The following is a 144179-nucleotide window of genomic DNA, read 5'->3' on the forward strand; positions in this document are numbered from 1 at the left end:
AGTGCTGACCTCTTCCGCATCGCTGTACAAAGTGTATTATCTTGTCACATAACTGTCCCTCAGAGGAGATCATAGTCTAATCCCCACCATAGTAATATGTATTTGTATGTATCCTATTCCGGGACCAATTTATGGGAAAGCCAGTTAACCTATCTTTTTTTTTTTTCGGGTGTGGGAGCACAGACAGGGTGACAACATACAAACTCCATGCAGATAATGCCCTGGCTGGGATTCGAACTGTGGACCCAGCGCTGCAAGGTGAAAATATTAACCAATACGCCACTGTGCTGCCCAGTGACATTGCCACTGATTGTAGAGGATGATGTGGGGAGAGGGAATACAGGGCGAGCTGTGTGAATAGAATCAAGAAGATTCCAATCACACTGATTGCTCTGCCACATCGGAAGACTTTCTATACGTGTACGCCAGTGTATGGCTGTCTTTACATGGCTGAGTGCAGGAGATTCCACAAACACAGGCTGCAGTTACCCTATTCACCACAAGATGGCGACCTCACGTCTCCCAGATGGAACGCACAGAAAGGAAGTAATTATGTCATAGAAAGGAAATGATGTAACGCAACAGGAGCCAGGAGGTTAAGGTGGAGAGGGACACGGCTGGAAGAGGTAATTGTATTATATTTGTTGTTATATATTGGGCAGAGCAGAGGTCGGGGTGGACATACTTGTCATATATTGGGCAGAGCAGAGGTCAGGATGGACATACTTGTTATATATTGGGCAGAGCAGAGGTCGGGGTGGACATACTTGTTATATATTGGGCAGAGCAGAGGTCGGGGTGGACATACTTGTTATATATTGGGCAGAGCAGAGGTCGGGGTGGACATACTTGTCATATATTGGGCAGAGCAGAGGTCGGGGTGGACATACTTGTTATATATTGAGCAGAGCAGAGGTCGGGGTGGACATTCCTGTTATATATTGGGCAGAGCAGAGGTCGGGGTGGTCATACTTGTTATATATTGGGCAGAGCAGAGGTCGGGGTGGACATACTTGTCATATATTGGGCAGAGCAGAGGTCAGGATGGACATACTTGTTATATATTGGGCAGAGCAGAGGTCGGGGTGCTCATACTTGCTATATATTGGGCAGAGCAGAGGTCGGGGAGGGCATACTTGTTATATATTGGGCAGAGCAGAGGTCGGGGTGGACATGCTTGTTAAATATTGGGCAAAGCAGTGGTCGGGGTGGACATACTTGTTCTATATTGGGCGGAGCAGAGGTCGGCGTGGACATACTTGTTATATATTTGGCAGAGCAGAGGTCAGGGTGGACATACTTGTTATATATTGGGCAGAGCAGAGGTCGGGGTGGACATACTTGTTATATATTTGGCAGAGCAGAGGTCAGGGTGGACATACTTGTTATATATTGGGCAGAGCAGAGGTCGGGTGGACATACCTGTTCTATATTGGGCAGAGCAGAGGTCGGGGTGGACATACTTGTTATATATTGGGCAGAGCAGAGGTCGGGTTGGATATACTTGTTATATATTGGGCAGAGCAGAGGTCGGGTTGGTCATACTTTGTTGCAGAGGAGGTCATAGTACACCTGTCACTATCCTGATCACCCCCCTTGAAGTAATTGCCATACAAAAGACTTTTCTATAACTGCTGTTGCCAGTTTTCAAATAGCTCCCCTACATGTGCCATATATTATGGATGGCATCTCACCTTCCTAGTAATAATTCACATCACTAGTAATCCATGCAGTGGCGGACACAGCCAGCAGTGGGCCCCTGTGCAAAATTGTAATTGTGGGCCCCCTATGACGCGCGCCGCGGCAAAATATGGGCGTGGCTACAACCAGTTAGTGGATAGAACCTGCGTCGCGTAGCGCCGCGGCAAAAAATGGGCGTGGCAATGACCGGATGAGGGCGGAGCTAACTGTAACTTAAAGCGAACCCGGGGTGAGGGTTTATTTCCTTTTAAACAATACTAGTTGCCTGGCGGCCCTGCTGATCTATTTGGCTGCAGTAATAAACTGAATTACACCAGCAACAAGCATGCAGCTAATCTTCTCAGTTCTGACAATATTGTCAGAAACCCCTGACCTGCTGCATGCTTGTTCAGGGTCTATGGTTGAAAGAATAAGAGGCAGAGGACCAGCACGGCAGCCAGGCAACTGGTATTGCTTAAAAGGAGAGAAATATGGCAGCCTCAATATTATTCTCACCTCAGGTTCCCTTGAAAAGTGCAACGCAAAGACAGTGGGCCCAAGTTTTGGTGACCCTTTCCCCAGAAAATTCACATAATTGTGCAGGTTTTCTCAAGAAAATACACATATATGCCCAGAAAATACGTGCAATCATGTCGGCAGATATGCCCAGAAAATACGTGCAATCATGTCGGCAGATATGCCCAGAAAATATGTGCAATCAAGTCGGCAGATATGCCCAGAAAATACGTGCAATCAAGTCGGCAGATATGCCCAGAAAATACGTGCAATCAAGTCGGCAGATATGCCCAGAAAATACGTGCAAACAAGTCGGCAGATATGCCCAGAAAATACATGCAATCAAGTCGGCAGATATGCCCAGAAAATACGTGCAAACAAGTCGGCAGATATGCCCAGAAAATACGTGCAATCATGTCGGCAGATATGCCCAGAAAATACATGCAATCATGTCGGCAGATTTGCGAAGAAAATACATGCAATCATGTGGCAGACCTGCCCAGAACATACACCTGCTAATATAAATAAAACAAAAACATTTACTCACCTGCAGCAGCAGACCTCCTGTCCCAGCCTCCATCCGGCGCGCAGCTCCCATGGGTGGTTGGGTGGATAGGTAGCCTAGTGGGTGGGTGAGTGGGTGGGTGGGTTGGTAGCCTGGTGGGTGGGTGGGTGAGTGGGTGGGTTGGTAGCCTGGTGGGTGGGTGGGTGGGTAGGTAGCCTGGTGGGTGGGTGGGTGGGTAGGTAGCCTGGTGGGTGGGTAGGTAGCCTGGTGGGTGGGTGGGTAACTAGCCCGGTAGGTAGGTAGGTAGGTAGCCCGGTGGGTGGGTAGGTAGGTAGCCTGGTGGGTGCGTGGGTAGCCGGGTGGGTGGGTAGGTAGCCTGGTGGGTGGGTTGGTAACTAGCCCGGTAGGTAGCCGGGTGGGTGGTTAGGTAGGTAGCCGGGTGGGTGGTTAGGTAGGAAGCCTGGTGGGTGGGTAGCCGGGTGGGTGGGTAGGTAGGTAGCCGGGTGGGTGGTTAGGTAGGTAGCCGGGTAGGTAGGAAGCCGGGTGGGTAGGTAGGTAGCCGGGTGGGTAGGTAGGAAGCCTGGTGGGTGGGTAGGTAGCCTGGTGGGTGGGTAGGTAGGTAGCCTGGTGGGTGGGTAGGTAGGTAGCCTGGTGGGTGGGTAGGTAGCCTGGTGGGTAGGTAGGTAGCCGGGTGGGTAGGTAGGAAGCCTGGTGGGTGGGTAGGTAGCCTGGTGGGTGGGTAGGTAGGTAGCCTGGTGGGTGGGTAGGTAGCCTGGTGGGTGGGTTGGTAACTAGCCCGGTAGGTAGCCGGGTGGGTGGTTAGGTAGGTAGCCAGGTGGGTGGTTAGGTAGGTAGCCGGGTGGGTGGTTAGGTAGGTAGCCGGGTGGGTGGTTAGGTAGGTAGCCGGGTAGCCGGGTGGGTGGGTAGGTAGCCTGGTGGGTGGGTTGGTAACTAGCCCGGTAGGTAGCCGGGTGGGTGGTTAGGTAGGTAGCCGGGTGGGTGGTTAGGTAGGTAGCCGGGTAGGTAGGTAGGTAGCCGGGTGGGTAGGTAGCCGGGTGGGTAGGTAGCCGGGTGGGTGGTTAGGTAGTTGGGTGGGTGGTTAGGTAGGAAGCCTGGTGGGTGGGTAGGTAGCCGGGTGGGTAGGTAGCCGGGTGGGTGGTTAGGTAGTTGGGTGGGTGGTTAGGTAGGAAGCCTGGTGGGTGGGTAGGTAGCCGGGTGGGTAGGTAGGTAGGAAGCCTGGTGGGTGGTTAGGTAGTCGGGTGGGTAGGTAGGAAGCCTGGTGGGTGGGTAGGTAGGTAGCCGGGTGGGTAGGTGGTTAGGTAGCCGGGTGGGTAGCTAACCGGGTGGGGGGCCCGACTCCTATCCTCCCTCCCTCCCTTCCTTCCTTCCTCACCTCGGGGGGCCCCCTCCCGATATGCGCGGCGGGAGAGCGAGCGGCAAATGCAGGAAGTCTTCAGGGCTCTCCAGGCATCCGCTAGAGGCCCAGCCGCTGAGTCTCCAATATGTCTCCAACTGGAGACATATTGGAGACCAAGCGGCTGGGCCTCTAGCGGATGCCTGGAGAGCCCTTCCTGCATTTGCCGCTCGCTCGCTCTCCCGCCGCGCATATCGGGAGGGGGCCCCCCGAGGTGAGGGAGGGAGGGAGGGAGGATAGGAGTCGGGGGGCCCCCCGGGAATAAAATAATAAAAAAAAAAAAAAAATATATAAAAAAAAAAAAATACTTAATGGGCCCCTGAAGAAAACGGAACTTCAGGGGCCCTCGTGCGGCGGCACGGCCTGCACGGCCGTATGTCCGCCCCTGAATCCATGTCTATGGAATATAGCCATGTCTCTTCAGTGCTGGCATCTCACCTTCCTAGTAATAATTCAGTCACATCACAGAGACAAGAGAAGATGTATATGGAATATAGCCATGCCCATTCAATGCTGGCATCTCACCTTCCTAGTAATAATTCAGTCACATCACAGAGACAAGAGAAGATGTATATGGAATATAGCCATGTCCCTCCTGTGCTGGCATCTCACCTTCCTAGTAATAATTCACATCACAGAGACAAGAGAAGATGTATATGGAATTTAGCCATGTCCCTCCAGTGCCGGCATCTCACCTTCCTAGTAATAATTCAGTCACATCACAGAGACAAGAGAAGATCTATATGGAATATAGCCATGTCCCTCCAGTGCTGGCATCTCACCTTCCTAGTAATAATTCAGTCACATCACAGAGACTAGAAAAGATGTATATGGAATATAGCTATGTCCCTCAAGTGCTTGCAGTTCCCCTGTATAGCCTCTTCTGCCCCTAGCAGTGCCGTATGTCGTCCAGTATCACCCGTCTTGTGTAGTTGTCATCTTTCTTCCCTCTCCAGAGCAGCTCATTTAGGGGGGTTTTATATGTGATGTCCTTATGCTAAATAGTAATGGGTGGACTTGAAGCGGATAAAGAAGAGGGAGTAAAGATCTCATGGTATAATGTATAAGGGTGCATACACACATCCAATTTTGTTGGCCAATCTTACCACTTGCTTATGATCCACTAACATTGAAGATGTATCAGTGATCACTGGATTCTGAATTAGCACTATTTAGTGAAGTTTATCTCAGCGCTGAGCTCTAATAGGTCGTATGAGGGGAGTTATGGTGTGCATGGAGTGAGTGGTGTGTGTTTATCAATTGGCCGGCCATGTATATTGCTGTTATGACTCCGCAACAATCCTTCTCTAGTTTTTAACTGTTCTTATTTTTTAAACATCTCCTACATTTTTGATATAATCAAAACATTTATTTGTATGATTACACGTGAGACCATATCATTTGAGTCATTTAATTTAGTTATTACTAACTGGTTGTGTTCATGGCAGTGGTACAGATTAGTATTTGGTTATTGGGTTGGAGACTATGACCTATTGTCCCATACCCATATACGTGAAGATTGTCTACTGCAATGGATCTTCTGAATTGATAGCAATCTTACCACTTCCATGTAGTATGAGAGTTTGCCTACCTACATAATGTCTTCATAGTATTTAACATTTTTTAGTCCTCATTCTACTGTACATGAAGATGGTGAAATTGGCCAATCAAAACTGAATGTGTGTACATACCTTAAAGGATATCTGATGCAAATTGTAAAATCTATCTTTACTTACCTGGGGCGTCTTCCAGCCCTTAGAGGTCACATGTGTCTCTCCGCAGTTTCGGTCTTTTCCAACGCCCGATGGGTCGGCGTCTTCTGCGTATGTGTGGGCGTAAACCTGCTTCATCAGGAGCGCCCTGCACAGTAAGGTCTCTGTGGCACGTGCCCATGTATACGCAGAAGACACCGACCCAAATGGGGGGTCATCAATACTTCAGAGGCGGCCAGCAGGACCAGGGAGAAGACCGGAGATGCTGCGAGGGACACACATGACCTTCAGGGGCTGGAAGAAGCCCCAGGTAAGAAAAGATAGATTTTACAATTCACCTCGGATATAAGTGATCCAAATATTTAAATTGATAAATCCGACCACCCCTCCAGCAAAATCACTGTGTTATCAATGGCTGGAGTGCCAAAGACTTTATATAGCTGAGAGATGTGTGACTGTTATACCAGGTAATGGGGGAATGTTTAGTGATGTGAAGGGTGTGAGCAGAATCCAGGCACATGCATCTGTAAGGAGAGCTTATGTTATCAGTGACTGGCTTTATATGGCTGAGAAGTGGCTGATGGGAATGTTATACCAGGTAATGGGGGAATGTTTAGTGATATGAAGGGTGTGAGCAGAATCCAGGCGCATACATCTGTAGGGAGAGCTTATGTTATCAGTGACTGGCTTTATATGGCTGAGAAGAGGCTGATGGGAATGTTTTATACCAGGTAATGGGGGAATGTTTAGTGATATGAAGGATGTGAGCAGAATCCAGGCGCATACATCTGTAGGGAGAGCTTATGTTATCAGTGACCGGCTTTATATGGCTCAGAAGTGGCTGGTGGGAATGTTATACCAGGTAATGGGGGAATGTTTAGTGATATGAAGGATGTGAGCAGAATCCAGGCGCATACATCTGTAAGGAGAGAGCTTATGTTATCAGTGACTGGCTTTATATGGCTGAGAAGTGGCTGATGGGAATGTTATACCAGGTAATGGGGGAATGTTTAGTGATATGAAGGGTGTGCGCAGAATCCAGGCGCATACATCTGTAAGGAGAGAGCTTATGTTATCAGTGACTGGCTTTATATGGCTGAGAAGTGGCTGATGGGAATGTTATACCAGGTAATGGGGGAATGTTTAGTGATATGAAGGGTGTGCGCAGAATCCAGGCGCATACATCTGTAAGGAGAGCTTATGTTATCAGTGACCGGCTTTATATGGCTGAGAAGTGGCTGGTGGGAATGTTATACCAGGTAATGGGGGAATGTTTAGTGATATGAAGGATGTGAGCAGAATCCAGGCACATACATCTGTAAGGAGAGCTTATGTTATCAGTGACTGGCTTTATATGGCTGAGAAGTGGCTGATGGGAATGTTATACCAGGTAATGGGGGAATGTTTAGTGATATGAAGGGTGTGCGCAGAATCCAGGCGCATACATCTGTAAGGAGAGCTCATGTTATCAGTGACTGGCTTTATATGGCTGAGAAGAGGCTGATGGGAATGTTATACCAGGTAATGGGGGAATGTTTAGTGATATGAAGGATGTGAGCAGAATCCAGGCACATACATCTGTAAGGAGAGCTTATGTTATCAGTGACTGGCTTTATATGGCTGAGAAGTGGCTGATGGGAATGTTATTCCAGGTAATTGGAGAATGTTTAGTGATATGAAGGGTGTGAGCAGATTCCAGCCGCATACATCTGTAAGGAGAGCTTATGTTATCAGTGACCGGCTTTATATGGCTGAGAAGTGGCCGATGGGAATGTTATACCAGGTAATGGCGGGATGGTTAGTGATATGAAGGGTGTGAGCAGAATCCAGGCGCATACATCTCTCAGGAGAGCTTATGTTATCAGTGACTGGCTTTATATGGCTGAGAAGTGGCTGATGGGAATGTTATACCAGGTAATGGGGGAATGTTTAGTGATATGAAGGGTGTGAGCAGAATCCAGGCGCATTCATCTGTAAGGAGAGCTTATGTTATCAGTGACCGGCTTTATATGGCTGAGAAGTGGCTGATGGGAATGTTATACCAGGTAATGGGGGAATGTTTAGTTATATGAAGGGTGTGAGCAGAATCCAGGCACATACATCTCTCAGGAGAGAGCTTATGTTATCAGTGACTGGCTTTATATGGCTGAGAAGTGGCTGATGGGAATGTTATACCAGGTAATGGGGAATGGTTAGTGATATGAAGGGTGTGAGCAGAATCCAGGCGCATACATCTGTAAGGAGAGCTTATGTTATCAGTGACTGGCCTTATATGGCTGAGAAGTGGCTGATGGGAATGTTATACCAGGTAATGGGGGAATGTTTAGTGATATGAAGGGTGTGAGCAGAATCCAGCCACATACATCTGTAAGGAGAGCTTATGTTATCAGTGACCAGCTTTATATAGCTGAGAAGTGGCTGATGGGAATGTTATACCAGGTAATGGGGAATGTTTAGTGATATGAATGGTGTGAGCAGAATCCAGGCGCATACATCTGTAAGGAGAGCTTATGTCATCAGTGACTGGCTTTATATGGCTGAGAAGTGGCTGATGGGAATGTTATACCAGGTAATGGGGGAATGTTTAGTGATATGAAGGGTGTGAGCAGAATCCAGGCGCATACATCTCTCAGGAGAGCTTATGTTATCAGTGACTGGCTTTATATGGCTGAGAAGTGGCTGATGGGAATGTTATACCAGGTAATGGGGGAATGTTTAGTGATATGAAGGGTGTGAGCAGAATCCAGGCACATACATCTCTCAGGAGAGCTTATGTTATCAGTGACTGGCTTTATATGGCTGAGAAGTGGCTGATGGGAATGTTATACCAGGTAATGGGGGAATGTTTAGTGATATGAAGGGTGTGAGCAGAATCCAGGCACATACATCTCTCAGGAGAGCTTATGTTATCAGTGACTGGCTTTATATGGCTGAGAAGTGGCTGATGGGAATGTTATACCAGGTAATGGGGGAATGTTTAGTGATATGAAGGGTGTGAGCAGAATCCAGGCACATACATCTGTAAGGAGAGCTTATGTTATCAGTGACTGGCTTTATATGGCTGAGAAGTGGGTGATGGGAATGTTATACCAGGTAATGGGGGAATGTTTAGTGATATGATGGGTGTGAGCAGAATCCAGGCGCATACATCTGTAAGGAGAGCTTATGTTATCAGTGACCAGCTTTATATGGCTGAGAAGTGGCTGATGGGAATGTTATACCAGGTAATGGGGGAATGTTTAGTGATATGATGGGTGTGAGCAGAATCCAGGCGCCTACATCTGTAAGGAGAGCTTATGTTATCAGTGACCAGCTTTATATGGCTGAGAGGTGGCTGATGGGAATGTTATACCAGGTAATGGGGGAATGTTTAGTGATATGAAGGGTGTGAGCAGAATCCAGGTGCATACATCTGTAGGGAGAGCTTATGTTATCAGCGACTGGCTTTATATGGCTGAGAAGTGGCTGATGGGAATGTTATACCAGGTAATGGGGGAATGTTTAGTGATATGAAGGGTGTGAGCAGAATCCAGGCGCATACATCTGTAAGGAGAGCTTATGTTATCAGTGACTGGCTTATATGGCTGAGAAGTGGCTGATGGGAATGTTATACCAGGTAATGGGGGAATGTTTAGTGATATGAAGGGTGTGAGCAGAATCCAGGCGCATACATCTGTAAGGAGAGCTTATGTTATCAGTGACTGGCTTTATATGGCTGAGAAGTGGCTGATGGGAATGTTATACCAGGTAATGGGGGAATGTTTAGTGATATGAAGGGTGTGAGCAGAATCCAGGCGCATACATCTGTAAGGAGAGCTTATGTTATCAGTGACTGGCTTTATATGGCTGAGAAGTGGCTGATGGGAATGTTATACCAGGTAATGGCGGGATGGTTAGTGATATGAAGGGTGTGAGCAGAATCCAGGCGCATACATCTCTCAGGAGAGAGCTTGCAGGGAGTAGTAGCGTTTTATTGTAGGGTAGTCGGCCTTTCTTCCTGAGAATGGTACAAAGTTTCTATATGGTGGATTAGGTTAGATAATTGCCCCTTAGGGATAGAGGCATAGGCTATCATTCATAAAGGTATGTTCGGTAAAAAAGTGTGAGCGGAAAAATACAGCATTCTGTATTTTAGACTTCTGTGTGCTAATTCATAAAAGTATTCGCAGGTGCGGTAGAAATGCGGCAATTTAACGAACTAAAGTGTCGGTAATGAGAAGAGTAGCTGGCTGAGTTGATACATTCATGAGTAGCTGGCCGAGTTGTTACATTCCTGTTCTCCGTGCAGAGACAGCATTTTAATAAGAGGCATCCCCAACTTCCCTTTAGATGTGCATGTTTTGTTATACCGACTCTCCTTGCCCTGAGTCTTTCTAATCTATCTATTTAATTACCACAGCTTAGAAGAACTTCAAGAAACTTTACGCATGCAGGCTTTCTGATGTGAAATAACATCTGAAAACAGGTACCCAAGAGGTTAAAAACACAGCCTGGGGTATTCAGGAAAGCCTTGTTTGTTCCGATCGCTCTGCTGCTGGCTTTTACACAGTCCCTCGTCCTTATCGCAGTGTTATCACCTCCTCACAGCAAGTGGTATTCTCCATGTCATTACTGCCTGCTCTAATCTTTTATAAATTGACCTTTACTGACGTGCTGGAGGAGTTCACCGCACAAGTCGGTAATTTACCTCACTGCTCGGGAATTTCAGCTTTTCATGCGGTAACAGCTTTTATGAATTGACACTTTCCTAAGTGCTCGGTAAAGTCAGTTGTTTTCAGCATTACCGTATGTGGCAGTGCTTTATGAATCGAGGCCATAGAGAAGAATATAACCTGTGAATAGTGTGGAGGGGAGCTGTGACTGTCCGATCTTGTATGCCATGGAATACTGAGCCCATAAGATCCTCGTGGAGCAGCTACCACCTCCAGCTGGTGCATCACACATAGGCACACTCTCTGTATTACCTTATCTCTGGATTTATGTTACTTCTTATGCTATAAATCATGCAGCTAAATATACCTGTTATCATCTGTGGTTATTACTGCAGTCACAGGAGTTTTATGTCCCACAGTGGGAGAGGTTGGAGTCTGCTAAGAATAAAGGTAGCTGTGTAAAATGCTTACAAAGGCCATGTTTTCTGGCTATGATACTATGCAATAAATTAAGCTAAAATCGCAAATCCAGGTGGAGACCTGGCTACCTTTATTCTTTGCAAGTAATTTGCATCATTTTGGGGATCGGAGTGCTGCTTGTTGACTCCGTGGTTTCTGGAATTGTTTTGTGTGGTTTAAGCAGCGGACCTCTCTTTCTACTTTAGAGGTTGGAATCTACAGAAAGATGATGGCTGGTGTGTCACAGCTAGGGGGTGGAGCCAGGTAACAAGGGGTGTGGCTGGCTGCAGCTGGCGAGTGGTTGGGTGGCCTCTGCTGCTTTGGTCCTGGTATTGGCACTGTCCCAGCGAGGAGGTTTGTTGCTACGGCTTTTGGAGGGTTTGGTGTCAGTAGGTGATGGACAGGTGGCCTCAGGTATGGTCAGGATATGGAGCTATATATATACAGATCCAATCTGAACTCAACCAATCATGTAAGAGCAATTCTACAAATATTCTTATTTATTTTCATCAGTTATATACAGCATATGTAGACCAGCACAATGATTCGGGCAACATGCCCTTTGTCAAGTGCTCTTCTGTCTCCAGCTGTTCTCTCCTCACATCCTCATCCATCTACCACTGCCGGCACTGCTGTAACCTCCCAGGAATGTGTGCATGGAGAGGAGGAGAGAAGCACCAGATAATGAGCAAGGCACACTGAAAGAGAGGACTGTGGTACTGAATGTGCAGGATACCACAGCTTATGGGATATTATCACCCCCTAGCAAATTATGTTATTTTCTGTGCTCTGTTTATTACTGCTAATATCTTACAGCTATAATCTGTTATCCTTTTCAGAACTGAGATCTGAACTCAAAGAACAAGAGAGGTATATGAGGAGTGATCAGCAGTCTATGGCGGAAGGTGACAAGATGAGGAAAATTAAAGAGGAAGAAGAAGAGACGTATGTGGGGAGTGATCTGCAGTCTGTGCAGGAGGGTGACATGATGGGGACAATTAATGAGGAAGAAGAGACGACTTATATGAGGAGTGATCAACAGTCTATGGAGAAGAGTGGCATCATGGAGGTGATTAAAATGGAAGAAGAGACGTATGAGAGGAGTGATATACGATCTTCAGAGGAGGGTGATATGATGGTGACTATTAAAAAAGTGGGAAAAGAAGAAGAGACGTATGTGAAGAGTGATCAGCAATCCAAAGAGGAGGGTTTAATAATAAGAGTGATTAAAGAAGAAGAGGAGACATATGTGAGGAATGATCAGCAGTCTATGGAGGAAGGTCTAATAATAAGAGTGATTAAAGAGGAAGAAGAAGAGACGTATATGAGAGGTGATCAGCATTCTGCAGAGGAGGATGACATGATGGGGACAGCTATACAGGGGCACACTCTTATAGGGGGCAGAACAGGTGAGTAATCAACATTACAGTGACACTGAAGCAAAAAAATACACCTTATGATATTATGCATTGTATGTGTAGTACAGATAATTATTAGAACATTAGTAGATACAAAAAGAGTCCCATATTTTTATTTTCAGATACATCTTTTTGTGTTTTTTTTTTTCCAGAACATTGTGTCATTCTGTCATATTTGCAATTACAGATCACACATTGGGCCAGATTTATCAAAGCATTACCGACAGTTTTTTCTTCTAAAACTGTTCTAACCAGCAGAAGAACAGTTCTGCATGATAGTAAGAAACTTCCCAAAGCCTATGTAATAGCGGCAGTTTAGCGTTGATTTCTAGAGCTACACGACAGTTAAGAAAAGTGCAAATTCATTCCTTAACCTCCTGGGCGTTTCAATTCTCCCCTAATTTCTGCCCAAAAAAGTCTATGGAATTTTCCAATGAATTTTTTTTTTAATATTTCAGGCCTGTAACTTACCAAATCATTAGCAAACAAGGTTCTAGTGCTTATCCTAAGCATAAAAAAATAATAAAACATGAAAATCATGGCAAAAAAAACATTTAATAGTAACAATACGTAAACAAAACATCTTAATTCAGATCAAGCAGCAGTTGCAGCACAAAAAGTATCGAAACATCAATACACTTCCTGAGTATGAAATATTTTAAAGCAAGGGACAGCACAAAGTCCTACATCACATTCAGGGCAGTAAAAGCGCGTCTCCTTGCGCACCTTTTTTCCATTCGGCCCCCTCTTAGAGCAGCACACAACGCACATGCGGGTAGGTGTTGCTTTGCGCTCAGTGGGTGGCACGTGCTCTACAAAATGACGTCCTGTTAGTCGCACTGGATTTACGACATAGGAGGCACGACGTCCTGGTCTATTCGCCTCAGTTTGTGGTTGCTGATGTTGTAAGCATATTTCCTCACAAACCTTCAAAATGTAGTCAAAGTGAGGAAGAGGCCTGTCATTTTGTTTCTTGTAGAGGACATAAGAATTCCAAAGACACTGCTCCACCAGATGTCTAAAGATTTTCTTGTAATATTTGCGCTGCTGTTTGCGCACAACGGGGTAGAATGTTATGCACTGGTCAGCACGGTCCACCCCACCCATTGTCTGATTATAATCCAGAATGACCTGGGGTTTCTGGATTGTCTTCCCAGCACGATTCTTGGCTGCAGCAGTGTCAGTGTTATGGACTGTTGACAAAACGGAAACATCTTTCTTGTCCTTCCAGCGAAGGGCCATCAGTTTACCCTTCTGCCATGCCACAATTTCCCCTGGCTTCAGCTTCTGAGCAGAAAAGGCTGATGGCAGATTGCGACGGTTAGGCCGGACAGTGCCATATGAATCAGTCTTGTGTCTGATGAGGTATTCATATAGTTCAGGGGAGGTATAGTAATTATCTGTGGTCAGGCAATATCCCTGACCAAGAAGCGGTGAAATGAGGGAGAGGACAGAGGCGGATGCAAGGCCAAACTGGCTGTAGCTGGGGTCAAATTGTGTGCCTTTGCCAGTGTATATAATGGCATTCCAAATATATCCGGAATTAGATTCGCACAATAGGAACGATTTTATCCCAAATCTGGCACGCTTGGAAGAGATATACTGTTTCCAGGCAAGTCTCCCTTTATACGCCATTAGGCTCTCATCGACGCTTACGTCTCGTTCTGGAACATACACGGACTGAAATTTGCGTATGACCATTTGAAATAGGTCGTAGATCTTCCACAGTTTGGGGGCAGGATGGGTGGCCTCATCAAAGATCTCATTATTCATGAAATGCAGGTTTTTCATGATGAGGCTAAATCTGTTTTCTGACATGACAGTCCCAAAAAAAGGTGTAGCAATCAGTCGGTTGGTGCTCCAATATGATGTCTGTCGGGGTTTCCCCACAACCCCCTGGAGGATGAGGATGGCCAGGAATAGCCATATATCATCCTGGGTGACTGGTTCCCACCTTTTTCCCCTAGCAAACCTTCTGAATGGACCAGGCTGCTGTTCCGCATAGCGGTTGGTCTCGTCCACTATAATTTGGATTATGGCCTCGTCCAAAAAAAGTTTCAAATAGGCCAGGGGGTTAGGATCACAGGGAACTTTTTGGCCGGGTTCGCCTGTAAATGGGAATCGTGGGGGGGCAGGATTATTCTGGGTAGTGTCTTTAGCAAGGGTCAAATCCAGGCGGCAATCAAATCAAAGCGTCGTCGTTATCCAAAAGCAAGGGTCAAATCCAGGCGGCAATCAATAGAATAGTCGATAGTCCAAAGCAGAAAATCAGCAGAAATATATCAGTGCAAGTGTCAGCAATCTCAAATAGCAAATGGTGTTTTTTTTTTTTTTCTTTTGTTTATGTTTCAAATTTGTTTTTTTTTTTACTGTGTATTGGATTGGATACAGGTGCATTCAATCCAATACAAATTCAAATTTACCGCCGCGCCCCCTAGCGTCGACCTCACGACGTCATTACGTGGACGCGGAAGGAGACGCGAAAGAAGGCGGAAGAACACGCGAAAGGAGGCGGAAGGACCAGAGGACGGGATCGGAAGGCCCAGAGGACGGGATCAGGATCGGAAGGCCACGAGGACGGGATCGGAGGCCCAGAGGCGGGATCGGAAGGCCCAGAGGCGGAATCGGAAGGCCCGGGACGATCACGGAAGGAGACGCGACGAAGGTGACGCCATGGAGGGACCGGAGGGGACCAGAGGGGATCAGAGGACGGGCTCAGGAGGACCGGAGACCTATCGGAGGACGATCACAGCAATCCCTGTACCCGGCGCACCCGGCAACACATGGTACAGTCTGGGGAACATTTTTTTTTTTACCCCGACACTGTATCGGGATTATCTAAATGGGCATCTTTTTTCACCCCGATACAGTGTCGGGATTATCTGCCAGAGGGTTAACTGCTGCAGATAAGAAGTGCTCATTAACAGTTCTACAGATAGTGCAGGATAGATGTGATGTGTGAAGGGCTCCTCCCCCTCACTCAGAGCCTGCTGACAGCAGGTGTGTTGGTTACCTCAGCAACAGCAATTCCCCTCACACACTGCACTGCCTGACAGACCTTCCTAGCTCCTTCTAGTCCTTACAGTTTAAGAAGGAATCTGCACTAGCTAGTGATTTCTTATGGTGGCCATACACGGCACAATAAAAACGTTCGATTTTCCTGTTTATTCGATCTAAATGATCGAATTGAATGAAAGTTGAAATTTTTTTTTTTTTCGATCAAGAAATTCGAACGATTATCCCGTTTTTTCGGGAAAAATGATCGGACATGCTGGAAAAATCTTTATATTCGATCTAACGGAATAATTGAACTAAATTATCTAATTGAAAAATTGTACCATGTATGGCCACCTTTAGGATGTCTGAGACAGTTCTGCACGGATTTCTAAAAAACCTACTAATATTTTGTCTCAGACACTCTTGATAAATCTGGCCCTCTGTATTTTAAACTATAAAACCGAACAGAGCTAATGACCCTTTGAACTTCCCTGCAGTAAAACCTTATCTGAAGTTGTCTTTCACTGGTTCTTTCATGTGTAAGGCCCGGTTCACATTAGTGTTCGCTATCCGGATTTTCCGGATCTGATCCGGACCGCATACTGTACAAACGGAACGTACGTTCTGCATAGCAATGTAAAGTCTGTGCGGACGTTCACACGCGTCCATTCCGTACAGTACGGAGCCGGATCGGATCCGGACTCCGGACTCTTTTCCAACATGCGCTATTGTTTGGGTCGGGATCTCCGGCCCACGCACCCGGACCGGAGCCGGACCTGAGCCTGACAGCACCATCAGGAATACAGAAACCAATGGGGAACGGAAGGCACAGAACACACTGCCTACCCCACTTCCTATGCGTATGCAAGCGGCCATTTCGGATGGGGACACATGGGCCAAGCATGTCTGGAGTGGAGCAGCAGTGACAGACGTGCTGGAGCTGTTTGGCAGAATGTCGGAGGTGGAGGTGAGGCCTACAGCGGAGGAACCTGATTCTACAGGTGCACCAGGTGCACCTTCTGCTGACCCCAACATTTTTTTTTTAAATTTCGCTATTTTTTGCCCACGGATCCGGATGGCAGCCTGATGCATGCCTGATACAAACGGACCGGATCCGGATCGGTACCGTACGGTTCTGATCTGGATCAGGTCAGGATCCGATCAGGATCCGGTCCATTTTTTTGCCAAAACGCAAGTGTGAACGGGGCCTAAGTGCTTCAGAAAACAGTGCTGTCTTTGACTCAAGTTGGGTCGGAGAGCTCAGAGAACAACTGAAGTTTCTTAAAGCAGACCTGAACTCAGAACTTCATCTCAACTCTAAAAGATAAGCAACAGCATAATAATCTTTAAATAAAAACATTTCTTTTTACAGCTGATACAAATCCTGCAATAAATCAGAATCATTTTATTTCGCCAAATTTTTGGCACATACAGTATCAGACATGCAGTAGATATACACTTGAGTGGCATAACACATGCAGTGTAGTATTACAAGAGTAGGCATATACATAGCAGCAAAAACTAGAAGGGTCCCAGTGCTTGGCGGCGCTCAACTACTCTGTAGCAACTCGGATGCCCCCGTAATGTCCGACAGTACGTAGAGAAGGAGAGAAAAGAGAGAAGACAGGAATAAAGAGAGAGAGAATGAGAAGAAGGATTGTTGGCCAGAGAGAGACAGAGTTCAGAGAGTCCTGCTGTCCAGCTGGTTGGTGGTGTGGCTGGTGGATCCCATGGCTGCATTTAGAATCCAGGCCCCAGCTTGCCGCCTAGCAGCAATTTGATCGGGGGGGACGACCCGGTGGTGGAGCGCCGGCATCTGCTCTTCTGTGGCTGCCCTGGGAGTAGAGTGCTGTGGGGTGGCGACATCAGGCCTTCTGTGGTCACAGTGGAGGAGCGGCCATGTTCCTATGGTGGCTGGAGTAGTAGCAGAGATCAGGCCGCCTCTGCTCGTGTAGGGGAAACAGGCACAGGAGACCCTGTGGTGGGGCACTTGAATTCCGGTCCCATGATTTGCCTGCAGTATTTAGGTGCCGCAGTGGTGGAGGCGAGCACGTTTCCCAGGGGCCATGCTGGGCCGCTTTAAAGACTGGGACCAGTGCCGGGGATCAGTAGCCTACCGTGTCCGTTGTAAAAAGGCAGATGCCGATCCAGGTCACAACAGCAATGGTGGAGAGCTGCTAGTGTGGTCCTGTCTGCCATACGCCGGAGCGGCTGCAGGGGGAAGGATCCTGTGGGCCAGTGAGTGCACAAGGTTGGAGCAGCGGCTGGGTCCCGTCCGAGAGCTGCTGTGGATGGTGTCGGGACTGATGGCTACAGGTCACGGGCCGTGCGATGTCGGAAATCCGGGAGAAGCCGTTCTTCAGCGGCGGCAGGTCACACAGTTTCCCTGAGTGGCGAATAGCAGTCTGGGCAGCGGTGGTGAAGCGCGGATCAGAGCACGTGGGCCCTGATCAGCTGGCAGGCTGCCGCCGTCCCGTGGCTGATGATTGAGCACTGTGGACAGGCTCTCCTGTGCCCCCACATCCTCCCCGGTAGGTAAGGGGGGATTCGGGCACAACATAGAGGAGAAGGAGATAGTTAAAGAATATTCCGGAGCCCTGTGGCCGTGGCTACCGGAGCGGCGCCATCTTGGTTAACTAGAAGGATAATCTGCCGTTTGTCTACTTCCTGCTTGCATGGAAGCAAACATATTGTTAAAGAGGAGCTGTTAGGTATAAGGTCTCAGAGAAAATAAACACATATATCAGTAGCTAAAGATTGGCTGTACTTACATTACATATGCATTTCACTGTCCACGTTTGGATTTCACAGAATTTTTATATAGTATATGCAGAGATAGATGCTCCTGACAGCTCATGGCAGGCTCCATGTTTTTCTGTCAAATGTGTCGTCATGTCCTGCCTGCTTCCTGATCACAGAGGAGCTCGTACAGAATAACACAGTGTGCAGTGAATATTAATGAGCCATGTGGCTAGGAACAATAGCTGACTCCTGCAGTGTACTCTGCCCCGAGATTTCCAGTGCTTCGCGCTGGACTGATTAGAAAGCTGCTGTAACGTCTCATTAGCAGCCGAGGGGAGGGCCCCAGAATGCTTTGCAGTTTACTACGCGGCTTGCGTCCTTATGGGTCTATAACAGCCTTTAAGATACGCACACATCAAAGGTAACTGAGATTTTTATCTTCACTAATGGCTTTCTGGCTTCCTTCTAAACTGTTTAACACAGGAGAATAGAGGTTTAAATTCGCTTCTGCAGCCTGACAGTTACTCTTTAACATCCTGTGTTAACAAATTAGCTGCTCTGCCATGGCAGTCAGCTGAAACGTATTACAGCTTTTAACTAGTCACAGAGATGAGAGGGAATTAAACAGGCTAAACTCTTTAAATACATACAGGGCGCATTTTTTCTATGGCTCCTTCTATCCTGTGCAAGAGTTTAGGTCCACTTTAACTCTTCCTGTACTGGAAAACAACATGAGAATAATTGATTTGCTTCAGATTCTCTATTTCTTAATTGACATACAATGCATTGTATCAAAAGTTTATTTTCACTTCAAATTTGCTTAGATTAGATCAGATTATAGATCATATTAGGGGTTATGCTATGTACTCATGTTAGATTTTTCTCATCTAAAACTATCACTCTTGTTTGTACTTGGTGAGAGCTACTAACAATAACAGTACAGACACCCTGATGGCTTTGGGTGCCATGTTCTGTTCTGTCACTCATAGTGTTACCGGCCTGTAATAAGATGCTAATGGTCACTATACATTACTGTACACAGATTGGTCACAATAGGGGTGACTTAGTGTTACCGGCCTGTAATATGCTGATAGTGGTCACTGTACATTACTGTACACAGATTGGTCACAGTAGGGGGTGACTTAGTGTTACCAGCCTGTAATAAGCTGGTAATGGTCACTGTACACTACTGTACACAGATTGGTCACAGTAGGGGTAACTTAGTGTAACTGGCCTGTAATAAGCTGATAATGGTCACTGTACATTACTGTACACAGATTGGTCACAGTAGGGGTGACTTAGTGTTACTAGCCTCTAATAAGCCGATAATGGTCACTGTACATTACTGCACACAGATTGGTCACAGTAGGGGTGACTTAGTGTTACCAGCCTGTAATAAGCTGATAATGGTCACTGTACATTACTGTACACAGATTGGTCACAGTAGGGGTGACTTAGTGTTTCTGGCCTGTAGGGGTGACTTAGTGTTTCTGGCCTGTAATAAGCTGATAATGGTCACTGTACATTACTGTACACAGATTGTTCACAGTAGGGGTGACTTAGTGTTACTGGCCTGTAATAAGCTGATAATGGTCACTGTACATTACTGTACACAGATTGGTCACAGTAGGGGTAACTTAGTGTAACTGGCCAGTAATAAGCTGATAATGGTCACTGTACATTACTGTACACAGATTGGTCACAGTAGGGGTGACTTAGTGTTACTAGCCTCTAATAAGCTGATAATGGTCACTGTACATTACTGCACACAGATTGGTCACAGTAGGGGTGACTTAGTGTTACCGGCCTGTAATAAGCTGATCATGATCACTGTACATTACTGTACACAGATTGGTCACAGTAGGGGGTGACTTAGTGTTACCGGCCTGTAATAAGCTGATAATGGTCACTGTACATTACTGTACACAGATTGGTCACAGTAGGGGTGACTTAGTGTTACCGGCCTGTAATAAGCTGATCATGATCACTGTACATTACTGTACACAGATTGGTCACAGTAGGGGGTGACTTAGTGTTACCGGCCTGTAATAAGCTGATAATGGTCACTGTACATTACTGTACACAGATTGGTCACAGTAGAGGGTGACTTAGTGTTACCGGCCTATAATAAGCTGATAATGGTCACTGTACATTACTGTACACAGATTGGTCACAATAGGGGTGACTTAGTGTTACCGGCCTGTAATAAGCTGATAATGGTCACAGTACATTACTGTACACAGATTGGTCACAGTAGGGGTAACTTAGTGTAACTGGCCTGTAATAAGCTGATAATGGTCACTGTACATTACTGTACACAGATTGGTCACAGTAGGGGTGACTTAGTGTTACTAGCCTCTAATAAGCTGATAATGGTCACTGTACATTACTGCACACAGATTGGTCACAGTAGGGGTGACTTAGTGTTACCGGCCTGTAATAAGCTGATAATGGTCACTGTACATTACTGTACACAGATTGGTCACAGTAGAGGGTGACTTAGTGTTACCGGCCTATAATAGCATTAGCCGATAATGGTCACTGTACATTACTGTACACAGATTGTTCACAGTAGGGGTGACTTAGTGTTACTGGCCTGTAATAAGCTGATAATGGTCACTGTACATTACTGTACACAGATTGGTCACAGTAGGGGTAACTTAGTGTAACTGGCCAGTAATAAGCTGATAATGGTCACTGTACATTACTGTACACAGATTGGTCACAGTAGGGGGTGACTTAGTGTTACCAGCCTGTAATAAGCTGATAATGGTCACTGTACATTACTGTACACAGATTGGTCACAGTATGGGTGACTTAGTGTTACCTGCCTGTAATAAGCTGATAATGGCCACTGTACATTACTGTACACAGATCGGTCACAGTAGGGGTGACTTAGTGTTACTGGCCTGTAATAAGCTGATAATGGTCACTATACATTACTGTACACAGATTGGTCACAGTAGGGGTGACTTAGTGTTACCTGCCTGTAATAAGCTGATAATGGTCACTGTACATTACTGTACACAGATCGGTCACAGTAGAGGGTGACTTAGTGTTACCGGCCTGTAATAAGCTGATAATGGTCACTATACATTACTGTACACAGATTGGTCACAGTAGGGGTGACTTAGTGTTACCTGCCTGTAATAAGCTGATAATGGTCACTGTACATTACTGTACACAGATCGGTCACAGTAGGGGGATGCTGTATCTTTAGGTAATGCTGGGGCTCTTCAGCATAGTCTCTTATAGGGTGTGTACATAGGTGCAGTGGTAACAGGATATGATAAGGGGAGATCTGTCTGGGGTCTCTCCTCCCTGCAGAGTTCTGCAATTTTATGTGTGAAAGCTTCTGGTTCTGAGGTTCCCCCACCCCCATTTACCTCCTGTCCAGTAGGAGCTGCAGTGTGCAGCAGTGTGGTTCCTTATTGGAAGGGAGGAGAGATATGGCTATACTGTAGGGGGCTTAGATGCTTTCCTTGCGTTGAAAGACATCTATGGCTGCAATTACTAGGTAATGCCTAATGATGTTGATCCAGGGATTTTATCTGATTGCCATCTGGAGTCGGGAAGGAATTTTTTTCCCTTTTGGGGCTAATTGGACCATGCCTTGTAAGGGTTTTTCGCCTTCCTCTGGATCAACAGGGATATGTGAGGGAGCAGGCTGGTATTGTACTTTTTTCTGTGGTTGAACTCGATGGACGTATGTCTTTTTTTCAACCCAAACAACTATGTAACTATGTATACGTCTTCCTTCTTCCATCTGAGAAATATAGCGAGAATCAAGCACCTTATCCCAGCTGAAGACCTACCTGCCCTGGTTCATGCATTTGTATCCTCCCACCTGGACTACTGCAATGCCCTGTTTGTTGGATCCCCAGATACGGTTCTGCGCCCCTTACAACTAGTACAGAATGCAGCAGCCAGACTCCTAGCCAATGCCCCCCCGCAGCTCACACATCTCCCCAGTACTGCAATGCCCCCCGCAGCTCACACATCTCCCCAGCACTGCAATGTCCCCCGCAGCTCACACATCTCCCCAGCACTGCAATGCTCCCCGCAGCTCACACATCTCCCCAGTACTGCAATGCTCCCCGCAGCTCACACATCACCCCAGTACTGCAATGTCCCCCGCAGCTCACACATCTCCCCAGCACTGCAATGCCACCGGTAGCTAAAACATCTCCCCAGTACTGCAATGCCCCCGCAGCTCACACATCTCCCCAGTACTACAATGCCCCCCACAGCTCACACATCACCCCAGTACTACAATGCCCCCCACAGCTCACACATCACCCCAGTACTGCAATGCCCCCTGCAGCTCACACATCTCCCCAGTATTGCAATGTCCCGTGCAGCTCACACATCACCCCAGTACTGCAATGCCCCCGCAGCTCACACATCACCCCAGCACTGCAATGCCCCCTGCAGCTCACACATCTCCCCAGCACTGCAATGCCACCGGTAGCTAAAACATCTCCCCAGTACTGCAATGCCCCCGCAGCTCACACATCTCCCCAGTACTACAATGCCCCCCACAGCTCACACATCACCCCAGTACTACAATGCCCCCCACAGCTCACACATCACCCCAGTACTGCAATGCCCCCTGCAGCTCACACATCTCCCCAGTATTGCAATGTCCCGTGCAGCTCACACATCACCCCAGTACTGCAATGCCCCCGCAGCTCACACATCACCCCAGCACTGCAATGCCCCCCCCCCCCCGGCAGCTCACACATCTCCCCAGCACTGCAATGCCCCCCGCAGCTCACACATCTCCCCAGTACTGCAATGTCTCCCGCAGCTCACACATCTCCCCAGCACTGCAATGCCCTCCACAGCTCACACATCTCCCCAGCACTGCAATGCCCCCCGCAGCTCGCACATCTCCCCAGTACTGCAATGCCCCCCCCCCCAGCTCACACATCTCCCCAGCATTACAATGCCCCCCGCAGCTCACACATCTCCCCAGCACTGCAATGTCCTCTTGCAGCTCACACATCTCCCCAGTACTGCAATGCCCCCCGCAGCTCACACATCTCCCCAGTACTGCAATGCCCCCCACAGCTCACACATCTCCCCAGTACTGCAATGCCCCCTGCAGCTCACACATCTCCCCAGTACTGCAATGCCCCCCGCAGCTCACACGTCTCCCCAGCACTGCAATGTCCCCCCGCAGCTCACACATCTCCCCAGTACTGCAATGCCCCCCGCAGCTCACACATCTCCCCAGTACTGCAATGCCCCCCGCAGCTCACACATCTCCCCAGCACTGCAATGCCCCCTGCAGCTCACACATCTCCGCAGTACTGCATTGTCCCCCCGCAGCTCACACATCTCCCCAGTACTGCAATGCCCCCCGCAGCTCACACATCTCCCCAGTACTGCAATGCCCCCCGCAGCTCACACATCTCCCCAGCACTGCAATGCCCCCCGCAGCTCACACATCTCCGCAGTACTGCATTGTCCCCCCGCAGCTCACACATCTCCCCTGTACCGCAATGCCCCCCCCCCCCCCCCCCGCAGCTCACACATCTCCCCAGCACTGCAATGTTCCCCCGCAGCTCACACCTCTCCCCAGTACTGCAATGCCCCCCGCAGCTCACAAATCTCCCCAGTACTGCAATGCCGCCCGCAGCTCACACATCTCCCCAGTACTGCAATGCCCCCCCCCCCCAGCTCACACATCTCCCCAGTACTGCAATGTCCCCGCAGCTCACACATCTCCCCAGTACTGCAATTTCCCCCGCAGCTCACACATCTCCCCAGTACTGCAATGCCGCCCGCAGCTCACACATCTCCCCAGTACTGCAATGCCCCCCCCCCCAGCTCACACATCTCCCCAGCACTGCAATGCCCCCGCAGCTCACACATCTCCCCAGTACTGCAATGCCCCCCGCAGCTCACACATCTCCCCAGTACTGCAATGTCCGCCGCAGCTCACACATCTCCCCAGTACTGCAATGCCCCCCGCAGCTCACACATCACCCCAGCACTGCAATGTCCCCCGCAGCTCACACATCTCCCAGTACTGCAATGTCCCCGCAGCTCACACATCTCCCCAGTACTGCAATTTCCCCCGCAGCTCACACATCTCCCCAGTACTGCAATGCCCCCAGCAGCTCACATCTCCCCAGTCCTGCAATGCCCCCCCCCCCCCCCGCGCAGCTCACACATCTCCCCAGTACTGCAATGCCTCCCACAGCTCATACATCTCCCCAGCACTGCAATGACCCCCGCAGCTCTCACATCTCCCTTGTTCTGCAATGCCCTCCGCAGCTCACACATCTCCCCTGTACTGCAATTCCCCCGCAGCTCACACATCTCCCCAGCACTGCAATGTCCCCCCGCAGCTCACACATCTCTCCAGTACTGCAATGCCGACCGCAGCTCACACATCTCCCCAGCACTTCAATGCCCCTCCCCACCCCCCGCAGCTCACACATCTCCCCAGCACTTCAATGCCCCCCCCCCCCCCCCAGCAGCTCATACATCTCCCCAGCACTGCACTGCCCCCCGCAGCTCACACCTCCCCAGTACTGCAATGCCCCCCCCCCCCAGCAGCTCACACATCTCCCCAGCACTGCAATGCCCCCCGCAGCTCTCACATCTTCCCTGTACTGCAATGCCCCCCTGCAGCTCACACGTCTCCCCAGTACTGTAAAATCTTCACTGGTTGCCAGTAAAGTGGAGAATCCATTTTAAGATCTGCCTGCTGACATTCAAGGCTCTAAACCACATGGGACCCAAATACATAGCGGATCTATTGGAACTTTATGCCCCTCCTCGCACCCTCCACTCTGCCAGTAGGGTGAATCTGGTTATTCCCAGGATACATTTAATATTTGGTGCTCGGGCCTTTTCCTATGCAGCCCCTACTCTATGGAACTCACTTCCACAATCAGTACGAGAGGCTCCTTCTCTGGACAGCTTTAAAAAAAGGCTAAAACGTGCCTCTTCTCCCAAGCCTTTGAGACTGCATAACGCAGGTCACAGCACTTTGTGTCCCCAAGGAGAAAAGCACTATAAAAATATTATTGTTATATATAGGAGTACAGTGTTCTCCCCAGGCTCTTTTAGCCAGGTACTCCACCCGGCAAATTTTGGTGAGCATCCGGCTGTCATCGGCTCACCTTCTCCTCTGCTGTAAGCGGCGTTGCTCACAGGAGCACCAACCCTGCATTCTCTCATCTCGCCCCACCCAGCAACTTTTTCATGCTATCCGGCTGGAAAAAAAATCTGGGGAGAACACTGGGAGTATATATGTGTGTATTTATCTCCAGCTACAGAAGTATTGGTGGTTTTGTGTCTCCATGACATAAATGGATAATTCCTCCACCTCGCAGCTCCTATAACTTAGTGTTGTGTAACGTCACAATATCTCTATTTGCACAATTGAGTGACATATGAGTGACATATGAGTGACACGTGGCTACAATGGTAATAGGAATGTGTAAGTGACACCACCTTGCTCTACAAACATAGCACAGATACAAAATACACACACCTGATTTCTGTGACTACACAAGATTTAACCTTAGTTGGAGGAGATAAGATCATAAAACCTAACTCTTAATAAATAAGATAACAGGCTTGTTGGTTGCGGTAATAAAATCATTTTTGTGAAAAGACAGTGGCAGTGGGTTGTGGTACAGTCACTAAGAATTAATCCCCAATATATCAGGAGAGAGGGGTCCACCACAACTCTCACTGCTATGTTTCTAATAAACGTACCACCCTACATGAAAAACCCCTACATGTTTCACCCCCTCAAAGGGGGGCTACGTCAGGGGTAACAGAAAGTGCTCAGTGCCAGAGTGCTTAGTGCTGTCGGCAACATTAGCTGCCAACCGGTCATTCAAAAAAATGTCCACTGCGCTCTTCAGTAAAGCTTCCAGTTGTTTGAAAAAAAAAATACTACACAACCAATTCATTATATTATATATATTTTTTTTTTTTGCTTCAGTGTCTCTTTAAAACAAGTTCATACACACTTTCACATATTGGGCTGTATTCATTAAGCTGCACTGCTAAAGCAGTGCAGCTTAATGTGAAGGAGCAGCCACCATGTATGCCTTACATAGCAGCGCTCGCTGCCCATTTTCCCTAGAGAGGAATACAATATTGCCCCTGTTGTCTGATTTTTTTTTTATTATTAGATCATATTTTTTCATCAGCTTTTCAAGGGCTGTCTGTTCACTTTTACTTTGATTTTCTGATTGCCTCCAACTCTTTTTTTTTTTCACCACGTCAACACAAATTTATATAGATGGAGATGTTCTTATTGAGGGACAGAATTTGCTTTTGGCGGCTAAGTCACTTTTCTGCAGTCCCTTATGTCACCCGTTCTATTCTCCTCCAAAAGGTTATTTAAAACCATCACTGTCCTTTCCCCGCTATCTTTCTCCCATTTGGACTTCATTGTTGGTGAGTTCATGTACTTATGTATGGCCAATTTTCTAGAAAACAGGTTGATGTCCTTTTCTGCCTCAAATAAATCAGACTTGTATCTGTATATTTGGGAAAAGTCCTTTCAAACGGAAGGGCGAAGACCGTTTTCGTCCCACAAACGATAGTCCACAACACCCAGACTTGACTCTCAATATGTTCTATGAGGACTTGCATTCCTTCTAGAAACCACAACGTTTTGCAGTACAAAAATAGCTTAATTTACTTTGACACAAAAATGTGATCCTTTTTGTATGAAGTTTCATCCAGTATTTCAATCACTTATTCAGGATAAAGATTCTTCGAAAGACAGTGGGAACAGATATCTGGCTTGATGTTGTGAATGAATCCTGAGTATCATCTTATACTACAAAGGCAGCTATACAAGTTCGTTTCAAGCAAGTTACGCCCTTCACCAGACCCTTGTATCAAAGAATCTAAAAATAAAATGTGCCAATAAAGTGAATTAAGCTATTTTTCTACTGCAAAAGGTTGTTGTGGTTTCTAAAAGAAATACAAATCCTCCTAGAACATATCAAGTGTAAAATAAATCAAAGTCAGAGGTAGAGATGAATGTGAGACTCTTAGATAACAAAGACATTTCAGCTTTCCCAAGTACATAGTCATTGAGGCTGATGATTAACAACATATTTGTAAGTGGTTGCTAAATTTCGTATTTCGTATTTATGTTAAATAGTCTCCGAAAAGCTTCAACAATTTCAGAATTCAGTGGGGGTGGAGGGGTGGATTGGAAAGCTGTTTCCTCTTCTGAACATGAGCACACTTGCTTTGCCTCAGCAATAAAACTATCTATATCTGGTATGCTATCCAGGAAGGCCCGTCATAATTAGTAACGGTAGCTCTTGATTGGATAGAGAAATTGTCCTCCCTCAAGGTAAGGGTGTCAGGACACCAAAAAATATAGAAAATACACACACCTGATTTCTCTGAATACACAAGAGTTAACCTTAGTTGGAGGAGATAAGATCATAAAACTTATTTTTTAATAAATATTAAGATAAAAGACTTGTTGGTTGTGCTAATAAAATAAGTCATAATCATTGTTACGTAGGTATATTACACTTTAGCATTAGGCACTCTGGCACTGAGCACTTTCTGTTACCCCTGACGAAGCCCCCTTTGAGAGGGTGAAACATGTAGGGTGTTTCATATAGAGTGGTGTGTTTATTAGATACATAGCAGTGTGAGTTGTGGTGGACCCCTCTCTCCTGATATATTGGGGATTAATTATTAGTGACTGTACCCCAACCCACTGCCACTGTCGTTTCACAAAATTGATTTTATTACTGCAACCAACAAGTCTGTTAATTTAAAGGGAAACTTCAGCCTAAACAAACGTTCTGTCATTAAGTTACATTAGTTATGTTAATTAAAATAGATAGGTAATATAATCTCTTACCGACAATGTTTTAAAAGAACCGGCAAATGTTTTTCATTTCATGAGGGCAGCCATCTTTTTCATGGGGGCAGCCATCTTTTTGGTTGAAAGGAGGTGACAAGGAGCATGGGACACCGTTCCAACTGTCCTGCGTCCTGATCACCCCTCCCAGCTGCACGCGCTAGGCTTCAAATCTCGAATTTAAAAAAAAAAAAGTGTGCCAAAACAGCAGAAGAAGAACAACAACATCAGAAACCCCATCATGCTTTGCACAGCATCAGGGGAAAAATGCCCGGGCAGTTTTCTTCTGTGCGGCTTGAAATGAGGCTTGGGTAAGAAAAACAAAGTTCTGATGCTGTGAAACTGAAACACCAAGCCTTCTCAGTGCTGCTGAGTAGATTTTTAGGCTAGAGGTTCACTTTACTATTTATTAAAAGTTAAGTTTTATGATCTTATCTCCTCCTCCTAACTGAAGTTAAATCTGTTGTCACAGGAGTAACGCCTTGCTTCCATTGTCTCATCAAGCTCTTCAATTTACTGCGTTTCCATGTGTGGCCAATACTTTGTGTAGATAGGATCAAATAACTCTGCATATAATTAGCATACAACTTGCACCATCTCAGAGTTATGCAGCTGCTGCATTTGGTCCATTTCCAATCTACATAAGCTGCAACAACATGGAAGTATCAGCAGCTCACTGACCCTTCCCAATGATAATTGTTCCTCCCGTCAGAATTCTCTAACAGGAAGTGATGATGTTTCTCTATTTGCAGGACGGAGTCCCAGCATCAAGAACCTCTCAGAGACTCATCTCTCTGTATCCACAGACTGTACAACGGATGATGATGACATTGGACAAGAGTCTCCTACAGATATCCTGGTGATGCCAAATATTCCCCCAGACTCCTCCCCTCATCTGGCTAACCCTGAGGGGCCTCATACCCAGCACAGCACTCCCCCTGCTGGAGGGTCTCATTCCTGTTCCACCTGTGGGAAATGTTATGCATGGAAATCACATCTCGTCATACACGAGAGATCTCACACTGGTGAGAAGCCCTATTCATGTGATGAGTGTGGGAAATGTTTTGGGCAGCAATCAAGCCTTTACAAACATATGCGATGTCACACTGGTGAGAAGCCCTATTCATGTGCTGAGTGTGGGAAATGTTTTCTGAGAAAATCACATCTTGTTGAACATGAGAGATGTCACACTGGTGTGAAGCCCTATTCATGTGCTGAGTGTGGGAAATGTTTTGCTAGGAAAGCACATCTTGCCAGACATCAGAGCAATAATCACAGTGGTGTGAAGCCATATTCATGTACCGAGTGTGGGAAGTGTTTTGTAGAGAAATCAGCACTTGTAAGACATGTAAAATCTCACACTGGTGAGAAGCCCTATGCATGTGCTGAGTGTGGGAAATGTTATATAGATAAATCACAGCTTGTTAGTCATGAGCGATCTCACACTGGTGAGAAGCCATATTCTTGTGCTGAGTGTGGGAAATGTTTTGCACATAAAGCATATCTTGGCAGACATGAGAAATCTCACACTGGTGAGAAGCCCTATCAATGTGTTGAGTGTGGAAATTGTTTTCTGTATAAAACAAATTTCATCAGACATAAAAGATCTCACACTGGTGAGAAGCCCTATCCGTGTTCTGAGTGCGGGAAATGTTTTGGAGACAAAGGAGACCTTGGCAAACATAAGAGATATCACACTGGGGAGAAGCCCTATTCATGTGCTGAGTGTGGGAAATGTTTTGGACAGAAATCACATCTTGTCATACATAAGAAATCTCATACTGGTGAGAAGCCCTATACATGTGCTGAGTGTGGGAAATGTTTTGGGTATAAATCAAGCCTTGCCTTACATAAGAAATCCCACACTGGTGAAAAGCACTATTCATGTTCTGAGTGTGGAAAATGTTTTGGAGCCAAAGGAGACCTTGTCAGACATGAGAGATCTCACACTGGTGAAAAGCCCTACTCATGTACTAAGTGTGGGAAATGTTTTGGTGATCAATCCTATCTTGCCAAACATGAGAAATTTCACACTGGTGAAAAGCCCCATTCATGTGCTGAGTGTGGGAAATGTTTTGGAGCCAAAGGAGATCTTGTCAAACATGAGAGATCTCACACTGGTGAAAAGCCCTATTCGTGTGCTGAGTGTGGGAAATGTTTTGGAACCAAAGGAGATCTTGTCAGACATGAGAGATCTCACACTAGTAAGAAACCTTAATCATCATACAGGGCTATAACGACCAATATTATGGGCTAGAGAGCCAGACACTCCAGAATGAAGTAGCCATATACTGCCAATAAACAGAGTTGAAGGCCTTACAGATATGAAGACCCAACAGCAGTAACCTGGGATTTGTTAGCTCAGCATCTTGTACTATATGAACAGCAAGTCTCCCATTATCATACCCCTGCCATCCTGGAACAAACCCATCTGATTGTCTGTAACCAAATGCCCAACTACCAACCCCAATCTCTGAGCCAGGATCTTGGCGAAAACCTAAATATCATTATTAAAGCGGATCCGAGATGAAAAAGTAACTATAACAAGTAACTTGTCTATATATCTTACTTAAAGGATACCACAACTGACATGTGGCATAATGAGATAGACATGGGTATGTACAGTGCCTAGCACACAAATAACTATGCTGTGTTCCTTTTTTTCTTTCTCTGCCTGAAAGAGGTAAATATCAGGTATGTAAGTGGCTGACTCAGTCCTGACTCAGACAGGAAGTGACTACAGTGTGACCTTCACTGATAAGAAATTTCAACTATAAAACACTTTCCTAGAAGAAAATGGCTTCTGAGAGCAAGAAAGGGATAAAAAAGGGGGAAATTCTTATCAGTGAGGGTCACACTGTAGTCACTTCCTGTCTGAGTCAGGACTGAGTCAGCCACTTACATACCTGATATTTACCTCTTTCAGGCAGAGAAAGAAAAAAAGGAACACAGCATAGTTATTTGTGTGCTAGGCACTGTACATACCCATGTCTATCTCATTATGCCACATGTCAGTTGTGGTATCCTTTAAAGTTTAAATGGTTTACACAGAACATCTAGCTGCACACAGCTTCAACAGTATACGATTATTTCTTCCTGTGATACAATGACAGCGGCCATGTTCTGATTGTGATCATTACACAGGTAAGCTGCTCTGTATCTCCACCCCTCAGCCTGTGAAAACATCACTCCCCTCTCCTCCCCTCTGCCTCTAAAATCTCTCGTTAGTAACACCTCTTCCTCCGGTTGCCCAGACTGAGCTCCCATAAGCCCTTGCTACATGGGTCTCAGAGTGACAAGGCACTGGAGAAGCTGTGGGCGGGGCTTGTTTAGTTTATAGGGAATTAGGGTATTAAAACAAAAAAAAAAGTATTTGGCATGAGGAATGCCCTATAAACTATATAAAAGGGACACAACTATGCAATGAGTAAAAGTTTATCTCAGATCCACTTTAAGTATTGAAATTGGGTGGAAACCAGCAGGAGACTGTGGTTGGCCCCGGGTTTTGGGATGAGGGTAAGAGAAGCAGACAGCATCTCTGGGGGAAATTTGCTACCACAAAGAATATAATTTTACAAAGTGGGGAGGGGAGTAACCAAAATGTCACAAAAAAACAAATGTATTATAATGGGGGGAGGGGGGTGTAGAACCATCTGGACCATGAGTGGTAGATGTTGTTAGTGACTTAAAGGGAACCCGAGGTGAGTATGAAGACATTCTCAGTCAAACAGGAAGACTCACTCCACAAATGACCCTCCTTCACATACATGTTGCTGAGAACTCCATAAACTAAAGATCTATCATTTCCCACTTTTGTGCATCAAGTAAATCCCCTCTAGCTGAGAATTGGAAATCCACACACATACCTACGATACAGGAACTCATATGCAAAGGCCTCAATTCACAGAGCTTTATCAAACACTTTATCAAACGTTTGCTAATTTACTTCATGGGTAAAATCAAATTTTCAATTCACTAAGGTGTTATAGATTTATTGGAGGTTTTCTCGATAAAACATTCACTAAATATACACTGTACTGTGTAACACCTTAGATTTTACCCATGAGGTAAATTAGCAAACGTTTGATAAAGTGTTTGATAAAGCTGAGTGAATTGAGGCCAAAGTGGATTTTTATCTTCACGCTGAAAAACGTCTTGCCATTAGAATCAACTGTCTACCTGCCTTCCTTCAGAAAGCTCCTCAATGGAACAAGATCCTTCCTGACTCTAGGCTGTATAAATAAGCAATCCTCCATCTCAGACCTGGATCTACATCAGACTCTCTTCCTATTGTTTATTTTCATCAATGTTCTAATAATGACTTTTCAGTACCGACTCTGTTTGATAATATAGTATAACAAGCTCACTGCTCTAAGCTCAGAATTCTAGGATTTGTATCCAATTTCCCTCCTGGTTTCCACCTTCCCCTTATGCCCCCCCCCCCTTTCCCCTTTTCCATTTGTTTATTAAAGTTAAGATAGTTTTTTTTATTTTGTTTTACTACAGTCTCATTATAATAAACTTGGGTATAGTAAACATTTGGGTTCTCCAGGTCCCAGACAATCTCCGTTATAGTTCTATGGGAGCAACACCTGATATAGTAAACAGGGATATAATAAAACTTCTGTTATAGTAAGCATGTTTTTTTGGCCCCTACGTGACGCTGACTCTGGATATAGTAAAAAGTGGGTCATATGTCCGTGTGAAACCCATGGTAGTCTGCTCTCTTCAGGCTGCTGCATGTCCGGACCATGAAGGTATCAGAGCCACTCACAGGAAGCGATTGGCTGCCTCTTTTCAGTGACAGCTGCGTTTTTTTTAAGGAGCCCTGAATGCTGTACCAGCAATTTGTCCAGCCTGGCTCTGCAGCCCTAAGGTATACTTAACCGTGTAACCCACCAAAATGTGCACTTGCTTGTACTGTACTTCCAATGGGAGGACAGAGCTGCTCCTGTGCAGCAGAGAATGTACCAGGGCATGCTGGGCCATTTCTAGGACAAGTGCTTGTACTGTATCTCCAATGGGAGGACAGAGCTGCTCCTGTGCAGCAGAGAATATACCAGGGCATGCTGGGCCATTTCTAGAACAAGTGCTTGTACTGTACCTCCAATGGGAGGACAGAGCTGGTTCTTTGCAGCTGAGAATGTACCAGGGCATGCTGGGATATTTCTAGGACAAGTGCTTGTACTGTACCTCCAATGGGAGGACAGAGCTGCTCCTGTGCAGCAGAGATTGTACCAGGGCATGCTGGGCCATTTCTAGGACAAGTGCTTGTACTGTACTTCCAATGGGAGGAAAGAGCTGCTCCTGGGCAGCAGGGAATGTACCAGGGCATGCTGGGCCATTTCTAGGACAAGTGCTTGTACTGTACCTCCAATGGGAGGACAGAGCTGGTTCTTTGCAGCTGAGAATGTACCAGGGCATGCTGGGATATTTCTAGGACAAGTGCTTGTACTGCACCTCCAATGGGAGGACAGAGCTGCTCCTGTGCAGCAGAGATTGTACCAGGGCATGCTGGGCCATTTCTAGGACAAGTGCTTGTACTGTACCTCCAATAGGAGGACAGAGCTGGTTCTTTGCAGCTGAGAATGTACCAGGGCATGCTGGGATATTTCTAGGACAAGTGCTTGTACTGTACCTCCAATGGGAGGACAGAGCTGCTCCTGTGCAACAGAGATTGTACCAGGGCATGCTGGGCCATTTCTAGGACAAGTGCTTGTACTGTACTTCCAATGGGAGGAAAGAGCTGCTCCTGGGCAGCAGGGAATGTACCAGGGCATGCTGGGCCATTTCTAGGACAAGTGCTTGTACTGTACCTCCAATGGGAGGACAGAGCTGGTTCTTTGCAGCTGAGAATGTACCAGGGCATGCTGGGATATTTCTAGGACAAGTGCTTGTACTGCACCTCCAATGGGAGGACAGAGCTGCTCCTGTGCAGCAGAGATTGTACCAGGGCATGCTGGGCCATTTCTAGGACAAGTGCTTGTACTGTACCTCCAATGGGAGGACAGAGCTGGTTCTTTGCAGCTGAGAATGTACCAAGGCATGCTGGGATATTTCTAGGACAAGTGCTTGTACTGTACCTCCAATGGGAGGACAGAGCTGCTTCTGTGCAGCAGAGATTGTACCAGGGCATGCTGGGCCATTTCTAGGACAAGTGCTTGTACTGTACCTCCAATAGGAGGACAGGGCTGCTCCTGTGCAGCAGAGAATGTACCAGAGCATGCTGGGCCATTTCTAGGACAAGTGCTTGTACTGTACCTCCAATGGGAGGACAGAGCTGCTCCTGTGCAGCAGAGATTGTACCAGGGCATGCTGGGCCATTTCTAGGACAAGTGCTTGTACTGTACCTCCAATAGGAGGACAGGGCTGCTCCTGTGCAGCAGAGAATGTACCAGGGCATGTTGGGACATTTCTAGGACAAGTGCTTGTACTGTACCTCCAATGGGAGGACAGAGCTGCTCCTGTGCAGCTGAGAATGTACCAGGGCATGCTGGGCCATTTCTAGGACAAGTGCTTGTACTGTACCTCCAATGGGAGGACAGAGCTGGTTCTTTGCAGCTGAGAATGTACCAGGGCATGCTGGGATATTTCTAGGACAGGTGCTTGTACTGTACCTCCAATGGGAGGACAGAGCTGCTCCTGTGCAGCAGAGATTGTACCAGGGCATGCTGGGCCATTACTAGGACAAGTGCTTGTACTGTATCTCCAATGGGAGGACAGAGCTGATCCTGTGCAGCAGAGAATGTACTAGGGCATGCTGGGATATTTCTAGGACTAGTGCTTGTACTGTATCTCCAATGGGAGGACAGAGCTGCTACTGTGCAGCAGAGAATGTACCAGGGCATGCTGGGCCATTTCTAGGACAAGTGCTTGTACTGTACCTCCAATGGGAGGACAGAGCTGCTCCTGTGCAGCAGAGAATGCACCAGGGCATGCTGGGATATTTCTAGGACAAGTGCTTGTACTGTACCTCCAATGGGAGGACAGAGCTGCTCCTGTGCAGCAGATAATGCACCAGGGCATGCTGGGCCATTTCTAGGACAAGTGTTTGTACTGTATCCCCAATGGGAGGACAGAGCTGCTCCTGTGCAGCAGAGAATGTACCAGGGCATGCTGGGCCATTTCTAGGACAAGTGCTTGTACTGTACCTCCAATGGGAGGACAGAGCTGCTCCTGTGCAGCAGAGAATGTACCAGGGCATGCTGGGCCATTTCTAGGACAACTTCTGATATAGAAATCTTCTGATATAGTAAATCACTTTTCCTGGTCATTTTACTATAACGAGATTATAATGTATCTCTAGGGGACTGGCAACCTGTTGTATACCTATGAAATAGCCGCCGGGAGATTTGGGCGCAGGATAAAGCCGATATACAGCTTACCCTGCTCCTGCACAAGTCCCAGTGGTGCGGCGACGTTATTTACTATTTCCCCTCCAGGTCGCCGTGGATGATGGGGAATGATGCAATTCGCCTTCCAGCTATTGCTGGAGGCCAAATTACAGAGTTTAAAAGTAATTTGAGCTCCATCATTTGACGGCTCCCAAATTACTCACTCAGTGCCATTATAGCTGTAATTCCTATGACGGCCTATGGTGGCGCCGGCTGTGCCCAAATCTCCTGCGCTGTTTTAAAGAGACACTGAAGCGAAAAAAAAAATGATGATATTATGATTTGTATGTGTAGTACAGCTAAGAAAAAAAACATTAAGATCAGATACATCAGTCTAATTGTTTCCAGTGCAGGAAGAGTTGAGAAACTCCAGTTGTTATCTCTATGCAAAAAAGCTATTAAGCTCTCCGACCAACTTAGTCGTGGAGAGGGCCGTTATCTGACTTTTATTATCTCAACTGTAATTGAACTGTTTACTTTTCCTCTAGCAGAGAAGAGTTTATTACTTCACAGACTGCTCTGAAAGACTCATTTTGAATGCTGAGTGTTGTGTAATCTGGACATATTATAGAGTGATGCAATGTTAGAAAAAACACTATATACCTGAAAATAAAAGTATGAGAATATTTTCTTTGCTGCTAATCTTCTAGTAATTATTCATAGTACACAACCAATTCATTATATCATGTATTTTTTTTCGCTTCAGTGTCTCTTTAAGCCCCATGCACATGGTACAATTTTCCGTCAGAACGATGGATCTATTAGATAAATTCTGACTGGTCCGATCGGATTCCGATCAATTTTGCAATTGATTGTGAGTACTTAACACAAAATCGATCAAAAAATGTGATCAGAAACAATTTGGACGTCTTCGCACGATGACATTTCTTAACAGATCACTGGTGGATCTGGTGGAAAATTGTACCATGTAGATGGGGCTTAACCTGCCTGGCGTTCTATTAAGATCGCCAGGGAGGCTGCGGGAGGGTTTTTTTTTAATAAAAAAAAAAACTATTTCATGCAGCCAACTGAAAGTTGGCTGCATGAAAGCCCACTAGAGGACGCTCCGGAGGCGTTCTTCCGATCGCCTCCGGCGGCCAGAAGTGCAATGAGCGGCCTTCCGTGTTTCGCTTACCTCGTCGCCATGGCGACGAGCGGAGTGACGTCAGCCGACGTCCTGACGTCAGCCGCCTCCGATCCAGCCCTTAGCGCTGGCCGGAACTTTTTGTTCCGGCTACGCTGGGCTCAGGCGGCTGGGGGGACCCTCTTTCGCCGCTGCATGCGGTGGATCGCTGCACTGCAGCGGCGATCAGGCAGCACACGCGGCTGGCAAAGTGCCGGCTGCGTGTGCTGCTTTTTATTTGAGCCAAATCGGCCCAGCAGGGCCTGAGCGGCAGGCTCCGGCGGTACTGGACGAGCTGAGCTCGTCCAGACCGCTTAGCAGGTTAACAGCATTTGCAACCTCTTACCAGAGATACTAGTACGACACATTACTATAGACCAATTAAGGTTGATCTTATGTTTCATGTTATGTGTTAAAACAAGAATGGCCTCTTTGCTCTCACATTTTGGGGAAGATGCGACCCCTGACTTCCATCTACATTTATACATTTTAGTCATCATGTTACATCTGCTATTGTAATCACCAGTGCTGTATTTTGTACCAGTGTTCGTATTTGATGTATATCATTATGTATCCCTTGTTTGCTTTCTTATATTGTACAACGCCACGGAATATGTTGACACTTTATATATAAATAATAATAATAATAATAATAATAATAATGTGCTGGGAACAACCCAGGGAGTCAGGGCTTACACTCTTCCTTTATGGTTGCTTACATTATTAACTGGCCCATTCCCTTGCCAAGGGCAATCCCACTTTTACATAGTAAACTTTACATCTGAATCTTTATAGGATACCCGAAGTGACATGTGACATGATGAGATAGACATGTGTATGTACAGTGCCTAGCACCCAAATAACTAGGCTGTGTTCCTTTTTTTCTTTCTCTGCCTGAAAGAGTTAAATATCAGGTATATACTGTAAGTGGCTGACTCAGTCCTGACTCAGACAGGAAGAGACTACAGTGTGACCCTCACTGATAAGAAATTCCCCTTTTCATCTCTCTTTTTGCTCTCAGAAGCCATTTTCTGCTAGGAAAGTGTTTTATAGTTGGAATTTCTTATCAGTGAGGGCCACACTAGTCACTTCCTGTCTGAATCAGGACTGAGTCAGCCACTTACATACCTGATATTTAACTCTTTCAGACAGAGAAAGAAAGAATAGGAACCCAGCATAGTTATTTGTGTGCTAGGCACTGTACATATACATGTCTATCGCATCATGTCACATGTCACTTCGGGTATCCTTTAAGGTACTTGTAAGTTATGAATCATGTATCACTATTGCATAATAATTATACCAAACCTGTATGTATAAACCATCCTGCATTGATGTACCGTAAGATTCTTACATTACAACTTTTATAATATACTGCTTGTATACTATTTCTTTTGAAAACCAAATAAAAATTATTGAAACAAAAAAATAAAATAAAATAAACACATCTAGACTTACAAATTCAACTTACAAACAACTTCCTGTTTGTAAGTAGGGGGCTGCCTGTATATCACAACTTTCTGAGCATTACTCAGAGGAGAACTGATATTCATGGTGTGAGTGTGGGAAATTTCATACATAAACCACAACTTGTCATATATCAGAGACCTCACATCAGGGAGAGGCTGTACTGTGCTGAGTGTGGGAAATGCCATACATTAACCACAACTTGTCATATATCAGAGACCTCACATCAGGTAGAGGCCGTACTCCTGTGCTGAGTGTGGGAAATACTATACATAAACTGCAACTTGTCAATATTAGAGATGGCCTGAAAGGTTCGCCGGCAAACCTAGCTGTTGTGTTGAGTAAACCCACCTCACAGCATCTAACTACCTTTTGTGTTCAATGAACCCACCTCACTGCATATACCTACCTTTTGTGTTCAGTGAACCCACCTCACTGCATATACCTACCTTTTGTGTTCAGTGAACCCACCTCACTGCATATACCTAGCTGTTGTGTTGAGTGAACCCACCTCACTGCATATACCTAGCTGTTGTGTTGAGTGAACCCACCTCACTGCATCTAACTACCTTTTGTGTTCAATGAACCCACCTCACTGCATATAACTACCTTTTATGTTCAGTGAACTCACCTCACTGCATATACCTACCTGTTGTGTTGAGTGAACCCACCTCACTGAATATAACTACCTTTTGTGTTCAGTGATCCCACCTCACTGCATCTAACTACCTTTTGTGTTGAGTGAACCCACCTCACTGCATCTAACTACCCTTTGTGTTCAGTGAACCCACCTCACTGAAAATACCTAGCTGTTGTGTTGAGTAAACCCACCTCACTGCATCTAACTACCTTTTGTGTTGAGTGAACCCACCTCACTGCATCTAACTACCTTTTGTGTTGAGTGAACCCACCTCACTGCATATACCTAACTGTTGTGTTGAGTGAACCCACCTCACTGCATATAACTACCTTTTGTGTTCAGTGATCCCACCTCACTGCATATACCTAGCTGTTGTGTTGACTGAACCCACCTCACTGCAACTAACTACCTTTTGTGTTGAGTGAACCCACCTCACTGCATCTAACTACCTTTTGTGTTCAGTGAACCCACCTCACTGCATATACCCAGCTGTTGTGTTGACTGAACCCACCTCACTGCAACTAACTACCTTTTGTGTTCAGTGAACCCACCTCACTGCATATAACTACCTTTTGTGTTCAGTGAATGCACCTCACTGCATATACCTAGCTTTTGTGTTCAGTGAACCCACCTCACTGCATATACCTAGCATCCCCTCGGCAGGTCTGTGCGAGGTCGTGTTGATGTGATTTTGTGCGGCCCTAGCCCAAAGTACAGTGCTCAGAAGAAGGCACGTCCCATCACTTCCCAAGATTGTCAGGACGTGGTTGACTATTTAACACAGAACACCTCATCTCCCGCAGCCACCAGCGCTAGTACAAGCACCACATCTGCTGCATTTGACACTTCGCAGGAGTTATTTGGTGTGGAAATCACTGATTCACAGCCAATACTGCTACAACAAGATGAGGGCGCTAAGCAAGTTACACCACCTCATACGTCTGAGTTAGGTGGCGATAGTATGGACGTAACGTGTGAGGAGGAGGAGGATGATGAAGTACCTGGTGTTGGTGCAGTTTTTGAGGTTTCTGAGGAAAGCGAAGCTGGGCAGGAGGATTATGATGATGATTATACGGATGCCACGTATGTTCCCAATAGAGCAGATGACCAGGGGGACAGTTCAGAAGGGGAGTCAGAGAGGAGTAGGAGGAGACGAGTCCATGAAAGAAGCAGAGTGAGCTCGTCCTCAGAAACAGCTGGGGGCAGTGTCCGGCGCCATGTATCGCCAGCTATGGACAGCCACCGAACATGCCCTTCAACGTCAGCTGCTGATGCCCCCATAGTGCCATCACCCCAGGGGGGCTCAGCAGTTTGGAAATTTTTTAACTTCTGTGTCTCAGATCGGAGCAAAGCCATCTGTTTTCTCTGCTTCCAAAAATTGAGCCGTGGAAAGGCCAACTCTCATGTAGGGACAAGTGCCTTACGAAGGCACCTGGAGAAAAGGCTCAAACAGCAATGGCAAGAACACCTGAGGAAAAGCAGCACCCAAAAGACAAGCCACCCTCCGCCTCCTCTTCCTCCTTCATGTGCATCATCTTCAGCCGCTTTATCCCTTGCACCTTCACAGCCACCCTCCTCCATACCGCCTCTGCCCTTGAGCGATTTCTGCTCCTCTGCCCACAGCAGCCAGGTGTACGTGAAGGAAGTCTTTGAGCGGAAGAAGCCAATTTCTGCCAGTTGCCCTCTTGCCCGGCGTCTGACAGCTGGCGTAGGTGGGGGGGGGGTGCCGAGCTGGAGGGGTAGCGGGCAGAAAGGGGGTATTGGCCTAGCGGTGGGGAGGGGGGTCGGACCCCCCCTTCCTTGCCTGGGTCCCCCGATCTGCGCTGCTCCTCCAGCGTTAAACCAGCGTGCATATCATTAAGAGGCAACGGGCGGGGGAATCACTCACCTCTTCCGCGTTCCATCGTGCGTTCCACTGACATCACTTCCTGCAAGGCCGTCCACTTACAATACAGTGGGCGGCGGAGCCAGAAGTGACGTCAGTGGAGCACACGATGGAACGCGGAAGAGGTGAGTGATTCTTCCGCCCGTTGCCTCTTAATGTTGGCTGATGGTGTAATGGTTAAGGGCTCTGCCTCTGACACAGGAGACCAGGGTTCGAATCTCGGCTCTGCCTGTTCAGTAAGCCAGCACTAATTCAGTAGGAGACCTTTGGCAAGTCTCCCTTACACTGCTACTGCCAATAGAGCGCGCCCTAGTGGCTGCTGCTCTGCTCTGGCGCTTTGAGTCCGCAAGGAGAAAAGCGCAATATAAATGTTATTTGTCTTGTCTTGTCTAATGATATGCACGCTGGTTTAACGCTGGAGGAGCAGCGCAGATCGGGGGACCCAGGCAAGGAAGGGGGGGTCTGACACCCCTCCCCACCGCTAGGCCCAATACCCCCTTTCTGCCCGCTACCCCTCCAGCTGGGCGGGTGGCCCCCAGCTTCCAAGGACAGGTGGATGCCGCCCCCCCAGATCTGCCGCCTGAGGGAAATGTTTCACCCCGCCTCATGAGCAGGCCGGCCCTGAGTAAGTGGCTGCGCAGCGGACCAACTTGTGACACCTCCACGGCTTGCAGGCAGGCCTCCTGCCACCTCCACTCCTTCTCCTCCTGCTACATCCTCTTCTCTGTCATCCTCCTCCTCCTCCTTGGCTGAGTGGCAGTTCAACTCTAGTGGTGCTGCCATCTCCTCCTCTCCAGCTACACAGCCCCATCTCCCCAGAGCCTACGCTGCATACCAGGTACGACGGTGTCACGCCATTTTAGACATGTCTTGCCTCAAAGCGGAGAGTCACACTGAACCAGCTCTCCTGGCTGCTCTTAACAAACAGGTGGAGCAATGGCTAACCCCGCACCAGCTGGAGATTAGCAACGTGGTGTGTGACAACGGCAGCAATCTCCTTTCCGCTTTGAATTTGGGAAATCTGACACATGTACCCTGCATGGCACTGGTGCTGAATCTGGTCGTGCAAAGATTTGTGTCAAAGTACCCAGGCTTAGAGGACGTCCTGAAGCAGGCCAGGAAGTTGTGTGGGCATTTCAGGCGGTTTTACACGGCCATGGCACGCTTTGCGGACATTCAGCAGAGAAACAACTTGCCGGTGAGACGCTTGATATGCGATAGCCTGACTCCCTGCAATTCCACCCTGCTCATGTTCTCTCTCCTGCTAGACCAGGAGAAAGCCGTCACCCAGTACCTGTACAATTACAGTAGAAGGAAACAATCTGGGAAGATGGGGATGTTGTGGCCCAACAACTGGACACTAATGTGAAATGCATGCAGGACCATGTGACCGTTGGAGGAGGTGACCAACCTGGTGAGTCGCGCTGAAAGCTCCATCAGCGACTTGATCCCCTGCGCTTACTTCCTGGAGCGTGCCGTGCGTAGAGTGGTGGATAAAGCAGTGGAGGAGCGTGAAGAAGAACAGTTACGGCAGGAGCAGGCGTGGGACCAATTTTCATCCGAACCAGATGTGTCCTCAACACCTGCAGCAGCACAGAGGGGGGAGGAGGAGGAAGAAGAGGAGTCGTGTGGAGAAGAAGAGGAGTCAGACTCGGATGATGAGGAAGGTGTTTCTGTGGTGGAGGAGGAAGAGGCGGCGGCAGAAGAACAAACGCAGCAGCCGTCACAGGGGGCTTGTGCTGCTCCACGTTCCCGTGGTATTGTTCGTGGCTGAGGGGAGGAAGAGGACTTACGTAACGTCACTCAGGAAGAGGACTTACGTAAAGTCACTCAGGAAGAGCAAGAGGAGATGGATAGTACGTCTGGATCCGACTTTGTGCAGATGGCCTCTTTCATGTTGTCCAGCCTGTTGAGGGACCCCCATATCAAAAAACTCAAGGGGAATGACCTGTACTGGGTGGTCACGCTACTAGACCTTCGGTACAGGCACAAAGTGGCGGACCTGTTACCAACTCAACAGAAGGCGGAAAGGATGCAGGCAGAAAGGATGCAGAACAAGCTGTCAATGATGCTTTACAATGCGTTTAAGGGTGATGTGACAGCATAATGCAATAAAGGTACCACTGGCAGTAACCCTCCTCCTCCCAAGTCCACGCAGGCAAGGACAGGATGCTCCAGCGATCTCAGGGTGATGTCGGACATGCGGACATTCTTTAGTCCAATGCCTTGCCGTAGCCCTTCCGGATCCACCCTCCACCAATGCCTGGACCGGCAGGTAGCCGACTACCTGGCCTTAACTGTGGATGTAGACACTGCGAGCAGCGACGATGAACCCTTGGTCTACTGGGTGCGCAGGCTTGACCTGTGGCCAGAGCTGTCCCAATTTGCCATCCAAGTTCTGTCTTGCCTTGCCGGAAGCGTCCTGTCAGAAAGGACCTTCAGTGAAGCTGGAGGCATTGTCACTGAGAAGAGAAGTCGCCTAAGTCACAAAAGTGTTCAGTACCTCACCTTTATCAAAATGAATGAGGTATGGATCCCAGAGGGCTACTGCCCGCCCAAAGACTAAGTCAGTCCCCACACACAGCATCTCTGCCTGCAGGCCGCTTGGCTTCGCCGCCACCACCAACTGGGTCCAGGACTCAAGGCGGATTCCTGAATTTTTAAGGCCGCTACTAGTTTTTCTGGTGCGTGTACATGCCTGCCTAATTTTTCTGGCTGCACTGCGGGTGGCTGCAACAACAAAACAAAAGGCATGTACATGTGCCCATCCCCCTTCGTGATCATTACCTTGCCGCGGTGAAGGGGCTTGCGTATCACAATGAAGCAATGACCGCCGGCTATATGAGTGTCTCGGGTGGGGGTGGCACACAAAAAATAATAAGGTCGTTGCTTCATTTTGTTTTGCATTACATTGCTGGCCAGCATAAGTGTTTCTATTTTTCAAAGTTCGCTTCCCCATTAAAGCCTATTGCAGTTTGCGAAAGTTTGCGCGAACCGAACCTTCCGTGGAAGTTCGCGAACAGGGTTTGCGAACCGAAAATTGGAGGTTCGCGACATCTCTACTTGTCATATATCAGAGACCTCACATCAGGAAGAGGCCGTACTCCTGTGCTGAGTGTGGGAAATGCCATACATAAACCGCAACTTGTCATATATCAGAGACCTCACATCAGGAAGAGGCCGTACTCCTGTGCTGAGTGTGGGAAATGCCATACATAAACCGCAACTTGTCATATATCAGAGACCTCACATCAGGAACAGGCCCTACTCCTGTGCTGAGTGTGGGAAATGCCATACATAAACCGCAACTTGTCATATATCAGAGACCTCACATCAGGAACAGGCCCTACTCCTGTGCTGAGTGTGGGAAATGTCATACATTAACCACAACTTGTCATACATCAGAGACCTCGCATCAGGTAGAGGCTGTACTCCTGTGCTGAGTGTGGGAAATACCATACATACAAAACAACTTGTCATACATCAGAGACCTCACATCAGGTAGAGGCTGTACTCCTGTGCTGAGTGTGGGAAATACCATACATACAAAACAACTTGTCATACATCAGAGACCTCATCTCATGTAAAGGCTGTACTCCTGTGCTGAGTGTGGGAAATGCCATACATACAAAACAACTTGTCATACATCAGAGACCTCACATCAGGTAGAGGCTGTACTCCTGTGCTGAGTGTGGGAAATACCATACATACGAAACAACTTGTCATATATCAGAGACCTCACATCAGGTAGAGGCCGTACTCCTGTGCTGAGTGTTGGAAATACCATACATACAAAACAACTTGCCATACATCAGAGACCTCACATCAGGTAGAGGCCGTACTCCTGTGCTGAGTGTGGGAAATACCATACATACAAAACAACTTGTCATACATCAGAGACCTCACATCAGGTAGAGGCTGTACTCCTGTGCTGAGTGTGGGAAATACCATACATACAAAACAACTTGTCATACATCAGAGACCTCACATCAGGTAGAGGCTGTACTCCTGTGCTGAGTGTGGGAAATACCATACATACAAAACAACTTGTCATACATCAGAGACCTCACATCAGGGAGAGGCTGTACTGTGCTGAGTGTGGGAAATTCTTCAGACAGAAATCTCGTCTTGCCATACAGAAGAGAATGTACTGAAATGAAGAGCTGAGTGTGGGGAATGGTTGACTCACGTTGGAGATCTCTCACTGACCTATTCACGGAGGACACATTGGGGACACTCACCAAGCTTTTATTCTGCCTTTAATAAGGATTCAGATTTTTTTTTCTGCTATCTTTTTTTGTGATAAATGATTTGTTATTCACTAAGCTATTTACCTCTGACAATCTTTCCTTAACTTACAGGGGATCTGCAGTGAAAATAAACTTCTGGTATAATGATTTCTGTGTGTAGTACAGCAAATAAATAGAACATTGGCAGCACATATATTGTTTCCAGTACAGGAAGAGTTAAAAAACTTCAGTTATCTATGCAAAATAGCTTCTCTGAGCTCCATGACCAATTTGGTGGCTGCTTTCTGGAGCATTTTTACATCAAAGAAACCGTCAGAGGCAGATTTAGATAAGATTTGTACTCCTGGGAAGTTGAAAGGGTCATTAGCTCTGCTTGTGTTATAGTTTAAAATACAGAGTGGGGCTTGTAATTGCAAATATTAGAGAATCATGCAATGTTATAAAAAAAAGCTATATATCTAAAAATAAAAATATAAGACTCTTTTCTTGGCTGCTAATGTTCCATTAATTATCCGTACTACACATACAAATCATTACATCAGAAGTCTGTTTTTTCACTTCAGTGTCACTTTAAAGGGGAACTGAAGTAAGAGGTATATGGAGGCTGCCATATTTATTTCCTTTTAATCAATACCAGTTGCCTGGCAGCCCTGCTGGTCTATTTCTCTGCAGTAGTATCTGAATATTACCAGAAACAAGCATGCAGCTAGTCTTGTCAGATCTGACTTTAAAGTCTGAAACACCTGATCTGCTGCATGCTTGTTCAGGGGCTATGGCTAATAGTATTAGAGGCAGAGGATCAGCAGGGCTGCCAGGCAACTGGTATTGCTTAAAAGGAAATAAACATGGCAGCCTCCATATACCTCACTCTTCAGCTACCCTTTAAGGAGAGAATGATCTCTTAAGGTGGCCATACATCAAATGATTTGGTGGACAATTGATCAAGAGACAGATCTCTCACTGATCAAAGAAAGATGTTGACTTCCGATACATGGCAGGCCGATTCCCGATCGATTTCAGCATGAAGTCTTTTAGGATTCGGCCTTGTGACACTGCCTCGCTGCCACACTTCTTCTGCATTAGTGACCCACATGGCAGACGTGTGAGAGGGACAGCAGGCAGGGGTTCCATCGTGTTCACTGACTGCGATTATCGCACACCATTAAAGACATGCACCTGATTGACCATGTGGGTCCAACATCCCCCAGCATGTCTGATCGATACATTAGACCAATTTCGGACAGAGATCAGTTAAATCGTAAACCGGGCATGCTTGTTTTGGCACCGATTTTCATCCAGTTAATAATAATTATCAAATCGGATGGTCAATCAGCCACCGAGTCACTAGATGTATGGCCACCTTTAGAACAAATTCTCTAAGGTCTCATGCTTCCAGGAAATGGAAGTAAATTACATTATGAGTTGATGTCCCACCCTAAACTATTGCAAGCAGAAAGCAAGATTACGCTTTTCATTGGGCCTTGGATACAAGCAAATGTCTAGGAATTAGACCTATCAGAAGATCACATGATTTATATCAGGCTAATTGGCAGGTAGTAATAGGCATGTAGCAGCAATCAGAGGCAGCAGTGAAGGCAGGTAGTAATAGGCATGTAGTAGTAATAATAGGCAGCAGTGATGGCAAGTAGTAATAGGCATGTAGTAGTAATAAGAGGCAACAGTGATGGCAGGTAGTAATAGGCATGTAGTAGTAATAAGAGGCAGCAGTAATGGCAGTTAGTCATAGGCATGTAGTAGTAATAAGAGGCAGCAGTGATGACAGGTAGTAATAAGCATGTAGTAGTAATCAGAGGAATCAGTGATGGCAGGTAGTAATAGGCATGTAGTAGTAATAAGAGGCAGCAGTGATGGCAGTTAGTAATAGGCATGTAGTAGTAATAAGAGGAAGCAGTGATGACAGGTAGTAATAGGCATGTAGTAGTAATAAGGGGCAGCAGTGATGGCAGGTAGTAATAGGCATGTAGTAGTAATAAGAGGCAGCAGTGATGGCAGTTAGTAATAGGCATGTAGTAGTAATAAGAGGAAGCAGTGATGACAGGTAGTAATAGGCATGTAGTAGTAATAAGAGGCAGCAGTGATGGCAGGTAGTAATAGGCATGTAGTAGTAATAAGAGGCAGCAGTGATGGCAGGTAGTAATAGGCATGTAGTAGTAATAAGAGGCAGCAGTAATGGCAGTTAGTAATAGGCATGTAGTAGTAATAAGAGGAAGCAGTGATGACAGGTAGTAATAAGCATGTAGTAGTAATAAGAGGCAGCAGTGATCACGGGTAGTAATAGGCATGTAGTAGTAATAAGAGGCAGCAGTGATGACAGGTAGTAATAGGCATGTAGCAGCAATCAGAGGCAGCAGTGATGGCAGGTAGTAATAGGCATGTAGTAGTATCAGAGGCAGCAGTGATGGCAGGTGGTAATAGGCATGTAGTAGTAATAATAGGCAGCAGTGATGGCAAGTAGTAATAGGCATGTAGTAGTAATAAGAGGCAACAGTGATGGCAGGTAGTAATAGGCATGTAGTAGTAATAAGAGGCAGCAGTAATGGCAGTTAGTCATAGGCATGTAGTAGTAATAAGAGGCAGCAGTGATGACAGGTAGTAATAAGCATGTAGTAGTAATCAGAGGCAGCAGTGATGGCAGTTAGTAATAGGCATGTAGTAGTAATAAGAGGAAGCAGTGATGACAGGTAGTAATAGGCATGTAGTAGTAATAAGAGGCAGCAGTGATGGCAGGTAGTAATAGGCATGTAGTAGTAATAAGAGGAAGCAGTGATGGCAGGTAGTAATAGGCATGTAGTAGTAATAAGAGGCAGCAGTAATGGCAGTTAGTAATAGGCATGTAGTAGTAATAAGAGGAAGCAGTGATGACAGGTAGTAATAAGCATGTAGTAGTAATAAGAGGCAGCAGTGATCACGGGTAGTAATAGGCATGTAGTAGTAAAAAGAGGCAGCAGGGATGGCAGGTAGTAATAGGCATGTAGTGGTAATAAGAGGCAGCAGTGATGGCAGGTAGTAATAGGCATGTCGTAGTAATCAGAGGCAGCAGTGATGGCAGGTAGTAATAGGCATGTAGTAGTAATCAGAGGCAGCAGTGATGGAGGTAGTAATAGGCATGTAGTAGTAAAAAGAGGCAGCAGAGAGGGCAGGTAGTAATAGGCATGTAGTGGTAATAAGAGGCAGCAGTGATGGCAGGTAGTAATAGGCATGTAGCAGCAATCAGAGGCAGCAGTGATGGCAGGTAGTAATAGGCATGTAGTAGTATCAGAGGCAGCAGTGATGGCAGGTGGTAATAGGCATGTAGTAGTAATAAGAGGCAGCAGTGATGGCAGGTAGTAATAAGCATGTAGTAGTAATAAGAGGCAGCAGTGATGGCAGGTAGTAATAGGCATGTAGTAGTAATAAGAGGCAGCAGTGATGGCAGGTAGTAATAGACATGTAATAGTAATAAGAGGCAGCAGTGATGGCAGGTAGTAATAGGCATGTAGTAGTAATAAGAGGCAGCAGGGATGGCAGGTAGTAATCGTAAATAATAGGCATGTAGTAGTAATAAGAGGAAGCAGTGATGACAGGTAGTAATAAGCATGTAGTAGTAATAAGAGGCAGCAGTGATCACGGGTAGTAATAGGCATGTAGTAGTAAAAAGAGGCAGCAGGGATGGCAGGTAGTAATAGGCATGTAGTAGTAATAAGAGGCAGCAGTGATGGCAGGTAGTAATAGGCATGTAGTAGTAATCAGAGGCAGCAGTGATGGAGGTAGTAATAGGCATGTAGTAGTAAAAAGAGGCAGCAGGGATGGCAGGCAGTAATAGGCATGTAGTGGTAATAAGAGGCAGCAGTGATGGCAGGTAGTAATAGGCATGTAGCAGCAATCAGAGGCAGCAGTGATGGCAGGTAGTAATAGGCATGTAGTAGTATCAGAGGCAGCAGTGATGGCAGGTGGTAATAGGCATGTAGTAGTAATAAGAGGCAGCAGTGATGGCAGGTAGTAATAAGCATGTAGTAGTAATAAGAGGCAGCAGTGATGGCAGGTAGTAATAGGCATGTAGTAGTAATAGGAGGCAGCAGTGATGGCAGGTAGTAATAGACATGTAATAGTAATAAGAGGCAGCAGTGATGGCAGGTAGTAATAGGCATGTAGTAGTATCAGAGGCAGCAGTGATGGCAGGTAGTAATAGGCATGTAGTAGTAATAAGAGGCAGCAGGGATGGCAGGTAGTAATCGTAAATAATAGGCATGTAGTAGTAATTAGAGGCAGCAGTGATGGCAGATAGTAATAGACATGTAGTAGTAAAAAGAGGCAGCAGGGATGGCAGGTAGTAATCGTAAATAATAGGCATGTAGTAGTAATTAGAGGCAGCAGTGATGGCAGATAGTAATAGACATGTAGTAGTAAAAAGAGGCAGCAGGGATGGCAGGTAGTAATAGTAAATAATAGGCATGTAGTAGTAATAGGAGGCAGCAGTGATGGCAGGTAGTAATAGGAATGTTGTAGTAATAAGAGGCAGCAGTGATGGCAGGTAGTAATAGGCATGTAGTAGAAATCAGAAGAAGCAATGATCACAGATAGTAATAGGCATGTAGTAGTAATAAGAGGCAGCAGGGTTGGAAGGTAGTAATAGGCATGTAGTAGTAATAAGATAAAGCAGGGATGGCAAGTAGTTATAGGAATGTAGTAGTAATAAGAGGCAGCAGTGATGGCAGGTAGTAATATGCATGTAGTAGTAATAGAAGGCAGCAGTGATGACAGTTAGTAATAGGCATGCAGTAATAATCAGAGGTAGCAGCGACAGCAGATAGTGATAGGTATGTAGTAGTATAAGAGGCATCAATGATCACAGGTAGTAATAGGCATGTAGTAGTAATAAGAGGCAGCAGGGATGGAAGGTAGTAATAGGCATGTAGTAGTAATAAGATAAAGCAGGGATGGCAAGTAGTTATAGGTATGTAGTAGTAATAAGAGGCAGCAGTGATGGCAGGTAGTAATAGGCATGTAGTAGTAATAAGAGGCAGCAGGGTTGGAAGGTAGCAATAGGCATGTAGTAGTAATAAAGCAGGGATGGCAAGTAGTTATAGGAATGTAGTAGTAAGAGGCAGTAGTGATGGCAGGTAGTAATAGGCATGTAGTAGTAATACGAGGCAGTAGTGATGGCAGATAGTGATATGCATGTAGTAGTAATCAGAGGCAGTAGTGATGACAGGTAGTAATAGATATGTAGTAGTAATAAGATACAACAATTATCACAGGTAGTAATAGGCATGTAGTAGTAATAAGAGGTAGCAGAGATGGCAGGTAGTAATAGGCATGTAGCAGCAATCAGAGGCAGCAGTGATGGCAGGTAGTAATAGGCATGTAGTAGTAATAAGAGGCAGCAGTGATGGCAGGTAGTAATAGGCATGTAGTAGTAATAAGAGGCAGCAGTGATGACAGGTAGCAATAAGCATGTAGTAGTAATAAGAGGCAGCAGTAAGGGCAGGTAGTAATAGGCATGTAGTAGTAATAAGAGGCAGCAGTGATGACAGGTAGTAATAGGCATGCAGTAATAATCAGAGGTAGCAGCGACAGCAGATAGTGATAGGTATGTAGTAGTAATAAGAGGCAGCAGTGATGACAGGTAGTAATAGGCATGCAGTAATAATCAGAGGTAGCAGCAACAGCAGATAGTGATAGGTATGTAGTAGTAATAAGAGGCAGCAGTGATGGCAGGTAGTAATAGGCATGTAGTAGTAATAAGAGGCAGCAGTGATGACAGATAGTAATAGGCATGTAGTAGTAATAAGAGGCAGCAATGATCACAGATAGTAATAGGCATGTAGTAGGAATAAGAGGCAGCAGGGTTGGAAGGTAGTAATAGGCATGTAGTAGTAATAAGATACAGCAGGGATGACAGGTAGTAATAGGCATGTAGTAGTAATAAGAGGCAGCAGTGATGGGAGGTAGTAATAGACATGTAGTAGTAATAATAAGAGGCAGCAGTGATGGCAGGTAGTAATAGGCATGTAGTAGTAATAAGAGGCAGCAGTGATGACAGGTAGTAATAGGCATGTAGTAGTGATAAGAGGCAGCAGGGTTGGAAGGTAGTAATAGGAATGTAGTAGTAATAAGAGGCAGCAGAGGTGGCAGGTAGTAATAGACATGTAGTCATGGACGTCCGCAGAAAATTTTCCAGGGGGTAGGGCAAAAAGGCGGGGAAGAAGTGGTGCCGAAGATTGCGGAGGAGTTGAGCGGCGCACGCAGCGCGCCGAAAAACATGAGGGTTACGCTGTGCGGCGCGCATAGCACACCACGCCGAAATATGGGTGTGGTCATGGACCAGAATGTGGGTGTGGCCACGGGTGGAGACAAATTTTCATGAACTCAGCAATGTGGGACATTAGATTAGGACAGTGGTGGCGAACCTTTTGGAGGCCGAGTGCCCAAACTGCAACCCAAAAGTCACTTATCTATTGCAAAGTAGCAACAGCAATTTAAACTACATACAAACGTTTTAACTCATGTATGAACATTATGGAAAATCCATGTTGAAAATAAGCTGTGAAGATAAACAATTTCATCCATCCTACTCCTGAAAAATGTATTCTTTTTTAGAACCTCCCAGTTTTATTTTCTGTTTTAAAAAGCTAAAAAAGTAGGTTTAATGCTATTGTCTCATATGATGATGATTCAGCTTTTCCCATAGTCTCGCATTTAGCAATCATGTGACCCCCAACAAGACAAATTCAGCAATCATGAGGCCCCCAACAAGACAAATTCAGCAGTCATGAGGCACATAAATAGATAGCATTTCACATAAATAGGCAGAATGCCCCCTTAATATGGTAGGCACCTCTCACCTGGCTTCTCAATTCTCCTCTGCTGGCTGCTGTGTCTGGCAATACTGTTTTTGGCTGGATTGGGGATGATGTGTCGGCTGAAAGGCCTTGAGGTGATGCTGTGGCTAGTGTTGGGCGAACACCTAGATGTTCGGGTTCGCGAACGTTCGCCGAACATCGCCGCGATGTTCGGGTGTTCGCGCCGAACTCCGAACATAATGGAAGTCAATGGGGACCCGAACTTTCATGCTTTGTAAAGCGTCCTTACATGCTACATACCACAAATTAGCAGGGTATGTGCACCTTGGGAGTGGGTACAAGAGGAAAAAAAATATTTGAAAAAGAGCTTATAGTTTTTGAGAAAATTGATTGTAAAGTTTCAAAGGAAAAACTGTCTTTTAAATGTGGAAAATGTCATGTTTCTTTGCACAGGTAACATGCTTTTTTTCGCCATGCAGTCATAAATGTAATACAGAGAAGAGGTTCCACGAAAAGGGACCGGTAACGCTAACCCAGCACCAGCAGCAGCAGACGTGATGGAACAGGAGGAGGTGCAGGAGGAGAAGGCCACGCTTTGTGAGACACAACAACCCAGGCCTTGCATGAGGACAAGAAGCGTGCGGATAGCATGCTTTGTACCGCCATGCAGTCATAAATGTAATAAAGATAAGTGGTTCAATAAACAGGGACCACGCGGCAACGCTAACCCAGCAGCAGCAGACGTGATGGAACAGGAGGAGGCGCAGGAGGAGAAGGCAACGCTTTGTGTGACACAACAACCCAGGCCTTGCATGAGGACAAGAAGCGTGCGGATAGCATGCTTTGTACCGCCATGCAGTCATAAATGTAATAAAGATAAGTGGTTCAATAAACAGGGACCACGCGGCAACGCTAACCCAGCAGCAGCAGACGTGATGGAACAGGAGGGGGCGCAGGAGGAGAAGGCCACGCTTTGTGAGACACAACAACCCAGGCCTTGCATGAGGACAAGAAGCGTGCGGATAGCATGCTTTGTACCGCCATGCAGTCATAAATGTAATAAAGATAAGTGGTTCAATAAACAGGGACCACGCGGCAACGCTAACCCAGCAGCAGCAGACGTGATGGAACAGGAGGAGGCGCAGGAGGAGAAGGCCACGCTTTGTGAGACACAACCACCCAGGCCTTGCATGAGGACAAAAAGCGTGCGGATATAGCAGCAATGCTTTTTGCCGCCATGTAGTCATAAATGTAATACAGATGAGAGGTTCAATAAACAGGGACCGGAAACGCTACGCCATCCCAGATGTTCATTGGTCATGTTACTTGGTTGGGGTCCTGGAGTGTTGCGTAGTCATTTCCAATCCAGGATTGATTCATTTTAATTTGAGTCAGACGGTCTGCATTTTCTGTGGAGAGGCGGATACGCCGATCTGTGACGATGCCTCCGGCAGCACTGAAACAGCGTTCCGACATAACGCTGGCTGCCGGGCAAGCCAGCACCTCTATTGCGTACATTGCCAGTTCGTGCCAGGTGTCTAGCTTTGATACCCAATAGTTGAAGGGTGCAGATGGATTGTTCGACACAGCTACGTCATCTGACATGTAGTCCTTGACCATCTTCTCCAGGCGATCGGTGTTGGAGGTGGATCTGCACGCTTGCTGTTCAGTGGGCTGCTGCTGCATGGGTGTCAGAAAATTTTCCCACTCCAAGGACACTGCCGATACCATTCCCTTTTGGGCACTAGTTGCGGCTTGCGTTGTTTGCTGCCCTCCTGGTCGTCCTGGGTTTGCGGAAGTCAGTCTGTCGGCGTACAACTGGCTAGAGGAGGGGGAGGATGTCAATCTCCTCTCTAAAGTCTCCACAAGGGCCTGCTGGTATTCTTCCATTTTGACCTGTCTGACTCTTTCTTCAAGCAGTTTTGGAACATTGTGTTTGTACCGTGGATCCAGAAGGGTATAAACCCAGTAATTGGTGTTGTCCAAAATGCGCACAATGCGTGGGTCACGTTCAATGCAGTCTAGCATGAATTGAGCCATGTGTGCCAGAGTCCTACCAGAATCCTCATCATCCTCTTGTGAGCGTTGTGATAGTTGTTGTGATGCATCATAGTCGTCACCTTCCTCCTGGTCTGCTTCTGCTGACCATTCGCGCTGAATTGTGGAAGTCCAACGTGCACCGCTCTGGCCCTCGTCAGTGGTGGCATGAAATTCCTGCTCCAACTCCAGCTGTTCCTCCTCCTCTTCTTCGTCATAGCTGCTGGGGCCAGCGTTCCCTGAGGCGGATGGCCTGATGTTGGTACCATCACGCTGATCGTTTTCTCCTTCAGATTCCCCCAGTTGCATCATGACAGCTGTTTCCTTGATTTTCAACATTGACCTCTTCAGTAAACACAGCAGTGGTATGGTAATGCTGACTGAAGAGTTGTCACTGCTCACAAGCAACGTGGATTGCTCAAAATTTTGGAGGACTTGGCAGAGGTCCAACATGTTGGCCCAATCGGATCCACAGAAGCTTGGCAGCTGTCCGGATGCGCCTCGGTACTGCGCCGTCATGTACTGGACCACTGCACTCTTCTGCTCACAAAAGCGGGCTAGCATGTGCAGCGTAGAATTCCAGCGCGTAGGGACATCACACAGCAAGCGATGGTGGGGGAGATTGAAGCGCTCCTGCATCTTGGCGAGTGCCCCCGAAGCAGTACTGGAATTTCTACAATGTTTGGCCACTCGACGCACCTTCAACAGAAGATCGGCCACGCCTGGGTATGTCCTCAGGAACCGCTGAACTACTAGGTTCATCACGTGCGCCAGGCAAGGGATGTGTGTCAGCTTAGCCAACCTTAAAGCGCGAATGAGATTACTCCCATTATCACACACAACCATGCCCGGTTTCAGGTCCAGCGGTGCCAGCCACAAATCCGTCTGTTCCTTTATTCCCTTCCAAATTTCCTCCCCTGTGTGCTGCTTATCCCCAAGGCAGATCAGCTTCAGCAACGCTTGCTGACGCATGCCAACAGCTGTGCTGCACTGCTTCCACGATCCTACTGCTGCTGGGTTAGCGTTTCCGGATGAGGTACAGCTTTGAGATGCGTTGGAGGAGAAGGAGTCAGAGAGGTAGGTGCTGCTGTTGTTATCCAGTGGGAGGAACGGCGGTGCAGCTGTTTGCGGCGTGGGCAACACCCGCGCCGTAGCAGGTGAGGAATCGCTGCCAGGCTCCACAAGGTTCACCCAGTGCGCGGTAAGGGAGATGTATCGACCCTGGCCAAACGCACTCGTCCAGGTGTCAGTGGTGAGGTGAACCTTGCAGGCAACGGCATTCTTCAAGCTTCGGGTTATTTTGCTGACCACGTGCTCATGCAACTCAGGCACTGCAGAGCGCGCAAAGTGGTAGCGGCTGGGAACCACGTAACGTGGGATGGCCACTGACATCATGCCCTTGAAGCTGTTTGTCTCCACCACTCGATATGGCAGCATTTCGCAGGCCAGAAGCTTGGCTATGCTGGCTGTTACTGCCACGGCCCGGGGGTCATTTGCTGGCAATTTCCTCTTGCGCTCAAACATCTCCGACACAGACAACTGAACCGTAGCGCTGCACACGGAAGGGCTGTTGGTTGTTGTGTTTGATGAAGACTGGGAGACCTCAAGAGCACTACTCCGGAAAGTGACAGTGTCAGCGTCGTCTGATGTTTGTGAATGTTGTGAACCACGCAATGGCTGGCCTACCGCTGCTGCTGAGGCGGGTCTGGTGGTGAGTCTGGTGAACCCAAGGGAGGCAGTGTTGCTGGTACCCTGTCCTGCCGAGTTTGCCCACAGAGTGGGATGTTTGGATAGCATGTGGCGGCTCATGCTGGTGGTGGAGAGGTTGTTAATACTTTTCCCCCTGCTCAGGCGGGTCTTGCACACCTTGCAAATCGCCATGGTAACATCCTCAGTGCAGTCTTCAAAGAAAGCCCAGACTTTGGAGCACCTGCCTTGCTGGCGATTTCTGTTTGCCTTCTCTTTTGCCTCTCACTTGAACTTCCACGCTTGTGGTGCCTGAAATTGCGCGCCGCCTACCTTGTGGCACAAGGCGAACTCGTGCAGCAGTGGGTTCTTCAACAGACTCATCTGTGCTGCTGCTACGACGGCGATGTTCTCATTCACAAACAAAATCTGGGTCTCTGTCCACATTGCCCATACCCTCCTCTTCCATCTCCTCAAACTCGTCATATGTCATTGTGGGGGGCCGCCGCCGTGGAGTAGAGCTCCCCAGAACAACCTCTGCGCAGCTCACTCCAACGTCGTCTTCCAGATCTTGTCGGCCGACCTCCTGCAATTGCAACCCCTCCTGCCCAACTTGCTCTGGGATTTGGGTTTCCGAGTCCTCCTCGGACTCGCCTTGTATTTCAGTGCGCGGTGCATTTCCCACAGTTAATGGTTGTGAATCCGGGCACAACATTTCTGGCTGTTCCTCCATTGACCTTTGAAAGGTGGAAGTTTGTTGGGCTGGGAATAGCTCCTGCGAATACCCCATTGTGTCCTGAGGTAATTCATCGGACTGGTTATCTGGCAGTTGTGTGCGTGGTGTCGCTGCCGGTTGTGTCAGCTTTGTGCCCACTGGCTCCTTGTAACTGGCTGAGGACTCGGACCTCGTGCGTGATGTGCTGGTGCTGCTTAACCCACTGCTGGACGCTTGAGAGGTCATCCAAGTAATTATCTGGTCCTGTTCTTTTGGATTTGTGAGGGTTGTTGTCCTGGACAACATGGGCGGTATTGAGTGGGTTTTCTTGGGTGCTCCCCTGTGGCCTGTACGTGAACCGTCAGGGGAAACACCTCTTCCCTTGCCCCTCCCTCTTTCACCGGATTTCTTCCTCATTTCACTTATCCTTACAGTACACGCTGACTGGCAGCAGTACAGTGGCAGTACAGAAATGCTATACAGTACCACTATTCCCAGCAGCGACACAGAGCACAATGCTATACAGTGGCGGGTGAGCGGTGTACCACTATTCCCAGCAGCGACACAGAGCACAATGCTATACAGTAGCGGGTGAGCGGTGTACCACTATTCCCAGCAGCGACACAGAGCACAATGCTATACAGTGGCGGGTGAGCGGTGTACTACTATTCCCAGAAGACACAGAGTGGCAGTAAACAGAATGGTATATAGTGTGGCTGAGCGAGGTACACAGAGTGGCAGTAAACAGAATGCTATATAGTGTGGCTGAGCGAGCGGTGTACTACTATTCCCAGCAGACACAGAACAGTAAACAGAATGCTATATAGTGTGGCTGAGCGGTGTACCACTATTCCCAGCAGCGACACACAGCACAATGCTATACAGTGGCGGGTGAGCGGTGTACCACTATTCCCAGCAGCGACACAGAGCACAATGCTATACAATGGCGGGTGAGCGGTGTACCACTATTCCCAGCAGCGACACAGAGCACAATGCTATACAGTGGCGGGTGAGCGGTGTACCACTATTCCCAGCAGCGACACAGAGCACAATGCTATACAGTGGCGGGTGAGCGGTGTACTACTATTCCCAGAAGACACAGAGTGGCAGTAAACAGAATGCTATATAGTGTGGCTGAGCGAGGTACACAGAGTGGCAGTAAACAGAATGCTATATAGTGTGGCTGAGCGAGCGGTGTACTACTATTCCCAGCAGACACAGAACAGTAAACAGAATGCTATATAGTGTGGCTGAGCGGTGTACCACTATTCCCAGCAGCGACACACAGCACAATGCTATACAGTGGCAGGTGAGCGGTGTACCACTATTCCCAGCAGCGACACAGAGCACAATGCTATACAATGGCGGGTGAGCGGTGTACCACTATTCCCAGCAGCGACACAGAGCACAATGCTATACAGTGGCGGGTGAGCGGTGTACCACTATTTCCAGCAGCGACACAGAGCACAATGCTATACAGTGGCGGGTGAGCGGTGTACTACTATTCCCAGAAGACACAGAGTGGCAGTAAACAGAATGCTATATAGTGTGGCTGAGCGAGGTACACAGAGGGCAGTAAACAGAATGCTATATAGTGTGGCTGAGCGAGCGGTGTACTACTATTCCCAGCAGACACAGAACAGTAAACAGAATGCTATATAGTGTGGCTGAGCGGTGTACCACTATTCCCAGCAGCGACACAGAGCACAATGCTATACAGTGGCGGGTGAGCGGTGTACCACTATTCCCAGCAGCGACACAGAGCACAATGCTATACAGTGGCGGGTGAGCGGTGTACCACTATTCCCAGCAGCGACACAGAGCACAATGCTATACAGTGGTGGGTGAGCGGTGTACTACTATTCCCAGCAGACACAGAGTGGCAGTAAACAGAATGCTATATAGTGTGGCTGAGCGAGCGGTGTACTACTATTCCCAGCAGACACAGAACAGTAAACAGAATGCTATATAGTGTGGCTGAGCGAGGAACACAGAGTGGCAGTAAACCAAATGCTATATAGTGTGGCTGAGCGAGCGGTGTACTACTATTCCCAGCAGACACAGAACAGTAAACAGAATGCTATATAGTGTGGCTGAGCGAGGTACACAGAGTGGCAGTAAACAGAATGCTATATAGTGTGGCTGAGCGAGCGGTGTACTACTATTCCCAGCTGACACAGAACAGTAAACAGAATGCTATATAGTGTGGCTGAGCGAGCGGTGTACTACTATTCCCAGCAGACACAGAACAGTAAACAGAATGCTATATAGTGTGGCTGAGCGAGGTACACAGAGTGGCAGTAAACAGAATGCTATATAGTGTGGCTGAGCGAGCGGTGTACTACTATTCCCAGCAGACACAGAACAGTAAACAGAATGCTATATAGTGTGGCTGAGCGAGGTACACAGAGTGGCAGTAAACAGAATGCTGAGCGAGCGGTGTACCACTATTCCCAGCAGCGACACAGAGCACAATGCTATACAGTGATGGGTGAGCGGTGTACCACTATTCCCAGCAGCGACACAGAGCACAATGCTATACAGTGGCGGGTGAGCGGTGTACCACTATTCCCAGCAGCGACACAGAGCACAATGCTATACAGTGGTGGGTGAGCGGTGTACCACTATTCCCAGCAGCGACACAGAGCACAATGCTATACAGTGGCGGGTGAGCGGTGTACTACTATTCCCAGCAGACACAGAGTGGCAGTAAACAGAATGCTATATAGTGTGGCTGAGCGAGCGGTGTACTACTATTCCCAGCAGACACAGAACAGTAAACAGAATGCTATATAGTGTGGCTGAGCGAGGTACACAGAGTGGCAGTAAACAGAATGCTATATAGTGTGGCTGAGCGAGCGGTGTACTACTATTCCCAGCAGACACAGAACAGTAAACAGAATGCTATATAGTGTGGCTGAGAGAGGTACACAGAGTGGCAGTAAACAGAATGCTATATAGTGTGGCTGAGCGAGCGGTGTACTACTATTCCCAGCAGACACAGAACAGTAAACAGAATGCTATATAGTGTGGCTGAGCGAGGTACACAGAGTGGCAGTAAACAGAATGCTATATAGTGTGGCTGAGCGAGCGGTGTACTACTATTCCCAGCAGACACAGAACAGTAAACAGAATGCTATATAGTGTGGCTGAGCGAGGTACACAGAGTGGCAGTAAACAGAATGTCACAAACACACGAAGTTATCCTGCGCTCCAGCCAAGAGGTCACACTGTCGCAGGTGGTTCCCCTTTAAAGTTTCCACACTGCAGCGCTCCAGATAGGGTGGTTAGCAAAACAACTAAGGAAGAATAGAGCGCGCCATAGTGCATTAAACGTTTTCAGGGTATTTTATTGACACATAAAAGTTCTACTCACAAACATAGGAGTTAAAATCGCATGTCAGCGGACAGCCAGCCGCTTCCCTCAGTGGTGGAGGATGACGCGCTGTGGCCAGCAGCGCGGATTCCGATGTCCTGGGCTCCGTTTCGCTCCGTTTCGCTGGGGAGTGGGCGTGGCTTGGTCAGTAAGCGTGTGACGTCATGACGCGTTTCGGCGCACGGCGCCTTCGTCAGATGACGTCTACACGCTGTGTTAGGCTTACTTGTAGTGTTTCCTTGTATAGTCGCCATGGCGACTGTGGGAAACTCAAAACAACTTTATTGAGCACACATTGTGGGACATCAAAGCTGGGAGGGGAGGCGTGTGTATAGGCGCATTAGCCAGCACATCATCCTCCACAGCTGTAAGTAAATTCTCGCTTCAATGGACATAAATAGATTACAAAAAGACCTTATTATAAAAAATTGAATGAAACAGCAATATTATATATACACATTAATGTTTAAAAACCAGTGCCAACATAAATGGCTAATATTTATATCTCCAATCAGTATTTTCTTATGCAGCTGCACATAAGGAGCGGATCTTCACGACAGCCACTAACAGTGCAGCTGGCAGTTAGTTGTTTACAATGCACCATTAACCTTCAACAATGGGCACCATTGGGTACTTGTACTCTGGTCACATGACAGTACATATACAAAAACATCATAGAGATTACATGATCGCTGGTCAATACATAAAATTGCATAAAAATTACATAAAAAATACATAAAAAGAACTTGTAAACCATGATTGTATAAAGAACACCCCCAATGCACTGAAATTCTCTGGGGCTGAATCAGGCGACCTATGCTCATGGGTTGTTACACCCCACATTCAGGAGGTTGTACAGATATGTACACCTATATATGTGTGCATGACTTTTCAAGGTCATTGTACACAAATCATGAGACCCTTAGAGTCTCTGAGGTGACAGGGGGATTTTGGAGGGATTGGTAGGGGGTGGGGATGGGTGGGGGGAAGTGGGTGGGCCCAGGGGACAAAGAAGGGGGGAGGGAAGGGAGGGAAGGGAAGGAAAAAAAGGGGGGGGATTGGAATCTGTGGCAATTAATGCGCCCTGTATGGGCACTTGGTGGCTCATGGCCAGGAGATTTAGGCCTGTGGGACAGTTATGGATTAACTCTTGGGGGATGAAACCGACGGTCTCCCAATAGAGAGATTCCCTAGATCCACCTCTATAGGGGGAAAATAAAAATGAAATTTCAACCTGCTATGGACATTGCCTATTGTACAACATACTTACCACCCTCATCTAGTGTATAGTTCTGCTAATTTGGGGAGAGCTGAAGAAGAAAAAGAGAGAGAGGGAGGGAATCAAATTAGTATACATAGAAATAAACAGCTGCAGCCAATCAGATCAAAAAATTAGTCAATATATTACAAACATTGGTATTTCACAGGTACGTTGATATCTCAGTAAACAGAATGCTGAGCGAGCGGTGTACTACTATTCCCAGCAGCGACACAATGACTGGGGGGGGTTCGGCCATGCGCTCTTAGTTCGGCCATGTGGCCGAACGGTTTGGCCGAACACCATCAGGTGTTCGGCCGAACTCGAACATCACTCGAACAGGGTGATGTTCTGCAGAACCCGAACAGTGGCGAACACTGTTCGCCCAACACTAGCTGTGCCCGGGTGTAAAGGTCTTGTGTAGTAGCTCAGATGTCTGATTATATGGTGATCTGCAGAATCACCAATAATACAGACGCTATACCTGATTATGGGTGATCTGCAGAATCGCCAATAATACTAGTATAGCAGACAAGGAGCAGAGTGTGTGTAGTGATTAGGTGCGACCCTAACCTATAGTTTAATGAGACCTCACCAGAGGGTCTGGTGAGGTATAAACAGTACACTGACCGTGCACTAAAGTACAATCTCCAGCAAGCTGGAGAAACAATACTGAAGAGGCTGAATCTCCTAAGGAGCGGGTGATTCAGAATGTACTGCAGGCAAAGGAACATCCGAGGGGCGGGTGAGTCAGACTGTACTGCAGCCTAAGAGACACAATAATACTACAATGACAGATTACCTAAAGAGCAGGTAATTAAGGCTGTACTACAGCCTAGCAGAACTGCTTCACCAGTGGAGCTGGCGTAGTTAACACCTCACCAGTGGCGAGGGCCCACTGATGAGTAGAATGGTCAGGCAGGCAAGGTTCAGCAACAGAGAGGTAAGTATTGGTACAGGATCGTGAGACAAGAGAGTAATCGGTAATCAGGCAGAGGTTCAGCAACAGGAAGGTACTGTAACGATCGGTGTAACACAGAGAGGGTCTGATTACCGGTGATCTGCAGTATCACCGAGAATGCAGATATATACCCGATTATTGATGATCTGCAGTATCACCGATAATCCGATATATCTCTAACCTCTGGACACCTGAGTGATGAGAGTGTTTGGTGCAACAGTATACTTTGAGGAGAGCACCCGAGAAGGGTGCTAAGCAGTGGGAGATACTGCTTGAGATCAGGTTCCTTCCACAGGTCTGAAGCTCCCCAAGGGGCGGAGCAAGGCTGAGAGTGGGAAGGACAGAACGTGAGTGACACCAATGGTGGAGTGTCACTGACAGGTCTGTGAACTATGGGTTCTCGAGGTCGGACAGGCCAGGTCGGCAACAGACAGACAGATCTGGTACAGAGACAGGAGGCAGATGCAGATTCCAGAGACTAGCCGAGTTCAGCAACAGAGTATCAGAATGACAAAGGTACACAATCAGAGATCAGAAGAATGGTCAGGAAAGCGGAAGGTCATAACAGATAATCAACAATGCCTAGATTTGAGTGTGAGCTCCAAGATTCTCAACACTCCTGGAACTAGACTAGATAACAAATAATAATACAGGTGGTACAGAATTCCTAGACTAAGGTGTGAGTTCCTTGATCATCAACACCTTGGAAACTGGTCTAGATAATAACACAGATAATAACATAATTCCTAGACTAAGGTGTGAGCTCCGTGATCATCAACACCTACGAAACTGTCTAATAAACACAGATACTGACAAGGTCTGAGTGCTACCACGTAGTGATCGCAACGCCAGACACCAGAGAAATGACCAGCACCCAGTATATATACACCAGCGCTCTCTAGCACCTCCCCTAAGTGCTGGACCAATGAAAGCTGCTGAAATTGTCAGCTGACCGGCCTGGTCAGCTGACTCCCTTCTGACTGTCATAAAGGCCCTACCTCTCTGCGCGCACGTGCGCGTCCTCCTGAACCAGTGTGGACTATCAGTCCCAGCCACACCAGACATGTGTTGTAATGTTTATGCTGTGTTGAATGCGGAATCCGCCGCACCGCTGTCCGTGCGTGCGGCGTTTTCTCCGCATTCAGCGTTACTGACAGGAGTAGGCCTATGCGTGCTACCTGCCGCGCCGGACGCGGAATCCGCTGCCCTGTTGTCTGGGCATGCGGCGGTTTCTCCGCGTTCCGACTACGCGCTAGCTGCCATGTTGAACGCGGAATCAGCCGCCTTACTTTGAGTACTAGCGGCGGCTTTTCCACGTTTCCTTACAGGTACATTTCGGTACAGAATCGTGAGACAAGAGAGTAATCGGTAATCAGGCAGAGGTTCAGCAACAGGTAGGCAGATAGGCGAAAGCACAGGATCAGAAAGCAGGTTCAGAGTCAGATAAATAGCTAAGAGTCATACACAGGAGATCAATACAGAAGCAATATCCTAGTCTAGGTGTGAAGTCCTTGGCATCAACACCCGGGATCTAATCCACAAATAACAATAGCAAGGTAACAATATCCTAGACTAGGTGTGAAATCCTTAGCATCAACACCAGGGATCTAGCCTAAGGTCTGAGTGCTAACACGCAAGCATTCACGACAACATACAGTGTGTGAATGAAGCCCGCAGGTTTAAGAAGCAGAGGAGACCCCACTGACACGCCCCTCCAGAATCAGCCAATCTTGGGCGTTGTGGGACTCCTCTGACGTCAGCCAACCAGCAGGTCAGCTGACGGGCTTCTTCTCCGCATAAAGGTCCCATTTGTGCACGCGCCCGCGCACTACGGCGACCCCCTGCACCCGAGAACGTTCTGTCCTCGGCATCCCAGACGCCGCACGGATGGATGGCCACGTGGAGGCAGCTGCTGCGGTGGTGCTATTCGCCGCAGCTGCCTCGTCCCTTACAGTACCCCCCCTCTAGGCATGGACTCCGGACATGCTTCCTGAGTTTTCTCCGTCATCTTGTTTACCCTAGCCATCATAGGGTGGGAGGGAGGGGATTATCCCTGCGAGAAAGACCTTAATCTCCTGGCCCTGATTGGAAGGGCCCAAAGTCCGTCTGTTGGAACAACTTTCCAATCCACGTCCTGCCCTTCACCATCCACCAAGGGAACTTCTGCATGGGCAACTTGCTCACCCCGAAGTCCCAAAGTTGCAATGACTATACTATTAGGGAGGATGCTGGCAGGAGTAAGAGACTGCATAGATTCCGGCTCAAAGCATTTTGAGAGAGCATCTGCTTTAACATTCTTGTTGCCCGGTCTATACGTAATAACAAAGTTAAACCGGGCAAAAAACAGGGACCACTGGGCCTGTCTAGGTGTGACTTCGCACTTTCAATATACTGTAAGTTTTTGTGATCTGTAAAGACGGTGATAGTGTGCTGAGCCCCCTCTAGCCAGTGGCGCCACTCCTCAAATGCAAGCTTGATGGCCAATAACTCCTAATTCCCTATATCATAGTTTCTCTCAGCTGGAGAGAACTTCCTAGAAAAGTATGCACACAGGTGCAATTTGCCCTGTAGGCCAGAGTGCTGGGACAGTACAGCCCCCACCCCAATCTCTGAGGCATCCACCTCTACTAGAAACGGAAGGGACACATCTACATGCTTCAAGGTGGGGGCAGAACAAAACAACTGTTTGAGTGAGGCGAATGCGGTCAGTGCATCTAATGACCAGTTGTGAGTGTCCGCCCCCCTCTTGGTAAGATCTGGCAATTACAGAAGAAAACCCCTTTATGAATCGTCTATAATAATTGGCAAAGCCTAAAAATCGTTGGAGTGCCTTCAATCCGACAGGACGAGGCCACTCCAAAACACCAGATAACTTATCGGGGTCCAACTCTAACCCCTCAGTGGAGATTATGTACCCAAGAAAAGGAACCCGGGAAAGCTCAAAGAGGCATTTCTCAATCTTGGCAAAGAGAGAATTTTGCCATAATTTGTTCAGAACAAATTTTACATGGTCCCTATGCTCAGCCAAAGTACGGGAAAAAATGAGGATGTCGTCCAAGTAAACTAAGATTGAATTGCCCCAATACCTCCCTGAAAACCTCATTGATCAGTTCTTGGAAGACGGCTGGGGCATTACACAGCCCTGAAGGGCATCACGAGGTATTCGTAATGCCCGTCGGGCGTGTTAAACGCTGTCTTCCATTCGTCACCTTCTCTTATACGTATCAGGTTGTAAGCCCCCCTAAGATCAAGTTTAGTGAACACACCTGCATCCGTAACCTGAGAAAATAAATCGTCGATTAGGGGCAACGGATAACGATTTTTCACTGTAATCTTATTCAAACCCCTATAATCAATACATGGTCTAAGACCCCTATCTTTCTTTTTAACAAAAAAGAAACCAGCCCCGGCTGGGGACTTGGATGGCCTGATAAAGCCCTTAGCCAAATTATCCGCAATATACTCTTTCATAGCCAGTTTCTCTGATCCTGACAAATTGTATAAATGACCCCTAGGGGGCATACAACCTGACCTTAATTCTATGGAGCAGTCAAAGCTCCGATGTGGTGGCAGTTTGTCGACTGCTCGAGGACAAAATACATCTGCAAACTCAGAATACTGACTGGGTAACCCCTCTACTTGAAGTTTGGTGGTACCGAGTGTGACTTTTGTTAAACAATGGTCCTGACAATAAGAGGACCAACTCAACAATTGCCTCGAACCCCAGTCAATCCGAGGGGAGTGCCTCTCAAGCCACGGCATCCCCAGGATCACTGAAGTGGTGATCATCTTGATCACAAAGAACTGAATTTTCTCCTTATGGAGGGTCCTGATCTGACACGAAAGTACTGGGGTCTGTAAAGGAGATTGTTTGTTCTGCAATGGTGAGCAATCTACTGCGGTAATTTCCAGATCCTGACCTAAGGGCTGGAGAGGAAGCCCAAGCTGGAGTGCAAAATCATAATTCATAAAGTTGGCGGCCGAGCCTGAGTCAAAAAATGCCTGTGTCTCCAGGACTCGGTCTCGCCAACTGATCAGACAGGGCAAAAGAAGTCTGTCCTCTGCTAAAGGGATGGCTGAACCACCCACCGTGGTACTACCAACCACCAGAGTGCGGTACAGCGCATCAGTCTGCTGTAGAGAGTCTGAATTCTCAACATGCTTACTATCTCCCTCGACCTCTGAGAGCTCGGCATGACCAATCTGCATTGGCTCGTCAGGGGGTGGAGAAGAAGGTGTAGGAACTGCGAAGACTCTAGGCAGAGTTTGTTTTTGGTAACGAACTCGCCTGTCATTTTTGATGGCCAAGGAAATGGCCTCATCCAGAGTCTTGGGTATTGGATGACCCAACATAAGATTAGCCACCGCGTCGGACAATCCTCCAAGAGCTCATACTGCCCCCACCTGGCTGACACTGCCTATCTCCTAAACTCTGCAGCATAAACCTCAACTGAACCCTGACCCTGCCTGAGGGTCTTCAAATTCCTTTCAGAAGTCCCTGCCACATCAGGATCATCTTAAATTATGTCCATGGCCTTAAAGAACTCCTCCACTGAGGTCAAGGCCTCATGCCCCATAGGGAGACTGTATGCCCAGGACTGGGAATCTCCAGACAACAAAGTTTTAATAAAAGTGACCCTCTGTACCTGAAGAGACGGGTCGCAATTCAAAATAGGATAAGCATCTATGCTTACAGTTACAAAAATCTGAGCGATGCCCTGAGAATTTCTCAGGCGGGGGCACCCTCGGCTCTATCACAGAAGGGGGAGACCCTCGAATATTAGAGTCCAATAAACAGTTAACTGACTCAGCTATTTGATCAATCTGAGTCTGTTGAGCGTTCACCATTTTAATGAGTTGATTAACGGTGGTGGTTAACTCGTCGACCCGTTGGCAGAGTGCCTCCATTATACTTTACTGGTCTGTTGTTCTGTAACGGTCTTGTGTAGTAGCTCAGATGCCTGATTATATGGTGATCTGCAGAATCACCAATAATACAGACGCTATACCTGATTATGGGTGATCTGCAGAATCGCCAATAATACTAGTATAGCAGACAAGGAGCAGAGTGTGTGTAGTGATTAGGTGCGACCGTAACCTATAGTTTAATAAGACCTCACCAGAGGGGCTGGTGAGGTATAAACAGTACACTGAACGTGCACTAAAGTACAATCTCCAGCAAGCTGGAGAAACAATACTGAAGAGGCTGAATCTCCCGAGGAGCAGGTGATTCAGAATGTACTGCAGGCAAATGAACACCCGAGGGGCGGGTGAGTCAGACTGTACTGCAGCCTAAGAGACACAATAATACTACAATGACAGATTACCTAAAGAGCAGGTAATTAAGGCTGTACTACAGCCTAGCTTTTTATGCAACACTGATGTTGGATTAAGAATAAAAGATTTTCCATTTTTTACCCACTTCTGGTGTAGCGGGATCCTTTTCTTGATACATACAGCCTAGCAGAACTGCTTCACCAGCGGAGCTGGCGTAGTTAACACCTCACCAGTGGCGAGGGCCCACTGATGAGTAGAATGGTCAGGCAGGCAAGGTTCGGCAACAAAGAGGTAAGTATTGGTACAGGATCATGAGACAAGAGAGTAATCGGTAATCAGGCAGAGGTTCAGCAACAGGTAGGCAGATAGGTGAAAGCACAGGATCAGAAAGCAGGTTCAGAGTCAGATAAATAGCTAAGAGTCATACACAGGAGATCAATACAGAAGCAATATCCTAGTCTAGGTGTGAAGTCCTTGGCATCAACACCCGGGATCTAATCCACAAATAACAATAGCAAGGTAACAATATCCTAGACTAGGTGTGAAATCCTTAGCATCAACACCAGGGATCTAGCCTAAGGTCTGAGTGCTAACACGCAAGCATTCACGACAACAGACAGTGTGTGAATGAAGCCCGCAGGCTTAAGAAGCAGAGGAGATCCCACTGACACGCCCCTCCAGAATCAGCCAATCCTGGGCATCTTGGGACTCCTCTGACGTCAGCCGACCAGCAGGTCAGCTGACAGGCTTCTTCTCCGCATAAAGGTCCCGTCTGTGCGCGCGCCCGCGCACTACGGCGACCCTCTGCACCCGAGAACGTTCCGTCCTCGGCATCCCAGACGCCGCACGGACGGATGGCCACGTGGAGGCAGCTGCGGCGGCGGTGCTGTTCGCCGCAGCTGCCTCGTCCCTTACACCGGGCTGGCGGTGATGCTGTGACCGGGCTGGCTGGAGGTGATGCTGTGGCTGGGTTGGCTGGCGGTGATGCTGTGACCGGGCTGGCTGGAGGTGATGTTGTGGCTGGGTTGGCTGGCAGTGATGCTGGGCTGTGCTTGGCTGGTTGAAGTAAATGCTGGCCTGACTGGAGGTGATGCTGTGGTCTTTTTGACAGTGATTCTGGGCTGGTTGGCTGGTGGTGATGCTGGGCTGGCTGGCTTGGATAGTTTAGGTAGTGACAGGTGCTCCCTAGTTTAGGTAATGCCAGGAGCCACCCAGGTTAGGAAGTGACAGGGACCCTGCAGTAAAGTAGTGACAGGGACCCCCAGTTAGGAAGTGACAGGGACCCCCGTTTAGGTAGTGAGTGACAGGGACCCCAAGTCCAGTTAGGAAGTGACAGGTGCCCCCCAGGTTAGGAAGTGACAGGGACCCCAAGTCCAGTTAGGTAGTGACAGGGACCCCCAGGTCAGGAAGTGACAGGGACCCCCATTTAGGTAGTGAGTGACAGGGACCACAAGTCCAGTGAGGAATTGACAGGTGCCCCCCAGGTTAGGAAGTGACAGGGACCACAAGTCCAGTTAGGTAGTGACAGGGACCCCCATTTAGGTAGTGAGTGACAGGGACCCCCATTTAGGTAGTGAGTGACAGGGACCCCCATTTAGGTAGTGAGTGACAGGGACCCCCATTTTGGTAGTGAGTGACAGGGACCCCATTTAGGTAGTGAGTGACAGGGACCCCCATTTAGGTAGTGAGTGACAGGAGCCCCCCCTCTAGCCGCTGCTCCCCCCCTCACCTTGCAGCATCAGTCAGACCTCAATCAGCGGGCGACCAGACCAATAAGAGCGGGCGCACGAACGCACCCGCTCTATATGCGGAAGTGATGTCACTTCCGCATATCAGTGCGGTGTGCTATGTCCTAGCGCCCGCACTATTGGTCGCCACCTGATCAAGGTCTGACGCGGCTAGAGGGGGGGGAGCGGCAGCCTTAGGGGGGGTGGAGTGCTGGCCAGGGGGGGGCAGCGGGCGGCCAGGGGGAGGCAGCCGCCCGTATTTGCCATACGTGCGGACGCCTATGAATGTAGTAGGTAGGGATGCTCACCGAATTCCGCGGAACGCAGATTTCCGCGATTCCATTCCATCGCATCAGAACGGAATTGCTATAGCCCTAAACTGTAATTCCGGAATTGCTATGTGGAATTCCATCGGAATGCAGATTTTTTAAGCCAATCAGAAGGAAGACCCTAGACAGAAGCTTAATAAGTGAAAACAACAGGATTTCTGCATGAAAATAGGAATTTCAGCACCAATTAGAGTCTTAACAAAAACCAACCAATCCTACGTTAGCAACCAGCTCCCTAGCTACCTATCATCAGCTATCCCACCCATTTTGTATATAAGAGGTGTGCAGTCATGAAGCTTGTGGGTTTCAGTCTGGTGTTGGAGAGAGAGGAGAGACAGACCCATATTGGTTGTTTCAACATAAAACAAAAGTCTTTTTAAAGACCAAAACCAGAAAACGATGTTGCGCTCCTCTATACACACAAATTAGTCTTGATTATCGGTTCGCACCTCCAACCAGTCTCCTTATGTAATTTGCACAGGTGAATGCGCTCTATACGGTATCCCAAGGTAATGTTCACAGTTCCTCTATGACAGGCAATCCTTACATACGCCAATGTCACTAGGTCCCGATATCTCGTAGCCAGCACCTCAGACGAGACAGAAAAGAAACAAAAAAGACAAATATGGGGGTGATAGTGCAGTATTCCTTTATAATTTCTTGCACCACCACCTCACCGTGATCACCAGTGAAACATCCCTCCAGTGAAGCACACTAAAGGTATATATAATGCGCTCACCAGATATAATGGCTGCTGAATCACAATCTGGTTGTACAGCACTTGTACTCAAAGAAATCAGAGTGAACAACAAATCATAGTGTAGTATTTCAAATAACTATCATATTATTACATCTAAACCCAGGTAATCACTAAGCCATCCAGCATGACCACCACTGCATAAGATGTACTTTCACCAGATAACAGTGCTGTCTAATCACAAACAGCCTTAGTGCTTATCCCTTTAAAAAGGTCCCAGTGCTCTGTGGGTAACGCCAGCCACCATTATCTCACATATGCTCTCACCAGATAATGTTGCTGTCCAGTCACAAACAGCATCAGCGCTTATCTCTCTATGTCCTCCTTCACTCCTTTGCAGCTCTCATTAGATACAGTAAACCAGCCCTTATAAAAACTAAAAACACGCTCCCATAGCGCAAGTAAAAATTTTAATGACGTAAATAAAAACAAAGATTGCACTCATTTCTTTCAGCATAAAACTCATAAATACATAAAAATCCAGCGTCCCAGATCAGCTCAGCATGCTCTCTCCATTGTGCCTCCCTGTAGCTCCGCCCAATGCGCCTCGCCTAATCGACTCATCAGGGGCTGATTGAGGTATATTAGTAGTAGTAGGTAGGTGTATTTGTGAGAGAGTGACAGTAGATTGTTAGTTTGAGTGATAGATTGTAGTGTAGTGTACAGGTAGTTGCTGTGTGGAGAGGGTTAGACAGAGCCAGCCAGGCCACAGGCTTAGTGTTTGACAGAGTGAGAGTGAGTTAGGTGATTGATTAGTTGAGTGTAGTGCAAGGCTGTTTTATTTATTTATTTATTTTTTGCTAAGTTCATTTTTTTTGTTTTATTTATTTAGTTTTTTTGATTTATTTTTTTTATTTCACCCCCTTATTTTCTTATCTGTTCTGTCGCTCATACCCCTTCCCCAATAAAGTTTGTGGCCCCAAAACAATGGAGCGAGAGCAGCAGCAATTTCCTGCCGCTCCTAAAAGAAAATGGAGTGATGGTGGTGTTGGTGGATCACAAAATCAACTAAAGACTCATCCCCATAACAACCGCACCACACGTAATTTAGTGTGTTAATGTTAGTGTTGGTGGATCACGTCAAGTGAGTGATCAGGTTGAGGGTGGCAGCAGCAGCAGGAAGCATTCCCCCTGGTCAGAGATGTCTTCCCTGTTTTCGCACGCAGGAAAATTTTGACAGAGCAGCGGGCGAAGACAGTTGTCGATTATTTAGCTCAGGAACCCTCTACCCAGTCTGAGGGACTTGAAGCTAGTTGCAGCAGCACCAGTAGTGGCCAGGTTCCTCATGACCAGAACCCGACTGCAGCTGCTTCTCTTGACGAGGTTGCTTCCTCCCAGTACTCTCCTCCAGAAGTAAAGCACATCTACGTCAATGAGAGAGATGTGGAGAAGGATTGGGAGGAGGCATTGGAGGAGACTATGGGACCAAGCTCCCAAGAAGTGGTGGGTTCTGTGGAGACAGAAATGGCCCCTGTGTTTTCTTCATCCAGTGTCACCAGTCAACATCACCACCAGTCAAATGCAGAGGTATTTGTTGCCCAGGTGGAGGGTCCAGAAGAGTCACTTATGGGTTCCAGTGATTTGGTTGAACTGGATGATGTTTTGGATGATGAGGCAGCTGATCCAACATGGTCACTATCTGGTGGGTTAGGCACTAGCAGGCATGAGCAAACAGGAGAAACAGAGCAGACGGTTGGCCAGCAGCCTACTGTAAGAATCTATATGTTGGTTGCTATGGGCAACAACACTACACCTTTGTTCGGCACCATATAACAGGAAGTGTGATAACTTGACTCTCATCACAGCAACAGCATAGGAGATAGGACTTCTTAGATGTCATCAAAGTTTCAGGAGTTTATTCAGTAAACACATATACAGATGCTCAGGGGCGTTTCTAGGGTCCTTGGAGATCGGGGGCACCAGTGGGCACCAGGCGGGGAGGTGTATGCGGTGCGACAAAATGGGCGTGGCCATGCGGTGAGTGGGCGTGGCCACAGGTGGGGCCAAATGTACATGAACTTAGCAGCGGTGTAAGCTACAGCTAACGGGCCTGCCCATCGAAATATTGGATGGAGCCCCCTGTCCTTTATTTGGATAATTTACAATCAGTACAGGCATAGATCAAAGATGTATACGCACATACAATTTTGATTGGTCAATCACTGACCCCCAATTTTACCACCCCCGTGCAGTAAGTGGGCCAACAGACAATGAATTTTATGAACAGAGCTAAAATTGGCTAATCAAAATTGTATGTGTGTACCAGGCTTTACAGCTAATACTGTACATACTGAAAGTAGCAGGGATCAGCATACAATATAGCTGGTTTACAATCAGTAAAGGCACAGAGTAACACCTTACACACTGTACACACTGGAGGTAAATCAGCACACAGTGCAGGCACTAGAGAACAGCGTATACTGTACATACTGTAGGCAGCAGAATTCAGCACACTGCAGCTAGCGTGCCAAAAATATGAGGATCACGTTGTGCGGCGTGCTTATCGCGCCGCACCGGAAAATGGGTGGGCCATGGACCAGAATATAGGTGTGGTAACGGGTGGAGACAAATTTACATGAACCTAGCAATGGTGGGACATTAGATTATGACAGTGGTGGCGAACCTTTTGGAGGCCGAGTGCCCAAACTGCAACCCAAAAGTCACTTATCTATCGCAAAGTGGCAACCGCAATTTAAACTAAATACTGTACAAACGTTTTAACTCATACATGAACATTATGGAAAATCCAAGTTGAAAATAAACTGTGAAGATAAACAAATTTCATCCATCCTACTCCTGAACAATGTATTCATTTTTTTTTAGAACCTCCCAGTTTTATTTTCTGTTTTAAAAAGCTAAAAAAGTAGGTTTAATGCTATTGTCTCATATGATAAGGATTCAGCTTTTCCCATAGTCTCGCATTTAGCAATCATGTGACCCCCAACAAGACAAATTCAGCAATCATTAGGCCCCCAACAAGACAAATTCAGCAATCATAAGGCCTCCAACAAATCATGAGGCCCCCAACAAGACAAATTCAGCAATCATGAGGCCCCCAACAAATCATGAGGCCCCCAACAAGACAAATTCAGCAATCATGAGGCCCCCAACAAATCATGAGGCCCCCAACAAGACAAATTCAGCAATCTTGAGGCCCCCAACAAATCATAAGGCTCCCAACAAGACAAATTCAGCAGTCATGAGGCACATAAATAGACAGCATTTCACATAAATAGGCAGAATGCCCCCTTAATATGGTAGCCCCCCCTAAGTTAGGTAGTGAGTGACAGGGACCCCCAGGTTAGCTAGTGAGTGACAGGCGCCTCCAGTTAGGTAGTGAGTGACAGGGACCCCGATAGTGAGTGCCAGGGAGCCGCTTTAGGTAGTGAGTGAGTGCCAGGGAGCCCCTTCAGGCAGTGAGTGAGTGCCAGGGAGCCCCTTCAGGCAGTGAGTGAGTGCCAGGGAGCCCCTTCAGGAAGTGAGTGAGTGCCAGGGAGCCCCTTCAGGAAGTGAGTGAGTGCCAGGGAGCCCCTTTAGGCAGTGAGTGAGTGCCAGGGAGCCCCTTTAGGCAGTGAGTGAGTGCCAGGGAGCTCCTTTAGGCAGTGAGTGAGTGCCAGGGAGCCCCTTCAGGCAGTGAGTGAGTGCCAGGGAGCCCCTTCAGGCAGTGAGTGAGTGCCAGGGAGCCCCTTCAGGCAGTGAGTGAGTGCCAGGGAGCCCCTTCAGGCAGTGAGTGAGTGCCAGGGAGCCCCTTTAGGCAGTGAGTGAGTGCCAGGGAGCCCCTTCAGGCAGTGAGTGAGTGCCAGGGAGCCCCTTCAGGCAGTGAGTGAGTGCCAGGGAGCCCCTTCAGGCAGTGAGTGAGTGACAGGGAGCCCTTTAGGCAGTGAGTGAGTGACAGGGAGCCCTTTGGGCAGTGAGTGAGTGACAGGGAGCCCTTTAGGCAGTGAGTGAGTGAGTGCCAGGGAGCACCTTTAGGGAGTGAGTGAGTGCCAGGGAGCCCCTTTAGGGAGTGAGTGAGTGCCAGGGAGCCCCTTTAGGGAGTGAGTGAGTGCCAGGGAGCCCTTTTAGGGAGTGAGTGAGTGAGTGAGTGCCAGGGAGCCCCTTTAGGGAGTGAGTGAGTGAGTGCCAGGGAGCCCCTTTAGGGAGTGAGTGAGTGCCAGGGAGCCCCTTTAGGGAGTGAGTGAGTGCCAGGGAGCCCCTTTAGGGAGTGAGCGAGTGCCAGGGAGCCCCTTTAGGGAGTGAGTGAGTGCCAGGGGGAGCCCCTTTAGGGAGTGAGTGAGTGCCAGGGAGCCCCTTTAGGGAGTGAGTGAGTGCCAGGGAGGCCCCCCCGCCGCCGCTCCCCCCACCCCCCTTACCTTGTAGCAGACCTCAGGATCAGCGGGGACCCGACCAGTAAGAGCGGGCGCTGGACGCACCCGCTCGATATGCGGAAGTGATGTCACTTCCACATATCAGTGCGGGCGCTGGGTCCTAGCGCCCGCACGATTGGTTGCCGGCTCGCCGCCTGATCCTGAGGTCTGAGTGACGCGGCGGCGGCGGCTGGAGGGAGCCGCTGCTAGAGGGGGCGGCCGGGCGGAGATCCGTGGCACCCCAGGACAGATTGGGGGCACGTGCCCCCCCCCCCAAATTAGGGCTAGCGTCGCCCCTGCAGATGCTTATCTCTACAGGTTGTTACATCTCAGCGAAGCCATTGGTCTGTAGTAAGTCCTCTTTGCGTTACCTTGCATACTTGATCTATCTCTAATAGCTAGATCAGGCCTCTCTTATGTTACATCTATACTACGTGGCACTTAGGCCTATATACAGCATACAGTTAGATAAGATGACAAGACATATTACAAATAAAGGTAGGAATAAGTCATTAGCCAGCAGTCAGAAGTCAGAAGTGGCTCTCTGGAGCCCGTCGGCTGCTTTAATACTGACCACTAAAGACTTAAATGTGACATCATCTGAACAGGGACGTATCAATAACTCATCACCTGCTATTGGCTGATAAAACCCCGTGATATAATGACAGGCACGGTCTTTACTGTGCATGCACGAACGATCACCTAGTTCTCTACTTCTAAGAAGAACATTATTTAATGTACTGGACTCTTGTTTTCCTTCACGAAATATGCAAACACTCGATGTTTACAGAAAAGACTGCCTTAATGTCTGCCCATCGGGCCTAGATAAACTCTTTAACCTTGGCTGGTTTTGTGTAAGACACAAAACCATGTTCCAGTGTTTCTAGAAATGCTGCTTAAAGAGAGACTCTGCAAATCAAGTCTTTTAACTAAACTCAGTTAAAGTAACTGAGGCCTAAGAATTCAATCATACAATACTTAAATTCTAACACCTGCAAGTGCTTTCCCGTCTTTCAGTACCCACCAGTCCAATGCTGAGCATCGAGGTGCTAGAACAGGTTGCACCACTGCTGGCTGATGGTGTAATGGTTAAGGGCTCTGCCTCTGACACGGGAGACCAGGGTTCGAATCTCTGCCTGTTCAGTAAGCCAGCACTAATTCAGTAGGAGACCTTTGGCAAGTCTCTCTTACACTGCTACTGCCAATAAAGCGCGCCCTAGTGGCTGCTGCTCTGCTCTGGCGCTTTGAGTCCGCAAGGAGAAAAGCGCAATATAAATGTTATTTGTCTTGTCTTGAACGTGCACGCACGTCCCCTGAATGAAATTATTTTACTGTTCCTGCAGAGGATGAATCCAGGGTAGTCTGTTCTGTATGCCGTAAATCGGTGAGCAGAGGCAAATAGGGCAGCGGGTTCGTCAATTCAGGGCTGATAAGCCATCTGCGCAACCACCACAGACGGGAGTTCGAATATGTAAAAAATTACATTAAGATGGGTGGAGGTAAAGCAGCAGCAACAGGCCCCTCCTCTTCTTTTTCTAGTCGTCCGGTCACTATCCACCCTGCTCAGTCCCATTATACTTCAAATCCCTTTGCATGCCAGGCTGGAAGAGGACTCCAGACCTCGGCAAGCACCTCATCATTCCCCTTGTTGGTTTCCTCTGAATATATCACCAGTGTTCCAGCGTCATGCCTCTGTGCCAGAAATGTTGCAGAGGAAGCGGATGCTCCCTGCAAGTGATCCGTTTGTTGTTAAAAATAATGCGCTCCTGGCAAGGCTGTTGGGCCAACAGCTGCTGCCCTACCAGTTTGTGGACTGTGCCCCCTTCCGCAGACTGATGAACAGTGTTGCTCCATAATGGTGTATCCCCAGCCGCCATTATTTTGCCAGGAATGCTATCCCTGCCCTTTACCAGCACATTGGGGAGAGTGTCGGCCGGTCTATGGATCACGCTGTCGGTGGCAATGTGCACTTCACTATGAATGGCTGGGGCAGCAGGCATGGGCAGGGAAAGTATCTAACTTTTACCACCCATTGGGTCACCCTCCATGGTGCTGCTGAGGAGGGTGCAAGATCTGGGGCATCTCAGCTGGTGGTGCCACCACGTGGGTTGAAGAGGAGGTCTTTTATCAGCCAATGCCAGATACTCCTAGCAGCAGCACCACCAGCGGACAAAGTGGTCACCGCCAGCAGCTGGCCCGTATGGGGAATGATTACTTGGGGTCGGCCAGTGCTCCAGACAATATGGAGAGTAATGATGACCCCATGGACTATTGGACAAAACAACTGGATACCTGGCCTGAACTCACTCTGTATGCACTGGAGGTTCTTGCATGCCCCGCCGCCAGTGTTCTTTCTGAGCAAGTATTTAGTGCTGCAGCTGGGGTGGTCACCGACCAACAGACCCATCTGTGCACAGACAATGTGGACATACTAACGTTCATTAAAATGAATGAGTCATGGATCAGTGACAATTACAAGGCCCCTCTCTCTGATTCACGATGAAGATTGGACAGAGTAAATTAAAATTTTGCTGTAATTGCTTCTGTGAAACCACCTCTAGGTCCCATGGCCTACAACAACTCCTGCTGCTCCTAAACAAAAGTTATAATGACTTCTGTGAAACCACCTCTAGGTCCCATGGCCTACGACAACTCCTGCTGATCCAAACAAAAATTGTGATGACTGCCATGGAACCACCTCTAGGTCCCATGACCTACGACAACTGCTGCTGCTCCAAACAAAAATAAATTATAATGACTGCTGTGAAACCACCTCTAGGTCCCATGGCCTATGACAACTCCTGCTGCTCCAAACAAAAATTGTGATGACTGCCGTGGAACCACCTCGAGGTCCCATGGCCAACAACAACTGCTGCTGCTCCAAACAAAAAAAAATTATAATGACTGCTGTGAAACCACCTCTAGGTCCCATGGCCTACGACAACTCCTGCTGCTCCAAACAAAAATTGTGATGACTGCCGTGGAACCACCTCTAGGTCCCATGGCCTACAACAACTCCTGCTGCTCTAAACAAAAATTGTAATGACTGCCATGGAAACACCTCTAGGTCCCATGGCCTACGACAACTCCTGCTGCTCCAAACAAAAATTGTAATGACTGCCGTGGAACCACCTCGAGGTCCCATGGCCAACTACAACTGCTGCTGCTCCAAACAAAAAAAAATTATAATGACTGCTGTGAAACCACCTCTAGGTCCTATGGCCTACGACAACTCCTGCTGCTCCAAACAAAAATTGTGATGACTGCCGTGGAACCACCTCTAGGTCCCATGACCAACAACAACTGCTGCTGCTCCAAACAAAAAAAAATTATAATGACTGCTGTGAAACCACCTCTAGGTCCCATGGCCTACGACAACTCCTGCTGCTCCAAACAAAAATTGTGATGACTGCCGTGGAACCACCTCTAGGTCCCATGGCCTACAACAACTCCTGCTGCTCTAAACAAAAATTGTAATGACTGCCATGAAAACACCTCTAGGACCCATGGCGTACGACAACTCCTGCTGCTCCAAAGAAAAATTGTAATGACTGCCGTGGAACCACCTCTAAGTCCCATGGCCTACGACAACTCCTGCTGCTCTAGATTCCATGGCCTACGACAACTCCTGCTGCTCCAAACAAAAATTGTAATGACTGCCGTGGAAGCACCTCTAAGTCCCATGGCCTACGACAACTCCTGCTGCTCTAGGTCCCATGGCCTACGACAACTCCTGCTGCTCTAGGTCCCATGGCATACGACAACTCCTGCTGCTCTAAACAAAAATTGTAATGCCTGCTATGGAACCATCTCTAAGTCCCATGGCCTACGACAACTCCTGCTGCTCTAGGTCCCATGGCCTATGACAACTCCTGCTGCGCTAAACAAAAATTGTAATGCCTGCCGTGGAACCACCTCTAGGTCCCATGGCCTACAACAACTCCTGCTGCTCTAAACAAAAATTGTGATGACTGCCGTGGAACCACCTCGAGGTCCCATGGCCAACAACAACTGCTGCTGCTCCAAACAAAAAAAAATTATAATGACTGCTGTGAAACCACCTCTAGGTCCCATGGCCTACGACAACTCCTGCTGCTCCAAACAAAAATTGTGATGACTGCCGTGGAACCACCTCTAGGTCCCATGGCCAACAACAACTGCTGCTGCTCCAAACAAAAAAAAATTATAATGACTGCTGTGAAACCACCTCTAGGTCCCATGGCCTACGACAACTCCTGCTGCTCCAAACAAAAATTGTGATGACTGCCGTGGAACCACCTCTAGGTCCCATGGCCTACAACAACTCCTGCTGCTCTAAACAAAAATTGTAATGACTGCCATGAAAACACCTCTAGGACCCATGGCCTACGACAACTCCTGCTGCTCCAAACAAAAATTGTAATGACTGCCGTGGAACCACCTCTAAGTCCCATGGCCTACGACAACTCCTGCTGCTCTAGGTCCCATGGCCTACGACAACTCCTGCTGCTCTAGGTCCCATGGCATACGACAACTCCTGCTGCTCTAAACAAAAATTGTAATGCCTGCTATGGAACCATCTCTAAGTCCCATGGCCTACGAGAACTCCTGCTGCTCTAGGTCCCATGGCCTATGACAACTCCTGCTGCGCTAAACAAAAATTGTAATGACTGCCGTGGAACCATCTCTAAGTCCCATGGCCTACGACAAATCCTGCTGCTCCAAACAGAAATTGTAATGACTGCCGTGGCAGGGATGGTCGTAGTCAGCCAACTTTGCTACGCTGGAAATACGCTTAGTTTTATGCAATTACGCTTCGCCAAACTACGGCTTCGAAATCAAATATTCGCTTCATATGCATTTCATAGACTACGCGTTAAAATACGCAATTACGCGTAGTGGGAAGTGTAGTGTATGCAGATGCTTATGCTCGCATGCAGAACATTTTACACATTAATTCCGCTCTAACTGCTTGTACCGTGAACTCTTCTATGTGTACATTCCCCTTTCCAATGCGTAAATTTGTAAGCATACAATCGCATGCGGAAAAGTACACATGAGTAATGCATTCGTAGTTCACTACGCAATACACATGTTAACTACGCATAGTGGGTAGCGGTACTTCGCTACGTGTAATTTCGTAAGCGTAGTTTTGAAACTTCACCTAAGAACTATGATGAGTAGATGCGAACTACGATGCGTAAAATCACACTGGCGTAGTTTCTGCTCATCCCTGCGTGTAACCACCTCTAGGTCCCATGGCCTACGACAACTCCTGCTGCTCAAAAAAAAAAAAAAAAAAATGACCGGTAGAAAAGCCACTAGGTCTCATGGCCTACGATGTTTCAAAAACAAGGTTTCAAATTAGATTACTGAAATTGTACAGCCATAACGCAGAATTATACCGCCAGAATGTAACGGCTACGGAATTTCGTTCTGACGGAATTCTGAATTTCCGCGGAATCGGAAATCGCCCTTTACGATCATCCCTAGTGGTAGTAATAATAGGCAGCAGAAGTGGCAGGTAGTAATAGGCATGTAGCAGTAATAAGAGGCAATAGTGATGGCAGGTAGTAATAGGCATGTAGCAGTAATAAGAGGCAGTAGTGATGGCAGGTAGTAATAGGCATGTAGCAGTAATAAGAGGCAGTAGTGATGGCAGGTAGTAATAGGCATGCAGTAATAATCAGAGGCAGCAGTGACAGCAGATAGTGAGTAGTAGTAATCAGAGGCAGCAGTGATGGCAGGTAGTAAATGGCATGTAGTAGTAATAAGAGGCAGCAGTGATCGCAGGTAGTAATAGGCATGTAGTAGTAATAAGATACAGTAGTGATGGCAGGTAGTAATAGGCATGTAGCAGTAATCAGAGGCAGCTTGATAGCAGGTAGTAAATAATAGGCATGTAGCAGCAATCAGAGGCAGCAGTGATGGCAGGTAGTAATATGCATTTAGTAGTAATAATAAGAGGCAGCAGTGATGGCAGGTAGTAATAGGCATTTAGTAGTAGTAATAAGAGGCAGCAGGAATGGCAGGTAGCAATAGGCATGTAGTAGTAATCAGAGGCAGCAGTGATGGCAGGTAGTAGTAGGCATGTAGTAGTAATCAGAGGCAGAAGTGATGGTAGGTAGTAATAGGCATGTAGTAGTAATCAGAGGCAGCAGTGATGGCAGGTAGTAATAGACATTTAGTAGTAGTATTAAGAGGCAGCAGTGATGGCAGGTACTAATAGGCAAGGATGGCAGGTAGTAATAGGTATGTAGTGGTAATAAGAGGCAGCAGGGATGGCAGGTAATAATAGGCATGTAGTAGTAAGAGGCAGCAGTGATGGCAGCAGTGATAGGCATGTAGTAGTAATAAGAGGCAGCAGGGATGGCAGGTATTAATAGGCATGTAGTAGTAATCAGAGGCAGCAGGGATGGCAGGTAGTAATAGGCATGTAGTAGTAATAAGAGGCAGCAGTGATGACAGGTAGTAATAGGCATGTAGTAGTAATCAGAGGCAGCAGTGACAGCAGGCACTAATAGGCAGGGATGGCAGGTAGTAATAGACATGTAGTAGTAATAAGAGGCAGCAGTGATGGCAGGTAGTAATAGGCAAGTAGTAGTACCAGGAGGCAGCAGTGATGGCAGGTAGTAATAGGCAGGTAGTGGTAATAAGAGGAAGCAGGGATGGCAGGTGGTAATAGGCATGTAGTAGTAAGCAGTGGCAGCAGTGATGGGAGGTAGTAATAGACATGTAGTAGTAATAATAAGAGGCAGCAGTGATGGCAGGTAGTAATAGGCATTTAGTAGTAGTAATAAGAGGCAGCAGGGATGGCAGATAGCAATAGGCATGTAGTAGTAATCAGAGGCAGCAGTGATAGCAGGTAATAATATGCACTTAGTAGTAATAATAAGAGGCAGCAGTGATGGCAGGTAGTAATAGGCAAGTAGTAGTACCAGGAGGCAGCAGTGATGGCAGGTAGTAATAGGCAGGTAGTGGTAATAAGAGGAAGCAGGGATGGCAGGTGGTAATAGGCATGTAGTAGTAAGCAGTGGCAGCAGTGATGGGAGGTAGTAATAGACATGTAGTAGTAATAATAAGAGGCAGCAGTGCTAGCAGGTAATAATATGCACTTAGTAGTAATAATAAGAGGCAGCAGTGATGGCAGGTAGTAATAGGCAAGTAGTAGTACCAGGAGGCAGCAGTGATGGCAGGTAGTAATAGGCAGGTAGTGGTAATAAGAGGAAGCAGGGATGGCAGGTGGTAATAGGCATGTAGTAGTAAGCAGTGGCAGCAGTGATGGGAGGTAGTAATAGACATGTAGTAGTAATAATAAGAGGCAGCAGTGATGGCAGGTAGTAATAGGCATTTAGTAGTAGTAATAAGAGGCAGCAGGGATGGCAGATAGCAATAGGCATGTAGTAGTAATCAGAGGCAGCAGTGCTAGCAGGTAATAATATGCACTTAGTAGTAATAATAAGAGGCAGCAGTGATGGCAGGTAGTAATAGGCATTTAGTAGTAGTAATAAGAGGCAGCAGGGATGGCAGATAGCAATAGGTATGTAGTAGTAATCAAAGGCAGCAGTGATGGCAGGTAGTAATAGGCATGTAGTAGTAATCAGAGGCAGCAGTGATGGCAGGTAGTAATAGGCATGTAGTAGTAATCAGAGGCAGCAGTGATGGCAGGTAGTAATAGGCATTTAGTCGTAGTAATAAGAGGCAGCAGTGACAGCAGGTACTCATAGGCAGGGATGGCAGATAGTAATAGGTATGTAGTAGTAATCAGAGGCAGCGGGGATAGGCATGTAGTAGTAATAATAGGCAGCAGTGATGGCAGATAGTAATAGGCATGTAGTAGTAATCAGAGGCAGCAGTGATGGCAGATTGCGGAGGTTAAAGGGAAGGTTCAGGGAGTCTCCCAAAAAAATAAAAATTCAAATCCACTTACCTGCGGCTTCCTCTCGCCCGTGGCAGGCAGGACGCGCCCTGCGCAGTACAGCCCGGAGGACGTCCGATGACGTCAGCGCGCACCAGTGACACGCAGATTGGAGCGCAGAAGATGCCCGACCTGGCAGCCGGCCTGGCCAGGTCGGGCGCCCCACCGGAGACCACCGGGAGCCTGCGGAGCGCTGCCTGCCACGGGCTGGAGGAAGCACCAGGTAAGTGGATTTGGATTTTTATTTTTTTGGGGAGACTCCCTGAACCTTCCCTTTAAGGTGAAGCATCAAGAAGAAGCACTGTGTAATATGATGGCGCTTTATAAATACAATAAAGAAATAATTAAGCAGAGTTCACCCTGGCGTCAGATTTAAGGGTCAGCCTTCAGGAATGGGAAGTGGGAATGTAAGATGTGTGTGTGTGTGGTTGGAATCATTCCATCTTTGTTCAGATTCTTCTAGGAAAGAGGGGGCCGAATTCTCGTGTATGGTTGCCTTCACATGGTTGAGAGCAGGAGAGTCCAAAACACAAGCTGCAGTTAGGCTTTTTACCACAGGATGGCGACATCACACCTCCCAGGTGGAACGCACAGATGGGGAGGACATTAACCCAAAGAAAGGAAGTGATGTAATAGCAGGAAAAGAAGTTGCAGGAGGTGGAGAAAGCACACGGCTGGAAGAGGTAATTGTGTGATTTTTGTTATAAATTGGGCAGAGAGCAGAAGTCGGGGTGGACATACATTGTTACAGAGGAGGTCATAGTACACCTGGCACTACCCTGATCATCCACCTTGAAGTAATTGCCGTACAAGAGACTTTTATATAACTGCTTTGACTTATTGCAAGTTTTCTAGTGGTCCCCCTACACGTGCCATAGATTATGTCTGGCCTCTCACCTTCCTAGTAATAAGTCACATCACAGAGACAAGAGAAGACGTATATGGAATATAACCATGTCCCTCCAGTGCCGGCATCTCACCTTCCTAGTAATAATTCAGTCACATCACAGAGACAAGAGAAGATGTATATGGAATATAGCCATGTCCCCCCAGTGCTGGCATCTCACCTTCCTAGTAATAATTCAGTCACATCGCAGAGACAAGAGAAGATGTATATGGAATATAGCCATGTCCCTCCAGTGCTGGCATCTCATCTTCCTAGTAATAATTCAGTCCCATCACAGAGACAAGAGAAGACGTATATGGAATATAGCCATGTCCCTCCAGTGCTGGCATCTCACCTTCCTAGTAATAATTCAGTCACATCACAGAGACAAGAGAAGATGTATATGGAATATAGCCATGTCCCTCCAGTGCTGGCATCTCACCTTCCTAGTAATAATTCAGTCACATCACAGAGACAAGAGAAGATGTATATGGAATATAGCCATGTCCCTCCAGTGCTGGCATCTCACCTTCCTAGTAATAATTCACATCACAGAGACAGGAGAAGATGTATATGGAATATAGCCATGTCCCTCCAGTGCCGGCATCTCACCTTCCTAGTAATAATTCACATCACAGAGACAAGAGAAGATGTATATGGAATATAGCCATGTCCCTCCAGTGCCGGCATCTCACCTTCCTAGTAATAATTCACATCACAGAGACAAGAGAAGATGTATATGGAATATAGCCATGTCCCTCCAGTGCTGGCATCTCACCTTCCTAGTAATAATTCACATCACAGAGACAAGAGAAGATGTATATGGAATATAACCATGTCCCTCCAGTGCTGGCATCTCACCTTCCTAGTAATAATTCAGTCACATCACAGAGACAAGAGAAGACGTATATGGAATATAGCCATGTCCCTCCAGTGCTGACATCTCACATTCCTAGTAATAATTCACATCACAGAGACAAGAGAAGATGTATATGGAATATAGCCATGTCCCTCCAGTGCTGACATCTCACATTCCTAGTAATAACTCGCATCACAGAGACAAGGGAAGATGTATATGGAATATAGTCATGTCCCTCCAGTGCCGGCATCTCACCTTCCTAGTAATAATTCACATCACAGAGACAAGAGAAGATGTATATGGAATATAGCCATGTCCCTCCAGTGCTGACATCTCACATTCCTAGTAATAACTCGCATCACAGAGACAAGGGAAGATGTATATGGAATATAGCCATGTCCCTCCAGTGCCAGCATCTCACCTTCCTAGTAATTACTCACATCACAGAGACAAGAGAAGATGTATATGGAATATAGCCATGTCCCTCCAGTGCCAGCATCTCACCTTCCTAGTAATAACTCGCATCACAGAGACATGAGAAGATGTATATGGAATATAGCCATGTCCCCCCAGTGCTGGCATCTCACCTTCCTAGTAAGAATTCAGTCACATCACAGAGACAAGAGGAGATGTATATGGAATATAGCCATGTCCCTCCAGTGCCAGCATCTCACCTTCCTAGTAATAATTCAGTCACATCACAGAGACAAGAGGAGATGTATATGGAATATAGCCATGTCCCTCCAGTGCTGGCATCTCACCTTCCTAGTAATAATTCAGTCACACCACAGAGACAAGAGTAGATGTATATGGAATATAGCCATGTCCCTCCAGTGCTGGCATCTCACCTTCCTAGTAATAATTCACATCACAGAGACAGGAGAAGATGTATATGGAATATAACCATGTCCCTCCAGTGCTGGCATCTCACCTTCCTAGTAATAACTCACATCACAGAGACAAGAGAAGATGTATATGGAATATAGCCATGTCCCTCCAGTGCCAGCATCTCACCTTCCTAGTAATAACTCAGTCACATCACAGAGACAAGAGAAGATGTATATGGAATATAGCCATGTCCCTCCAGTGCCGGTATCTCACCTTCCTAGTAATAACTCAGTCACATCACAGAGACAAGAGAAGAGGTATATGGAATATAGCCATGTCCCTCCAGTGCTGGCATCTCACCTTCCTAGTAATAACTCACATCACAGAGACAAGAGAAGATGTATATGGAATATAGCCATGTCCCTCCAGTGCCGGCATCTCACCTTCCTAGTAATAATTCAGTCACATCACAGAGACAAGAGAAGATGTATATGGAATATAGCCATGTCCCTCCAGTGCCGGCATCTCACCTTCCTAGTAATAACTCACATCACAGAGACAAGAGAAGATGTATATGGAATATAGCCATGTCCCTCCAGTGCCGGCATCTCACCTTCCTAGTAATAATTCAGTCACATCACAGAGACAAGAGAAGATGTATATGTAATATAGCCATGTCCCCCCAGTGCTGGCATCTCACCTTCCTAGTAATAACTCAGTCACATCACAGAGACAAGAGAAGATGTATATGGAATATAGCCATGTCCCTCCAGTGCTGGCATCTCACCTTCCTAGTAATAATTCACGTCACAGAGACAAGAGAAGATGTATATGGAATATAGCTATGTCCCTTCAGTGCCGGCATCTCACCTTCCTAGTAATAACTCACATCACAGAGACAAGAGAAGATGTATATGGAATATAGCCATGTCCCTCCAGTGCTGGTATCTCACCTTCCTAGTAATAATTCAGTCACATCACAGAGACCAGAGAAGATGTATATGGAATATAGCCTTGTCCCTCCAGTGCCGGCATCTCACCTTCCTAGTAATAATTCAGTCACATCACAGAGACCAGAGAAGATGTATATGGAATATAGCCATGTCCCTCCAGTGCCAGCATCTCACCTTCCTGGTAATAACTCAGTCACATCACAGAGACAAGAGAAGATGTATATGGAATATAGCTATGTCCCTCCAGTGCTGGCATCTCACCTTCCTAGTAATAATTCAGTCACATCACAGAGACAAGAGAAGATGTATATGGAGTATAGCCATGTCCCTCCAGTGCCGACATCTCACCTTCCTAGTAATAATTCACATCACAGGAGTTTTATGTCCCGCAGTGGGAGAGGTTGAAGTCTGCACACGTATGATGACTGGTGGGTCACAGCTAGGGGGTGGAGCAAGGTAACAAGGGGTGTGGCTGGTAGGACAGGCAGAGGATATAGAGGCTGCAGCTGGAGAGGGGTTGGGTGTCCTCTGCTGCTTTGGTCCTGGTATTGGCACTGTCCCAGCTGGGAGGTTTGTTGCTATGGCACTTGGAGGGTTTGGGGTTAGTAGGTGATGGACAGGTGGGCTCAGGTATGGTCAGGATATGGAGCTGCAGTCCCATCTGCCTAGTTCATCAGGTGCCAGAGCCACAACTAATGATAATTTATAGCTAATTAGCTGCAGGCCTCTGCTCCTATCTTCCTCTGTCTCCAGCTGTTCTCTCCTCACATCCTCATCCATCTACCGCTGCCGGCACTGCTGTAACCTCCCAGGAATGTGTGCATGGAGAGGAGGAGAGAAGCACCAGATGATGAGCAAGGCACACTGGCAGAGAGGAGTGGTACTGAATGTGCAGGATACCACAGATTATGGGATATTATCACCCCTAGCAAATTGTTATTTCCTGTGCTCTGTTTATTACTGCTAATATCTTACAGCTCTAATCTGTTATCCTTTTCAGAAAAGTAACCAAGATCTGAGCACAAAGAACAAGAGACCTATGTGAGGATTAATCAGCTGTCTACAGAAGAGAAAGACATGATGAGGCCAATTAAAGAGGAAGAACAAGTAACGTATGTGAGGAGTGACCAGCAGTCTATGGAGGAGGGTGACATGTTGAGTACATATAAAAAGGAAGAAGAAGAGACGTATGTGAGGGGCGATCAGCAGTCTATTGTGGAGGGTTACATAATATCAACAATTAAAGAGGAAGAAGAAGAGACATATGTGACGACTGATCAGCAGTCTATGAAGGAGGGTGACATGATGAGGACAAGTAAAGAGGAAGAAGAAGAGACGTATGTGAGGAGTGATCACCAGTTTATAGTGGAGGGAGTGGAGGGAGATATGATGAGGACAAGTAAAGAGGTTGAAGAAGAGACATATGTGAGGAGTGATCAGCAGCCTATGGAGGAGAGTGGCATGATGAGGACAAGTAAAGAGGAAGAAGAAGAGACGTATGTGAGGAGTGATCACCAGTTTATAGTGGAGGGAGATATGATGAGGACAAGTAAAGAAGAAGAGACATATGTGAGGAGTGATCAGCAGCCTATGGAGGAGAGTGGCATGATGAGGACAAGTAAAGAGGAAGAAGAAGAGACGTATGTGAGGAGTGATCAGCAGTCTATGGAAGAGGGTGACATTTTGGTGACAATTAAAGAGGAAGAAGAAGAGACATATGTGAGGAGTGATCAGCAGCCTATGGAGGAGAGTGGCATGAGGAGGACAAGTAAAGAGGAAGAAGAAGAGACGTATGTGAGGAGTGATCAGCAGTCTATGGAAGAGGGTGACATTTTGGTGACAATTAAAGAGGAAGAAGAAGAGACATATGTGAGGAGTGAGCAGCAGTCTATGGAGAAGGATGGCATGATGTGGGAAATTATAGATGAGGAGCTTATAGAAGGTAGATCAGGTGAGTAGTGAACATTAAATATTGAATATCTCTAGTTATTATGACTGTGTCACCTGCTAACAGACTGGCCATATTAGGGGTTATGCTATGTACTCATGTTAGAGCTTTGTCATCAAAAACTATCATTCTTGAGTGTATTTGGTGACAGCTTACTAACAATAACAGTACAGACACCTGGGTGGGTTTGGAGTATGTTCTGTGGAGGGGGAGGTTATAGATAGAGATGGCCCGAACCTCCGATTTTTGGTTCGCGAACTTCTGCAAAAAGTTTGCTTTGTGAACCGCAAAAGACTTCAATGGGAAAGCGAACTTGGAAAACTAGAAAAATGTATGCTAGCCACAAAGGTGATGGAAAAGATGTTTCAAGGGGTCTAACACCTGGAGGGGGGCATGGCGGAGGGGGGCATGACGCCTAAAGTCCCGGGAAAAAATCTGGATTTGACGCAAAGCAGCGTTTTAAGGGCCGAAATCACATTGAATGCTAAATTGCAGGCCTAAAGTGCTTTAAAACATCTTGCATGTGTATACATCAATCAGGGAGTGTAATTAGAGTACTGCTTCACACTGACACACCAAACTCACTGTGTAAAGCACCGCAAACAGCTGTCTGTGTAGTGATGGCCGTGCTGGACTGGTGCACACCATGGCGAGAGTGCAGGCTGTGGCGGTTTTCAAGCCCATATGGTCGCCGGGCTGTGGTAGCTCCATGATAGAACAACAGTGACTGTCCAGCTGATCAAATTTGGCCTGCCCACAATGAAGCAACAACCTTATTATCGTTGGTGTGCCACCCCCGAGACACTCATATAGCCGGCAGTCATTTCTTCATTGTGATACGCAAGCCCCTTCACCGCGGCAAGATAATGATCATGAAGGGGAATTGGCACATGTACATGCCTTTTGTTTTGTTGTTGCAGCTGCAGTGCAGCCAGAATGATTAGGCAGGCATGTACACGCACCAGAAAATTTTTTATAGCGGCCGCTGCTAGCAGCGGCCTTAAAAATTCAGGAATCCTCCTGGAGTTCTGGACCCGGTTGGTGGTGGCGGAGAAGGCAAGCGGCCTGCAGGCAGAGATGCTGTGTGGCACTGGGGATCGACTTAGTCTTGGGGCAGGCAGCCAGTCACATGGCGTGCAGGCAGAGATGCTGTGTGTGGGGACTGACTTAGTCTTTGGGCGGGCAGTAGCCCTCCGGTATCCATGCCTCATTCATTTTGATAAAGGTCAGGTACTGAACACTTTTGTGATTTAGGCGACTTCTCTTCTCAGTGACAATGCCTCCAGTGGCGCTGAAGGTCCTTTCTGACAGGACGCTTGCGGCAGGGCAAGACAGAAGTTTAATGGCAAAACGGGACAGCTCTGGCCACAGGTCAAGCCTGCGCACACAGTAGTCCAGGGGTTCATTGCTCAGAGTGTCTACATCCACACTTAAGGTCAGGTTGTCTGCTACCTGCCGGTCCATGTGTTGGTGGATGGTGAATCTGGAATCGCTAAGTCCGCATGTCCGACATCACCATGAGATCGCTGGAGCGTCCTTTCCTTGCCTGCGTGGACATGGGAGGAGGATTACTGGCAGTGGTACCTTTATTGCGTTTTCTGTGACATCACCCTTAAACGCATTGTAAAGCATACTTGCCAGCTTATTCTGCATGCGCTGCATCCTTTCTGCCTACTGGTGAGTTGGTAACATGTCCGCCACTTTGTGCCTATACCGAGGGTCTAGTAGCGTGGCCACCCAGTACAGCTCATTCCCCTTGAGTTTTTTTATACGGAGGTCCCTCAACAGGCAGGTAGCGGACAGGCACAGTGACACTGCGTGCGCTCACGTAGGTTGGTGGGTGCACTGTGAACAACAGGTAGGTAGGTATATGCAATACTGGGTATTACAATGTGCACCTGTCACACACAGACAGGTAGCAGACAGGCACAGTGACACTGCGTGCGCTCAGCTCACGTAGGTAGGTGGGTGCACTGTGAACAACAACAGGTAGGTAGGTATATGCAGTACTGGGTATTACAACGTGCACCTATCACACACAGACAGGTAGCGGACAGGCATAGTGACACTGCGTGCGCTCACGTAGGTAGGTGGGTGCACTGTGAACAACAGGTAGGTAGGTATATGCAGTGATGGGTATTACAATGTGCAGCTGCCTGTCACACACACAGGTAGTCACTGAATGTGCTGGGCCTGGCAGTTGCGCGCACACACAGTATGAGTTAGCAAGGCTGTCTATGCAACACAACTGTCAGTGGGACGCACAGAAAAAAAAATAGATCACAAGAACAAGATTAGCTCTCATGAGAGCTGTTGTGGGGTGCTATTTTAGCAATAAGAAATCAGCAAGGAGCAAGCTAACAAGCCTATAACAGCCTAACTAATCTTTCCCTATGGCCTCGATTCATAAAGCATTCCTGCATTCGGAAATGCTGAAAACTGCTCACTTTACCGACCACACAGCAAAATCTGTATTCATAAAGGCTTTTTCCGCATGAAAAGCTGATATTCGCGAGCAGAGTGATCAATCACCGCCTTGCGCGGTGATTATCATAGCAAAAGTAACAAATGTCAATTCATAAAGATTAGAGGTAGCGGTATGCGGACGGGTATTACCGCTACCTCTGATGTGGCGAGAAGCGTGCGGAATACAGTGCAGTGAATGGGACAGACCTCCCAAGCAGCTGCAGAGAGAACACCGCACGGAGGGACTCCGCCTGCTTCTCCTGTTTCCGCATGTCTCCCGACAGCCTAACGCCTGCCTACAGCGGAGTATCTCCGCACGTATATCACAAGTAGCTAAATTTTTATGAATCACCACCCTGAAGGCGGAAATACCCAGGGCTGTGGAGTCGGAGTCGTGGAGTCGGGCAATTTTGGGTGCCTGGAGTCGGAGTCGGGAAAAAATGCACCGACTCCTAATGAATTTGTAACTGTAATTAAAATAGAAAATATGATAAAATGTTCTATTTCTCAGATAATAGTCATTAAAAATAATGTATATATACAGTAATAGCTGTGCTTAGTCCACAAAAATGAAATAAACCAATCAAAATTAGTTACTTGTGCTGCTTCAATAAAGCAGTCCCCGTATTTTTAAGGTCAGATATACATATCTGATTGTGACTGTATATATGATGTGTACACAGGAATCTCTTATATATACTAAATAACATTATGCTGTAAGAATAAAGCCTGATGTGTAGCTGTGTCACTAATAGAGATGGTCAATGAGATGGAAATAATTCTGCATTGATGCTGATTTATGCAAATGTATGCACTCCCTTTGCTGATGAAATCAAATAATTTGATATGTTGTTAAAATTTGGTTTGGTGACTACAAATTAAAGGGTACCTGAGACTGATGAAAAGTAAAGTTTTATACATGCCTGGGGCTTCCTCCAGCCCCCTTCAGGCTAATCAGTCCCTCGCTATCCTCAACCACCCGGATCTTCTGCTATGAGTCCTGGTAATTAAGCCAGTCAGCGCTGTCCGGCCGCATGCCGCTCCCACAGCCAGGAACATTCTGCACCTGCGCAATAGTGCTGCACAGGTGTAGTATGCTCCTGGTGGCAGAGTGTGTGCATGCACACTACGCCCGAGTGGCTCAAGTACCTGGACTCATAGCAGAAGATCCAGGTGGTGGAGGAGGACAACGAGGGACTGATTATCCTGAAGGCGGCTGGAGGAAGCCCCAGGTATGTATAAAACTTAAATTTCATCTGTCTCAGGTTTACTTTGTTACACAGTAGTACTATACTCTACATATGCACTCTCCACAGAGCTGCAGGTAATCCACTGAGAATGTTGTGCACATTGAACACAGAGGTGTTGTCTGTCACCCATAAACCTTGTTCAGATTGTGCATGAAGAATGTGTAATAGAGGAAGAAGTACCCACAGTACCCACAGTCACATTGCCTAGGGCCTGATCCATGTTCAGATGTGTAATAGAGGAAGAATCTCCTCATTCTCCTGCAGAGTACCTGCACATCACTCTTACATGTACCCACAGTTACATTGCCTAGGGCCTGATAGATGTTCTTTGTTCCGGTTTGTACCTTTTACAAGTACTCTTACCAAGGACTAGTTTTAGTCTAAAGGGAATAAATATAGTAGTCTACATATCCTTCTCACTTCAGTTGTCTTGTAAAATTCCTAAGCGTTGCTAGTTAAGAGACGAATTTCATGTTACATACTTTTAATCAACAAAATTGTAATATGCAAATTAGAGGAGTCGGAGTCGAGGAGTCGGAGTCGGTGGAATCCTAAACTGAGGAGTCGGAGTCGGTGGATTTTTGGACCGACTCCACAGCCCTGGAAATACCGACAGCGGTGTTTCCCCGCTCGACGTTACCTTCCCGACAGCACTTTTATGAATCGAGGCCTATGAGAGTCTGCAGCAGCAGCTCTCCCTTTTCTATTTACTGCAGGCACACGAGTGAGTATAATGGCCGGCGCTGCCTGCCTTTTATAAGGCGGGGAGTGGCTCCAGGAGGGAGTGTAGCCTGATTGGCTACAATGTGCCTGCTGACTGTGATGTAGAGAGTCAAAGTTGACCCTAATGATGCACTATGGGGGCGAACCGAACTTCCGCAAAAGTTCCCGATTTGCCGCGATCACGAACCCCGGAAGTTCGCCAGGAACCGTTCGAGCCATCCCTAGTTGTAGCTTATTGAGAAACATCCAACTACATCTTGTAATAAAAATACAATGCTGATCAGGTGAGGACTTTCCAACTCTGAAAGTGTACCAGAGATGGTACACTGGCACCTATTCCTACCTTGGGCTTCCTCCAGCCCCATGAGCACCGGGGCTTCCCTCGCTGTCCTCTTCGGCCCTTCGCTTCTGGCACTACAACTCCTGGTAATCCGGTCAGTCGCTGCCAGTCGAGGTCTTCTGCGCATGCGCGGCTCAGCCGTGCTCCCACCCCCTGAAGCATACTACTGCGCAGGCAAAGAATGCTCCAGGGGACGGTAGCGCGGCAAGGAGTGCGTGTGTAGTCCAGCCACACATGTGCAGAAGGCCGCAACTTTGAGGATTACTTGGAGTCATAGCGGCTTAACAGAGAAGCGAAGAGGATTCAGAGGCAGGCCACGATGCTCAAGGGGCTGCAGGGAGCCCCAGGTAAGTATAAATAAGCGCTTGTAAACCATCTCAGGTTCATTTTATAGTCACTCATTAAATTGTATTTATAACTCATTACAGTTATACATTACACATCACTCCCTATTACTTCTCACATTCCCTGTGTACATAGTGTGTTTATACCTCATTACAGGCACACTGCACACATTACACACATCACACCCTATTACTTCTCACATTCCCTGTGTACATAGTGTGTTTATACCTCATTACAGGCACACTGTACAGTCACATTACACACCTCACACCCCTATTACTTCTCACATTCCCTGTGTACATAGTGTGTTTATACCTCATTACAGGCACACTGTACAGTCACATTACACACCTCACACCCCAATTACTATGTGCATAGTGTGTTTATACCTCATTACAGGCACACTGTGCAGTCACATTACACACCTCACACCCCTATTACTATGTGCATAGTGTGTTTATACCTCATTACAGGCACACTGTGCAGTCACATTACACCCCTATTACTTCTCACATTACCTGTGTACATAGTGTGTTTATACCTCATTACAGGCACACCGTGCAGTCACATTACACACATCACACCCCTATTACTTCTCACATTCCCTGTGTACATAGTGTGTTTATTCCTCATTACAGGCACACTGTGCAGTCACATTACACACATCACACCCCTATTACTTCTCACATTCCCTGTGTATATAGCAGGGCTGTGGAGTCGGAGTCGTGGAGTCGGAGTCGTGGAGTCAGGCAATTTTGGGTGCCTGGAGTCGGAGTCGGGAAAAAATGCACCGACTCCGACTCCTAATGAATTTGTAACTGTAATTAAAAAAGAAAATATGATAAAATGTTCTATTTCTCAGATAATAGTCATTAAAAATAATGTATATATACAGTATATATACAGTAATAGCTGTGCTTAGTCCACAAAAATGAAATAAACCAATCAAAATTAGTTACTTGTGCTGCTTCAATAAAGCAGTCCCCGTATTTTTAAGGTCAGATATACATATCTGATTGTGACTGTATATATGATGTGTTCACAGGAATCTCTTATATATACTAAATAACATCTATGCTGTAAGAATAAAGCCTGATGTGTAGCTGTGTCACTAATAGAGATGGTCAACGAGATGGAAATAATTCTGCATTGATGCTGATTTATGCAAATGTATGCACTCCCTTTGCTGGTTTGGTGACTACAAATTAAAGGGTACCTGAGACGGATGAAAAGTAAACTTTTATACATACCTGGGGCTTCCTCCAGCCCCCTTCAGGCTAATCAGTCCCTCGCTGTCCTTTACCACCCGGATCTTCTGCTATGAGTCCTGGTAATTCAGCCAGTCAGCCCTGTCTGGCCGCATGCCGCTCCCACAGCCAGGAACATTCTGCACCTGCGCAATAGTGCTGCACAGGTGTAGTATGCTCCTGGCGGCGGAGTGTGTGCATGCGCACTACGCCTGACTGGCTCAAGTACCTGGACTCATAGCAGAAGATCCAGGTGGCGGAGGAGGACAACGAGGGACTGATTATCCTGAAGGCGGCTGGAGGAAGCCCCAGGTATGTATAAAACTTTAATTTCATCTGTCTCAGGTTTACTTTGTTACACAGTACAGTGTTCTCCCCAGGCTCTTTTAGCCGGGTGCTCCACCCGGCTAGATTTGGTGACCACCCGGCTGTCATCAGCTCACCTCCTATGCTGTAAACAGAGTTGCCCTGCATTTTCATCTCAACCCACCCGGCTACTTTTTCATGCCACCCGGCTACTATTTCATGCCACCCGGCTACTATTTCATGCCACCCGGCTGGAAAAAAATTCTGGGGAGAACACTGCAGTAGTACTATACTCTACATATGCACTCCCCACAGAGCTGCAGGGAATCCACTGAGAATGCTGTGCACATTGAACACAGAGGTGTTGTCTGTTTACAATCTCCTCATTCCCCTGCAGAGTACCTGCACATCATTCTTACATGTACCCACACTTACATTGCCTAGGGCCTGATAGATGTTCTTTGTTCGGTTTGTACCTTTTACAAGTACTCTTACCAAGGACTAGTTTTAGTCTAAAGGGAATAAACATAGTAGTCTACATATCCTTCTCACTTCAGTCGTCTTGTAAAATTCCTAAGCGTTGGCAGTTAAGAGACGAATTTCATGTTACATACTTTTAATCAACAAAATTGTAATATGCAAATTAGAGGAGTCGGAGTCGTGGAGTCGGAGTCGGAGGAATCCTAAACTGAGGAGTCGGAGTCGGTGGATTTTTGGACCGACTCCACAGCCCTGGTATATAGTGTGTTTATACCTCATTACAGGCACACTGTGCAGCCACATTACACATCACACCCCCAATTACTTCTCACATTCCCTGTGTACATAGTGTGTTTATACCTCATTACAGGCATACTGTGCAGTCACATTACACATCACACCCCTATTACTTCTCACATCCCTGTGTACATAGTGTGTATATACCTCATTACAGGCACACTGTGCAGTCACATTACACATCACACCCCTATTACTTCTCACATTCCCTGTGTACATAGTGTGTTTATACCTCATTACAGGCACACCGTGCAGTCACATTACACACATCACACCCCTATTACTTCTCACATTCCCTGTGTACATAGTGTGTTTATTCCTCATTACAGTCATACTGTGCAGTCACATTACACACATCACACCCCTATTACTTCTCACATTTCCTGTGTACATAGTGTGTTTATACCTCATTACAGGCACACTGTGCAGTCATATTACACACATCACACCCCTATTACTTCTCACATTCCCTGTGTACATAGTGTGTTTATACCTCATTACAGGCACACTGTGCAGTCATATTACACACATCACACCCCTATTACTTCTCACATTCCCTGTGTACATAGTGTGTTTATACCTCATTACAGGCACACTGTGCAGACACATTACACACATCACACCCTTATTACTTCTCACATTCCCTGTGTACATAGTGTGTGTATACCTCATTACGGGCACACTGGGCAGTTACATTACACATCACACCCTATTACTGTTCACATTCCCTGTGTACATAGTGTGTTTATACCTCATTACAGGCACACTGTGCAGTCACATTACACACATCATACCCCTATTACTTCTCACATTCCCTGTGTACATAGTGTGTTTATACCTCATTACAGGCACACTGTGCAGTCACATGAAACGCATCACACCCCTATTACTTCTCACATTCCCTGTGTACATAGTGTGTTATACCTCATTACAGGCACACTGTGCAGTCACATTACACACATCACACCCCTATTACTTCTCACATTCCCTGTGTACATAGTGTGTTTATACCTCATTACAGGCAGACTGTGCAGTCACATTACACACATCACACCCCAATTATTTCCCACATTCCCTGTGTACATAGTGTGTTTATACCTCATTACAGGCACACTGTGCAGTCACATTACACATCACACCCCTATTACTTCTCACATTCCCTGTGTACATAGTGTGTTTATACCTCATTACAGGCAGACTGTGCAGTCACATTACACACATCACACCCCAATTATTTCCCACATTCCCTGTGTACATAGTGTGTTTATACCTCATTACAGGCACACTGTGCAGTCACATTACACACATCACACCCCTATTACTGCTCACATTCCCTGAGTACATAGTGTGTTTATATCTCATTACAGGCAAACTGTGCAGTCACATTACTCACATGGTGGAAAAACCCTTTTTGGCAATCAGGTTAATCATTTCTTATAGTTGGCCACCAGGTTTACACACAACTCCGGAGGGAATCATTTTTGCAGATTGTCAAGTCGCTAATATTTGGAGGCTGATGTTTGGTAACTCGAATGTTCAGCTCCCTCCACAGATTTTCTATTGTATTAAGGTCTGGGGACTGGCAAGGCCACTACAAGACCTTTATATGCTTCTTCTTGAGCCAGTCCTTTGTTGCCTTGGCCGTAGTTTTTGGGTCCTTATCATGTTGGAATACCCATCCATGAACAATTTTTATTGGTCCTGCTAAGGGAAGGAGGTGCTCACCCAAGATTTGATGGTACATGGACCCGCCCACCCTCAAAGCATGAAATATCCACCTCCAGGTTTGGCGGTGGGGATGGTGTTTGTGGGGTCATAGACAGCGTTCTGTGTCCTCAGAACTTGGTGAGTTGAGTAGATGTCAAAAGCACAACACCCAGTGCTGCTCTGGATCAATCAAATGTACATTGGTAGGCTGCAGACAGGCCTGTACATGTGCTGTCTTGTGAGCTTTGCATGATATGAGTCCTTCACGACGTGGTGTTTGTTTTCTTGGTGACTATGGGCCCAGCTTACCTGAAATAATTTACAAGTTACCCTTGTGTAGTTCAGTGAGGAAGAGGGCGGAGCCAGCAGCGGACGCTGACAGGTAAAGGAATCGCACATGGGGCATATTTCACACGGGGGGAGCACTTGGGGGTTCTGTTACATTCGCCACTCATCCTGATATCGCATGCCGTTACTGCCGCGCACAATAAGCACATTGGCCTGACATCTTGCTGCGTTTCCGATCGATATATGCATCAGATTTCAGCCAGAATTTGGTTGCATAGTCGATGAGGCATGCTCTTGGCTGCCCCAATCTTCATCTGATTTGAATAAAATAATTGAATCGGGTGGTCAGTTGCCCGCCAAGTCACCTGATGTATGACCACCTTTCGTTTTACCGGCCTGTAATAAGCTGATAATGGTCACTGTACATTACTGTACACAGATTGGTCACAGTAGGGGTGACTTAGTGTTACCGGCCTGTAATAGGCTGATAATAGTCACTGTACATTACTGTACACAGATTGGTCTCAGTAAGTGGTGACAGTGTTACTGGCCTGTAATAAGCTGATAATGGTCACTGTACATTACTGTACACAGATTGGTCACAGTAGGGGTGACTTAGTGTTACCGGCCTGTAATATGCTGATAATAGTCACTGTACATTACTGTACACAGATTGGTCTCAGTAGGTGGTGACAGTGTTACTGGCCTGTAATAAGCTGATAATGGTCACTGTACATTACTGTACACAGATTGGTCACAGTAGGGGTGACTTAGTGTTACCGGCCTGTAATAGGCTGATAATAGTCACTGTACATTACTGTACACAGATTGGTCTCAGTAGGTGGTGACAGTGTTACTGGCCTGTAATAAGCTGATAATGGTCACTGTACATTACTGTACACAGATTGGTCACAGTAGGGGTGATTAGTGTTACTGGCCTGTAATAAGCTGATAATGGTCACTGTACATTACTGTACATAGATTGGTCACAGTAGGGGTGACTTAGTGTTACTGGCCTGTAATAATAAGCTGATAATGGTCACTGTACATTACTGTACACAGATTGGTCACAGTAGGGGTGATTAGTGTTACTGGCCTGTAATAAGCTGATAATGGTCACTGTACATTACTGTACATAGATTGGTCACAGTAGGGGTGACTTAGTGTTACTGGCCTGTAATAATAAGCTGATAATGGTCACTGTACATTACTGTACACAGATTGGTCACAGTAGGGGTGACTTAGTGTTACTGGCATGTAATAAGCTGATAATGGTCACTGTACATTACTGTACACAGATTGGTCACAGTAGGGGTGATTAATGTTACTGGCCTGTAATAAGTTGATAATGGTCACTGTACATTACTGTACATAGATTGGTCACAGTAGGGGTGACTTAGTGTTACCGGCCTGTAATAATAAGCTGATAATGGTCACTGTACATTACTGCACACAGATTGGTCACAGTAGGGGTGACTTAGTGTTACTGGCCTGTAATAAACTGATAATGGTCACTGTACATTACTGTACACAGGTTGGTCACAGTAGGGGTGACTTAGTGTTACCGGCCTGTAATAAGCTGATAATGGTCACTGCACATTACTGCACATAGATTGGTCACAGTAGGGGTGACTTAGTGTTACCGGCCTGTAATAAGCTGATAATGGTCACTGTACATTACTGTACACAGGTTGGTCACAGTAAGGGTGACTTAGTGTTACCGACCTGTAATAAGCTGATAATGGTCACTGTACATTACTGTACACAGATTGGTCACAGTAGGGGTGACTTAGTGTTACCGGCCTGTAATAAGCTGATAATGGTCACTGCACATTACTGCACATAGATTGGTCACAGTAGGGGTGACTTAGTGTTACCGGCCTGTAATAAGCTGATAATGGTCACTGTACATTACTGTATACAGATTGGTCACAGTTGGGGTGACTTAGTGTTACCGGCCTGTAATAAGCTGATAATGGTCACTGTACATTACTGTATACAGATTGGTCACAGTAGGGGTGACTTAGTGTTACTGGCCTGTAATAAGCTGATAATGGTCACTGTACATTACTGTACACAGATTGGTCACAGTAGGGGTGACTTAGTGTTACTGGCCTGCAATAAGCTAATAATGGTCACTGTACATTACTGTACACAGACTGGTCACAGTAGGGGTGACTTAGTGTTACTGGCCTGTAATAAACTGATAATGGTCACTGTACATTACTGTACACAGGTTGGTCACAGTAGGGGTGACTTAGTGTTACCGGCCTGTAATAAGCTGATAATGGTCACTGCACATTACTGCACATAGATTGGTCACAGTAGGGGTGACTTAGTGTTACCGGCCTGTAATAAGCTGATAATGGTCACTGTACATTACTGTACACAGGTTGGTCACAGTAAGGGTGACTTAGTGTTACCGACCTGTAATAAGCTGATAATGGTCACTGTACATTACTGTACACAGATTGGTCACAGTAGGGGTGACTTAGTGTTACCGGCCTGTAATAAGCTGATAATGGTCACTGCACATTACTGCACATAGATTGGTCACAGTAGGGGTGACTTAGTGTTACCGGCCTGTAATAAGCTGATAATGGTCACTGTACATTACTGTATACAGATTGGTCACAGTTGGGGTGACTTAGTGTTACCGGCCTGTAATAAGCTGATAATGGTCACTGTACATTACTGTATACAGATTGGTCACAGTAGGGGTGACTTAGTGTTACTGGCCTGTAATAAGCTGATAATGGTCACTGTACATTACTGTACACAGATTGGTCACAGTAGGGGTGACTTAGTGTTACTGGCCTGCAATAAGCTAATAATGGTCACTGTACATTACTGTACACAGACTGGTCACAGTAGGGGTGACTTAGTGTTACCGGCCTGTAATAAGCTGATAATGGTCACTGCACATTACTGCACATAGATTGGTCACAGTAGGGGTGACTTAGTGTTACCGGCCTGTAATAAGCTGATAATGGTCACTGTACATTACTGTACACAGGTTGGTCACAGTAATGGTGACTTAGTGTTACCGACCTGTAATAAGCTGATAATGGTCACTGTACATTACTGTACACAGATTGGTCACAGTAGGGGTGACTTAGTGTTACCGGCCTGTAATAAGCTGATAATGGTCACTGCACATTACTGCACATAGATTGGTCACAGTAGGGGTGACTTAGTGTTACCGGCCTGTAATAAGCTGATAATGGTCACTGTACATTACTGTATACAGATTGGTCACAGTTGGGGTGACTTAGTGTTACTGGCCTGTAATAAGCTGATAATGGTCACTGTACATTACTGTACACAGATTGGTCACAGTAGGGGTGACTTAGTGTTACCGGCCTGTAATAAGCTGCTAATGGTCACTGTACATTACTGTACACAGATTGGTCACAGTAGAGGTGACTTAGTGTTACTGGCCTGTAATAACCTGATAATGGTCACTGTACATTACTGTACACAGATTGGTCACAGTAGGGGTGACTTAGTGTTACCGGCCTGTAATAAGCTGATAATGGTCACTGTACATTACTGTACACAGGTTGGTCACAGTAGGGGTGACTTAGTGTTACCGACCTGTAATAAGCTGATAATGGTCACTGTACATTACTGTACACAGATTGGTCACAGTAGGGGTGACTTAGTGTTACCGGCCTGTAATAAGCTGATAATGGTTACTGCACATAGATTGGTCACAGTAGGGGTGACTTAGTGTTACCGGCCTGTAATAAGCTGATAATGGTCACTGTACATTACTGTATACAGATTGGTCACAGTTGGGGTGACTTAGTGTTACCGGCCTGTAATAAGCTGATAATGGTCACTGTACATTACTGTACACAGATTGGTCACAGTAGGGGTGACTTAGTGTTACTGGCCTGCAATAAGCTAATAATGGTCACTGTACATTACTGTACACAGACTGGTCACAGTAGGGGTGACTTAGTGTTACCGGCCTGTAATAAGCTGATAATGGTCACTGTACATTACTGTACACAGATTGGTCACAGTAGGGGTGACTTAGTGTTACCGGCCTGTAATAAGCTGATAATGGTCACTGCACATTACTGCACACAGATTGGTCACAGTAGGGGTGACTTAGTGTTACCGGCCTGTAATAAGCTGATAATGGTCACTGCACATTACTGTATACAGATTGGTCACAGTTGGGGTGACTTAGTGTTACCGGCCTGTAATAAGCTGATAATGGTCACTGTACATTACTGTACACAGACTGGTCACAGTAGGGGTGACTTAGTGTTACCGGCCTGTAATAAGCTGATAATGGTCACTGCACATTACTGTATACAGATTGGTCACAGTAGGGGTGACTTAGTGTTACTGGCCTGCAATAAGCTAATAATGGTCACTGTACATTACTGTACACAGACTGGTCACAGTAGGGGTGACTTAGTGTTACCGGCCTGTAATAAGCTGATAATGGTCACTGTACATTACTGTACACAGATTGGTCACAGTAGGGGTGACTTAGTGTTACCGGCCTGTAATAAGCTGCTAATGGTCACTGTACATTACTGTACACAGATTGGTCACAGTAGAGGTGACTTAGTGTTACTGGCCTGTAATAACCTGATAATGGTCACTGTACATTACTGTACACAGATTGGTCACAGTAGGGGTGACTTAGTGTTACCGGCCTGTAATAAGCTGATAATGGTCACTGTACATTACTGTACACAGGTTGGTCACAGTAGGGGTGACTTAGTGTTACCGACCTGTAATAAGCTGATAATGGTCACTGTACATTACTGTACACAGATTGGTCACAGTAGGGGTGACTTAGTGTTACCGGCCTGTAATAAGCTGATAATGGTTACTGCACATAGATTGGTCACAGTAGGGGTGACTTAGTGTTACCGGCCTGTAATAAGCTGATAATGGTCACTGTACATTACTGTATACAGATTGGTCACAGTTGGGGTGACTTAGTGTTACCGGCCTGTAATAAGCTGATAATGGTCACTGTACATTACTGTATACAGATTGGTCACAGTAGGGGTGACTTAGTGTTACTGGCCTGTAATAAGCTGATAATGGTCACTGTACATTACTGTACACAGATTGGTCACAGTAGGGGTGACTTAGTGTTACCGGCCTGTAATAAGCTGATAATGGTCACTGCACATTACTGCACATAGATTGGTCACAGTAGGGGTGACTTAGTGTTACCGGCCTGTAATAAGCTGATAATGGTCACTGTACATTACTGTATACAGATTGGTCACAGTTGGGGTGACTTAGTGTTACTGGCCTGTAATAAGCTGATAATGGTCACTGTACATTACTGTACACAGATTGGTCACAGTAGGGGTGACTTAGTGTTACCGGCCTGTAATAAGCTGCTAATGGTCACTGTACATTACTGTACACAGATTGGTCACAGTAGAGGTGACTTAGTGTTACTGGCCTGTAATAACCTGATAATGGTCACTGTACATTACTGTACACAGATTGGTCACAGTAGGGGTGACTTAGTGTTACCGGCCTGTAATAAGCTGATAATGGTCACTGTACATTACTGTACACAGGTTGGTCACAGTAGGGGTGACTTAGTGTTACCGACCTGTAATAAGCTGATAATGGTCACTGTACATTACTGTACACAGATTGGTCACAGTAGGGGTGACTTAGTGTTACCGGCCTGTAATAAGCTGATAATGGTTACTGCACATAGATTGGTCACAGTAGGGGTGACTTAGTGTTACCGGCCTGTAATAAGCTGATAATGGTCACTGTACATTACTGTATACAGATTGGTCACAGTTGGGGTGACTTAGTGTTACCGGCCTGTAATAAGCTGATAATGGTCACTGTACATTACTGTATACAGATTGGTCACAGTAGGGGTGACTTAGTGTTACTGGCCTGTAATAAGCTGATAATGGTCACTGTACATTACTGTACACAGATTGGTCACAGTAGGGGTGACTTAGTGTTACTGGCCTGCAATAAGCTAATAATGGTCACTGTACATTACTGTACACAGACTGGTCACAGTAGGGGTGACTTAGTGTTACCGGCCTGTAATAAGCTGATAATGGTCACTGTACATTACTGTACACAGATTGGTCACAGTAGGGGTGACTTAGTGTTACCGGCCTGTAATAAGCTGATAATGGTCACTGCACATTACTGCACACAGATTGGTCACAGTAGGGGTGACTTAGTGTTACCGGCCTGTAATAAGCTGATAATGGTCACTGCACATTACTGTATACAGATTGGTCACAGTTGGGGTGACTTAGTGTTACCGGCCTGTAATAAGCTGATAATGGTCACTGTACATTACTGTACACAGATTGGTCACAGTAGGGGTGACTTAGTGTTACCGGCCTGTAATAAGCTGCTAATGGTCACTGTACATTACTGTACACAGATTGGTCACAGTAGAGGTGACTTAGTGTTACTGGCCTGTAATAACCTGATAATGGTCACTGTACATTACTGTACACAGATTGGTCACAGTAGGGGTGACTTAGTGTTACCGGCCTGTAATAAGCTGATAATGGTCACTGTACATTACTGTACACAGGTTGGTCACAGTAGGGGTGACTTAGTGTTACCGACCTGTAATAAGCTGATAATGGTCACTGTACATTACTGTACACAGATTGGTCACAGTAGGGGTGACTTAGTGTTACCGGCCTGTAATAAGCTGATAATGGTTACTGCACATAGATTGGTCACAGTAGGGGTGACTTAGTGTTACCGGCCTGTAATAAGCTGATAATGGTCACTGTACATTACTGTATACAGATTGGTCACAGTTGGGGTGACTTAGTGTTACCGGCCTGTAATAAGCTGATAATGGTCACTGTACATTACTGTATACAGATTGGTCACAGTAGGGGTGACTTAGTGTTACTGGCCTGTAATAAGCTGATAATGGTCACTGTACATTACTGTACACAGATTGGTCACAGTAGGGGTGACTTAGTGTTACTGGCCTGCAATAAGCTAATAATGGTCACTGTACATTACTGTACACAGACTGGTCACAGTAGGGGTGACTTAGTGTTACCGGCCTGTAATAAGCTGATAATGGTCACTGTACATTACTGTACACAGATTGGTCACAGTAGGGGTGACTTAGTGTTACCGGCCTGTAATAAGCTGATAATGGTCACTGCACATTACTGCACACAGATTGGTCACAGTAGGGGTGACTTAGTGTTACCGGCCTGTAATAAGCTGATAATGGTCACTGCACATTACTGTATACAGATTGGTCACAGTTGGGGTGACTTAGTGTTACCGGCCTGTAATAAGCTGATAATGGTCACTGTACATTACTGTACACAGATTGGTCACAGTAGGGGTGACTTAGTGTTACTGGCCTGTAATAAGCTGATAATGGTCACTGTATATTACTGTACACAGATTGGTCACAGTACGAGTGACTTAGTGTTACCAGCCTGTAATAAGCTGATAATGGTCACTGTACATTACTGTATACAGATTGGTCACAGTAGGGGTGACTTACAAAATCTGTAAGACATATGCAGCCGTTGTGGATCCATAAGGCTCAGCATATCCTCCACTTCAGATTATGCTGAGAAGCTGCATATTTTATTATTTCTTTTATACTGCAAGTGACCTAGTGCTAGTGACTAGTCTCTGAAAGCACAAGCATGCCCCTTGTTATTCCAGAGCTTTCCACAGAAAGAATTAAAAGAGAAGGAAGGAGGTGGACGATACTCGGCAGGAGGAGAGCTTGCTGTGCAAACAGACCTGAGGACACGGCTGGGCAACTTCTGCTGCAGACATCGGGTCAGGTGGCTGCATTCTTTCCAATGTCTTGTCTGTGCGCTCCGTTCCTCCGAGCCAAAACTTTTGGCACCCAGGAGGACTTCCTTGCAACTAGTGAAGAGAAAATGCAATCTGCACCACTGCCCGCTACTTCTCTCTAATCTGTAGCGCTGCACTTTAGAGACAGGCAAGATGCCTGTTAACCACTTCAGTCTATCTGGATGGATATATCCGTCCAGATAGACTCTGCTGCTCCTACTGCCTGAGGCGCACAATCGCGCGCATTCCCGCCACCTGCCGTTAGCATCCCGATCAGTGAATGGGAATATTGTTCCCATTCACCCATCTAAGTCCGCCGCAGAAAAACCGGCGGTCTCTCATCAGAGACCGCGGTCTTTCTGCACAAAAAAAAGTTTCCCGTCCTCTTTCTAGTACCTGGAAGCGTTATGGTTCGCTTTCAGGACTTTTTGACTGTGGCTATCTTGTGGCCAAGTTGTCAACTACACACTCATACATTTTTTGTATTAAATAATTACATTTAAAATTAGCTGTTTACCTCCCACACCAAAAATTACCCAAATATATTTTTTAATAAAAAAAAAATTACAATTAAAAAAAAACAACACAAATAGTTACCTAAGGATCTGATTTTTTTAAATATGCAGAAGCACAAGGAGGACGCGGAAAATTTTATTTGCAGAAAGACTGAAGCCTCTAGTAAGAGCGCTTCGGTTTTTCTACTGGGTACACAGATCGGTGATCGGGAACCATGTTCCCGTTCACTGATCCCAGGGCTACCGGGGGACAGCACGGGGGCACGCCCGCAATTGCGCACGGGAGCGCGGCGCCGCAGCAGAGCAGCCGCCTGGACGTGAGGATCACGTCTGGGCGGCTGAAATGGTTAAACTGTGTAATAACCGGGACTAATGGGCAAATAAAATACATGAGTTTTAATTACGGTAGCATGTATTCATTTCAAACTATAATGGCCAAAAACTGAGAAATAATTAATTTTCTCCATTTCTTTCTTAATCTTCCTGTTAAAATGGATTTAGAAAAAAATAATGCTTAGCAAAATGTACCACCCAAAGAAGGCCTAATTAGTGGTGGAAAAAACAAGATATAGGTCAAATAATTGTGATAAGTAGTTATAAAGTTATTGGCGAATGAATGGGAGGTGAAAGTTGCTCGGATGCATAAGGTGAACAACACTGTAGGCTGAAGTGGTTAAATATCAGTTTGAAGGCACATCTAGTGAGGAGAGAGGAGAGGGGCACTCAAGCTTTGGTTCGTGTCAGGAGCCCCGAATCAATTGACCTAGCAACGCCACTCTGGTGTTCTATGTTTATAATGTTATTGGACTAACTGTCCTTAATCATAGCTATGATTAAGGACAGTTAGTCCGAAACATGTCAGCTATCTGATGTTTGCCTCGGATGTTTTGGATATGTCCAACAATAAAGGAAACCTTCATTGACAAGTGCGGACCATTTCTTTTTGCTCATGATTATTGGACTTGCTGACCAGGTCGTGCACTGTCGTGGAGTGTGGTGAGATGCAGCGGTGTTCACTCTACATATAGTTCCTATAATGTTATTATGACCAAAAAAATAGAGTTTATGTAAAATAAGCCAGATGACAATAAGTGTATGTATATATGCAACTGCTCTGATAATCTGAAAATATCATAATTTAGAGAATGTAAACAAAAATAAGTAATGGTTGTGTGTCATTGAAAACCCCCTAAAAAGACTCCAACTTAGAAACATTCAATATAAAAAGGCCTAGCTGGCTGCATATTTTTATCATTGAGCCTGAAAACTCGACTAAGGCCTGACTGAAATAGAGACTGCCTGCCACTGTGATTCTGGATCCAAGAGAGGTAATATGCACCATTCTTGGCGATTTATCGACCATAGCATATACACTGTTCAAAAAAAATAAAGGGAACACAAAAATAAGACATCCTAGTTCTGAATGAATATAATATTCTTATTAAATAGTTTGTTCCTTACATAGCTGAATGTGCTGACAACAAAATCACACAGAAATTATCAATGGAGGTCTGGATTTGGAGTCGCACTCAAAATTAAAGTGGAAAAAACACTACAGGCTGAGCCAACTTTGATGTAATTTCCTTAAAACAAGACAAAATGAGGCTTGGTAGTGTGTGTAGCCTCCATGTGCCTGTATGACCTCCCTACAACGCCTGAGCATGCTCCTGATGAGGTGGCAGATGGTCTCCTGAGGGATCTCCTCCCAAACCTGGACTAAAGCATCCACCAACTCCTGGATAGTCTGTGGTTCAGCGAGACATGATGTCCCAGATGTGTTCAATTGGTATCCATATCGTCAATGCCTTCATCTTGCAGGAACTGCTGACACATTCCAGCCACATGAGGTCTAGCCTTGTCTTGCATTAGGAGGAACCCAGGGCCAACTGCACCAGCATATGGTCTCCCAAGGGGTCCAAGGATCTCATCTCGGTCCCTAATGGCAGTCAGGCTACCTCTGGGGAGCATATGGAGTGCTGTAGGGCCCCCCAAAGAAATGCCACCACGCACCATTACTGATCCACTGCCAAAATGGTCATGCTGGAGGATGTTACAGGCAGCAGAACGTTCTCCATGGCTTCTCCAAACTCTGTTACGTCTGTCACATGCACTCAGTGTGAACCTGCTTTCATCTGTGAAGAGCACAGGGCACCAGTAGCGAATTTGCCAGTCTTGGTCGTCCTGCACAGCGTTGGGCTGTAAGCACAACCTCCACCCGTGGATGTCGGGCCCTCATACCACCCTCATGCAGTCTGTGTCTGACCGTTTGAGCAGACACATGCACATTTGTGGCCGGCTGGAGGTCATTTTGCAGGGCCCTGGCAGTGTCCCTCCTGTTCCTCCTTGCACAAAGGTGGAGGTGGTGGTCCTGCTGCTGGGTTGTTGCCATCTTACGGCCTCCTCCATATCTCCTTATGTACTGGCCTATCTCCTGATAGCGCCTCCAAGCTCTGGACACTACGCGGACAGACACAGCAAACCCTCTTGCCACAGCTCGCATTGATGTGCCATCCTGGATGAGCTGCACTACCTGAGCCACTTGTGTAGGTTGTAGACTCCATCTCATGCTACCACTAGAGTGAAAGCACCTTCAGCATTCAAAAGTGACCAAAACATCAGCCAGAAAGCATAGGAACTGAGAAGTGGTGTGTGGTCACCACCTGCAGAACCACTCCTTTATTGGGGATGTCTGGCTAATTGCTAATAATTTCCACCTGTTGTTTATTCCATTTGCACAACAACACGTGAAACTGATTGTCAATCGGTGCTGCTACCTAAGTGGACAGTTTGATTTCACAGAAGTGTTATTGACTTGGAGTTACATTGTGTTGTTCAAGTGTTCACTTTATTTTTTGAGCAGTGTATAAACCAGGCCTGGGGAAACTTCGTGCAGACCGCAGGCTGCATTACTAACATGCCTGGCCTCCTCCTTTCTCTTTCCCCCTCCTTACCTGCACAGTCGCGAGCAGGTGCTTCCTACGTCGTGTCTACATAGTCACAGGCCATCACGTGACACGCGTCACATGACACGCCAGTGTACCGCATGCTGGCAGCCAATGTGTAATACGCTGACGTGTCATGTGATGCCTGTCAAGTGACGGCCTGTTAGTATGGCCTCAATTCACTAAGCAGTTTAGACTAGTCTGCAGATGGTTTTTAGTCTACTGATGGTTTGGTGTAAGGTTTTAGACCTGTTTTTAGACCTGGTCTAACATTCAGTAATTTCACAATTCACAAAGGCAAACAAGGAGTAACCACGCCCACTTTTTCTGACAGAGATTACACCAGCTGATTTCTGTAGGTAAAGTAATTCTGTGGGGTACGTTAGATGTGAGAATGGAACCTTTATATGCAGGAGTTTAAGTGTATGCAGAGGAGAGCTCATAAAAGGAGTAGGATGTCAGTCATAGCTACTCTTCTGTGAATTGCTTCTTTTGATCATTTCCCCTGCTTTACCGACCTAATTACCAAGTGGTTTAGACCAGTTCTAAAAAAAAAAGTATAAAAAATTTGGTTATAGTGAATTCCCCTTTGATGCAACTGACCAAACCATCAGTAGACTAAACTGAATTGAGGCCTATGGGTAGTTTGCCCAGCACTGGTATAAAGGCTAAAGGCTTATAATTTTAAAGCTTCATCATTTTAAGTTTTTGGATAACTTTTTATGTCATTTTTTTATATACCAATAGGCATAGCCTCATGAGCCCCTAAGGCAGGGGTCTCAAACTCGCGGCCCGCGGGCCATTTGCAGCCCTCGATACAATATTTTGTGGCCCCTGCCGGCAAAAGCAAAAGATACACGGAAGCGAACTATTTTTGCCTATTTTACCTTATAGTTCGCTTAAGGGCCCGTTTCCACTGTTGCGACGCGATTCCGCCGGCATCCCGACGCTTGTAAAAACGCATGCGGATGCGTTTCCGCATGCGTCTTTACCCGCGATTTCGCGTGCGATTTCGCATGGCAGGGTGCCATGCGAAATTAACCATGACTCTGCCAGGGCAAAATAACATTGAAAAAGGTGCAAAATCGCACGCGAATCGTGGGTAAAAACGCATGTAAAAAACGCATGCGTTTTTCCTATTAAATACATTAGCGGCGATTCGCATGGATTCCCGACGCAGGCGAATTCTGTGGGTCCCGTCGTGCAGATTTGGCCCGCCGCCAAATCGCTCCCGCACGCCGCACATATGGAAACAGCCCCAGGCCACTTCAATGTACCAAGCGAATCCGCATGTCGGCGCCGCATGCGGATTCGCTATGGTGGAAACGAGCCCTCAGTGCTCCCAAGTAATCCGCCACATCCCGCTGCTAAACGAGGGCTGCAGAGCCCCCAAATCCCCCGGGCAAACATCCACGACTGCGCTGAGGGGCAGAGCTTCCAGCTGTAGCTCTGCCCCACCTGACGTCAATCGCCGCACGGATCGCCACCTCTCCCCGCCCCTCTGTGAAGGAAGAGTGAAAGGGGCGGGCAAAGGCGGCGATCCGCCGCGATTGACCTCAGGAGGGGCAGAGCTACAGCTGGAAGCTCTGCCCTTTCCAGGAAATGCCGGCGGATTGCCCCCCGGGCGATTTGGGGGCTCTGCAGCCCTCGTTTTGCGGTGGGGACACGTGAAATCCCTTATGCGGCCCAGCCTCATCCTGACTTTGCCTCCTGCGGCCCCAAGGTAAATTGAGTTTGAGACCCCTGCCCTAAGGACTCGAATTTGTGATTTAAATGAGGCTTAATTGCCTCAGCTGTGCGGCTGGAAGAGAGGGGGTTAGCTACCCATAAGTCCATCATCTCCCTGCGTTCCAAATGTCTTGCATGCATCGTATGGGACCCATTGCAAGACTCACTACCGCACACTTCCTCCTTCAAGCTGGAAGGCGGAAGTGCACGGTAGTGAGTCTTGCAACGCGTCCCATAGGATGCATGCAAGACATTTGGAACGCAGGAAGAAGACGGACTTATGGGTAACTAACCTCCTCTCTCCCAGCCGCACAGCTGAGGCAACCTCTTTAGCTGTATGGACAGATATATCCGTCCATAAAAACATGCTGTGAACAGTATAAACGTCCATACACATCAATGCTCTCCTGCACTGTATACTAGACCCTTGCTTGACACATTTTGGCAAGTTACAGGAAAAAAAAAAGTTTTAAAAATACATTTTATCACTTTTTGCACAGAAATCCTGGGGAAATTGAACGCTAGGGAGGTTAAGCCTCATTTAAATCACAAATTATATATATATATATATATATATATATATATATATATATATATATATATATATATATATTGTATAGATATATGCTTTATCTATTTTTATATCAGTAGAGTTTTATAAATTTCAACTTTTGAGTGTTGCATATTTTTTCCAGAGGTAAACCTGTTAAGCTATAATAATTCTGTTTATAGTGAAATGTATCCACTACTTCCAATCTTGATTGTCGACTTTTTAGACCTGAACCAATAAGTAGTCAATAATCATTTAAAGTGGACCTGAACTCTTGCACAGCACAGAAGGAAAACAGAGAAATGTCCCCTGTATGTATTTAAAGAGTTTAGACTGTTTAATTTCTCCTCCTTTGTCTGTTATCACAAGTTGAAATTTGATCTCTCCCCTGTGTCACATGACTGCCACAGCAGAGATGGCAGAAAAGCTCATTTGAAAGCACAGGATATTAACAATATCTCTGCTTCCATGAATCAGGAAGTAGAAACAGTGCAGATTTATTTTAGGATTTGTGCCAGCTGTAAAAGCTGTAGAGGAGTATATATGTATGTATTTATATCCAGCTACAGAAGTATTGTGGTTTGGGGTCTCCATGACATAAATGGATAATTCCTCCACCTCGCAGCTCCTATAATTTAGTGCCGTGTAACGTCACAGTATCTTTATTTGCACAATTGGGGACAAGAGAGAGATAACTGTACATTACAAGAGGCATATGAGTGACACGAGGACACAGCGGTAATAAGAATGTGTAAGTGACACCACATTGCTCTACACACATAACACAGATTTCTTGCTATAAGTACATAGAGGTCTGTTGTCACAGGAGTAACACATTGCTTCCATTGTCTCATCAAGCTCTACAACTTACTGCTTTTCCATGTATGGCCAACTCTTTATGTGTAGGGGGAGGGGGGGGGCAATGAGATGACTTATGTCATCTGACTTATATGCTAATGTAATGCAAATTGTATGCAGATAATCATTTGTCAGGAAATGCATTTGATTGGCTGAATTCCAAACTACATAACATTTGCATGCAAGGCACAGTTGTCATGTGATTGGCCGCCTGTAATGAGCACAACCTTCTGCAGTTCTCTGTGAGCCTGATTACCTCTGATGATCATTGACAACTCTGAGCTGGTGTAAATTGTATGCTAATTATATGCGAAGTTATGCAGCGGTTGCATCTGGTCCATTTCTAAACTGCATTAACTTTGCATCAACTTTGAATTATCAGCAGCTCACTGACCATCCCTAATGATAATTGTTCCTCCCCTCAGAATTCTCTAACAGGAAGTGATGATGTTTCTCTATTTGCAGGGCGGAGTCCCGGCATCAGGAACCTCTCAGAGACTCGTCTCTCTGTATCCACAGACTGTACAACGGATGATGTCACTGGACAAGAGGCTCCTGCAGATAACCTGGTTACCCCAAATATCCCCCGAGACTCCCCTCACCTGTCTAACCCTGAGGGGCCTCATACCCAGCACAGCTCTCCCCCTGCTGGAGGCTCTTTTTGCTGTTCCTGGTGTGGGAAATGTTTTGTGTGGAAATCACATCTTGTCAGTCATGAGAGATCTCACACTGGTGAGAAGCCATATTCATGTGCTGAGTGTGGGAAATGTTTTAGACATAAAGCAGACTTTGTCAGTCATGAGAGATCTCACACTGGTGAGAGGCCCTATTCATGTGCTGAGTGTGGGAAATGTTTTCTGCGAAAAACACACCTTGTTGAACATGAGAGATCTCACACTGGAGAGAAGCCCTATTCATGTGCTGAGTGTGAGAAATGTTTTCGTAGTAAATCACAGCTTGTCAGACATGAGAGATCTCATACTGGTGAGAGGCCCTATTCATGTGCTGAGTGTGGGAAGTGCTTTGGTCTTCATTCAAGCCTTCACAAACATGTGAAATGTCACACTGGTGAGAAGCCCCATTCATGTGCTGAGTGTGGGATATGTTTTCTGCGAAAAGCACACCTTATTGAACATGAGAGATGTCACACTGGTGTGAAGCCCTATTCATGTGCTGAGTGTGGGAAATGTTTTGTTAGGAAATTTCATCTGGCCAGACATGAGAAATCTCACACTGGTGAAAAGCCATTTTCTTGTACTGAGTGTGGGAGATGTTTTGCAGAGAAATCAGTGCTTATCAGACATGTGCAAATTCACAGTGGTGAGAAGCCCTATTCATGTGGAAAGTGTGGGAAATGTTTTGGTCAGAAATCACAGCTTGTTAGTCATGATAGATCTCACACTGGTGAGAAGCCCTATTCATGTGCTAAGTGTGGGAAATGTTTTGCATGTAGATCACAGCTTGTTAGTCATGAGAGATCTCACACTGGTGAAAATCTCTATTCATGTGCTGAGTGTGGAAAATGTTTTGTATGGAAATCACAACTCCTCATACATGAGAGATCCCACACTGGTGAGAGGCCCTATTCATGTGCTGAGTGTGGGAAGTGTTATGGGAATAAATCACAGTTTATCATACACAAGAGTACTCATACTGGTGAGAAGCCCTATTCATGTGCTCAGTGTGATAAATGTTTTGGGCATCAGTCAAACCTTTACAACCATATGAGATGTCACACTGGTGAGAAGACATATTCATGTGCTGAGTGTGGGAAACGTTTTGTGCGAAAAACACACCTTGTTGAACATGAGAGATGTCACACTGGTGTGAAGCCCTATTCATGTGCTGAGTGTGGGAAATGTTTTGTTCGGAAATTTCATCTTGTCAGACATGAGCGATATCACACTGGTGAGAAGCCCTATCCATGTGCTGAGTGTGGGAAATGTTTTGTAGAGAAATCCGAGCTTGTCAGACATGGGAAATCTCACACTGGTGAAAAGCCCTATTTATGCGGAGTGTGTGGGAAAGGTTTTGGTCAGAAATCGGGGCTTGTCAGCCATGCGAGATCTCACACTGGTGAGAAGCCCTATTCATGTGCTGAGTGTGGGAAATGTTTTAGACATAAATCACAGCTCATCACACATGAGAGATCTCACACTGGTGAGAAACCTTGATTATCATGCGGGGCTATAAAGGCCAATATTATGGGCAAGAGAGCCAGACACTCCAGAATGAAGTAGCCATATACTGCCAATAAACAGAGTTGCAGTCCTTACTGATATCTAGATCCAACAGCAGTAACCTGGGATTTGTTAGCTTAGCATCTTGTACTATATGAACAGCAAGTCTTACGTTATCATATCCCTGCCGTCCTGGAACAAACCCATCTGGTTGTCTCTAACCAAGTGCCCAACTACCAACCCCAATCTCAGAGCCAGGATCTTGGCGAAAACCTAGATATATTTATTAACCACTTCAGGACAAAAGCAATTTTCACATCAGCGCTGCTCCCATTCATTCGCCAATAACTTTATTACTACTTATCACACCTAAATGATGTAAATATTGTTTTTTTTCCAGAACAAATTAGGCTTTTAGTGTGTGATAGTTTTGTTTAGTAATTACCTTATTTTCTATTCATTTTAAAGGGAAAATAAGGGAAAAAAATAGAAAACAAAACACGCAATTTCTCCATTTAGATCCAGTATAGCTTTACAATAAACAGTGCCAACTATAAGTTAAGCCCACACATGTTATTTGCTCATCCATCCTGGTTATTTCAACATTTAGATTATGTTCCTAGTTCAATGTATAGTGACATTATTGTATTTGGAAATAAGGTGTTGTCTTTTTCTGTTTTTTTTTTGCTTTCTCATTACACTATTCAGGATTTCAAGACCTTATTTGCAAATATAATAATAATATACCCTCATGGCATACCTATTTAAAAAGCAGAGTACCTAAGGTAACCATATATGTTTTTCTTTTATATTCTGTAACTTTGTATTCATTTTACATGTATTTTATTTTGGTATAGAATATGTTATTGCTTTTGATTCAGTTTGTGACTAAAAAGAATACACATGACATGGACCTCAACACTAAAGCTCTCTAAACTCTATTCTACTACCTCTCTTGTAGTTTATCTGCAACTTTCCCAAGTTTGATCATAGTATTGAAAATGACTTTTTATGTTTTGAGTTTGTCCCTACCTATTTCTTATGTGACGTGGGTCCAAGCTTTAAGACACACCAAAATGTAAAATGAAAATTATACCACATGTGCCTCATTTAGAAACAAACTGGTGGTGCACTCTCCACAATTTCACTGGACATATATATACGTCCTGTTGTCATGAAGTGGTTAAAGAAAATCTGTAAAGAAAAAAAGTGGCGCAATGGGGTACCTACCTCAGGAACGGAAGGCCTCTGGATCCTAATGAGTCTTCCCCCACCCTCTTCAGACTCGAGGATCCAGCGCAAGCAGCCCCTGAACAGCGTGCAGCAATATTTAGCAAGCCTCGCTCCTGCGCAGCCACACTACAAGCTTCCACTCTGCGCAGTAGAGCAGACCTGATCAACCTTGGCTGTTTCCACCAGAGCCCCAGGAGAAGCTTGTACTGCGGCTGTGCAGGAGCGAGGCTTGGTAAATATTGCTGAACGATATTCAGGGGCTGCCCTCGCTGGATCTCAGAGTCTGAAGAGGACCCTCCCAAGGGGGCATTTTTTTCCTTACAGATTTTCTTGAGGACTGTAGTGTTAAACCCCCCTAGTAACCAGGCCATTTTTACTTAATTGGGCCACTGCAGCTTTAAGGCAAAGCTGCAGGGCCGCACAACACAGCACACAAGTGATTACCCCCCCCCCCCCCCCCCCCCCCTTTTTCCCCCACCAACAGAGCTCTTTGTTGGTGTGGTCTGATCGCTTCCCCTATGTTTATTTTTTATTTTTTTTATGTAAATATTTTTATTATTTTTATTTAAATAAAAAAACATATTTCTTTAAATGGTTTCCCTCCCTCCATCTGTCCCCTAGTCAGCCAATCACTGCGATCGGCTGTGATAGGCTTTAGCCTATCACCGCTGATCGCTTCTGTGTCACCCAGGGGGACAGCCGTGTCACACGGCTGTCCCCAGTACAGCGCTGCTGCTGAAACCACCGACTCCAACTCCAGATACCCAAAATTGCTCCGACTCAGACTCTGACTCCAGAGCCCTGTAGGGGGGGGGGGGGGGAGTAACCAAAATGTCAGCAAATTTCTTATTATACTGAGCAGGGGGGTAAAACCATCTGGGCCAGGAGCGGTAGATGTTTTTAGTGACTTAATAGTGGAGTGTTCCTCTTCCATAGTAATAGGGGCATTTAAAGAGGAACTCCAGTGAAAATAATGTAATAAAAAAGTGCTTCATTTTTACAATAATTATGTATAAATAATTTAGTCAGTGTTTGCTTTTTGTAAAATCTTTCCTCTCCCCGATTTACATTCTGATATTTATTACATGGTGACATTTTTACTGTGGGCAGGTTATGTAGCTGCTGCTAGCTGTTTTGGCTGTTACAGCCAGCTGTAAGCAGCTATTCCCTGTCTGTGAACATTGTTACATTGTGGTAGTTTGCCAGAAGTACTGCGGTCCTCAGAGCTTCTTGTGGGAGGGGTTTCACCACAATATCAGTCATACAGCGCCCCCTGATGGTCTGTTTGTGAAATGCAATAGATTTGTCATGTAAAAGGGGGTATCAGCTACTGATTGGGATAAAGTTACATTCTTGGTTGGAGTTCATCTTTAAAGCAAACCTGGAGTGTATTAAAAAATAAAAAATAACGGATAGTCGTCTATGGAGAGGGAAGGTTCTGGGTCCTAGAGAGCCTTCCTGTTCCTCTCACCGTCACCTCGCGTTTTGCATTTTCTTCCCTCGCACATCTTTTTTTGCGTTTTGCATGCATTTGCAGTTCTCATATACCAAATGCCTATGCGTTTTGCATGCGTTTTTGATATGCGTTTTATGCAAATTACTAGGAAGCCAATAGGGAGCGGAAATACATCATCAAACTTGTTTAAAAAAAAAAAAAAAACGCATGCAAAACGCACTAACATGCAATACCTCTGCGTCACCATTGACTTTCATTATGTGCGTTTTTGATGCATTTTTTTGGGAAAATATGCAACAAATCCAGCATTTTTTAAAATGCAACCACAAGTATATGCATTTTTAGATGCGACCCATTGACTTGCATTATGTACATTTTCTCTGCGTTTTCCGCAACGTTAGTGTTTCTGCTTAGTGTGTTCCCAACCTCTATGCTTCTTGCTGGTCTGTAGATAAGGAGGGGAGTTGTAAACTAGCCACCCATGTCTCCGGAACAGAAGAGTCAATAGCAGGTCCTTGTCCCGGGAGCTTTCCGTAATATTCCTCAAATATCTCAATCACGCTAGAAGGAAAGGCCTCCACAGCACCGCTGCTGTTGTCTCATTTCTAAAGCCCCATCTACACGATACGATTCTTTGTACAATTCCATTATGATTCTGTTTACGATCCGGTTAAATCAGACATGTCCGATCGGGATTCAATTTGTCATTGTTTTGCAATGGCAAATCGAATTGAATTGAATCGAATCCCGATCGGACATGTCGGATTTAATCGGATCGTAAATAGAATCGTAATGGAATCGTATAAAGAATCGTATCGTGTAGATTGGGCTTAAGGGATGGTTAGTAACATTGCGTTAATTTACAAGCATATTGGCTAGAAGGATTGTTGTCTCGCAGTAGAAACCTGGCTTTGGACAATTTTAGGTCTCTCTGATGAGTTAAATTAAGTAAGGAATCAAGCTTGGTCCTTTTAAGATTAAATGTGTAATGTCGGGGGTAGGAGACTGAAAAGGTTTTTTTGTGAAGACCATCTAATTCTCTAGAAAGAATTAAAATTTGCTTTTGGGCCTGATTGGCTGTTTTTAATCAAAATCCCCCTAATAACTGGTTTATGTGCAACCTGGGGGGGGGGGAGGGGGGGGGGGTCTCCTTCAATGTTATGTAAAAATTATTACTCTAGTTTCATCCCAACCGCCATACTATTAGCATGGTCCACAAAGGTCACCCGAGACCCTGGAGATTAACTGTCAGGATATGATGATCAGACCAAGCACAGGCGACAACATCGGAGGCAGTCGAGGTAGTGGAAATCACTAACAACATAAATATGTAATCAAGCCTAGCATAAGATTGATGTGGAGGAGAACAGAGAGGAATGGTGAGAAACACTCACCAATCGATGAGTAAAATGCATTGAAAACTGTTGCCTCTGTTTAAGTGTTTCTTCCCAGTGTTTGGGTCCCCCTGTGCTGGAGGAGCGCTATCCCCTTTCTCCTGTCTACAGAGAGCGAGCTCTTACCCTGAGTGGGGTCAGGTGTAATCTCTCCACACATTTAATCAGTGGTTTCCTTAGCGGTAACCCTTGTCTGTGAGGATCATCAGACATTATTTACTGGGATTTTACCCCACTACACTATTGGTGGCTCTCGAGGTTCCCTTTCTGTCTCTTCTGCAAGAAAAGAAATATTGCTGTCTGCAGCCAACGTTGTGAGCTCTCCAGATATCCAGCAATTGAGCCTTTATGATGAGGGCTTTCAGTTTTCCAGAGAAACTACAGTGAAAGGAGAGAGAGTGGAGCAGTCCAGTAGGGGATTGGCCACTGTGTTAAAATCCCCAGCAATAATCAAATAGAGAGAGGAAAAATTCTCAATATGTGGGGATAGCTTCTTAAAGCAACAAAGACAGCTATGCTATGCCAGGAAAAAAAAATCTATAAGTAGATAAATACTTGTTCTACTTACATAACATGCAGTGTTCTCCCCAGGGTCAAACAGGTGGGTGGGCCGCCCGGGTAAAATCAATTACCGCCCAGCTGGCTGCGTTCCCAGCTTCCATCACCGCGTGGGATGCTATCGCACTGGGTTACCATGCAAAAAACAGCGCTGCTCCCGAATCTGCACAGCTCTGTGCAGAGTAGCAAAGTAGTCGTTTACCCACAGCATGTCCGTCCCCCTCCTGCACATACAGGCTCTATTAGCAGAGTGTACGGTGGAAGCTTTCACTCACCGCTCGTCGCTGTTATGATTCCACTGCTTGCCGGTTACCGGCTCACATCTATGATGCCCTCTAGTGGCGAGGCGCCACTGCATAGCGTTATAGATGTGAGCCGGTAACAGGCAAGCAGGGGAATCCTAACGGCGAGGAATGGTGAGTGAAAGCTTCCGCCGTACACTCTGCTATTAGAGCCTGTATGCGCCGGAGGGGGACGGACACTGCGGGTAAACTGCTACTTTGCTGCTCTGCCGGGGGGATGTTTGGAAACTCGGGGGGATTAGGAGAGGGGGCGGGACATCTCACACATCAGTTCATGGAGCTGAGATTCTGCCCCGCATTTGGCAGAGGGGGCACTCGGGGGTCAGGGTTGCACTGGAAATATGGCTGGGTCACTTGGGGGGGGTCCAGGCTGCCATGAATCTCATGGCTGGAGCAGCAGCATTCGTATAACCGACGGGCGAGTTGACGGGGGATAGTTGGGACTGGGAGTCGCATGGTATTGCAGCAAAAAATAAATAAAAAAAATACAGAACGATTAAAAAATAAATAATAATAAAATACTGCTAACCCCCCCTCCCCCCCTTCCTCTGAAAACAGCAAATGTACATGGATGAAACCTAAAGGACAAGGGGGTTGATGAATCAAAGGAAATAGCGCAAGCAACCTCCCGTTGCGCTAATAAATCGACGCAACTTAATTTTGTTTCCCTGTACGTGCACTAGTGGCAGTGTTGCGTGTGTAACTAAGCAACGGCCGCAGCTTTCACAAGCCGCACAGTTGCTTAGTTATGCACACTACGCGAACACTAACGGCAGGGAAACAAACTAAGTTGCGCTGATTTATTAGTTGCTTGTGCCATTTCCTTTGATGAACTGGGACAATGTATAAGAGAATCAGAATCTTTATTATCGCCAAGCACGACTGGGTCATGCCTGGAATTGGGCTTGTCACGTACAGGGTACTGATACAGGATATAGATACAGATACAGGACAAATCAAGCAGTCAGGAAGGAACACATTTGCAGAGAGAGACAATGGCTATCATTCATAAAGCATTCCCGCATGCGGAAATGCTTAAAACAGCTGACTTTACCGAACACTTGGCAAAATCTGCATTCATAAAGGCTCTTTCCGCATGAAAAGCTGACATTACCGAGCAGAACGATAAATCACCGCCTTGTGCGGTGATTATCGTAAAAAATGTAACAAAATGTTAATTCATGAAGATTACCGCGTGGTGTGAGGTCGGGAAGTACCGCCCCCTCTGATGTGGCGATAACAATGTTAAGTGAATGGAGACACAGACCTCCCAGGCAGCTGCAGCAGAGCGGAACACAGAGAAATGTATCAACTCGGCAGCTTCCTGTGCTTCCGCAAGCCTACCGCCAGCCTAGTTCGGGGAATCTCCGCACTGCTACCGCAAATGGATATATTTTTATGAATCAGCAGCCAGAAGTCTAAAATACCGCCAGCGGTGTTTTCCCGCATAGATTTACTTTACCGACAGCTCCTTTATGAATGATAACCAATGTAGCATAAGTAACAACACAAAAAACAAGGAGTGATGCTGTCACTGAGAATCCAGCCCTTTCCTTTGTAACAAACATTAAATGTGGCCATACATCTAGCGATGACGGGCAGATTCGCCTAAGTGACAGATCTCTCTCTCTCATCGAATCTGATTAAAGATCTGTCGGCTGTCCATACACCGCAGGCCAATTCCTGATCGATTTCATGCAGAACTCGATCAGGAATTGGCCTTGTGATGCCGCATCCGCCGCCTAGCCCCCTAAAGTACAATATGCCCCCACCCCTATACTTTACCTGTCCGTGTGCACCGATAGCTCCAGGCTGCGTCCTTCATCCATACACATGCCCCACGTGGTTGCCAGCGTACACATGGGCGCATGTGTGGGACATAATTAGTGCATATTTAATTTTCCACGCCGCCAAATTTCCCCGTGCCGCCCCACCCGGCTACTTTTTTATGCCACCCGGCTGGAAAAAAAATCCTGGGGAGAACACTGACATGTGTATTGTACTGTCCACGTTTTGATTTCAGTGAATTTTATATAGTAAATAAAGAGAAAACTATTCCAGGCATTTTCCATCTTTTCTGCCTCTGACTGAAGCCAATCCTGATGTAATTTCCTTATTTACTTTTTTTTTCCTGCCTGAAATGGTGTATGCAGAACTGTACTGTCATATCTAGTTTGCTTTGTAAACACATAAGAGCAGAACATAGATTGTGTTTCAGCAGCTTCTGCAGATGGGTGAGGTTATTTATCTTCTATTTCCCTTTTAAGCCTAGTGTCACACTGAACTGCCCTCAGCCAATCAGCAAGTAGCAGGAATGTGGGAGGGGGAATTAGAGGAGAAAACAAGGGTTTTTTTTTTTAACTTCCCTCTCCCCAGCAATGTATGAGAAAAGAGCCACACTGTGATAAGATTCATTAGAGCAGACACATTTATTTATTTTACTCCCTAGAGAAAGTAATTAGGGGTAAAAAAATCTCCAAAGCACATTGCTATGCACTTTCTATGTGCTAAAAAAGCACACCCATTCACTAGCATTGCTTTACAGCGCAATGCACAGGAATGCCTGCAACACCACATTTCTAAAAAAGACAGTAACACAGCGGATAGAGCGTCGTACATTAGACTCAATGGAAAAAGCTGTACCTAGCAAAGCGCACAGCGATGTCCCCAGTGTAACAAGGCCTTACTATGAGCAGTAGATTGGGGGATATTAGAACCTCCCATTCATTCAGACTGACCTGAGAAAAGGAGTTTTCCCTCTCTCTTCTCCCTCTTCTCTCCCCCCCCCCCCCCCTCTCATTGTTTTATGCTAGCAGATTTGCATCAGCTGGGCATTGAACATGTTGTAGAATAGGTTACAGTGGGTCAGATTAGTATAGACATAATTGTAGGCACAGTTGAGAGTAGTAATAGCAGGAATGAGCATACTGTAGACATTAAATACAGCAATAATTGATTATGGAGGGAGAGGTGGTGATAGGAAAGAAGGCAATAGTGATTAGTGTTAGATGGAATGTGAGCAGTCACACAAGGCTTTTCTCCTGTCTGACTCACAGTGCTTGGGAGCTGCAGCCACAGAAGGAACAGTCAGTAGCACCTCTGAGGCACAACAACAAATGTATGCAAGCTGTTACAGGAAACCAACATCCTCCAGTGGTAGACAGGTCATGTGTATGCTCGGTGTGTATTCGACCCCACAAGTGGGGCTTGCACTCTTTTGCAGGTAGGCACTAGTCTGTTTTTAAAGAGACACTGAAGCGAAAAAAAATATATGATATAATGAATTGGTTGTGTACTATGAATGATTACTAGAAGATTAGCAGCAAAGAAAATATTCTCATATTTTTATTTTCAGGTATATAGTGTTTTTTCTAACATTGCATCATTCTATAATATGTGCAGATTACACAACACTCAGCATTCAAAACGAGTCTTTCAGAGCAGTCTGTGAAGTAATGTCCTCTCCTCTAGCAGAGGAAAAGTAAACAGTTCAATTACAGTTGAGATAATAAAAGTCAGATAACAGCCCTCTCCACGACTAAAGGTGGCCATACACTGGTCGATGTGCCATTAGATCGACCAGCTGACAGATCCCTATCTGATCGAATCTGATCAGATAGGGATCGTATGGCTGCCTTTACTGCAAACAGATTGTGAATCGATTTCAGCCTGAAACCGATCACAATCTGTTCAGCTGCTCCTGCCGCCTGTCCCCCCCCCCCGTATACATTACCTGAGGCTGGCTCCCGGGCGTCTTCTCTGCACTGCACCGCACCGCTGTTCTTGCTCCATCCCGGCGCTTCCTGTGTTACTCCGTGACCAGGAAGTTCAAATAGAGCGCCCTCTATTTCAACTTCCTGGTCACCGGAGTGACACAGGAAGTATAAGCGTACACTGGGACATGCGGAAATGCGGTGCAGCGAGGAGAAGAGGACCCCGGAGCCAGCTTCAGGTAATGTATACATGCTCGGATCGGGCCCGAATCGTACGCCGCAAGCGACGCGCTCCTACTGGCGGGCGATCGAGGGTAATTTCCCGCACGGCGCGATCGACGGACCGATCCGATTTCGGGAGGGAATCGGATCGGCGGGTGCGTTTAGCGCAAGCGATTGGCAGCAGATCCGATCCCAGGATCGGATCTGCTGTCGAAACGGCCGTGAATCGAGCCAGTGTATGGCCTGCTTAAGTTGGTCGGAGAGCTTAATAGCTTTTTTGCATAGAGATAACAACTGGAGTTTCTCAACTCTTCCTGTACTGGAAACAATTAGACTGATGTATCTGATCTTAATGTTTTTTTTCTTAGCTGTACTACACATACAAATCATAATATCATCATTTTTTTTTCGCTTCAGTGTCTCTTTAAGTAGCGCTGTTCATTTTCTTGCCATGTACTAATTTAATGCATTTTTGGTCAGCTGCTGCCACTTAACAGCCATGCTTTTGGTGTATATGCAGAGCTTCTGTTTGGGTTCAAGGTGCGTTTGCAGTTTCTGGGGGGGCTCTGATTGGAGGCCATTCGGAGGCGGCCTGGTGATGCGCTGATCCACCTTTTGCGCATTACAACAAATGGCTGCCAGGCAACTGGTATTTAACCACTTCACTACCCTGGGTTATTTCCCCTAAACAACTAGAGCAATTTTCTGCATTTCACACTCCTCCCATTTATTGGCCAATAACGTTATAACCACTTATCACACCTGAATGATCTATACCTTGTTTTTGTTCACCACCCATTGGGCTTTCTTTGGGTTGTACTATTTGCTAAGAGTTATTTTATTGTTTATGCATTTTAAAGGAAAAAAAATGGAAAAATACATATTTCTCTGTTTTCACCAATTACAGTTTGAAAATAAACCGTGCCACTGGAGAAAAAGACTTCCTATTTTATTAATCTATATATCCCTTTTATTTTAACACTTAAAATGTTGCCGGTACAATGTATGGTGAAGATATTTTATTTTGAAATAAAGGTATTTGCTTTCTTAAACTTGTGTACTTTTTTCTCCTTATAATGTATTAATAATGAAAAGTCTATAATTGTCTAAGCATCAGAAAAAAATGCCACAACGGTCACCATTTTATAAGTAGGCATGTAAGGCTATTCAATCATGGGTAATACAGGATCTTCTCAAAAAATTAGCATATAGTGATAAAGTTCATTATTTTCTGTAATGTACTGATAAACATTAGACTTTCATATATTTTAGATTCATTACACACAACTGAAGTAGTTCAAGCCTTTTATTGTTTTAATATTGATGATTTTGGCATACAGCTCATGAAAACCCAAATTTCCTATCTCAAAAAATTAGCATATTTCATCCGACCAATAAAAGAAAAGTGTTTTTAAAACAAAAAAAGTCAACCTTCAAATAATTATGTTCAGTTATGCACTCAATACTTGGTTGGAAATCCTTTTGCAGAAATTACTGCTTCAATGCGGCGTGGCATGGAGGCAATCAGCATGTGGCACTGATCAGGTGTTATGGAGGCCCAGGATGCTTCAATAGCGGCCTTAAGCTCATCCAGAGTGTTGGGTCTTACGTCTCTCAACTTTCTCTTCACAACATCCCACAGATTCTCTATGGAGTTCAGGTCAGTTGGCAGTCCAATTGAGCACAGTAATACCATGGTCAGTAACCCATTTACCAGTGGTTTTGGCACTGTGAGCAGGTGCCAGGTCGTGCTGAAAAATGAAATCTTCATCTCCATAAAGCTTTTCAGCAGATGGAAGCATGAAGTGCTCCAAATTCTCCTGATAGCTAGCTGCATTGACCCTGCCCTTGATAAAACACAGTGGACCAACACCAGCAGCTGACATGGCACTCCAGACCATCACTGACTGTGGGTACTTGACACTGGATTTCAGGCATTTTGGCATTTCCCTCTTCCCCAGTCTTCCTCCAGACTCTGGCACCTTAATTTCCGAATGACATGTAAAAGTTGCTTTCATCCGAAAAAAGTACTTTGGACCACTAAACAACAGTCCAGTGCTGCTTCTCTGTAGCCCAGGTCAGGCGCTTCTGCCGCTGTTTCTGGTTCAAAAGTGGGTTCATGCTTCCATCTGCTGAAAAGCTTTATGGAGATGAAGATTTCATTTTTCAGCACGACCTGGCACCTACTCACAGTGCCAAAACCACTGGTAAATGGTTTACTGACCATGGTATTACTGTGCTCAATTGGCCTGACAACTCTCCTGACCTGAACCCCATAGAGAATCTGTGGGATATTGTGGAAGAGAAAGTTGAGAGACACAAGACCCAACACTCTGGATGAGCTCTAGGCCGCTATCGAAGCATCCTGGGCCTCCATAACACCTGAGCAGTGCCACAGGCTGATTGCCTCCATGCCACGCCGCATTGAAGCAGTAATTTCTGCAAAAGGATTCCCGACCAAGTATTGAGTGCATAACTGAACATAATTATTTGAAGGTTGACTTTTTTTGTTTTAAAAACACTTTTCTTTTCTGGTCGGATGAAATATGCTAATTTTTTGAGATAGGAAATTTGGGTTTTCATGAGCTGTATGCCAAAATCATCAATATTAAAACAATAAAAGGCTTGAACTACTTTAGTTGTGTGTATTTGAATCTAAAATATATGAAAGTCTAATGTTTATCAGTACATTACAGAAAATAATGAACTTTATCACAATATGCTAATTTTTTGAGAAGATCCTGTATGTAATATATACAGACTTGTGCAGTTTGACTGAAATTTTCCCAAAAGTAACCTTAATTTTGAAAACAACCTTTTTTTTCAGTTCTATATTTAATTTGTCACTAATTTTTTTTAGATGGCAGCTGCTTCAACTTAAAAACACCCCAAATCTATTCTACCACTTGTGGTGAAAATGGTACCCCATATGCTTGACTTTATAGTACGCTATGTGCACATAGTACGCTGTTACACCACTTCACATCTAGAGTCATTTCCTGCTAATGGACAGAGCAGTTTTGTCACCCCTCCCAAAGGTAGCCAAATGTAGCTCCTTAATCCCCCCCCCCCCAAGGTAGTGAGGTGTGCTTCCCTATTCCCCCTCCCCCCAAGGTAGACAGGTGTACCTCCCTATCCCCCCCCAAAGGTAGCCAGGTGTGTCTCCTTATCCCCCCTCCCCCCAAAAAAAAGAAGCAAGGTTTTTTCTCAGGTACCTTCTGCACCCCTCCCATGCACAGATTGGGCAGCAGGGAAGCATTAGGTAATCAGGATCATTCACCTGTATTCATTTCAGCGACGATGGGGCTCCCCTCCGCACACTACCGCTGTCAGACTCTTTGTGCCGAATGGACTGGGTCGCAGCTTGGCAATGTCATCAAGCCAGGACCCGATCTGTTCAGCATAGCATGGCTGACAGCGATAGTGTAGGGAGGGGAGCTCGATCACCACTAGAACAGGACAGGGAAGAGATCCCCATTGCCTAATGCTCATCCTGCAGGATCTCAACAGTTGGGGAGGAAAAGGGGTTAATTACAGGTGTTCGCGTCGAAGGTGGGGGGATCACTGATTAGTGTAGGTAGTGGGCGAAGGTCAGTGAGCACCTGCAAGCACACGCACTATGCTCATAAATAGCTTCAGACTAATATTCACATCGTGTAGCTTTTACAGTAGCTCTGCACCGACGTGAATATACCTTAGCTGAGAAATTAAGTGGTTAAATGAATATAAGTATGCCAGCCTCCATATTCTTCTCACTTCAGTTGTTCTTTAAACAACCAGTTCATCTTCATAACTGCCTGAATCTAAAAAAAAAGAGAAGAAAAAAAAAACTTCTGTCTGATATACACCTAGGTATGCAGCAAAGCATTTGTGAAGCCACAACACGCACAACCTGGAGGCGGATGGGCTACAATAGCAGAAGACACCACCGGGTACCAGTCATCTCCACTACAAATGGGAAAAAAAGGCTTCAATTTGCACAAGCTAAGCAAAATTGGATGGTTGAAGACTTGAAAAATGTTGCCTGGTCTGATGAGTCTCGATAGTCAGAATTTGGCATAAATAGAATGAGAACATGGATCCATCATGCCTTGTTACCACTGTGCAGGCTGGTGGTAGTGATGATGTAATGGTGTGGGGGATGTTTTTTTTTGGCACACTTTAAGCCTCTTAGTGCCAATTGGGCATAGTTTAAATGCCACAGGCTACTTGAGCATTGTTTCTGACCATGTCCATCCCTTCATGACCAACATGTACCCATCCTCTGATGGCTACTTCCAGCAGGATAATGCACCATGTCACACAAGTCAAATCATTTCAAATTGGTTTCTTGAACATGACAATGAGTTCACTGTACTAAAATGGTCCCCACAGTCACCAGATCTCAACCCAATAGAGCATCTTTGGGATGTGGTGGAACGGGAGCTTTGTGCCCTGGATGTGCATCCCACAAATCTCCATCAACTGCAAGATGCTATCCTATCAATATGGGCCAACATTTCTAAAGAATGCTTTCAGCACCTTGTTGAATCAATGCCATGTAGAATTAAGGCAGTTCTGAAGGCGAAAGGGGGTCAAACACCGTATTAGTATGGTGTTCCTAATAATCCTTTAGGTGAGTGTAGCTTAAATGAATCATCAGGGAAAAATAAAAAAAATCAGCCTTACTCACCTGCACGCTGTTCAGGCCGACCTCAAGGTTGTCCTTACTGCGCCTGTGTGAAGCGCCGCTGTCAATCGTGGTCCACGGCACAGAACTACTGCGTCTGCGCAGTGCGCCACGGACAAAGTGGCCATGATTGAGAGTGGCGCTTCATGCAGGCGTAGTAAGGACGACCTCGAGGCTGGCCTGAACAGCGTGCGGGGAGGCCGGGATGACGAGGGAGAGCGGAGCAGTCAGCGTGGGACAGTCGGCTGCAAGGGGCTGGAGAAAGCCCCAGGTGAGTAAGGCTGATTTTTTTTTATTTTTCCCTGATGATTCCTTTAACTCTGAAATATTGCCTTATAAGATTGTGTATCTGACACTATTATTCTAAGCATGCTGATTTGTTTGTGTAGTTTAACTCTCCCTGGCGTTATGATTATTTTCAGATGTAGGGTCTAAAAGCCGTGCAATTTTTTCATAAACTTTTAGACCTTAAAAACAAGAAGAAAAACATACCTCAGGGAGGTCTGCAGCAGCTACTGCATGGAACTCACTCAGGCACGGGATTGCCACCCTGTTCTGCGGCTTTCCGTCTCGAGCCTGACTCGGGATTACCGCTAAGGAGGTAATCCCCATCATTATGACTAGTGGGAGCAGTAAAAAAGCTGTGAACTGCCGAGGCCCAGTCTGAGTGTCCCTGGAACGTCGCCAGAAACCTTTCCCATCAGCTCAGACTGGAACTCACCTGATTGTATTTGTGTTCAGTCTCTGTAAGGCCCAGTTCACATCTGAAATCGCAAAAAGGATTCAGAGCAATCGCGATCAGTGCTTTACTATGCACTGTACTGTGATCACTCCAGAATTGCGGCAAAAATGCTGCGAGTGTCGCTAATCGCAAAACGCCCGGAATTGGCGCCAACTGCCATAGGTTAGAATAGCACTTTAAAAAGCGCTAGCGCTTTGGCGATTAGCAGTAATTACCCGCTAATCGCCCTAGTGTGAATGGGCCTCACACTCTCCTTGCTCATGGTGAAAATACCTCCTCCAGTTTAATGTTATGTTTGTCTAAAAGCCTTAAAGGGGCACTACAGCGAAAAATTGTAAAATATGTGCAAACATATACAAATACGAAGTACATTTTTTCCAGAGTAAAATGAGCCATAAATGACTTTTCTCCTATGTTGCTGTCACTTACAGTAGGTTGTAGAAATCTGACATAAGTGAAAGTTTTGGACTAGTCCAGTGATCTGCAAACTTGGCCCCCCAGATGTTAAAGAACTACAAGTCCCACAATGCATTGCGGGAGTCTGACAGCCACAGTCATGATTCATAAAGGCAAATGCATTACGGGACTTGTAGTTCCTTAACAGCTGGAGAGCCAAGTTTGCAGATTACTGGACTAGTCCATCTCTTCATAAGGGATTCTCAGCAAGGCTTTTATTTTTTTTGTAAAGATATTCCCTAAAAAGGATTCATACAAAGATGCTGGCCAGTCTCCCTGCTTGCTGCACACTTTTTTTTGGAAGTTGGACTGGGCAACTGCCCTTCACTGAGTGCTTTTGAAAATAAATATATCCCTGAGAATACCCTATAAAGAGATGGACTAGTCCAAAACCTGTCACTTCTGCCAGATTTCTACACCCTACTGTGACAGCAACATAGGAGAAAAGTAATTTATGGCTCATTTTACTCTGGAAAAAAATGTACTTCTTATTTGTATATGTTTACACATATTTTAAATTTTACAGTTTTTTGCTGTAGTGCCCCTTTAAAGGGGAACTGAAGAGAGAGGTATATGGAGGCTGTCATGTTTATTTCCTTTTAATCAATACCAGTTGCCTGGCAGCCCTGCTGGTCTATTTCTCTGCAGTAGTATCTGATTAAAACCAGAAACAAGCATGCAGCTAGTCTTGTCAGATCAGACTTATAAGTCTGAACCACTGAAACACCTGATCTGCTGCATGCTTGTTCAGGGGCTATGGCTAATAGTATTAGAGGCAGAGGATCAGCAGGGCTGCCAGGCAACTGGTCTTGTCTAAAAGGAAATAAACATGACAGCCTCCATATACCTCTCTCTTCAGTTCCCCTTTAAAGCGGATCTGAACTCAGAACTTCCTCTCTGCTCTAAAAGATACACAACAGCATAATAACCTTTCAACAAAAAACATGTCTTTGTTACAGCTGATACAAATCCTAAAATCTGCACAGTTTCTACTTCCTGATTTATGGAAGCAGACATATTGTTACCATCCTGTGCTTTCAAATGAGCTTCTCTGCCATGGCAGTCACCTGACATGGGAAAGATCACATAACAACTTGTAATTAGACACAAATGAGGGGGAATTAAACAGGCTAAACTCTCTAAATACATACAGGGTGCATTTCTCTATGTTATCTTCTGTCCCGTGCAAGAGTTCAGGTCCACTTGGAGTGTGGTTTTGTTTCAAACCCTTTCCCCATCTGTCCCATGGAGTGTTACCTCCCAAGATTGGAACCTCCTGTGGAGCTTTTAAATTTTAGAGTTTTCGTAAAAATTTGAGGAATAACACATCCAAACCTTCACAACTGGATCCATATGGGATCTCTGCTAACACAGCAAGTTCCCCTTGTGAGATGAACTTTGTCTGAACAATTATGAGAATGTACAGGGTGGGCCATTTATATGGATACACCTTAATAAAATAGGAATGGTTGGTGATGTTAACTTCCTGTTTGTGGCACATTAGTATATGTGAGGGAGGAAACTTTTCAAGATGGGTGGTGACCATGGTGGCCATTTTGAAGTTGGCCACTTTGAATCCAACTTTTGTTTTTTCAATAGGAAGAGGGTCATGTGACACATCAAACCTATTGGGAATTTCACAAAAAAAAACAATGGTGTGCTTGGTTTTAACGTAACTTAATTCTTTAATGAGTTACTTACAAGTTTCTCTTTGTTTACAGCCATTGACATGTCACCGAGATTAACACGTGAGGAGTGGATAGAAATTGTATTGATGTCTGGTGAACGCAGTAACCGGGTCATTGCAGCAGATTTCAATGCAAGACAGCCTACGAGACCACCCATCTCCCATGCTACAGTTAGCAAACTGCTTGCTAAGTTTCGTAAAACTGGTTCAGTGTTGGACTTGCCAAAATGTGGACACATGAAATCTGGCTGTCCTAGCTTCATTCAGCAAGAGCCCACAGCGTAGCACTCACCGCATGTCACTGGAGAGTGACATTAGTCGAACATCCCTTCGGCGGATATTAGCTACTCACAAATGGCACCCTTTCAAACTCCAGCTACTGCAGCATCTTAAGGAGGATGACCCAGATCAGTACAGTGAATTTGCAGAATGGGCAAAACAAAAATTGGAACAGGACCCTCAGTTTATGCAGAAGATTTTGTTCACTGATGAGGCAAACTTTTATGTGAATGTTAAAGTTAACAAACAAAACCACCTCTACTGGTCTGACACTAACCCACATTGGATAGATCCCTCCAAGACTGTTAGAGCAAAAAAAATTGATGGTATGGTGTGGTATATGGGGTACAAAGATAGTGGGGCCATTCTTCATCAATGGAAACCTCAAGGCCACTGGATATGTGAAATTGCTACCTGATGATGTGTTTCCCTCTTTATGCACTGAAGCTGCCACGTTCCCTGAGTTTTTCCAGCAAGATGGTGCACCACCACATTATGGGTGTCAGGTCCGAGCATTCCTAGATGAACAGCTTCCTGGAAAGTGGATTGGTAGTCATGGGCCAGTTGAATGACCCCCAAGGTCTACCGATCTGACCTCCTTAGACTTTTATCTTTGGGGTCATCTGAAGGCAATTGTCTATGCTGTGAAGATACGAAATGTGCAGCACCTGAAACTACAGATACTGAAAGCCTGTGCTAGCATTTCTCCAGCGGTGTTACTATCAGTGTGTGAAGAGTGGGAGAAGAGGGTACGGATACTGGAAGCCTGTGCTAGCATTTCTCCTGCGGTGTTGCTATCAGTGAGTGAAGAGTGGGAGGAGAGGGTACGGATACTGGAAGCCTGTGCTAGCATTTCTCCTGCAGTGTTGCTATCAGTGAGTGAAGAGTGGGAGGAGAGGGTACGGATACTGGAAGCCTGTACTGGCATTTCTCCTGTGGTGTTGCTATTAGTGTGTGAAGAGTGGGAGAAGAGGCTTGCATTGACAATCCAAAACAATGGGCAGCACATTGAACACATTTTACTTCAAAAAACCAGGAGCACCACTGTAGGCTTCAAAAGCAAAGTATAGGTGTGCCAAGATCCTCATCCCGGTACCCAAGGGGTCACAATGTCAGCTCCACTCAAAGGACCGGCACCACACCACGTATTTATAGCTCTTCAAAGTTTAATCAGAAAGACATGATGGCAACGACAGACTGCTGTTTCGGCCTCCTTAGGCCTTTGTCAAGTTGCAAGGATCACTTTATAAGTGGTCAGAAACTTGTAAATAACTCATGAAAGAATAAAGTTATGTTAAAACCAAATTGTTTTAACGTAACTTTATTGTTTTTCTTGTGTATTCCCAATAAGTATGACCCTCTTTCTATTGGAAAAACTAAAGTTGGATTAACACTATGGTCACCACCCATCTTGAAAAGTTTCCCACCTCACATATACTAATGTGACACAAACAGGAAGTTAATATCACCAGCCATTCCCATTTTATTAAGGTGTATCTTTTTCTGGCTACACTATTCTCTGTGGAATGTGCCCATGACATAAAAGCCTGTAACAGGGTGGCAGCGGCAGTGCTGCAGTTGGGGTAGATATAGATATTAACTCTTCTAAAGGAATCTGCCAAGTAATCAATTGAAGTTGGGCCTCCATAATAACTGGAGTAGCCCTCAGTTGATTTAGCTGAAAAGGGATGCTTTTTAAAACTGTATCCTACATGACGGTAGTTTGGGTTCCTGGGTCATCACTGGCAGGGTGACTACCTGAGCATTAGGAGTCATGGTAACCCTCACTTTAACCATAAACATACATATATCCAGGCACATCGCCTCTAGCTAGGACATTAAATAAATTATTAGGGAAAGGGAGGTGCTGAAGGGGGTGTGGCTAGAAACAGCAAAAATCAATTAACCCTTCGCACACTCACATGCAAATGTTCAAACAAATGCATTCACAGATTTACTCATCCAGGCACAACTGTTATCCCTACAGCTAAATTAAAAGCCAGGGAGAGGAAGTTAGGATGTGTGCTCCTAATCCATTGATAGGTTTGATGCAATGTATGTGTTTGCATGTCTGCACTATGCATGTTACAGGGCCAGAGTTAGGACACCTATGTTTACCTGGGTACTTCTACGCAGTATAGGTGACTAAGCATAAGAATGCATTCTTCTGTGAACTAAAACCCTGGCTTTTAATTTAGCTGTAGGGATAACAGTTGTGCCTGGATGAGTAAATCTGTGAATGCATTTGTTTGAACATTTGCATGTGAGTGTGCGAAGGGTTAATAGATTCTCACTTTAACCATCACTGTTTCCCTTCTCATTATGCAAGATCTATTTGGACCTTTAAACTCTAGGGACTGTGGGATGTAAAAACCGCATGTTCATGGTCCTTCATCCTCCCAAACTAAACTCCTTTTTCGTACCATCACCCTTCCATCATAGAGAGTCCCCGGGGTGCTACCTGATGGATCCCAGGGTTGTAACAATTTCCCCTGATCCATTGAACTAATGTCCCATGTTAATCCCTGGGGCCCTTCCCAGAAGAATATGGTTAGTACGCTTTTCTCTAGAAAATTAATTAGCATATCAATAACAATGTTCCCAACTGTTCTGATTGGACCTCTTCCCCTGAATACCCTGAGGCGAAATGCCTACCTTAGTTCAGGGAAAATGTACACTCTGTAATCATTCGGTTAAGAGTCCCTCCTCACTTCCCCACCTAGAGTAAGGATAAGTGGCTGAATATGGATTGTATTGCGTTGTCTCATATTGTGAATGGTGTAGTGAGAATAGTGTTACCCGTGTTGACTCTTCCTTTCTCCGGATCGCTCTCTCCACTCTCTTTGTTACCTGGAAATGTGGCTGAATCTCGATTCGAAATACTTGTTGCAAGAAACAAAACTCTTGTGCTTTCCAGCTTCATGTTCATATAGTTGTTCTAGAGGTATTGTGACGGCTGAACTGTGAGAAAACACAATCGCAATCGTTTGCCTGCACCGATTGTGATTCACGTTACAATTTAGATTCTATATGTAGGGGCAGAGCACCGCTAGGGTTACTTCAGGAAGAGCCTTCTGTGTTTTCTCTAATTGCCTGGGACACAGCAAGGCATTTTCCCAGTCAGGAAGTGAGCGAACAGTTAGGTGTGAACAAGCAATTTAGGGCTTGATTCACTAACCGGCGCTAAGTGTTAGCGCCGGAGGGAAAAGCCACTTAGTGCCCAAAAAGCAGCTTTGCGCGCACTAATAGCCGTGCAAAGCTACATAGCGCACAGCACTGCGCACTTAGCGAAGCAGCGCGGTGCGCTGATAATAGTGTGCGGTGCGACGATAAATTTAAAATGCAACATACAAATAAGTAAATTTCTTCCGGAGTAAAAGGAGCCATAAATTACTTTTCTCCTATGCTGTCACTTAGGGCCCTTTTCCACCAGCGCAAACCGCAAAGTCGCAAACCGCTAGCGATTTTACAATCGCTACGGTTTGCTTTTTAACATAGGAATCGCGGTAGGTCATTTCCACTACCGCGATTCCTTTTTCGACCCGAACGCGAACACACGGCGGAGCGATATTTGCCGCGATTTTGCTATGCAGTGCATAGCATAGCAAAATCGCGGCCGCAAAACGTCGGGGAATCGCCGGTTTTGCGATTCAGCAATCGCTAGCGTTCAGCGTGAACGCTAGCGACTGCAGGTGGAAAAGGGCCCTTACAGTAGGCAGTAGAAATCTGACAGAACCGAAAGGTTTTGGACTAGTCCATCTCTTCATGGGGGATTCTCAGCATTGCCTTGATGTTTTATAAAGACATTCCCTGAAAAGGATCTATACAAAGATGCTGGCCAGCTTCCCTGCACACATTTTTGGCAGTTGGACAGAGCAACTGTCATTCACTAAGTGCTTTTGAAAATAAACACAACCCTGAGAATCCCCCCATGAGGAGATGGGCTAGTCGAAAACCGGTCCTGTCAGATTTCTACTACCTACTGTGACAGCAACATAAAAGAAAAGTAAATGTATGGATCATTTTACTCTGGAAGAAATGTACTTTTTATTTGTATGTGTTTACATGTATTTTAACCACCTGAGGACCATAGGCTTACACCCCGCTAGTGACCAGGCTATTTTTTACAATTCAGTGCTCTGCAGCTTTTACCACCTGCTGACCGCGTCACGCTGATGGGCGTGGCCGCAGCGGCAGCCCCAGGACCTCCTAACGCCAATAGGCGTAAAGTCCTGGGGCCAGCTAATGCAGGAGATCGTGCGCAGGCTGCGCGCGCATCTCCTGCTTGGGGGGCGGAGCTCCGCCCCGCCTTCAGTCTCCGAGTGGCTATTGCTGCTCGGGAGGCTGTTAGATGGCGTGATCACCGTCTATTTACATGTACAGCGATGCGGTCGGCAGCAGCGCTGTACTGGGGACAGCCGTGTCACACAGCTGTCCCCCTGGGGGACAAGAGAGCGATCGGCTCTCATAGGCAGAAGCCTATGACAGCCGATCGCTGTAATTGGCTGGCTGTGGGGAGGGAGGGAGAGAAGACATTTAAAGAAACAGTGTTTTTTACTTAAAAAACACTAACAATGATATTTATAAAAAAATAAAAATAAACATGGGGGTTGCGATCAGATCCCACCAACAGAGAGCTCTGTTGGTGGGGAGAAAAGGGGGGGGGGATCACTTGTGTGCTGTGTTGTGCGGCCCTGCAGCTTGGCCTAAAAGCTGCAGTGGCCTATTTTACTAAAAATGGCCTGGTCACTAGGGAGGTTTAGCACGGCGGTCCTCAAGAGGTTAATAGCTTGCTGCAGAGCCATACTACTGCGCACACAACTTAATCCCTCCACCTTCTGCCCACCAACAGAGATTTATGTTGGTGGGCTCAGATCGCTGCTGCAGGGTTTTTTTTTTTTTTATGTCATTTTTTTTAATAAAATTGTCTATTTTTTGTATTTATTTTTCTTTCCCTTCTCCCTCCCCCCAACAGCCAATCAGGGCGATCCTCTCTCATAGGCATAAGCCTATGAGAGGAAATCGTGATCGGAGCTGCTCCAGGGAACAGCCAAGTGACAGGGCTGTCCCCCGTACAGCGATGCTGTAGATAGCAACGCTGTACAATAAAAAGAAATGGCCGTTTCTGTTCAGTTTGCCAAGTGGAGATGCGTGCGTCATCCACTGCAAAATACTCCGCCAATCGGCGTTAGGCGGTCCCGGGGCAGCCACCTTCCTGGCGCTTATCGGCATTAGGGAATGAGTTACATTTTACAATTTTCGCGATACTGGTCCTTTAACGTCACTTTGGATTGCTCCATTTGCCAGGGAGCGTAAGTTTCAAGAGCAGGTTTAGGCTTCCCTTAAAGTCACACTTCCAGCACAACTGATCCTTCATACCTTTCACAGACGATTTGTGCCATGAAATGTGTTTTCTTCTGAGTCCAGTGGTCTCTTTCCTTCTCTTCCTGGTCCAGTCTGTCCAGTCAGAGGAGTGAAAAGGATCAGTCGCTCTCACCACAAGCATGACAATGCTTGGACCTTGTGTTTTTAGTAACTCTTTATTGTCTGTGAGAATGTCCTCTCCTCAATCTCCTAGGACAGAATGGCAGCCTAGGATGACCATGAGCAGGTACTCTTGTGCCAAGCTCTAACCTTCCCACCTCTCCCGATTCTGTCATGTTCAAGAAATTGACACGGCACCAGGCAAATAGTGAAATGCCAGGAAAGCCATTTTGCACATTGGCCAGGCAACGGTAGACTTTGGCCAGTGATGTTACAACTACATTGGCCACTTTCAGAAATGGCCGGCCAGTGCCCACTTTGGCCGACTCCTGGCTTTGGCCGTAACATATATAAGATTCCTGTGCAAGTGACTATAACTCTGCCCCCGGCATCCCCATGTCCACATTCCCATACACCCCCCATATATTATTCATGGTCCTCTTCCTCACAATGACCCCAGCGTGACCCCCGTGGAGAAGAGGAATAATTACTGTGATTACACAAGAAGCAAGGAATTCTGGGACAGGCATAATGTCTTTATTCAATAAAGAAACAGGTCTGTAAAACAAAGAGAATACACCAATAATAGTAGATACAATGTTTATATTTCAGAGAGGATTAGAGTACAAAAATCACTAAATGATGAAGTTACAGAATCTCTGGAGGAATTACAATGAAAACACACAAAGCAGCCAAACAGAATACCCCCCCCCCCCCCCCACACACACACACACATCTGTCAGTGAGACCTACAGAAGTCTGAATGGGAGGGGCTAATGCCTGATACCCCTCAGAGGAGCAGCCTTGCATAATTCCCCCAGATTACTGTGCACGGGGCAACTCTGAGCCCTTCTCTATAGGGAGGAATCCTGGTTACCAGCCCCCAGTTATACCTCATAGAGAGAGGTAAGGGGCCACATACCCCCTGCCATAGGTGCAGGGGCAGCTCTGACATTCCTAGGATTGGAGGGACCCCCCAGAACACTGTGCATGAGGCACCTCTGAGCCCTTCTCTATAGGGAGGAATCCTGGTTACCAGCCCCCAGTTACACCTCATAGAGAGGTAAGGGGCCACATACCCCCCAGCCATAGGTGCAGGGGCTGCTCTGACATTCCTAGGATTGGAGGGACCCCCCAGAACACTGTGCATGAGGCACCTCTGAGCCCTTCTCTATAGGGAGGAATCCTGGTTACCAGCCCCCAGTTACACCTCATAGAGAGAGGTAAGGGGCCACATACCCCCAGCCATAGGTGCAGGGGCTGCTCTGACATTCCTAGGATTGGAGGGACCCCCAGAACACTGTGCATGAGGCACCTCTGAGCCCTTCTCTATAGGGAGGAATCCTGGTTACCAGCCCCCAGTTACACCTCATAGAGAGAGGTAAGGGGCCACATACCCCCCAGCCATAGGTGCAGGGGCTGCTCTGACATTCCTAGGATTGGAGGGACCCCCAGAACACTGTGCATGAGGCACCTCTGAGCCCTTCTCTATAGGGAGGAATCCTGGTTACCAGCCCCCAGTTACACCTCATAGATAGAGGTAAGGGGCCACATACCCCCCGGCCATAGGTGCAGGGGCTGCTTTGACATTCCTAGGATTGGAGGGACCCCCCAGAACACTGTGCATGAGGCACCTCTGAGCCCTTCTCTATAGGGAGGAATCCTGGTTATCAGTGTTCAGGGGGGTCCCTCCAATCCTAGAGTTTACTATAAAGGCATTCTACTGTATATGTACCAAATATTTATCTCACCATGTCACCTCAATTCAGGGACAGTAATGCTTTCTGTGCACAAATCTATCCATGTACATTTTTCAACAAATTAAATAAACATTGGAAAATAAAACTTAAGGTCACGACTTTTCCAAAACTCAACATATATGTATGACAAGCAGTGAATTACATACAAAGCATTTCCCACACTCAGCACATGTATAATGTATCTCAACAGTATGAAATACCTCATGGATGACTTCTAAATAAAACATTTCCCACACTCAGTTAATAAATAGGCCTTCTAAATAGTGTGTGTACTCATGTTTGGCAAGGTCAGCTTTATATCTAAAACATTCACCACACTTCGCACATAGATAGGGCTTCTCACCACTGTGTTTTCTCTTGTGGTTGACAAGATCTGTTTTATGTCTATAACATTTCCCACACTCAGCACATGAATGCGGCTTCTCACCAGTGTGAGTTCTCTTGTGTTTGGCAAGCCTGCCTTCACTTCCAAACCATTTCCCACACTCAGCACATGAATTGACATGATTTTTCTCATGTCTGACTAGCTGTGATTTCCGAACAAAACATTTCCCACACTCAGCACATGAATATGGCCTTTCACCAGTGTGAAATCTCTCATGAATAGTAAGTTGTGCTTTTTGTACAAAACCTTTCCCACACTCAGCACATGAATAGGGCTTCTCACCAGTGTGAGATCTCTTATGAACAGCAAGATTCGATTTAACCAAAAAGCATTTCCCACACTCAGCACATGAATAGGGCTTCTCACCAGTGTGAGTTCTCTTGTGTTTGACAAGCTTGCCTTTACATGCAAAACTCTTCCCACACTCAGAACATGAATAAGGTTTCTCACCAGTGTGAGTTCTCTTGTGTTTGACAAGCATGCCTTTACTTCCAAAACATTTCCAACACTCAGCACATGAATAGGGCTTCTCACCAGTGTGAGATCTCTCATGTATGGCAAGATCTGATTTTTGCAAAAAGCATTTCCCACACTCAGCACATGAGTAGGGCTTCTCACCAGTGTGAGATCTACCATGTGTGACAAGATTTGATTTACGCCCAAAACATTTCCCACACACGGCACATGAATAGGGCTTCTCACCAGTGTGAGATCTCTCATGACTAACAAGCTTTGATTTGCAAGAAAAACATTTCCCACATGTAGAACAGGAATGAGACCCTCCAGCAGGGGGAGAGCTGTGCTGGTTACAAGGCCCCTCAGGGTTAGACAGGTGGGGGGAGTCTGGGGGAATATTTGGGGTAACCAGGATATCTGCAGGAGAGTCTTGTCCAGTGACATCATCATCCGTTGTACAGTCTGTGGGTACAGAAAAACCAACAATCAGTAACACTCCCAACAAGCTGGAAATTATAATAAGAACAATGTTACAAACCTAACTAGGGGGGGGGGGGGGTGTCTGAAATGTAAGATTTTATACTTTTATTAGCATAAATTTCCCTATTCTTTTGGCGAAAAAAACCATATTTGTATCCTAGAGGCTGAGTGGGGGGCGGGGCTTCCCCGCATGCTATTACACTGGTAGCGGGTGGGGCAACCAGAAAAGTCTAAGTCCCCATTTATTTGCTCACTTACATTGACCATTAATAGCTTAAAGAGACTCTGAAGCGAGAATAAATCTCGCTTTAGAGCTCATAGTTAGCAGGGGCATGTGTGCCCCTGCTAAACTGCCGCTATCCCGCAGCTAAACGGGGGGTCCCTTCACCCCCAAACCCACCCCCGCAAACAGTCGTGGAATTGGTCGTTCCTGGAGGCAGGGCTAACGGCTGCAGCCCTGCCTCTCAGCGCGTCTATCAGCGGCGCATCGCCACCTCTCCCCCGCCCCTCTCAGTGAAGGAAGACTGAGAGGGGCGGGGGAGAGGCGGAGATACGCGCTGACAGACGCGCGTGGGGCAGGGCTGCGGCGGATAGCCCTGCCCCAACCAGGAAGCGCTCCCCTGCTGCACCGAGGGGATTTGGGGGTGAAGGGACCCCCGTTAAGCCGCGGGATAGATTTATTCTCGCTTCAGACTCTCTTTAAATGATACACCAATACTATTTTGTTTTGTTCACTCAGAAAAAAACAATGGTCTAACATAATCGGTATTGCGCTCGTCCTGCACCAATCAATCGGAATGGGATAAAAAATAATCAAAACGTACAAAAATGACAGCAACTGCGCTTTCTGAGGTTAACCGACCTCTTACCAATGATCAAGTTGTATCCAATCTCAAACAAAGCAATAGGATAATATCATAGTGCAAGTATGTTTGTAAAACAACTAAATTCTCATAGCAACATATCTATAGATCTCCTGCTCACCCTTTGCAGCTGCTGCCCACACTCACAGACAGCTGTCCTCGCTTTATGGGTGTGCAGTCTCAACCACAGAACTTGCAGATATAGTCCACCTTCTTATGACACGGTATCAGGCATACATCTAGAAACTAAAAGGCTTCTGATAGTGTAAAACCCACAGTTTTATTGTATAAAACAAGAATTGTACTCACAAACACAAGAGTAAAAAAGCGCTTATAGGTTTAAAATGATCAGGGGATGTCTCCTCCTGCTGCTGGTCGCCTCCCTTCCAGGCTCCGCCCTACGCATTACGTCATACGACTCATCAGGGACGTAACGCGTAGGGCGGAGCCTGGAAGGGAGGCGACCAGCAGCAGGAGGAGACGTCCCCTGATGTGTGCCTGATACTGTGTCATAAGAAGGTGGAGGTGGACTATATCTGCAAGTACTGCGGTTGAGACTGCACACCCATAAAGCGAGGACAGCTGTCTGTGAGTGTGGGCAGCAGCTGCAAAGGGTGAGCAGGAGATCAATAGATATGTTGCTATGAGAATTTAGTTGTTTTACAAACATACTTGCACTATGATATTATCCTATTGCTTTGTTTGAGATTGGATACAACTTGATCATTGGGAAGAGGCCGGTTAACCTCAGAAAGTGCAGTCGCTGTCTGTAGGGCTGGGCAGCCTTGCAGCAAGGTGAGCGTGCCAATTGTTGGCTGATGGTCACTCACATAGAGGTGAATCCACAATAGAAGTTGCACAACCGGGCCACATAGGGTGATGGTCCCTGTGTTCTGATACAAACAGGATTGCACTATGAATTTGTTCTTGTCTTTTTTTCCATACATGTGAACATTTCCGCTATGGGTGAAATATCGGGGGTGTCTGGACATTGGACGTTGAACAGCAAAGGAAGTGCTTATAAGGACTGTCCTTACAGTAATTGGACACTGGGAGGGGGTAGCACACTCTATTTTGTGTATTGTATAGATTCCTGAGATGTACATGTAGCATCTGTGTTTGAGTTGCAGCAGGCCCAGGGATAGAGGGGAGTGGGAGAGGAGGGGAGCGCAATTGATAAAATCTACCAAATAATCTATAGTTGCATAGGGGCGTGGCTAAAGGTGTGGTTGGGGAGGGTCTTAGTGTCCCTTTCTGCTGGCTCCATATGTTGGGCGGTCTACACTGACTGATGGGCAGCAGCAGATAGTGGATTTAGCAGCAGACAGTGGGTGGCTGGTGACAGCCGATTGACTGAATAATATGAAAATCTGCGTTATCATAAGCATGCCTGATCGCCAATTCGACTGATTTCAGAACGAAACTGGTCAAATCTATCGATCGGACATGTTGGGAAATCTTGGGCCGATGTCAGTCAGAAGCACAGGGGTAACTGTGTGCAATAATCGCAAAACACAAACGTGATGGAAACCCCGGCTGCTGTCCCCCAAATGTTTTCTGTGCCCCCCCCCCCCCCCCCCGGTGCCCGTGTATTTATACTTTACCCGTCATTGTCCCCTGAGTGTCTGTGCTGAATTTCCACGGACATCAGGGGGCGCAATTGGAGGAGCATCGAGGCAGAATCACAAGGCCAATTCCTGGAAGACTTCATGCTGAAATCGATCAGGAATCGGCCTGCGGTTTATGGGCAGCATCTGATCAGAGAAAGAACCTTCCGGTTGCATCTGCCCATCATTGCAAGATGTATGGCCACCCAGAGATTGTATTGTGCTAGTGGGTGGAATGATTGGCAAAACTTCCTTATCCTCTCTGGGAGTCAGGCTGAAAGCTGCCTGCAGGGGGCGCATTCCTCCCTCCCTTCCGTCACTCACAGCCCATGAGACTGATCTCCACTGGCTACATGTGTAAAGGTGGCCATACATATTATTGTAATGGAATCGGATGAAAATTGGTGCCGCCAAGTGCATGCCGAATCGGTGAGACTTGCTGCAAGATGTAGGGCTGATTTGCTCAATCGGGTGCATGGCGGTAACAGGAAGCCATATCGGGACGAGCAACGAAGGCAACAAAGCACCTGACACTGTTCCCCTCTAATGTGCCCTCCCAGGTGTCCAGTGCAATATACATTACCTGTCCGCGGCCGCTGCTTGTCCTCCGCTGGTTCCGTGTGCTGTTCTCTGTCCATACAGCACCCCGCATGGTTGATGGAGTAGCATAGGTGACGTCATGTGTACGCAGAGGACAAGTGGCGGCTATGGACAGGTACTGTATAGTGCACTGGGCATCGTGGGGCACATTAGGGGGACAGCATAGATGTGGTGTCACAAAGCCGATTCCAGATCGATTTGATCAGGATTCAGCCTGAGATGTATGGCCAGCCAACAGATCTCTTTCTAAACATATTTTATTAGAGAGATTCATCTCTTGGTTGAATCTGCCCTTCATCGCCTAATCTATGGCTATCCTAAGAGGGCAGGACATCTTCCAGCTGAAGAATTATCATAACCTCCCTTCTAAATAACCGTCTTAGTTTACCAATCACATGGCGGGGGGAGGAGTAAGCAACCAGCAAGTGACCCAACAGAGCTGCCATAGCTTGAAGGTTCCACACCATGGAAGCATGAAAGAGCAGAGAGTTGAACTTGGTGGTGCTCCAGGTGCAAGCCTGGAATGGCTGTGCCTAAAAATGGCATTGACTCACCTGCTCTGCCCTCTGCAAAAGTGTCCTCCACTTTAATTATCCTTATCACATCTCCATCCTCCGCAGACTGCTGACCACTCCTTATATCGATCTCCTCTTCTTCTTCTTTAATTGTCACCATCATGACACCCTCCTCCATAGACTGCTGATCACTCCTCACATACGCCTCTTCTTCGTCCTCTTTATTTGTTGTCATCATGTTACCCTTTTCTGCAGACTGCTGATCACTCCTCACATGTGTCTCCTGTTCTTCCTCTTTGTATGTCCCCATCATCTTACCCTCCATAAACTGCTGATCACTCTTCAGATATGTCTCTTCTTCTTCCTCTTTAACCACAACATTTTCATGTTCTCCATCCTAAGTGCACAAAATGACAGATCATTGAAATGGTGAACACAGATAACAGCATATGCAGAATATAACAATGTCACACAGTTTGGGGTATCTAATGACCCTCAGTACCACCTACCTGATAATGATGGCGGATGGTAGGATCTTCCTGTAGACAATCCCAGGAATAAAGAGGACCTGTACATCTCTCTGTTAGGTTTCTGTTACTGGATACATCTGTAGGAAACACACACACTTACTGAATACATTTGTGCTCATTCATAAAAATGTTTACAGTTGCGATACAAGTTCGGTATTTTCCCGAACTAGGCAGGCGGTATGTTTGTGTAACATGAGCAGCTGCCGAGTTGATACATTTTCTCCTCCAGAGACAGCGTTAGTATAGGAGAGGCAGCCCCAGCATCACTTTACATGTGCATTTTTTAAAAACTGCCTCTCCTTGCCCTGAATCTGCGCTGAATCTGTCTATTAGTCTTTCTAAACAATCTATTTAATTGCCACAACTTAGAGGAACTTCAAAAAAATGTTACACATGCAGGCTTTGTGATGTGAAATATATCTGTAAACAGGTACCTAAGGGGATAAAATACACAGCCTTGGTATTCTGGAATGCCTTTTTTTTTTTGCTCTGTTCCACTGCTGCTGCTGCCTCCCAGGTCTGTCTAATTAGCTTAGCTGTTCTCCGCATGGTTATTGCTACTTCAAAGGGAGCAGTAATCTCCGTGCTGATCCCGTTTGCTCTAATCTTTATGAACTGACATATGGTGACATTTGTTAACATAATCACCGCACAAGGTGGTAATTTATCGCACTGCTCAGGAACGTCAGCTTTTCATGCGGAAACAGCTTTTATGAATAAACACTTTGCTAAGTGCTCGGTAAATTCAGCTGTTTTCAGCATTTCCGCGTGTGGAAATGCTTTATGAATGATACCCATTGTCTCTATGTGTTTATCAGATGATGGGGGATCTACATGGACAATCCTGGGAATATAGAGGACCTGTACATCTCTATGGTGGGTTTCTGTTACTGGAGACATCTGTAGGAATTAGGAAACACACACACTGACTGAATACATTATCTCTATGTTTTCTATATTTTATCAGATGATGAGGAGCTAGATGGACCCTCCCTACTGCTCTCTCCTGTACAAGTAAAGTCTCCTCTTACCCGGTGATGTGAGGGGCGGCTGACTCTCCATCATGACGTCCTTGTAGAGGTTCTTGTGTCCTAAATACGGTCACTCCTCCCTGGGGAAGCAGACGTTCTGACATCTCATAGGAACCTGACACACACAATGATACAATCACCACCCAGACACACTCCTTGCTATTACTACATAATGTCCCATAATTCCCAGCACTGCTCACCTCTCCTGTCAGCAGCTCTATCATCTTCCTGGTGATTTCCAGAATCTTCTGCTTGTTGTGTCCCTCAGATATCAGGGAGTGAGGTGGGGGCACCGTTATGGTCACAGGATCACCAGAATTCCAAAGGAGTAAAA

At 46.2% G+C, this 144179-nt stretch overlaps 2 protein-coding genes across 2 annotated transcripts in view; one reads left to right on the plus strand and one right to left on the minus strand.

The window, feature by feature from the left end:
* The first annotated feature begins 578 nt into the window (after window positions 1-578).
* On the plus strand, window positions 579-113814 carry LOC137537194 (zinc finger protein 850-like). The gene is made up of 6 exons (XM_068259304.1): window positions 579-626; window positions 11778-12347; window positions 28722-30185; window positions 85816-85879; window positions 86437-87374; window positions 111709-113814. The coding sequence occupies exons 2-6, from the start codon at window positions 11813-11815 to the stop codon at window positions 113415-113417; spliced, it is 4710 nt and encodes a 1569-aa protein (XP_068115405.1). The 5' UTR covers window positions 579-626; window positions 11778-11812; the 3' UTR covers window positions 113418-113814.
* Window positions 113815-137235: 23421 nt separating this feature from the next.
* Window positions 137236-144179, minus strand: part of LOC137535417 (oocyte zinc finger protein XlCOF22-like) — an 11310-nt gene continuing 4366 nt past the window's right edge. Inside the window, exons 2-6 of the mRNA XM_068257253.1 lie at window positions 144046-144179; window positions 143846-143960; window positions 142794-142891; window positions 142324-142681; window positions 137236-138681 (exon numbers count right to left, since the gene is read on the minus strand). The exon at window positions 144046-144179 is cut by the window's right edge and continues 2 nt beyond it. Of these exons, the coding sequence (XP_068113354.1) occupies window positions 137615-138681; window positions 142324-142681; window positions 142794-142891; window positions 143846-143879 (1557 nt within the window). The 5' untranslated portion in view covers window positions 143880-143960; window positions 144046-144179 and the 3' untranslated portion in view covers window positions 137236-137614. The remainder of the gene's footprint in view (window positions 138682-142323; window positions 142682-142793; window positions 142892-143845; window positions 143961-144045) is intronic.

The sequence above is a fragment of the Hyperolius riggenbachi genome, chromosome 10 (genome assembly GCF_040937935.1).
Source record: "Hyperolius riggenbachi isolate aHypRig1 chromosome 10, aHypRig1.pri, whole genome shotgun sequence".
In the NCBI taxonomy this organism is placed as follows: domain Eukaryota; kingdom Metazoa; phylum Chordata; class Amphibia; order Anura; family Hyperoliidae; genus Hyperolius; species Hyperolius riggenbachi.

Excerpts from the sequence above, each read along its gene's own strand:
- LOC137537194 (XM_068259304.1), top strand. The coding sequence starts at position 11,813 with ATGAGGAGTGATCAGCAGTCTATGGCGGAAGGTGACAAGATGAGGAAA. Across the intron at positions 30,186-85,815 it reads TCACACTAGTAAGAAACCTT|TGGGAGAGGTTGAAGTCTGC; the intron begins AATCATCATACA and ends TATGTCCCGCAG. Across the intron at positions 87,375-111,708 it reads GCTTATAGAAGGTAGATCAG|GGCGGAGTCCCGGCATCAGG; the intron begins GTGAGTAGTGAA and ends CTCTATTTGCAG.